General features: G+C 52.4%; 3 protein-coding genes across 4 annotated transcripts; all 3 read left to right on the top strand.

Moving 5' to 3' along the window:
- The first annotated feature begins 5,264 nt into the window (after positions 1-5,264).
- Positions 5,265-20,558, top strand: RAB37 (RAB37, member RAS oncogene family). Of its 2 annotated transcripts, XM_074971499.1 has the most exons (10): positions 5,265-5,391; positions 10,291-10,401; positions 11,454-11,546; positions 14,249-14,290; positions 14,986-15,052; positions 15,201-15,253; positions 16,568-16,633; positions 17,542-17,598; positions 18,918-18,994; positions 20,324-20,558. In XM_074971499.1, exons 1-10 carry the CDS (start codon positions 5,287-5,289, stop codon positions 20,427-20,429), a joined length of 777 nt encoding a protein of 258 aa, XP_074827600.1. In that variant the 5' UTR covers positions 5,265-5,286; the 3' UTR covers positions 20,430-20,558. The 2 variants fall into 2 exon arrangements, with proteins under 2 accessions (XP_074827600.1, XP_074827601.1); XM_074971500.1 differs by lacking the exon at positions 11,454-11,546.
- Positions 20,559-29,111: 8,553 nt separating this feature from the next.
- On the top strand, positions 29,112-61,934 carry NHERF1 (NHERF family PDZ scaffold protein 1). Its single transcript, XM_074971493.1, has 6 exons — positions 29,112-29,808; positions 50,347-50,508; positions 53,341-53,494; positions 57,489-57,529; positions 59,860-59,958; positions 60,560-61,934. Exons 1-6 carry the CDS (start codon positions 29,347-29,349, stop codon positions 60,725-60,727), a joined length of 1,086 nt encoding a protein of 361 aa, XP_074827594.1. The 5' UTR covers positions 29,112-29,346; the 3' UTR covers positions 60,728-61,934.
- Positions 61,935-75,596: 13,662 nt separating this feature from the next.
- Positions 75,597-129,548, top strand: LOC141999088 (polycystin-1-like). The gene is made up of 43 exons (XM_074972234.1): positions 75,597-75,835; positions 76,496-76,877; positions 83,686-83,866; positions 84,769-84,980; positions 85,908-86,026; positions 86,467-86,614; positions 88,897-89,171; positions 89,669-90,427; positions 90,931-91,062; positions 92,056-92,231; positions 93,072-93,208; positions 93,459-97,114; positions 97,438-97,587; positions 98,051-98,188; positions 98,864-99,146; positions 99,788-100,010; positions 100,252-100,411; positions 100,589-100,729; positions 101,460-101,601; positions 102,001-102,591; positions 103,168-103,324; positions 104,642-104,900; positions 106,139-106,334; positions 106,906-107,073; positions 108,414-108,557; positions 109,191-109,401; positions 110,214-110,340; positions 111,609-111,758; positions 112,521-112,585; positions 113,536-113,759; positions 114,047-114,164; positions 114,525-114,700; positions 115,340-115,542; positions 116,223-116,414; positions 117,314-117,468; positions 118,660-118,790; positions 119,843-120,011; positions 121,121-121,249; positions 122,299-122,569; positions 123,137-123,424; positions 125,852-125,986; positions 126,451-126,765; positions 128,072-129,548. Exons 2-43 carry the CDS (start codon positions 76,847-76,849, stop codon positions 128,786-128,788), a joined length of 12,354 nt encoding a protein of 4,117 aa, XP_074828335.1. The 5' UTR covers positions 75,597-75,835; positions 76,496-76,846; the 3' UTR covers positions 128,789-129,548.
- Positions 129,549-129,832: the final 284 nt, after the last annotated feature.

A 129,832-nucleotide genomic window follows, 5' to 3' on the forward strand; every position in this document is an offset into this window, starting at 1 on the left:
GAGTAAGCCTGCCCTCTTGTGGTCGTGTGCAGTGTTGTTGTAGGTGTGTGGGTCGCAGGATATTAGATACATGGTGGGTAGGGTAATCTTTTTATTGCACCAGCTTCTCCACCAACAAAATATTTCCATTTTTTAAGCTCATTGGTGCAATAAGGGAGATTACCCCGCCCACCCTGTCTCTCTTGTAGTGTTGGTGAGAACTAAGGGGAAGTCATTTACAGAGGCCTTGTAGAGCGGGTGACTGATCTGCTGGCCATTTTGTTTCCCTGGGTGGAGAGAGTTCAGCAGTCAGTCACATTTCCAAAATGCAAATCAGAAGAGCAGATAAGTTTGGCTGATAACAGGTTCTCCTATGTCCACAGCCAGGGAGTACAATAGCTATGTAAATTCTCCTGCCTGTGTTCCTTTGTTGCAATGGAACAAAGGGAAACATCCCTCCTGCATGCAAGAGGCTCTGTGTGTTCCTTTCATCACCTGCTATCACTTGCCCGGCTGTGTCACCACAAAGGGGTAGAGGTGGTATTTACATGGCATGAGACTAGAGATCCTCCTGACCCAGGAAACTGGGTTCTAGAATTCTGTCTGAATCCACATGACCCCTAAATCCACAGGTGTTGGGATTAGGATACGTTAATTATAGAGCTGGGCTGGGTCATTCAGATGTGGCTCTAGATCCAAGCTTCTCCAGAGTTCTGAGGGACATTTTTCCCTGACCCTCCCTTTCCAGCACTGACAGAATAACTCCTCTAACTGACATGCAAAATACACTGCTCTGGTCTCATCTCCCTCCACCACCCTGCTGCAGCATGGAGCCTACCCACAAGGACAAGATTGGGCCACACATAGAAGTGGTATAAGGAGTACTTTGCCCACCACTGAAATGCAACCCTCTCTGGGGAGGAGTGTGGCAACTGTTGAAGAGTTCAGGACAAAAAGGTTAAGAAACTATTCAGTTGAAACTGCAGGAGGAATTTCAGGTCTGCAGAACATAATTATCACCCAGAGTTGGGGACCGTCATAATCTTTCCTGGTATTATTAAATCCTCACTTATTACAGCACTCAGTAGGAGCTTTTAATCGCTTTAGATCATCTGAAATACATCCACCCAAATGACCTCAGCTGTGTTCAGTTTAACTGGCCGGTGAGTACATGTTCCATATGCGTATTCTTCAGTACAGTTACAAAGACTGGAAATACAGGTTCCTAAACTATTCTCTGCTGAGGGGTAGAGGAAGTCTTGGCTAAAACAAAACTCGGAGACCAGCGAGAGCACGGTAAGAGAAACACCTGCGTGGAGCGTGTCTCTGCCATCCCCCCTGCGTTTGCACGCGTCCTTTAGTTTGTAGTCCAGTGAAAGCATAACTTCTGCATGTTGGAGACAAGTCCTGATTTTTGGTCTCATGCCGACTAGTTTTACACTTGTGTAAATCTGTTGACTTCAGTGGAACTACTCCAGATGTGCACTGGGGTGGGATCAGGCCCATTGCATTCAGTGAATTGTCCCAGCGCTGCTGAGGGCAGAATCTGTTCCAAGATTGTCCTCACATTGTGTACATTGTCTTGAATGGAACGACACCAGTTTACACCAACTGAGGATCTGGCCCTGTCTGTCAGAATGCCTGTGGTATTGTTCTAGTGAGGACTAGTTCTTAATAATTACCATGTAGGTGATTCTGTACAAAGGGCATCACCTGAAATGCATTAGCAAAGTGGAGTGTTTGGGTAACATAACACTGCTGTCTCACAAAGAGGAAAGCATTCCTTGCTCTCACACATCACTGCTCCTGTGAGATCCCTTTTGTTGTTCCCATGCTCTGCCCCCTCCCTTTCTCCTCCCCCATTAGATGAGATCTGAATTAGACCCCAGAGGTGTTAGAGGATCGTATTTACCCTTTTCAGTTTGAGTTTGAATGTTTAGCCAGACGTTCCAACCTGTTTCTTAATCTGTAGTGGCCAGGGCTCGGACTGAAGGAGACCAGTGTCTGCTGGGTGTGGAGGGAAGAGGTCATGGTCAGAACGCAAAAGGGGAAGTCAGGAGACCTGGTGTCTGTTCTTGGCTCTGTCAAAGATTGTGTGTACCGTTGGACAAGTCACTAACTTCTCTGTGACTGTTTCCCCAGGTGTAAAATTATGAATCACTGTTAGTTAATATTTGTATTGCAAATACACCCATGAGCCCCACTCAGGTGCTAGATGCTGTGCAAATGGTTAGGAACTCACAGTCCCTGCCCTCAAAGCACTTGCAGTATAATCAGACTAGATGGATCAAGGCTCAGAGGAAGGAATGCAAGCCAGATGCAGAGTGATCGGCACACTGTTGGCAAATGCCAAGTAATGTTCAAAGTTGCATTTGCCAGCTTTTCCTTTCAATCCCAGAGATTTTTCTGTTTTGTTTTGTTTTTTCCTGAGGCTTGAAAAATGCCAGATTTCAGGTTGCTCTCAAACTGGATTTCCACCGGGTGAGAAAAGACTTGTCCTGGAATCTATCTAGTGCGGGTGAGGAACGACCAAACCTGCGTAGAACTCAAGGATGGGCACCCTCATCTCAGGTCCCAGGGTTTTGCCCAGAGTCAGCAGCTAGCTGGAATCCTTGGTTTACATGATGTGAGAAATTGCTCCTTTGTTAGTGGTTTGTTTTCTTCCCCTAGTGATGAGTCCAGTGGGATGTGTTACCACCCCATTCTCTGGCGAAGTGCTCCATTGCTAATTCATGAAGGGAATGAAAGCACTTTTCATTGCTATGTTTATACAACCAGAGGGACCAGCAAGTTGCAAGGTTAATGCATCAACTGATGATTATATGACCCTCCCCACTCTTTCCCTTCCCCTCAGTGCCCTGCCAGTATATGGCTAGGAGGTTTCCCTCCCATTCAACTTCTTCTATAAGATGAAGTTAATTTCATCATCTTTCTTAAATATCCTTGTAAATGAGTTTGAGGTTGACTGGAAGCAATAGGGTTTTAAAAAGACTGTGGTAAGGGAGAATTCCAGGTTGTTCCATCTCTCCCCTGTTATCCCAGGCAGTCCTCAGACAGGTCGGGGACTAGGGGTGGAGGGGAGCTGGGGGCTGGACTAAATCAATGGCTGTTTGGATTCCATTCTGCTCCGCTGGCCTGGAGAGGATGTCTGCTATCCATGGTGGTGCATGCTTCCTTGCTCTCTGCTTGCTGTATGTGTTGGGGGTACCATTGGAAGGAAGGCAGCAGATCATCCATGAATGATCAGAAAGCTACCTTCAAGCAGTCTCTAACTTTTGGGATTCATTGTGTGAAGCTAGGGTGAGGTTGGCCTAATTTTGTTCCCCAGTAGGGCAATTTAATGACTGCTGAGAACGGTGAGTAGGTTAATATGTTCAGTGCTACAGCCATGCATGGTGCTTTAGAAACAGAGTTCAGGGAGGTCTCCGCCCCAAGCAGATTACCATCTAAACAGGAGAGATGCAATCAAATGATGGGACATGAGGATGGCAGCAGACAGAGTCGTAACTGATCAATGAAATACTCTCTCTCCTAGGTTGGTGCCCATCCCCATAGTATCTCCCAAGAGTAAAATCTGACAGCAGTGGTGGGTTTCAATGAGGGGCTAGAAGGAAGAGGGAAGCGTTGTGGTGGACTGGCAGAGAGAGACTATCTAGTCATAGGGGCAGCATGAACTAAGACATGGAGTTAAGAGTGCGGGGTACAGAAACAGTGTTAAGGAGCGAGGAGTGAGGCAGAGCTCAAGGCTGGACAGATTCACCATAACTCAAGGGAGACTGTGGGCTCATGACCCTCTTGGCAGCTCCCCCTGCTCTGCAGAATGAGCTGAGCTTGGGTAAAATCAGGATCAGACTGACACACATGCTCTCCCTCACCCCCACAACTGTGGGTGTTTCAGAGCCAGGGTGTGGTTTCAGCCCATTCTGGGGAGACGAGGTTTGGATCTGGATCAGAATCCAGCTCTGTGGTTTCGGTTCATGTCCCTCTCTAGTCAGTGCTTGATTTGTGCCAGGGCTGGCCAGAGCCGAGCCCCGGCACCTCTGGGCTTGGCAGTTCAGAGCCCCGGCACCTCTGGGCTTGGCAGTTCAGAGCCCCGGCACCTCTGGGCTTGGCAGTTCAGAGCCCCGGCACCTCGGGGCTTGCTGCATCAGTTATGAATGTAAAACAATTGCTTGAGCTCCGGCACCGCTTTCATTACAAATGAAGCCCTGTCTCTAGTGTGTACTGGTGGATGTCTTAGCTCTGAGAACAAACCAAAAAGTAGGAGTCCTTCTCATGAAGGTAGCAGCCTGTGTGTGATCTGAAGGCTTCCCATATGTTCTCCTCCACCCAGGTAGCTGGACATGCACCCAGCCAAGGCATGTCCATACAGACATGCACAGGGCAATGCATCCACAGCCCCTGCTCTCTGGGTCCCTCCACTCCAAGTGAGCCAGCAGCTGTCCCCCTTACTAGCCTGCAGCCACTCACACAATGACTGTCACTGGCTGAGGCCGCCCACCTCCCAGTGCCTAGGGCCCTCTCCATGGGACAGGCCCACACCGCCCTGGGCAGCAGCCTACAACCAACTGTGGTTCTGGGCTCTGGCTGGCTGGATGCAGGCTGATGAGTTGATCCTGTTGGGTCCACTGTGCCCAGCTGGAAAGCCTTCCTCACCTGGCTCTCCTAAATCTCCCAGGGGAGCCAAACCAACCCCCCCCCCTTCACCTGGCTCCAGAGAAGCTGGGGGGAAGATGGAGTGTGGGGAGGGGGGCTGAGCTGGAGGAGAAGAGGGATGGGGCACCTGAATGGGGAGTGAAGGGGACAGAACTGGACCGGCCAGACAGGGGCTTGGTTGAGCCCTGGGGAAAGGAGGGCTGGGTGGCACCGCTGGGTCCGGTTTGGGCAGGGGATCAGGTTCCGTTCTGGCTGGAGGCTGGGGTGGCACCACTGGGTCCAGGCCGGGCAGGGGACCGGGTTCTGTTCTGGCTGGAGGCTGGGTCGGCACCGCTGGGTCTGGGCCGGGCAGGGGCTGGGAGAGGGAAGCTGCTCGGTCCGGGGAAGGGGGCGCTGGGGTGGGGTTCGGTTCGGCCCTTGGAACGCGCAGCGAGGTTCGGTTCTGCGCAGCCCGCAGAGCAACGGCCGGGCCCGGCTGCCGCTGACTGGTGCGGGAGGCCGCTGGGCTCGCTCGGGTTCGGTCGGGTCCCCTGCACAGAGCGCAGCGGGGCCGGGAAGGGGGCGGGCCGCGGGGAGGAGGAGCAGCGGGGCGGGCGCTGCCGAGCCTCTCCTAGTTCCTGCTCGCTGCCCGGGCAGCGGGCTCCTGGGACCATGAGTGGCCGGGCAGGGTCCGCGGCTCCTGCCCAGAACGGGTGCCCCGCGGCGCTCCGGGAGCGGTTCCCGTCGCTCAGGCAGGACTACGAGCTCGCCTGCAAGGTGGGAGCCTGCCCCGGCGGCGGGTGGGGAGCTCCGCCCGGGCGCTGGGCGGAGGGGGCAGCCGCCCCGCGCTGCCTGCGCCCCGGGGGCCAGGAGGGGTCGGCGCAGCGTGGGGACGGGTTGCTCCCCAGGGGTCCCCTGGCGTTGCTCAGCCCCAGCGCTGGCCGGCCCCCCCGACCCGCTCCCACTTGCCGCGGAGCCTGGACTGGCGCGGGAGCCTCTCCCGCGATGGCCAAGCTCGTGTGGGGCCGGTTTTCTTCCCCTTCTGCAGCGCTCGCTGGTGCACGCGGCTCCCCCTGCAGCCCCGGTCCCGCTCACAAGATACGAGCTGCGCTCGGGAGGAAGCGAGCGGTTTGGCGGGCAGCGTGTTGACAGCATCTCTGCAGCGGGGACAGTTGGCGAAGGGCCCAGTGGGGCAGGGCGGGGGAGAGACGTGCTGGGGTCCAGGTTCGCGCCCCCCCCACGGCCTGTCAGACGCGCCCTGGGTCTCAGGGATCCCCTCCGAAGCTCAGGGTGGGGGTGGCTGCGTGTGCAGAGCACAGGGGGACGGTGCCCTCCCCTGCCCTCCCTTCTCCCCTCCCCGCAGGCTGGCGCTGGCCTAGCCCGGGGGCTGCGTCCAGCGGTTCCCACCCCTTGCAGCAGCCCTTGCAGGGGCAGATACGTTCCCGTGGCCGGGAGAGGGAAGCTGATCCAAAGCACCTCTTGGCCGGGCACAGCCTGAGTAGGTGGGAACCAACCCCAAGGGTCTTGGCTTCATGTCTGACAAGGGTGGGGGGCCCATGGGACTTCACAAGGCAGCGGGAGCAGGGCTGCCATGGAGGCCCGCACCCAAGAGTGCACGGTGCAAGGGCGGTTGGCAGCTGTCAGTTCTGTCCTTTTGCCAGCTTCCCCATTCTCTCTGTCCCCACAGTCAGCTGCCATCAGGCGCCTTCACTGGATGGGCACGGGACCCAGTCAGCCACATGACAAGGGTTCCCAGCAGAGGTATCTGCTACCAGCCATAAAAGTGGTCGTTCCCCCCCCCCCCCAAATTGGATGTGATCATCGGTAGGGAGTTCTGATGATCCACCTCTAAAATTGTCACTGTACAGAGGAGAGGCCAGGCCCCGGCGCATGGGAATGTGTGAGCTGGACTTGATCCAGACCCAGCCTAGGACCAGCAGAATAGATGCTCACTGTGCTCCTTGAGCCTGCAACCTGCAGCTGAGAAGGGTGCTTATCAGTCTTAGTACAGGGAGATGTGTGCAGCCCTTCCCTTCCCTTCCCGGGTCTCGCTATGCTCACAGAGCTCTGCATTTGCATCCGGAGCTGTGAACACAGGGAGAAACATCTCCTCATGGGGCTTGCTTTGCTCACTCCCCGCTGCAATACCTATCTTACACAGCTCCCACTCCCAGAGAACCCAGAGTCTTTGAGGTATTTTGCCTCACAACACCGCCAGGAGGCAGGGCAGGGCTGTTACACCCTCATAGTATGGCTGGGGGAACTGAGGCCCAGACAGGCAAAGTGAACTGCCCACGGTCACACAGGAAGTCTGTGCCAGAGCAGGGAATTGAATCACGGGAGGGGGAGGGACACTTCTGAGCCCCCCCAGCACCCTGGCCATTCTTCCACTCTGCCGAGCAGCTTGTTTTGCCCCTGCCTGCGATTGCTGCGAGGGTTCGTTCTGCTTTGCTTTGGTTATTCCGAAAAATTGCATTGGGCCCCATTTTTTTTCTTGGCCACTTCCTTCTTTTCTTTTCTTTTTTAATGCTCGCACCTTCCTCCTGCTCCTTTCTCTCTGATTTTTTGATGGGCTTATAGGGGGGAGAGTTTTTTCCCAAAAGCAACCTGGAAACTTTACCTGGAGCAAGCTAGAGCTAGAATAGAGTGCTGTTCCCAAAGCTGGCCTCTCTTCAGGTGCGTTTGCACCAAAGGATTTGGCGACATCAGTCAAGGTGAATTCGCCTGCAAAAGGGTCATTTGGGGACTCAGAATCTTTTCCAGTACAGTTTATTTGCCGGCCCAACAAGAATGATCCCATTCCCCATCTTTCCTCCAGGACAGACCCCTTGTCTGCACGCCTGGGCAGGGACAGCTAGAATGTCAGGGCCTGACTTGCAGAAGCACAGAGCACCTGCACCTCCCATTGACTTCCGCAGAGGGTGCAGGGGCTTATCTCCACTGACAGGCAGGACCTTAGACCAGTGGCTCTCAAACTTTCTTGCTGGTGACCCCTTTCACGTCGCAAGCCTCTGAGGGCGACCCTCCTTATCAATTAAAACCACTTTTTAATATGTTTAACACCATTATAAATGCTGGAGGCCAAGCGGGGTTTGGGGTGGAGGCCAACAGCTCGTGAGCCCCCATGTAATAACCTCAGAAGCCCCTGAGGGGTCCCAACCCCCCAGTTTGAGAACCCCTGCCTTAGACTATTTCATTCTCTGCAGGTCGGTTGCTGCAGGCCCTGCTTCGTGTTCTGGTTTTAACAGGGGATGGGGGCTGCCCATGTGCCTGATGAATTATCACCCAGTGACGGCCAGGAAATTGCTGTTATGACAGAGCAGGCAGGAGGGGATCGCGCTTTCTGGGCAGCTGAGTACTTGTTAATAATGCACAGTGTTTCTCCTGGCCAGGGTGCCGCCTCACCCTCCCTGGTGTAAAAATGGATGTGGAGGTGCCAATGAAGCCAAGCTGCTGTTTGCTTAGGAGGAGTGGATGCTGAGCTGTGTGTTTGTTTTTGGTATCTGGTGTGGGTGAGGTGGTTGGAGCAAGGCGGAGAGTCCTGGGGCTGTCAGAGTTTGCTCAAGGAAGCAAGGCGGGCGTGGTAAGATCTTTTATTGGACCAGCTTCCGTTGGTGAGAGAGGCAATTTTGAGATTACCCAGAGCTCTGGGAAAGGTCCTCCGAGCATCACAGCTACATACAAGGTGGAACAGATTGTTCAATGTAAGTAGTTAACACATATTTCAAGGGACCATTCAAAGGGAAGTGGCCCGTTAACAACCAGCCAGTCATGGGGGGGTGAAGGAAGGGGGGAGAAGGCAGCTGGGGCGGGGGTTGTTAGTGGGTTATGGATTGTTGTAGTAAGCCATAAATCCAGTGTCCCTGGTCAGTCCATGAGTTTTAGTGCCTTGCAAAGTTATGAATTTAAGCTCCCAAGCTTGTCTTTTGAAAGTGTTGTGCAGGTTTCCCTTGAGAACGAAGACCCAGAGGTCAGATACAGAGTGATTGCTTGGTGAAAAGTGTTCACCCACAGGTGACAGGGTGTTTGTCTTGTATCGTTTTCCTGTGAGAGTTCATTCGAGAGCGTAGTGATTGTCTGGTTTCGCCCAGGTACACCACATGTTGTGATAGGCAGGTGTAGGATCCATGGATCTTGAAAGGTGAGTTGTGAGAGGTGTTGATCACTGGAGCAGTGGAGATATGGCTGCAGGTTTTGCATCTGTTATTCTCACAGGGTCTGGCACCACTTTGAGTTGGTGAGCCCTGGTCTATGGGGAGCTTGCTTCTGATGATGAGCTTGGAGAGGTTGGGGAGTGGTTTGTAGGCCAGAAGTGGGGGTTCAGGAAAGATTTCCTTCAGGATGGAGTCCCCATCAAGTATGGGTTGTATTTGTTTGATGTTATTCTGTATGGGTTCCGGTGTGTGGTGGTAGGTGTGGTGACAACTAGGGGTGTGTGGTTGGAGGGGGTTTTATTTCTGTATGGAAGCAGATTCTCTCAGGGTATTTGGTTGGCCTGTTCCACGATGTGATCTACTGCTCTGGTGCAGCGTCCATGTTTGGTGAAGGCCGATTGAGTGTGCTAAGGTGTATATCCTGGACTTTCTCCTTGGACCTGGACAAAGGGGACAACAAAAAGAATGAGCCATTTCTTGAGATAGGCCTGAGGTCTTTGTCCGTCTACCTGTGATCTCAGGGAGAAACCTGACGCTGGTATCTGGAGAACTGACTGGAGGGGGATAGTGCCATGGTGTGTCCCATTCTCTAGGAAGAGATCTATGGGGTATTTGTAGATGGAACGTGTCTAGTTACAAAGAGTGCCAGCAGCACCGTGCTCCTGGCCTAGCGCCATTCCGAAGCACCAGCAGAAGCGGCAATTAAATGCTGTGTTCATATAGAGGGGAAACTCATTTAGCCATTCCCTGCTAGATAATGGGGTCACGGTCAGACTCTCTAGCAGTGACATCCCTCCTGTAATGACTTCCACCGCTACTAGTTCTTTCTTTCTTTCTTTCTTTCTTATATTTTGCCGATTGGAAGCTCCATGGAGTCCGGTCACATGTGCTCTCATGGCTGAGTGCTGTGGGAGCGAAGAGAAGAGAAGGAAACTCTGGGGTGGTGAGATGGCTCTGAACATATGAGCTGTTCCTGGCTCTGAGTGTATTAGAGACCACCACAGAAGCAGGGAGGGAAGAAAGTTAAATTTCTAGGACTCACCTGCAGCTACAGGAGCATTTCCCAGTCTGGGGAGCAGCTGACACTGCGGAGAAACATTGCCACCGGCTGGGGAGACCTTGCTTTAAGGGAAGCTGTATCTGAGACCTACACTATAGGGCAGTGTTGCTTTGTGTGGGGTTCAAATCTGTGTTTGAAAGAGAAAGGGAGCTGGGAAAGGAAATAGAAAAGGAGTACTTGTGGCACCTTAGAGACTAACCAATTTATTTGAGCATGAGCTTTCGTGAGCTACAGCTCACTTCATCGGATGCATACTGTGGAAGCATCCAATGGAAAGGAAATGGCTCTGACAAGCTCCGGGAATAAAAAGAAACACCCCAGGCTGCCCCTGACTGTGTCACCCACCACCCCAGTCAGTGCTCCTCCTCAACAGGGCTGCACCATCCTCACCCCAGTTCTGCCCTTACCCCGAATCGCATGCTTCCCCAGCACTATTAATGAGTTTTTGCACCCGTGTTGTAGGTGATGCTGATTGGAGATTCGGGCGTGGGGAAAACCTGCTTCCTGCTCCAGTTCAAAGATGGGGCCTTCCTCTCTGGGACCTTCATAGCCACCGTCGGCATAGACTTCCGGGTGAGACCGCTGCAGCTTTCTGCGCTAGGGAGAGCCTCTTGTTACAGCTCGGGATGAGCGTGAAACACCCATTCTGCCCCCATTCAGATAATCATTGAGTGGAAGAGTATTCAGTTAAACTGCCCTGGTGTCTTCGATTGCAGGAGCTATTGCCTGAAGAAAAGGGGCGAGTAGCACTGAGGAGGGGCTCTCTCTCTTTGCCCAGAGCCTGGCTAAGCAGAGAGTATTATGTGAATGGCTGATGTGATCCACATGCAGCTGGGGCTGGAGCCAGTCACGCTGCTGCAGCTTTGGAGAGTATCTATCTCTCCAGTCTAGTGTATTCAGAGGGCACCAATCCCTGTAGTGTGTAGGCCCTGAAAGTACATTAGAATAAGGGAAGAGGAAGTTTCAGACCCAGGTTTTGCTGTCCTGACATGGGCTTTTTTCTCATTATCTTATATTTCCAGCCCTCCATTTACACTTAGGGCCTGAGTCTTCTCTCACTCCCCCTGGGGCGAATTGGGAGTTAGTCCACTGAATTAAGCCATGTTCCACAGAGATCGGAGTCTGGCTCTTTGAATGGAGGATATGTTCTCCCAAAGGATGTATTGGAGATGATGTCGGTGTGGATGGGTGTGCCTGCATGGATGCCGGAGGTTTATCAGTAGTGAAAGGTGAACTTCAGAGGTTTGAGCCAGATAAACGCCCAAACGTCTGGGCTCTTATTCCACTGTTCTGTGAACATTTGAAGCCTGCACAACTGAGCTGGACTCTAGCAATGAGAGGCTTCCTGGGGAGGAGGAGGAGGAGGAGGATTATCATTATTGATTTGTATGACCACAGCGCCTCTGAGGCCCAAGCCTGGCCCAGCACCCCATTGTGCTAGGCACTTTAAAAACACGGAACAAAAAGATGGTCCGTGCCCCAGGATGCTTACTGATCATCCTTGTTGGCAACTGGGCCAGAAACCATCTGTTCTCCTGGAACCAGCGTCTCTTGCTGCGGCTGTGCAAGGCAGAGGGGCACAAAACTGAAGCCAGGGTTTCAGAGCGTTACCTTTACTCTTCCAGCCCTCAAATGAGCTTCAGCTTCGGTGTGATGAAAGGTTCCATCTGGTTCCTGTTTTACCCAGACTAGTTCACCAAGCCCTGTCTGTAATGCAGGTGCGTGCAACTGATTATTAATGCAGGGTTGTGCCCGCGGCATTGTGGGTCTGTGGGCACTGGGATCTGTGTGTCCTGGGATGCAGATACGTGACCGTGTGATGCTGCGGAGGGTGGTTTGTGTCAGGGAGAGTGCAGGTGTATATGAAATGAAGGTACGTTCTTGATGTCAGTGACTTGACATTTTAACCTCAGGGCTTTCTATATTGCCATGGTCTGTGCTGAATTGTTGATACAGTACCATAGGGTTACATGGTGCTTTACTACACATACAAAGATGGAGAGGCAGATTCTGTCCCCTGCCTCAGCCCCTATGAGCTGCTTTGTTTTGACCCCCAGAGCAGCCCAGAAACTAATGCCACCTTTGACTCGATTCCTGTGGATTGGGCCTTATTTTATTATTATTGTTTTTCATTTGTATAACCATAATGTCTAGGGGCCCCACATGGCCCAGGACCCCCTGTACTAGGTGCTCTAAAACACAGAACATAAAGACAGTCCCTGCCCCAAGGAGTGTCCAATCTAAGTGTAAGACAGGAGACAATAGATGGCTACAGACAGATGGGACTGTACAAGTGAACCATGAAACTCCAGATTGGTTGGCATGGTGGGCAGTTGTCTCTGCACACCAAGAGCCGATCTGTGGGGCTTCTCCTGGGCATGCAGCACAGTCTCTGCTCCAAAGTTAAAATCAACGCTGAGACAAGAACAACAGGAGAAGACCCTGTTCCTGTCTCTGTGCGTGGCTGGGCTGGGCGAGAGCATGCATGCGGTGTTCTGTATTCTTGCACTGTTGTAGCAGCGCTCCATGCACTGCCCTGAGGCCTCAGCCAGATGCAAGCTCCCTGCTATTGAATGGAGAGCTTTACCTGGGCCTCTCTGTTTTGCATCGTGTCATTACTCTGGTGACAAGTGTTCAAGGCTAGTGTGCTCGTATTAATTACAGATGACCTGCTGCATTTAACCTGCTCATCGGATGCCTTTTTGATGCCCCCACTACTGAGTTCCGCCAGATTTGTCATCTGTAGCCAGGGGAAGGTTTGGCAGCAGCATCCCACGTTGGCACACCCTCTCCTTACCCATTCGGAGTCTGGCACCACTCTGTAAATATCCACTGACAAGAGGTGCCCAATCAAAGCAACCAGAGTATCCAGGGCATTCATTAGGAGGGCAGCCAGCCAATCAGAGAATGCACTGGCAAGTGACACCCACCCGACCAATCATAACAACTGGAGTAAAAAGAGTATCCATTGAGAAGAAACACCCACCCAGCCAATCAAAACAAGGTGAGTATCAAGGGCCCGGACAACTATCCACAGTATGAAAACATCCCCAGCAAGCTTGTTTGCAGACACAGGTAGGAGTCTGAGCAGGTGGAGCATGGGTCTGGATTTAATGGCACTTGCTGCTTCTCTAATATGTAGCTGGTTGAGGTTTGCAGGATTTTTACTCCTCTCCGTTACTGCCACCAGATGAACCCCTTAGCTGGACAGGGCTGTGCTAAATTCTCTCCCAGGTTTGAGGCTGCACTGAATTTTCCCATTGATCTCTGCTTGTGTTTCTTAAGTGACTGCTTTTGTTTGTTATGTGGGGCAATCTCGGAAATATGTGTCACTCACGTGTTAGGTCCAATCCTGCAAAGTGCAAAGCACCTTCTTCAGCTCCCACGGATGTCAGCAGGAACTGCGGGCAGTCAGCACCTCGCAGGTTTCAGCCCATCTGTTCGCACCTCTGGCTGCCAAATAGGCCCAGAGTCTCTGAGATAAAAGCAAACCAGCCAGATTGTGGTGCTGGGTGTTTCAAGTTCTTTGACAGGCTGAATTTCAGATCAGTGGAGGAGTGAGAATGTTGCAGCGTGGTGTAAAGTGTCCTGCAGGGTAGGCTCCCCGGAAATACTGTAACAACCACCTCCTGTTGGTTTCTTGGTCCAAGCTCTGAAGGGGGCTTCAGGAGAGATGTTCTGTTAGATACCTTCGTTCCATACATTATTATTTCTGGATGTCTCTGTTTTTCTGCTTCTAATGCAATCTGTCTAAGCTATGGTACTTCTAGGGTGCCATGACCATGATGTGTGAGCAGGAATGGTGTCCCTAGCCTCTGTTTGCCAGAAGCTGGGAATGAGCAACGGGATGGATCACTTGATGATGACCTGTTCTGTTCATTCCCTCTGGGGCACCTGGCATTGGCCACTGTTGGAAGACAGGATACTGCGCTACATGGACCTTTGGTCTGACCGAGTAGAGCTGTTCTTATGTTCACTAGCTCCCAATCTCTCCAGATGGACGTTTAAATTCTAGGAAAATGCATCCATGAGGGATGCCCAAGCTGGAAGCTTTCTCCACAGCTGCCAGTTTGAATGTTTTCAGTGGGCTCACACCATGAGTATGAGCCATTGAGTCAATTAATATCTATCTTTCTTAATATCCTGCCTTGCTATTTAGCTGACAGGAGAAGCTGCTGCAGAGAAAGGAGACATACCTAGAAGAGAGTTACCTGTTACCTCCTTCTCTTTTTGTCTCCAGGCTCTGAATCCAGCATTGCATGCTCCTGCATCAATGGAGCTGGTCTATACTGAACCATGCCATAGGGTTCAAGATGACTATGGTACCGTGGAATGCAGTATGGGGAAGGTGCACCCCACAAAAGACCACACCTGGCTTTCCCACCATATTAAACCAGTGTGGTTTTGTTTTCTCTTACAGAATAAAGTCGTGGCAGTGGACGGTGTGAAAGTAAAATTGCAGGTGAGTCCAGTATCTGATCCTGATGCAGCATGTGCAGTTGATACTTTGTCTGCGGGTGTCTGTACAAATAGGCCGGGGCTCCATGGCTTTTATCTATTCTTTGCCATGTGTACACACTCCCTAATAAGGTTTGGGGGGAGGGGAAGGGAAGCCGATCTTTTCTCTCCCAGCTTAACTCTTGCAGTAACGGTGCACAGCCAGCCAGTGTTTGATAGCTATTAATATGGACATTTCTCAGGGAGAGGTGAGGCCTTGGGGGAAAAGACTGTTCTGGGTGTGATGTGGTACATGATATGCGATATGTGTACAATATACAACACCTTTAAAAACATCCCTTCATAAAGACCAGGGACGAAGACTTAGTTTTTACCAACCTTTCATGCATTTGCCCCATATAACTTTGGCAACTCGCAGCCTGAAGTCTTGCTTGGGACCTCATATATAATTTAATCCAGAGCTCTGAATCTCTTTCAGGCTTGTTTTTATAACCTGGAAATCCCCTCCTACACAAGGAGTGGCATATACAAGCCGTGTGTCCCTGAGTGCTTCCAACCCTTGCACTGACTCTGAGGTCTTGGTTCTTTCCCTTCTGTTATGCCTGGATGCCAACGCTCCCCTGGGATTGGAGAGCTGGGAATGAAACCAGTGGCAGTGGGGTTTCTCCCTTGGTTTTCATCGGGGCTGTTTCTTTGCAGATCTGGGACACAGCGGGGCAGGAGCGATTTCGTAGCATGACCCACGCCTACTACAGAGATGCCCAGGGTAGGTTCTTAGGCGGGTTTGTGGTTTGCCCGATTCGGAGTCAGATGACAACCGGAATCTGCAGACCTAGTGGAGCTGCTCTTGCCACTAATACCCAGGAACAGAATCTTCATTAAACCCCCGCTTTGTCTCTCTTCTTTTCTTCCAGCTTTGCTCCTCTTTTATGACATCACCAGCAAAATGTCCTTTGACAATGTTCGGGTCAGTATGTATCCCCTTGGACCTCACTGACACAATCGTTAACTCCTAAACCCCCAGAGAGGGGCAGCAGAGTCTCCTCATTCTCAAAGCTCTGGCAGACTGATGTAATGGGAGGGCCTTTCCCAATGCTTGACAGCTAGCAATGCAGAATGGCCACTTCTCTGCCTGTTCAGTTTGCTCTGTGTTACGATGCGATGGGCAACTTTTGCCTTAGTCACAGCGGGCGTAGGGGAATCGTTATACTCTGGGTCCAGAACCTGAAATACTGAACCCAATAGTGCAGAAAGCTGAGCACCCTCGGCTCTCCTCGAAACCAGTGGGGCTCTCTTATCCTGGGTTGTCAGCAAGAAATGAACTTGGGGCCTTCAGCACTGAAAGCAGAGCCTCTGTTGCTTGAGCTGAAGGAGAAACTCTGTTAGCTGGCAACTGTAGTAGACTATTATCCGCTCCAACCTATCACATTGGTGATGCAGCTGCATTGGATGGCGGTAACATGAGTTGTTAAGTCAGATGGGTTTGGAAGAATTGTTCAGTGCTACAATGTATTGAAAGCCATGCACAGTCAACGGGCACCGAAGGTAGCTGGCACCCTACTAAATCAGGGACCCAAAGGGAGGCTGCCTCTGAATCCTGCCTCTTGGCAGACAGCGTCTTGAGGCTCAGAACTGGGCGCAAGATGGTACGGGCTGGCAGACTCTACAGGACACTGAGGTGCAAGGACAAACCGTTGACTAAGGTGCCCAGAGATGAGAGCTGGCTGGGAATTTTTTGATGAAACGTATTTTCCATCAGAAAATGGTCAAAACCAAAACTTTTCATGGAGAGGGATCTGTTTGACACCACTTTTGTTGAGAAGGTTTCTCAGGTCCCCACTGGAATTGCTGGTGGCGAGGGTGAGAGAGACAATGCACCACCCCAGAACAGCAAATAGCCCCATGGTTCAGACACTCCCCAGGAATGTGGATGACCCAGGTTTTTATTCTCCGCCCCAAATCAGGCCGAGCAGGGATCTTTCTTTCTCTGTTTTGGTCCATGAAAAATGTTGAAAGGTCTCCCTTTCTTTCCACATCAGAACAAAAGCAGATTTCGAATCCTTGAATTTTTTCACCAGCCATTATTTGTGTGTCCCAGAGACTCTTGGGCGTAAGTGCTCCAAAACTACATGGAAATAGCAGCCCATGTTCCACCCCTTTAATCTGGCTGTTGCTATGCAGAGACCTTCCTGGCTCTCCCCACACACTTATAGTTGCATATAAACCTGCTTGTCTCCGCTGTTCATCTTTAATACCACGTGACCCTCTTCCTGTCTTGCAGGCCTGGCTCACACAGATACACGAATATGCCCAAAAGGATGTGGTCATTATGTTGTTAGGCAATAAGGTGAGTGTCACTTCCTGGTGGGTGACTGAGAGATGTGCTCATGTACTGCTACTCTCCTTCTTTGTTTTGTGTTGTCTGCCCCCCACCTCAGACCAAGGACACCCCAAATCCGTACAGATATGGCTCTGAGGCTCCCCCTCTTCATTCAGTGACACCATCTCATGGCGGGGTTTTGCCTGCCCCATTTTGGAAGAACATGATCTCCAACCACTGCTGATCCATATCAGCTCTGACCATGCAGGGCAGCATTCACACTTCTCCATTTTCCAATTTCATCAGCCTGTGTGGCCTTGTCTGTATTTCCTCAAACCCAAGTACCTATCTACCAAGGTACCAGACAGAAAACTCAGCCACTCCTTGAGTTGTCCAGTAGGCATGGAGGGAAACTCAAGAAGCTATGATATCCCACAGACAGCGTCACCACCAGGGCCCAAACTCTGGGTTCCACTGTTTCAGGGACCTACAGTGGATGTGACTCGCTGCCCCAAACCCAGAACCAGGCGCCTTTTTAGATTCTGTAATTCCTTAACTTGGTTCTCTGATAACACGTTGCCTGTATAGAGCATTCTTCTTCTTCCAACCTTAATTTCCCTCCTAGGTCCCAGAGGGAGCCCGTGTCAGAGCTGGGAACAGAATCCATGAGCTCTGAGCTCCCATTGCTGTGCCCACGTCCCTCCCTGTGACATTTACCTGGGTTTGGAACTTTCCTAAGAGAACCTGGTTCTCTTTAAATGCTGCAAAATGACACTTGTGTGCGTCCATGCCCACTTCTGCCAGCAGAGGGAAGCCCAAGTCTGATTCTTCAGCAAGTGAAGCCAAGGGCTCGGAGGCTCCGTGATGGCCTGCTAGTGCAAGGCTGATCTGTGAGTCTCTGTGCCACTCCGGTAACTATTTCCCTTTGTTTACAGGCTGATGTGAGCAGCGAGAGAGTCATCAGGATTGAGGATGGAGAGTCACTAGCCAGGGTAAGCCGCCCCAGGGTTTTGCAGGGTGTCTGTCATCCCTGAAGGTATCTGGCCCCTCCCTTCATCATCCTCAGTCCCATGTGGGCTATGATCTCCTCTGCTGTGCAGGACAGACCTTAACTAGGCTACTCCCCGGGATCACAGAGCTGTTTCTCTGAGCCAATCATCCATCTATCTCCTCAGTTCCTCCAGCTCTTAAACCACTTTCAGATTTAGACGTACTCTGGGCCGTGCTTAATTTGTGCCAGGGCCTGGCAGCTCGGAGCCCCGGCACCTCTGGGCCTGGCAGCTCGGAGCCCCAGCACCTCTGGGCTTGCTGTATCAGTTACAAATGTAAAACAATTGCTTGAGGCCCGGCCGCTCTTTCATTACAAATTAAGCACTGACTCTGAGACTGTGTCTGGACTGAAGGGATGAAAGTGAGAGAGGTCAGATGTAGGGGAGGAGGCTAGATGGGATGGGAGGGCAGGGAGGGATTGGGCTATGAGATGCAGGAGGTTGAGGGCTGAAGATAGGGTGTGGGGGCGCAATTGAACTGCAGTGTGAGGGAGGACATTGGGAGGGCTGCATTGGTGGGAGTGGCGTTAAGGATTGGAGCAGTGTGCAGTACAAGGACGCACCCCTCAGCCTGCCAAGATATGTGAGAGACCATTAATCTGTCTGCTCAGTGGCGTGGATAGAACAAGGAGCAATGGTCTCAAGTTGCAGTGTGGGAGGTCTAGGTTGGATATTAGGAAACACTGTTTCACTAGGAGGGTAGTGAAGCACTGGAATGGGTTACATAAGGAGGTGGTGTAATCTCCATCCTTAGAGGTTTTTAAGGCCCGGCTTGACAAGGCCCTGGCTGGGATGATTTAGTTGGGGATTGGTCCTGCTTTGAGCAGGGGGTAGGAGTAGATGACCTCCTGAGGTCTCTTCCAACCCTAATCTTCTATGATTCTTCTATGATACAGTCAAATGAGGCTCCACCAAAACATTAGCATCCTCTCCAGATCCCCAGAGAGTCCCCTGTTCCCCTCCCCCTCAGAAGGCCTCTGATCTGCTCTCCCCCTTCTGGAATCCTCAATCTTCCTTCAAACCAGGCCTCCCCGGAGTAACCAGCTGTGCAAGTGCATAGCGCCGCCCCTGGTTGCTCTGCCTCTGGTTGCTGTTCCTGGGGCCTCTTCTGGCCAAAGGCCCAGACTCAAGGAACCGGCTTGAATCCCCTGAGATTGGCTTTGCTGGTAGATCGGCGGGGGTGTTTCAGAAGAGGACGGGAGCTAGGGGAAGGGGTAGTAACTGGCAGCGCAGTGGCTGATGGTGCTGCGCCCCCTCTGCAGGAATACGGAGTGCCTTTCATGGAGACCAGCGCCAAGACGGGTATGAATGTGGAGCTGGCATTTCGGGCCATTGCCAAGTGAGTAACTGAGGGACTGAAAGGGCAGCTTCCCATGCCAGGGCTGCCTTCCCATACCAAGGGGCATTGATTTAACATGTGCGTACAGAGTTGGGAACATGTGCCCCTGGGGGAGGGAGATATCTTTGCCTTCAAAGGGAAAGTGTCATCTAGTGGTTAGAGCAGGGGACCAGGGCTCTTGGGATCTACACACTCACTGTGTGGGCAAGCTGCTTATCCCCCGATGGCTATAAAATTGCCCTATCTCAGAGTATTATTAAGCTTAACTCATCGATGTTTGTAAAGCATGCACACCTGGGCTGGTCAATGCGGGGGTCTGATGCTTTCCTTCGAAGCAGTTGGCATTTTCCCAGGGCAGGGACAGATTACAGGTCTGCATGGGCTGCTGGTCCGCTCCAGTCCAGCACTTCCTATGGGCGAAGTCTGTAACGCTCAGACGCTTTCCTCTAGAGTGGGATATAAAAGCCTCAGAATCCCTGAGAGCTCTTGGACCAGAGCCTCAGCTGGCGTAAAGGGGCAGCATTCCATTGACTTTGGCTGAGGAGCTGGTCCCTTGTCTCCTTTGTCCCCAGACCTTGTTCTGCTCTCCGGCTGGGGAGCCAAGTTCTAGCCCAGAGTTAATTTTTGACAGTCGGGTCACAAGCCTGTGAATTGCCACCCAATGTCCCTGGCATGTGGGTCCAGTTCCCAGCGGCACTTCAAAAAACCTCACTGCTTTCCACCACCGACATGCCAGCTGCAGCAGGGGCCAGGGCAAAAGGGCTGAGAGGGGGCTATGCTGCTGCTAGCCACTGATTCACAGAGGTACGGTTGCGTTCCACCACGAAATAGAAAGATCAAAGGCTCCTTGAATGTTATCCCAGTGCTACGTGATGCAGGTCCATTGCCAGCAAGTGGGATTAACCCTGTGCTAACACATCTGTCCCGTCCGCAGCCCCCAGCCCTCCAAGATACAATTCTTCATAGGGTTTTGTTTCACCTTCCCCTGAATTCATGCTGTTTCCCTGGCTGGAGCTCAGTATCTCCCCATCAATGTGGCTCTTGGCCTCCTGAACACTGGCTTAAGACTTGGCCAGATGTATCGGCTGGCAGAGAGGACTGGAGTGGGCTGAGGTTGTCGCCCCCATGGCACGTCCATTTCCTGCTGGGGGAAGTAGAACAGGGCCAGATCTGCTCAAGAAGCCGAGCCATGTGTTCCACCCTCTCATCACACCCCCTGGAAGAAAGGGAGGTGGAGAGCATCACGTCCGCCTTTCTTCAGGGATGCACAGCTGCTTCTGCTGGGCGAGGGGTGGCTGGTGCAATGTTTCACGGCTGTGCTTCTTTCAGAGAACTCAAGCAGCGAGCTGTGCAGCAGCCGGACGAGCCCAGGTTCCAGATTCACGACTACATAGAGTCACAGAAGAAGAAGACCAGCTGCTGTTCCTTCATGTGAGAGAGGAGGATGGCAGGGCAGGAAGGAGGACTTGGGGCACAGGGGCCTGGTATAATGCAAGAGCAAGGCGGGGCTGGAGAGGAAACTGGTCAGAAGGCCTCTACAAATATTTCTGGCCATAAATTACAAATAGGAAAAAGGCAAACCTACCCTGAGAGGGGGCGGGATGTGCGTGCGGGGGTGTGTGGACGTGCATGAGTGTGGGTGGCTGTGGGGAAGTTACAACAGAAGCCAAATAAAGGCCAGTTCTGGGTTTCGCCTGACTAGCAAATCTTACAATGTGAGAGTCCAACCTTTGGGGAGTCACTCCTGGCAGCACAGCCAAAGCCTGGCCTCTCGGGAGTGGCTTGCGTCAGCCTCGCCTGCATAGCCAGGACCCCAGTGATCAGGACTTGGCTGGATCGGCCTTAAAACAAGCCAGAGTCCAGTGTCTATCCAGACTGGGCCAAGTCAATGTTGGCTGCATTGCCAGTGCCCCATTTTCAAGACGGGACCGAGTCATCCTCAGCAGCGTAGCCACGGCCCTGTATCTATCTGGATTGGGCCAGGTCAGCACTGCTCACAGCCGGGGTCCCACACCTTCCAGTCCAGAGTCACCACCTTTCTGACCAGTTTCCATGAGATGTCTGCTCTGGAGTCTCACCAGGCTGAGGGGGCCAGGGCAGGAAGAACCGTTTCTCTCCCTCTTGCACTAGCAGGTGAAGTTTTCCTGCAGCGAATGAAATCAGCAGGAGTGTTGGCTAAAGGAAGAGGCATAGGAGACCTTTTCCCTGTGACAGCTGGTCCCTCCCCACTCCTCTCACCTCCTCCAGGCCCCTGCAGCTGGGCTGTCCCCTTTGCCCAACCTCCTCCTGCCGCTGAGCATGTCCCAAGCAAAGGACTTGGGGTGCTAAGTGTTATTACAGTGCCTGCTATGTTGGAAGAAAGCTGCCGATCGCAGCGTTCGTGGAGAGAGAGGAGATCACTATCTATTTTTCTGACTCTAAAAAGAAATGTTTAAATTCTGCTCTTATTTATATTTATCTCAGGCTAAATTGCTATTCAATCCTTTACGAGAGGCCAAGTCCCAGCATGCCACGGACGCTCTCTGGATCCCACCCCTCTCCTGTTCTAAAGCATTGGCACCTGCGCTGCTAAGGTGGGGGTGAGCATGGAGCCAGCATTGGCAGCCTGTGGCCACTTGCTGCAGGATCCACCCCCTGGCAGCCACCGGGACAGGGGAGATCTTATTCTCCCAGCTCATTCCATTGCACTCCGCTGGTCTGGTTGCTCTCCTACAGATGGAGCTAGAAGCCACACCTCTTGCTGTTGAAATAAAACTGCTGAAAATTAAGGGCCTGATCCAAAGCCCACTGAGGCCTTTGAGAGTCTCCCCAGTGATTTCACTGGGCTCTGGATCAGGCCCTAATTGCTGAGCGACCGGGTATTTCATGCTCTCAAAGGCAACCCCCTGCTGCCTCTCTCCAGGTGTGTTCAAATACCCTTGATGCTGTGACACAAATTGGTCACAGCTGCAGAAGAGGAGGCTTTGACCCTCTCTCCCTGTTGCACCCCCCGCCAGCCTGGCTTTTGCAGCATATGTGGTGCCTTTGATTACGCAGCATTCTGAAGGCCCTGGGGCTCACCAGGGAAACACGGGGCAAATGAGTGATATGGGTCCTGCCTTAGGTTTGGTTTTCCTCAGGAGGGCTCAGGGAATTGATAACAGGGCACAGAGCCTTTGACCTCTAGGCCACCAGCTCAGCTACGATCTGAATTCTTACTGAAGCCCAGGGAAAGATTCCCTCTGGCTTGAAGGAGAGTCAGATGCAGTCCAAAGTCAGCAGCGCTGACAGTTACCACCGTCTGCTGGCTCTGGGGAGTGGCCTGTGTGAAATGAGTCTCTGGCCGGTTCCTAAGAGACGGATGTGCACAGCGCAGAAATAACCCTTGCATTTGGCACCGAGTTGTCAGCAGAGCGGCCAAGCTCCAAATGGGCACGGAGAGCAAGCTCCCCGTTTACTCCCAGGCATACTGACGGGAGATAGGGGAGAAGGCTCATCACCGCTGCCCATACAGGAGCTATTTTGTCGGTAGCTAGAGACCCTCTGTCTGCCAAGCTCTCGAGCCAGCTCTTCAACAGCTATTTCTTTTTAGAGTTTAGATTTCCCGACTGTGGCCCATTTGCGTCACCTTTACCATGATTTTACCATTTGTCTGGTTTCCATTTTCCTTTCTCTAGTGAAAGTTGCAAACCCCTGGTGATTCCCCGGGCCCCATTCAGCAAGGCACTGAAGCACATGCTTTACATGAGTCCCATTGACTTTGCTGAATTGGGGCCCTGAGAGTGACGGCATTACTCTCTCTAGGTAGCTGTCTTGTCTGTGTGTGCAGCACCTGTCTCGTGCCTGTTGTATACACGGGCATGGAATAATTACCCATTAGAGTTACTGGGCTAATATTTTTTTTGTCCATATGCTTAAAAAACCCAAAAAGGCCCTGTCCCTCCGGGCTCTGGGACTTTTAAGGAAAGTCAATTTATTTGACCCCATGACAGCAAAAGCTATGTCTACCCTACAGACTTCTGCCAGCAGAGAAATCCTGGGACGAGATGTGATCCCTGAGCAGCATAGCTGTGCTGGCCAAGGTCTATAGTGTAGATGCAGTTATCCCCGCAAAACGGTGCTGTTACCCGTCTAGCTTGTTTCACTTGGGCAGTGTGGTTTCACTATTCTGATACAAAGCACACCTTTGCTGGTCGAGGTGTGTCCGCACGAGGAGCGCTTTGCTGGTATAGCATACCAGTATTCCTACACCGGTAACGCGCTCCTAGTGTAGACAAGGCCTAACTCACACCGAGGCCAACAGGACCACTGGAGTGACAGAGGCGAGCAGGAATTAGCTCCAGTTGGTCACATTGGCTATTATGCTCTGTCAGATGAGAACAGACTTTTGCCGGAATAAATATTTCAGCAGCAGGAGCCTCATCACAGCAGTGCCCTGTAATTATTAGTATCATCTAGGGCAATGCCCTGACAATGCTTAATAAGCCCATTGATGGGAGGATTGACTTAACACTGAAATGCTTTAACTAATAATTAAATGCTCCAAAGAGGCAGCGCAAACGTCATTTGTCAAACCAGTGCTGGAGTTAGCCTGTAGAACAGCATGATAGAGGCCTCAGGGAGATCTTTCATGACTCTGTCACTTTCTGATTTGTCCATTACTTGCGTGTTGTATTTTTTTATTCCTGCGGTTGAATTTGGTCTGTCTTATGCACAGTTCTCCTCATCCAGTCAGTCAGTCAGAGCTTCAAACTAGCCTGAGCAGTTCTCTGGATACAGGGCCCTGCTATTTGTTTCCCCTTGACTTGAAATCTCAGGAATGTTTTCTTCACAGGGTGCAAGTCCGTTACCTCCCCCTATGCTTTGCCAGAGACGGGCATTACTGATTTCACCCTCAGCTCTGCACATGTGCCCCACACTCAGCACAAGAAGGAAGACTCATGTGGGGATTTAAACTTGCACCAAGTCTATGTAACATGCTGCTGGGCTGTCTGAAGAGGGAGTGCAGTATCTGGGAGGCTAATTCCTGGTCCAGATTAAGGCTTTGAATCAGAGCAGAGGCGATAACACAGGAGATTTATAAACTCCCACCTATGGATTTTGTTTGCATTTCCTTTCTGTCTATGTATATAATGCAAATCTTTCTTCCTGCCATTGTCGGGTATCAGATTAAACCCACTCTGTAAAGAACTGATGCCTCAGACACCTCAATCAGCAAACACTTTATATCATGCTTGCCTATGAATTTTGTGGGCTTGATCTTGACCCCTCCAAAATCAATGGGAATTTTGCCACTGAGTTTAAAGGGAGCAGGAGCAGGCCCTACGTGTAAGTTTTAAAATCAACATTGCTGAATTTATGCTTCATTTTACCCTTTCTTTAGACCTGTTTCTACTGGCATCAATGTCAAAACTCCCATTCAGTTTGATGGGAACAGGATCAAGTCCTTTGTCAATAAAATCAAAGTCATCCTAGCATCCCATGTTATCACATTAGCCAGGATCCTAGAAAGCAAAGGCAGGAAAAAACCCAAAATACTTTTGTTGACTATTTTCTTGTTTACATAGTTCATGTATATCTGCCAAGTCATGAATGCTATGGAATGACACTGCGCTGAACGATTCCACATGGGAATCTCTGATGTGGCAGGATCACACCCAGCAAGTCTATTCCCTGGCACACGTTCTTGAGCTTCTCTCTGTTATCAGGGCGATGTCTTTGTTGTTCATGGATTGTTGATTGCAAGTTTACAGAATTAAAGCTCAGTATTTTGGAGAGTAAATGTGTCTGCCTAATTCTTGGCATGAGCAATTTCCAGCTCAGATCTTTAGAAAAGAGAGAGAACGTTGCTGGGTGGGATCTGCATTGCAATATTTGCTGGGCATTAGAGAAGTAGGGTGTAAAATTCAAGCCCCGGAATCTCTAGTGTGCGTTTGCCTAGCCCCCACGATTTCACTGCACATTTCGGAGTCCCAAGGTGATTGGGAAGAGTAAACATGGTCTGTCAAATTAAAACCAACCTCCTCCCCCTGCTGGTCTCATGGTGCAGAGTCTAGCATTCCCCAAATACCTTTGTCTTCCCACCAATGGAATTGCTTCTGTAGATAGGCTGATGCTTGCAAAAAAAAAAAAAAAAAAAAAAGGAAGAAAGGAGAGAGAGAGAGAGTTGGTTGGCTTTTTCTTTTTCTTTTTAAAATTCTTTTCTGTTTTGCATCCTAAATTTTGATCTTAACTTAATAAGCAGCTACTAAAAAAAAAACCCCTGACTGGGAAGAGACCAGGGAGGTGAAGATACTAATGCAGCAGTGGTCACCAATCAGCAAAATAAACATTGGTTCAGAGAGCTGCCACCTTCTGCTTTATCATTCAGTTCCTGAATTGCAGGGTATATGGTGTGTTTCTTTCCTTCGCTCTGGTGAATTTCATCTCCCTTTCTCTGCACAGTGCTAAAGCCATCCCTGCCACCACTGACTTGTATTTCCTGGCTTATAAAAATATTCCTGAAAAGCACATTTTTTGCTTGAAAAATACATCAGCTTGCACTACTTCTCAGGGAGAGGAGGTGTATCATGCTTGCAAAGCATGTGTTGTATTTTCCCCCTCTTGTGGCTGGGCCTCTTCTTTGGTAGCATACTGCCAGTTAATTGTGTTACTCATCTAGCTGTGGAGGTCCATTCTACAGTATTGACAGTCCTAGGTTTAAACCCTGCTGCTAACCCTTAAAGGAGGTAATTACAGATGTGCTTCCCAAGCCTCCTTAGAAGGCCTTTATTTCCACTCTGCAAATTACTCAGTGCTTCATGAAGGGATCTCCTTAGAACTAAATTGGTTCTTCAGCTGCCTACCTGCCTTGTATAGTGAAATGATATGAAAGGTGACCCACTTCCCTAAGGACATTCATCCTGCTTGAATTTTAACTAGCAATGTTAGGCACGAAGTCCACTTTGCTGGAGTTCCCAGTTGACACTGTCAGCTCTGTGTTGCTGTGATTCTCTTAAGCATACTAGTAATTGTATAAACAAACTGCAGAAGGGTTCATTAAAGCTCCCATCTATTCCACAGGAGCTTCTGTCCTTGCATTTTTAATTGTGCCCACACAGCTGAAGTTGCGGCAGGCCTTCGCTCTGTCCAGCAGGTGATGATCACATCTGATGGAAAAGAAAGGGGGAGACCCAAAACAACCAACCAACCTAGATTTAATTTGCATTTTAAATTCCTTTAAAAAAACTGTTAAGGGTTTTTCTGCCTCCCTGTTTAAGCTCAGAGGAATTTCTATCCAGGCCTCACAGTAAAAGCAAAACCACCCGAGGTGCTCAGACTATTACTTGCTGCCTGGTTTCAGAGTAGCAGCCGTGTTAGTCTGTATTCGCAAAAAGAAAAGGAGGACTTGTGGCACCTTAGAGACTAACACATTTATTTGAGCATGAGCTTTCGTGAGCTACAGCTCACTTCATTGGTTTTAGCTCTGCTGCTGCGGTACAGGTAAGCAACTTCTGACAGGGCCTGGGGGAGGGGATGGAGCATGCACCATCACCAGAATAGTACACCGGACTACACACAACTGGTGTCAAATGCACAAAATAAACATACTGGGGGGAAAAGTCTAATTTGACTCTTGGGTACAGTGATCATAGGGGTTACAAGTTATAACAGTAAGTGCAATATTTTCAGATCTGAATGGGATTTTTCAAGTTTTTGGGTGCGAGGGATAGCTCAGTGGTTTGAGCATTGGCCTGCTAAACCCAGGGTTGTGAGTTCAGTCTTTGAGGGGGACCATTTAGGGATCTGGGGCAAAAATTGGGGATTAGTCCTGCTTTGAGCAGGGGGTTGGACTAGATGATCTCCTGAGGTCCCTTCCAACCCTGATACTCTATGATTTCTAAGTTGACTGTGTCCCTTCAAATGTCCTCTTTTAAAATGTTAGAGTCAAATAAATGTGGAATAATGGGCAGGCAAAGACACCAGGAGGGAGGAGTTGAGAACTGCTGTGGTCCATTATTTCAAGATTTCTGCATTCCATTACCTTCTCAGTTAAGGAGAGAGGAACTGAAGTCTAATGGGCTGTCGTGAGCAAAGGAAACTCCATCTTAGATTCGTAAATGCATGCCCTGAGTAATGTTGTCTCTTGAGTAACAGAAAGCTGCTGCTCCCCTTTCGCCTACAAAATGAAGCTGCAGCTTCACCCAACTCCCAGACTCAGTGTTATCCTTAGTGTTTACCAGAAAGATGATGTTGGGTTCCTAAAGGCTAAAGGGCCTCTCATGATGCTATTTGGAGTGAGTTTGACGTACAGCACTAACCTCAGGCAGCCCACAAAGTTTTGCTATTTCCATAAAGCCACATTGTAGATGAACAGACAAAGTCCAATTAGCAGAGTTGCAAAGGGGAACTCGGGGGAAACTGATCTGGAATTTGGAGAAAGGGAGAGAAGTTCTTTTCAAGAAGAAAACCGCACAAGGCTAACGATCCCAGCCTCATCTGGGTGCTCCAAAGAAAACAACCTCCCCCCACAGCCTGTGCCATTGCACCCAAACAACCTTTACCAAAGGGGAAAAAGTCCAGCACCATATCTGTAAAGCGGTCAGTCCAGACGCAGAAACAGACTAGTGCCCTCAGCAGCTCAGAGTTCATGGTGTAATTTCATCTTCTCTCCCTTCTTCTCCACCTAATTTGACTAAGGAATCTAACCTCTGATATTGTTTCGACTTATGTGATTCCTGTTGCTCTAGTAAACACACAAGTTCAATTGCTTCTGGAGGCCTAGATTAAAATCTGCCAAAGGCAGCAATTTCAGTGAGTTTGGTGCCATCACTCATCTCTAATGGATATTAGGCCATGTCAAAATGAGGACACCACTGAGAGAACAGGAATAGCAAGACTGTTATAGCATAGGTTTGGGATGCAATGGACGAGCTGTGTGTGTCCCTTAGCTGGACAAGGAGGTGTGTTGGGGGTCACTAGTGGGACACATCAGGATTGCTTCCTGGGTGAGTCAAAATGTTCACAAATCCTGCAAATGTCAGTAATTTAAGCAAGGCTGATGATTTCTCCAGGAATTCATGCCTGATGCCTGTTGTTTGTTACTCGTTGTTCTCCTATTCAAAACCCGCACTTATCCAATCAGAGAGCAGAAACAATGCCATGTGACTGAAAAATCCTATACCCCCGATAGTAATTAGTCAAAGGCAGAATTAAAGCAGATAGTTCAGGAACAGCCCCTGGGACTGAAAGTTGAAACGATTCTGTGAACCGGAGTAATGAAAAGGTTAGTAGGAACCAGGAGCTGTTCAAGATCATTCTGAAACTGAAAAGGGGGGCTACGCTTGCAATGAACATTATTAGCAATGAGTAATTCGACCAGTTCCTAATGTATGTGAAGCCCATAACTCCCAAGCAACTGGGTCACCACCACAGTCAGATCCAGAACCACTTGTACTGAACAGATTCCGGTGCTGGCAGAAGCTGGTCAGAGAAAGTCATTTGCGAGCTGTCAGTGAGCCGCTTGGGGCGTTCACTGAACAAGGAGGATGAGTCAGCCGAGCCTCTCTTCTTAGCAGCACGTCTTCCCGCTACAGGAATTCTGCCTCCCTGGGAAGCTCCTGCTCATCGTGAGCCTGCAGGGAAGTCTGCACCTGAAGAAGTGGGTTTTTTTGACCCACGAAAAGCCGATGCCCAAATAAATCAGTTAGTCTTTAAGGTGCCACCGGCCTCCTTGTTGTTTTTGTGGATACGGACTAACCCAGGCAGCTACCCCCTGATACTTGGCTGCAGGGAGGGTTACTCAACTTGACCCCACGCCTGCTCCTCTTAGACTCCCTGTCTCTGATGGAAGGAAATTCCCAGCCCTGCAGAATCTTCACTCTTGCTACTTTGTGACACTTCTGCTTCCGGAGAACTTTCCTTGCAGGCGCGAGGCTCAGCAGCCAGCCAAGACGTGGAGGATGGTGGGAAGCTATTTCCTGCTATTTGCATAATCCCGCCTTCTCGCGGCTTGGATTAAATTTTTAAGCCTCATGGGCCGCGTCATCTCTCCTCAGCTCCGCCCCCGCCTTACTCCGATTGGCCTGGCGTCTCCCTGCAGCCCTCCCTGGCCCGCCCCTTGCTATAAAGGGCGGTGACGGCTCTGGAACTCGCAGACAGAGAGCGGGGCGGGGATTGGTTCCTCTGGCTCATTAAGTTCCGGGCAGTGGCAGCAGCGGTCTCCGTCCTGGCGCACGGTCTCCCCGCGGGACCCCTCGTGCGAGACACCTGCTGCGGAGAGCCGGCGCTGGAGCCATCTGCCCGGATCCTCGCGGGGCTGCAGCGGGCTCGAGCTCCCGGGATCGCTGCCTCTCGGAGCCGCCGATCTCTTTTTCCACCCTCCCCCCGGGAACATGAGTGACGGGGCGGGGAGCGAGCGGCAGCTGCTGCCCCGGCTCTGCCGCCTGGAGAAGGGGCCGAACGGCTACGGCTTCCACCTGCACGGGGAGAAGGGCAAGGTGGGCCAGTTCATCCGGCTGGTGGAGCCGGACTCCCCGGCCGAGACGTCGGGGCTGCGGGCCGGGGACCGGCTGGTGGAGGTGAACGGCGAGAACGTGGAGAAGGAGAGTCACCAGCAGGTCGTGAGCCGCATCCGAGCCGCCGTGGGCGCCGTGCGCCTGCTGGTGGTGGACCCGGAGACGGACGAGCAACTGCAGAAGCTGGGAGTTCAGTGCCAAGAGGAGATGATCCACGGGCTGCCCGCCGCGGGGCAGGAGAAGCCGCAGGAGAAAAGTAACGAGGAGCCGCAGGAGGAGGCGCCGAGGGAGCAGGCGGAGAGGCCAGACAGGGAGGAAAAGAGCCAACCTGCGGAGCGGGTAAACCTAGGTCATTCCCGGGGTGGGGAGGGCGAGCCCTTGGGGGGCTAATGGCGAACTGGGGGCGGGGAGAGAGCAGCGAGTAAGCCGCAGGTACTGGGGAGAAGGGAGTGGGGGAGACCGCGGGGGGCCAGGGCTTAGGCAGAAGGGGGAAGAACTCGGACAGGTTTGGGAGTAAGGGGGGCAGTTACACTCACCCAGACCCTGGGGCCCCCCCGCACCGTAACTGACTCTGGTGGTCCCCTCCAATACCCCATAGAGTTTCCATGCAGAGGATGGCTCAATGCCCTGGCACGGCCACTCTTAGACGACCAGATACTGGGCTAGATGGACTGCTGGTCTGAGCCAGTGTGGGCATTCTTACGATAGTCTCTCTCAGGCTCCCATGGTTCCCTGTAGGCTCTCTGCTGATAACTCCATCCTCACCTTTGATGATGAAATGTGAGGCAGTCCGTTCGCTTCGGCTTGGTGCAGGAGAGCCCTGGCAGGAGGGTCTGGCTGAGTACAGATTTCTGTTGCGGGAGAGAACTTGGAGGGGGGGGGGGGCGCTCAGAGAGGAGGGGGGAACTTTGGGTGGCCAGGTGGTGCCATCTGTGCGTGCTCCAGGAATTTCCATGTTAGATTCTAGCATCTCTGTATCCCCATATCTACCAGGCACCGTCTCTGCTGTCCTATGCTGGAAGGAGACCCAAGTGCCATTCGGTACTGTAATGGGAAGAGCACTGGTACCTTAAAGGGGCAAATGTTTTCTGTGTTTAAAAGTTCCCTGACCTGTCGTAATGGTAGTGAGACTTTTACAATTTCTGTCTAGTTTGATTTTAATGCAGGATCCATTCTAGACTGTTGCATTTCTCTCAGCTTTGATAAACTGGTCAATTTCATGTTAGCTTATCCTTGCTAGTCAGTGTCACTTTCTGGTTCTCTTGTGCTCACAAAATGCAGCAATAGTTGGGTTGCAAATACTGCAGGGAAATGTCTTTGTGGTGTGGGGGTGAGATACGAACATTCATGTTGCCATGAAATTAAATTCTGTGTTGTGTGTTTGGTTTTTTATTTTAAATCTCAAGCTTATATTTTAGCCCAAATTTTAACCCCAGTGCCCCTTTTAAAGAGATGCCACCAACTTGAAATCTAGCCTGTTAAATATACTATCTCAAGTACTACATCTGCCCATAAAGCTATCTTTGTGTAGTTTTTTTACAATCACATTTTCCAATTTTTTGTTAAATGCATCTCCTCCTGTTTGGAAAGCAGAGGTAGACCTATAAATAAAGGGCAAACGAGAGAGAAGTGAGGGAGGCAGAGGAATCCAGGCCAGATACCTTCCTCTCGTTTCTTTAGGGTCAAATCCCTTCCTACATCCAAACGTTTTAGGAATACTCTCTCCTGTAGCCATATGAAAGAGTGACAGAAACAGAAGAAACCGATTATATGAGGGAAACCGTAATACTGACTATTCAAAGTTGTTGGTGGAAATACTCTGAAGCACCTATGAGCCCCAGTCACGGACCAGGACCCCATTGTGTACAAATGCACAAAGTAAACAAACTAGAAAAATGTAGGAACTTTCCCTACCCACAATTAATACTCTTAAATGTGTTACTTGTTTTACCTGCTGTGGTTACTTTTCACAGAAGAGTGCCTCTTGTTTGTCTCATTTAAGCATCTCCTGCTCATTAGTAACCCCTAGGTCTCCATCTTGCCCTGTTGCTGTAGTTGAGAAGTAACATTATTTCAAATATCCCAAAAGAATCCACTGTCCTCCCAAGTGGTACAGGGCAGGTGGTATAGTGACTCTTCAAGGTATGGATGTGGGGTCATGGTTGAACCACATGGGGGAGGGATATTGCCTTCTCAATGCTTATGGGACTAAAGTGCCACTATTGCATGAATCAGTATACGATTGACTGCTTCTCCCTCTCATTCATGTTGTATAGCTCCTAGTTGGTGAGGAGGGAAGAGAGATGAGGGCTCTGTCAGGATGAGATGGGTCTCGGAGTAAGTGCCTAGGGCCCTTTAACTTTGGGGAACGTGTGTAGCTGAGGATCTAGTTCTTAAATCTCTGTGGACTTTGTGCCTGCCTGCTGCACTCATCAGAAAGAACTGGTGGCTAGTTAGGAGGTGGTGTGGTGTTCTCCCAGTTCTTCTCTGCTGTGATGCACATTTTTAAAGAAACAAAACCAAACACAACTCTTCTGCCAAAACCTCGACAATAGTCAGGCTGCTGGTGTGCTGTGACCACAGTTTTTCATACTGACTAGTATCTTCTCATTGTTTCTTTATGCTCCTCCGTCTAACTAAATGCTTAGACTGTAAACTCTTTAGGGCAGGGACTGTCTCTGTTTTTGCAGTGCTTAGAACAATGGGAGCCAGGATTCTAGGTGCTTCCATCATAGAAACAATAACTAAATAAGGGGAGGGGAATTTTGATCCATGCTGACTGCAAGTCTTGAAATATGGAAACTTATCAATTCAGAAATGTCTGTCTTCTACAATATCTCTGTAGAAATACAGATGGAAACACAGTAGAGAGAAGATGTGGAGGGGAAAAGACTCTGGAACTGAGAATAATTGCCTTTTACCTACTTGGAGTAGCTTTTAACAGATGCCCTAGCTTCATGACCTAATGAATATTTACATAATGGAAAAGATCTACCTTGTTGCAAATGTAACGCCAACAGACGGGCGGCATCCACCCAGGAACCTCTGGAGCGTAGTGCATGAGCCTCTACACCATGAGCTAAAAGCCAACTGGCTGTTAGCTAAGGCTGTAGAGCAGACTCATTTTATCTCTCTCTCTTTCTCTAAGTGGTCTCGGTGCCACTAGATGGGACAGAACACCACACCCAGAAGGTGTGTGGGTTACACTAAGACTGTATGTTTTCACCAGTCTGTGGTGGACCTCTTCAATAGATCTCATTAAATAATAAAGCTGGGTTAACTTCCCTGGGGATGGAGAAATAAACATCTAAGAAATAAATCTTGGAAGAAGCAGTGTCCCTCCTTCTGATAAGGATAAATTTACCTTGTATAAAATCTTATAGTTGACACGGTAGGTGCATTGCTCACTGGCATTCAAGGGTGTGAGGAGAGACATCTGGTCCATTGACACTTGGAAGACCACTAACTTCACCACTTTCACAGGCTGAAGAAGAGAGTTGAGAGGGCTTAATTATCACACAATTGAGGATATAAATAGGACAAAATGGCTCATCAAAGTGAAGGGTTGAACTATCGCTATATAACCATATTGCTCAGATGTGATCTCGAAGCTCCACTCAACTTCTGAGTGTTGAAGGCTTTCAGCACCTGTAAAGGTCAGGCCCTAACGCTATTTTGAGAGCTCCAGCTCTAGAGCATTTAGAGGTTCAAAGTATGGTCTACAAGGGAGTCACCTGTCAGAGGTTTTGTTAATACTAGAAGGCAACCAGTGGGGGGCCTAGAGAAAGGTTCTGGGAGCTTTAGACTTGAACTCTGTGGAGGGATGTCCTCTCACACCAGCTGTTGTATCCTGTAATTAGGAGGAGCAGGGCATTCTTAAGGAGATGGTCATTGGAGACCATGATAGGAGGGAGTGGATGGACTTTGGTGCCTTTGCTGAGCTTACATTCTTACTGTTAACTGCTGAGGAATGATAGTTCTGCTAATTGTTCCCCATATTGAACTTTAGCCTGGACCCAGAACACATGTTCCCCTTTGGCCATCTGCCCTACTGTGTCACATGCACTTTGCACAAACTGTTGGAAAATTTCAGGCCTTTTGGAGCAGACAGCTCTTGCTCAGACTTGTTGATAGCAAGGTTCTGTTTTTCTGGATATCCCACAAATGGGATTTTTACAGGGCTTTAAGGTGGCTTTTGCCAGTCCCTCTGAGGGGAGCGAGAATCACTTCCCCTCAGACTGGGCTGGGGTAAAAGTTTTTGTTCATCTTACCTCATTAAAATGAGAGGAATCGTCTCTTGATGTCACTTAGGAGATGAAGAAAGAAGTAACTAATGTAGTTTGCCTTTCTTTTCTGTAGGGGGCAGAAATCTAGGATTCCCTACCACTGTTCTTTAATATGTTGCAACCATATCAATTGAGTGTCCTGACAAGATGTTTACATCGTGGCAGGGTGCCCAGGGCCTTAGGCAGCTCTGAGTCCTGTTTGCTTTGGGAAAGGGACAAATAATTGTGCTCTGTGTGATCTCCCTGCCCGTGGCTCAGCATACCGTGAAGGCCTGGGTATGGCTGAATTATCCATAGCTCTTTGAGGCCCGTGGATGAAAACCCTATGAAAGCGTCAAGATGACGCCAAGCCACGAGATAGTTACTTAACACCCAGCTGTGGTTCAGAAAGCTCAGCTCTCCACGGAAACAGCTGCATTGAGAGAAGAGGGGGGTCCACGAGATACTTGATCTATATGGCACAAGGCAGATGGATGTTAGCAGGGCACAGGGAATGTATGTGGGGGAGGTGGAATCCCTGATCAGTGACCATATGCACAGCCAGTGTGATGAGAGCTATCAGGCACTAGCTCGGGGCATGGGGCTCCTAGGGTGGTCTCCTCCTCTGCCCAGTCACTAGCTATGTCTTGTGGAGCTGAGACTGCTCCTGTCACCAGGGTGGCTGACAAAGGAGGCTCAGGCACTCTGATGCAAGCCCAGAGCAGGGAGTTAACACTAGGGCAGTTTCTCTTCCTTCCCAAAAACGGGAAGTACACACGCTTGCAAAACGGGACAGACCCCACGGCCCATCCAGTGCAGCGGAAGGTCAGTGTTTCTGAACAGGTAGCAGGAACTCCTAACCCTACCTGAGCTGGGACTAATACCTGGCTGGCCTCTGGGACCCTACACACGTGACAGCAAAGTGAAGATCTGTTCGTGGATATTCCCCTTCAGGGTGCCTAAGGAGCTCTTTCCTCAGAGAGCTGCATGAGAGGAAGTGAAGGGTCAACACTGAGCTGGAGGCTGGCAGCAGTGTTTTTTTCAGTGTTGGTGGGAGGAAGCTCCCTGCAGTGAGGCTCAGAGGCTCTCTGCTAAAATCTCACCTGTAAGGTATTAGTCTTGCAACATTTTTTCAGTGCTGATTACTGACTGGCTGCAGGTGTATCTGGGGAGTCTCCACAGTGATCACCTCCATTCAAAGGCCAGGGACCTCCTCTTCCCCTCTCTGCTTCAGTGGGAAAGATTAAACTGTGTCTAGGACCAGACTTTCAAGAGAGGCCAGCAGCCCCCCACTCCCCCTCACTGAGAACAGTGAGAACTGCTGGGTGCTGAGTACTGTTGAAATTCTCAGCCCTTCTGTCAGGTCCCAAATGCAAGCTGAGGTCTCTTGGAAATCTGTCCCCTGGCATCCAGATGGTGTGATACAAGTGGCATTGGGTGGGACACAGAAAGGAGTTCTTCCTATAATTTCTGGGTAGCACTTGCCTCCCTCATTGGCTGAGATTCGAGAATTGCTTGTCTCCCTTTGGTTATGGAGGGGGAAGCAACTCAAGGCTCAGCTGCCGGATCAAGAATAATCCCCTAACTGTCCAAACTTCTCAGCTGATTAGAGTCTCTTGTCAGCTCGTGTTCTGGGGCAGGAGGGGATGGGGAGTTCTCTGGGTCCTGTAGGGGTTAATGAGTCTCCAGGTGGTGCTCACCAGATTTGCATGTGTCAGAGTCCTATTTGCTTTATTGGGCTGGACTTGACTTTATTTGCTTAATGAGCTCAAGGCAGGTTCTGGCAGGAGGGCAAGCTGTCCTGCACTGACTAGTTGGTATTTGGCTTGCTTTGTTCTAGGAAATGGGGGAAAACTTGCTGCATTCAGCTGGCATAGTCCAGAGAGGGGGGGCTCTGCCTCTGAGAGCCCCCTCCACAAACACATTTGTGCTTTTGTCTGGCTCCCCTCCTCTGCAATGCCGCAACTCGCTGGAATGGAGTAAACGGTCCTCCCTGTGTTAACTCGGAGCCAAGACAGACCAGGGCTGTTCAGTGCAAGGTCTGGGGAGCCCCAAGGGAGCAGTGGAACAAGGGGCGGGCTCTGTTACCTTGACTCTTGCCGCACATTTCTGATGGTTGTTCCTCCCCTCCAGCTGGAGCTGAAAGCACTTTGAAAAACCTTTGCGTATTGATGATTAAGCGTTGCATATTTTATGAATAGACATTTCTATGGTGCTCCTCAGGGCTGGGTCAGGAACCTATTATGCTAGGTGCTCTATGAACACAGAACAAAAAGATGGTCCCTGCCTCAAGGAGCTTCTATTTATATTGTAAGACAAGCAACAACAGATGGTCTATGGAATCTGAATGTAAAAGTCTCTCCAGGTGGTAGGGTGTAAACATCCGGGAGGGAGTGATCTGAAGGGGGCATATTCAGGAGTAAGGGGATTCCGTTTAGAAAAGGAACATTTAGGATGAATATAGGGTGGAAACATCATTAATGAGGAGAGCTAGTGGATTATTCTACAGAGAAATGGTAGAAGTCCACATTGCTTAGGACACACCCAGTGTGACTGGACAAAGGCCTAGGTGAGGGGCTAGATGTGGTGGATAGAGCTGGCTGTATTTTGTTCAGCAAATAGTAAATGAACTCTTTCGACTGGCTGAAATTTTTTGGAATCTTCCAAATTTTGGTTTGACCCGAACCAAACTTTTATTTCTTGGCACTGGCAGTGAACTGAAAAAAAAATCAATGGTTCAAACTAGGATACTCTAAGCAAGATGATATATGCAAGACTCCCTGAAGAGCTGAGCATGTTCTTTGCTTGTCCCCATGCCTTATGTTGGGGAGGGGAGAAACCCCAGTTGTCACACTGGGGTGATCATAGCCCACAAGGGTTAGCTTATTCCAGGATGTAACTTGGCACATAGGTGCAACATTGCTTATAAACTTAGGTTCACACACTTTGTTTGTACAACAGGGCCAGAAATGTCACCAGTCCCCTTCTGGAACCTTTAAAAACTATATGAACTGGCTCTTTAAATAAGCACAGACGGCCTTGAACTTGACCCTCCATTTCCGGCAGCTGTAACAACTTGATAAAAGTCTCCCCCATCAAGGTTCTCAAGGGGAGTGGGATGATTCATAATCAATATAATAAACACAATAAAAATACCAATGTGGACTATAAACTGTAGAACTAGAAACTCTCAAGTCCTATTCCTGGTGCTTGAGGCCTGATCTCCCCTCCTCCCCCATCCCTGTTCCTCCTCCCCCCACCCCCCCCAACTCTCTCTCTGAAGCCAAGGAAAGCTGCAGGCCGTCAGCACCTTTGAAACTCAAGCACTAGACAGATTTCAGAGTAGTAGCCGTGTTAGTCTGTATCAGCAAAAATTTGTTAGTCTCTAAGGGGCCACAGGTGGTACTCCTTCTTCAAGCACTAGAGAAGCCAGGCTGCGGAAGCTCTTAAACGGTCCCAGCGTCCCTGGCCTTGCAGAGCTGAGACTTCAGCCAGTTACTAAGCAGGACCAGCACTTCTGCTTTTGTCACTGAGGTTCTCAAGGGGACAGAAGATTATTTGCATAATGATAATGTTGTAAGGGGAGCTGACTCGGCAAAGCTGAACAATAAAACTGTCACTGGGTGGGGGGGGGGGGGGGAAGGGGTTCTCTTTGTGGAATGATTGGACTGAGCCCAAACTGGGCCATACTATTTATGCATGGGGTCAAGAGAGAATGTATCTGCTCTGGTCCGGCCTCTGCTGCACCCTTAGGAGCAACTACTTGCATAACGACTCGAGGCGCAACTGTAAGTAGGAGGCTGTGCTCGACTTTCTGCTCATAACGTTTGCGCTTCCTGCCGAGTGCTGAAGCAACATGTGGGTGTCTGAAAACCACATGTTGCTTTCTGAGCTAGGCGGCAGCTGCTAAGGCTGCATCCTGACCTGTTGCAGACTGTAGCCGCCCCATCTTGTCAGCGGTCAGAGTGCAGATTTTAACAGTAGCAAAGCTTTCAGTAACACCGCCAACTCAAGCAGCCATCCAGATTCCTGGGACCTTCATCTCTCGAGTTAGTGTTAAACTTCGGCTCTCTTTGTACCACGCGTGATTCCCCTAGGTAATGGGATAATGAGTTTCTCATGAGGGTGTAATGCGAGGGATGGCTAGTTGAATCGCTGCTGACTTCCCAGCTGGGTTTTGAAACGCAGAAGCGGGGGGAAACCGTGAAGCCAAAATCTCTACCTAGAATGCTAAGAAACTCTCTCCTGAGTCACAGAGCAGATGTGGAGGAGCATAAAATGCATCTCAAGTCAGTCTGACTGTTGGTATCTGCACAGTACAACTGTGCATCACAAAGAGGCCATGTGCATCTCTGTTGTACGGAGCCTGGCTCCAAGTGGGTAATTCAAGCAGCCATCTGCACTCCACTGTTAATAAGGGCCTATCCGAAATGGAGGCCAAACCTCATGAATTGCACCCGCGTTACAAAACTGCTGTCAAGCAAAGACCCAAGAACTGTGATGGGCCAGCTCTCCGGCAGACCTTCAGCTAGCACAGTTTCAGTGCAGGAAAGGGCTCTTCAAAATGATAGCAGAAAGCATGCTGGGTACTGTAGCTTGGGTTTAGAACGTGAGTTTGATACTTACCATGTGGCTGCAAATTCTCTGGTCTTAAGTGTTGGGAAATGGTTTAAATGTGATCACAAGCCCTAGTGGGCAGAGGCATCCAGTGTCTCTGTCAGAGAAGTACTTGCGTGCTGGAATTGAGTGGCCTCCTCCCAGGTAGCCTCAGGGCAGCTCTGCAAGTGGCCCTTTGCCTCAGTTTCCCCTCTTGGTTCCTCAGTAAATTCCAAACTAGGCTTTTACAAATACCAATAACAGCAGCCCTCCTGTAGGGTCTAGTCGATTACCTGCACGTTTAAATTGAAATCCAAAAATCTTCCCTCCATCTTTAAGCTGGGCACAGCCTCGAACTCCCTTGGTGTCTCAGGGCCTTCCTGCTTTAGCAGGTTACTCCTAGCTGGGGCAACTCTATTGGTCTCTGGGTCCTCCCCACAGGAGCCTTTCCTCAGTCTTTGCTGCAGCTTCCTGAGCTTCCCCCGGCCCCCTTTACAGCAGTCTCCTGCCCCACTTGATAGGGAAATCACCTGATGCACACCCAGGTGTCTCTCCTTGGGCCCCAGGCATCCAGCTTTCCAAGGGTAAGCTAGCCTGTTACAGTGGGGACGTAAAGTGAGTGTATTGTGTCACTGATCCTGTTTAGACTGGCACCTGGATTCCGTGATGCTGGGTTCACAGGAATACCCTGTTCTTCAGGGAGAAAGGAGGAGGGGAACTTAGATGTCCTTGCATGCAGGTAGGAAGGAAGAGTCTGTGTTTCTGAGGGGGTGGGGGAGGGTTCAGCAGCTCTTCCTTTGCATCATCGTGTCAGTGGGAATTTCAGTCTTGGCAATGGGAGAGTCGTTCCAAGGGTTGAGTCTCTTCTTGCCTATGCCCTAGAAATCATGAGGGTGTGGGCATGGGCCCAGAGGATGAGTGCTGGAGTCATGCTGGGGTGCTTGCTGCCCCTTCTTTTTTGCTGGGATTTATTGCTTAACCAGTGTCAAACCCCGAACCTCAGCCGTGGAGGAGAGATCTGAGATGGGAGGGAAGAACCCAACTCTGTTTCAAAAGCAAACCGTATTTCTGAGGGAGCTTGTTCTCCTCCTTGTTTGTTCTTTGTCATGGTATGTTCTGCTCAGAGCATGGCATTGTAGTGAGATTCATGTGCAGTGCAAGAAGCCAGAGCATCTTGCACCTTAAGGGATCTTGAAGGGGCACTGTGGGCATAGTGGGTTTCTGTCAAAGGTGTTTTCCTGCAGTGTTGTGGTAGCTGTGTCGGTCCCAGGATATTAGAGAGACGTAGGAGAAGTAACGTCTTTTACTGGACCAACTTCTACTGGTGAGACAGACCAGCTTTGGAGCTACACCAAGGAAGAGCTCTCTCGCCAGCAGAAGTTGGTCCAATAAGACATTGCCTCACCCTCTCTCTCTCTCTGTCAAGGCATTTCCTGATACAGTATGTGGGCGAAGAGATGGGTGTGGTCAATCCAGGAGACTTTGGCTCTAGTATGCATTTTGGTACGGTAGGCTCCAGGCACAAAATTGAGCGAGCACTAGTGCAACGCAAAGGTTGAGAAAATCGGCCTTGTTAGACTCTAAGCTCTTGTGGGGGCAGGGACTGTCCCTTACAGTGCCTAGCACAACAGGGGCTGGGGGGAAATCTCAATGAGGCCTCTAGGCTGCACTGCCGTGTAGATGGTAGCTATAGCACTCAAGTGAGGAAATTTCCCAAATCAGGATGAACGGTCACACTGAACTCTGCCCCTTCTAGCATGTTGCCATTCTGTTTGTCAAATGCAACACAATACAAAGGTGCATGTTTCATGGAATCTGACAATGGTCACCTTGCACCTCCTGGATGTTGAGATTGCTCTATCACAGGAACAACTGTAATACGCTCCCTGCCATACAACAAGGCATCCGGTTTAGCTGGTTGACTGGTATGAAGAAAGGGGACTTGTATGCTAAGGCTTGCTTTGCGTTTGGTGGCTAAAAGGAATTTAGGGTTGGGGGGGAGCTGAGACTGTTTGTGATATTAAAAACAACCCTAATTGTCACAAAGGTGGATCAAAGACCCTGTTTGAAGGTGACCTTTAGACAGTGAATAGTTCCTTGTGCAAAATGGGCAACAGCTTCTTTATCAAGCATTTTAATGGCAAGTCAACATGTACCAGGAATTAAGGGGAAAGGAAATTAGTCTTTGATTGTAATAGCTAAAAAAAATGTAACCTAGAATTGTCCTCAAAGGAGGATTATTCTAGGAACCTAAGCATTGCCATACCGGGTCAGACCACTGGTCCAGCATCCCATCTTTGACAGCAGCCTGTGCCAAGTGCTTCAGAGGATGTCTAGTCTAGTTTTAGATCCTTATATGGCCCCCATTCCAGTAGCTTCTGAGTTCCTGCAGTGCAGTGAGGTAAGGAAGTATTATCTTCCCTTTACAAATGGGGAACAGAGGCACAGAGCCTAAGAGGCAGATTTTTAAAGGTGTTTGGGCACCTAGCTCATAACTATGGGAGTTGGGAGACTCTGATCCTAAGTGAGTTGCCCAAGGTTACACAGGAAGTCTGGGGTGGAGCAGGGACCTAACCCTGGGTCTCCCAAGTCCCAAGCTAGTGTTTGAACTGGCCCATCCTTCCTCTCTGAGAAAGGTGTTAAAAAATTCATAATGGGTGGTGGTGGAATGAGCCGCCCATAGTGGGAGTCTCTCCCCAGCCCTGTCATTGAGTGGGTGGCTTGTGCATTGCAGCATGAGGGTTTATAGTGTTAGTTTAAAAAAAAAAAAATCGTGTCAACTGAATATCTTCCTTATCCATATAACAAATCGAACCCCCTTTCAATCATACTAACCCATGGCAGTAAGCTCCACAGGTTAACAAGCTGTGTGGGTGGGGTCACTCCATGAAGGCACTAAGGCTAAGATGAGAGCATGACTACAGTGTGGATGGTGGTTAGCAGGAACCAGGAAATAGAAGCCCCAGATAGCTTTTTGCTGGGAATGTTGAAGCATGGGACTATAGGCAGAGAAAAAGTTCTATAAGAGAAGATACCCCATCATTTGTAGCTTTCCATATTACTCTCTCGTTCCGCCTCATTCCAGGCCATTGTCCTGCGATCTGGAGAATAAAAGCTTGTTTGTGACTACTGGCGCTGGTCAGGTGAAGCGTTACAGATACCACAGTGAGGGACACCTTCGTATCTAGGTGTTGCTATTTATTACTTGTATTGCAACAGAGTCCCTGAGCCACAGTCATGGTGCAGGGCCCCACTGTGCAAAGAACTAAAGAAATGCAGGACAAAAAGTACAGAAACACTGTTCCACGCCTGTTGCAAATGGCAATCGACACCTCCTTCAACACGAGGCCTGTCCAGCTTCGTACTCTGAGTACAAACAGTCTCACCCTGTCCATGTTGAAGTAGCTTTGGAGTTTAAGTCCCATTGACTTTCAGTGGGACCTTGGAGCTTATGAAGATCTTACCCTAAGTCTAGAAGAGTTTTTAAGTTGATATCTGATCCACGGTGCTCCCCCACACTTAAACCAAGAGAGCTGGACAGTTTAAAACCTTTGGCTAAAAGAGTGAGTGGTTTTGGAGTGTCAGTCAAGGACTGAGAAAGGGGTAATGTACAATCTGTCCGATGATAGCCCTGCCATGGGGTATCTTGGATTTGCGGGTCCCCTCCCTACCTAGGTTAAGGCAAGATCCAGAGATCCTATCCCTCCATGCCTACCTCTGGGGATCCCTGGCTGAGTGTGCCCACAGGAAGTAGGGGAGTCCCATGGAAATGGGGGCAGGATATACATTTTGTCTTCAGAGGCTGCAGCGGAGATGCTGCGTTCTCATGAGAGTAGATTTGCACTGAGTATGGCAGATAGAGAGGCGCTAAAAAAAATCAGAGCAGTCGAAATGGTTTCTTGGCCATGGAGCTGCGTGAGAACAACGGGGGGGGGGGGAGGGTGGGCTCAGCATTCAGAGGAGACGGCTGGGTTTAGTATCCTTCCTGGGGGGTGTTGTCTTTAGAAAGGCCCCAGGGCCTTCCTTCCATTCTGAAGCTGAAAGGGAGGCCCGTTAGAAATGCAGCCCCTGCTGTGGCGGGGAAATGACCGGTGTGAATTTGGCACCGGGGGTGGGGTGGGGGGGAAATACATTCCATGGGCTGGGGGGAGGAGATGGAATGAATTTCTCAGTGGATAATAAAGATCTTCTCCCCCACCCCTCAGAAAAACTCTTGTCTTTAAATTCATCCCCTTCAAAGGCCCTGTTTAGCCCCCGACCCCCTGCTGGGCAGGCTTGTGGTGAGGCCTGAGTTAATGAGGGATCCTGCCTTTCAGAGGATGAAATGTAATGAATATATTAATGACTTACTGTATTTATAAACCGCCCACGGGACTCGGCCGCACCAGCCATGCCTGTGCAAAGTCCTCTTCCCTACACCTCCCAGCTCTTGGCTGAGTCCTGGCTCCGGGCGCTCCCCGTGGAGGGAATAACCCGGCCTCCCTTCTTTGTTCGGCGTTATCGGTGGGAAGTAACTTGCTGCCCCTGCCAGCAAAGCGGAGGGGGGGGGGGGTGCGTGTGCCCAGAGTGGAGCCGTCTCTCTCGCGCTGGCAACAGGCTGGGGCAGGAGATCCGGTCCTGCTCGAGACTCTGCTGTGATTTGTCCTTGGTAAGAGGCAAACTGAGTGCTGCTCATGGCACTTTTTCCACCCCCTGTTCGACAGGGGCCCCTGTTCTATACGCTACCATGAAGAAACCACAGCATGGTGCCCTGCTGTCCTTCTGAGCTCTGTGCCAGCTGGGGCAGCAGAGGCAGGGAGAGAGGCTTCTTTCCAGCAATCGTGCGTGCGTGCCAGGCTGGCTGCATTGGCAGCAAGAGGTCCCTTGGGTTAGACTCCTCCTGAGGCTTATTTGGTTTTGGAACTTCAGGATACCAGCCTCTGAGCAAGAGGCTGCATTTTGGAAGCAGGGGCACAACTTGTACAGCTGCTGGGAACAAGTCTCCCAACAGCAGAAGCCCGTGAATCCATATTTAAACAAACAAGAGCAGCTGAGCTAGAAGGAGGGAAAGGGCAGAGTCCAGAATGCAGCCCTGCAGCTTGCAATAATAAACTTTTTATGCAAATCTTAATTGCTGGTGTTGGTGGCTGGGTATCACAGTGAGGGAACACTGGAAGTATGATGGGTAGGTAGGTCAGGGATTTACCATCATGCCCAGATCCAGAGAGGGGCAGCTGCGTGTGCTGGGAAATGGGGCTGCAATCCCCAAGCCAGCATGGGTGCCAGCCCAGAACGTTTGATCCTATCAGCCGCTACCGATGGGAGAGGGGGGTGTTGGGCCAAGTACCGCTGTCATTTGACTCTGTGTTTTTTGCAGACACTATAAGCCTCCTAGCATCTAAGCTAGAGCCTGGGGTGTTGTGCAGGGTTTGCTTTACACTGTCTAGATCACTGTCCAAATCAGATGGTCGCTGTTACGGTTCCAGGGCTAGCTGCACCTCTGACCCTTCTCTGGTCTTTGAGGGCACCCCCACAGATGCCAGGCCCTGTGCTTTTACTGGGGTGGGACCATACGATTCTCCCACTCTTAGGCTACGTCTGTGCTGTGAGCGGTCGGTCTGATTCCCAGGTTCTACAGGCGTACTCACGCCAGCTCTCCTGGGCTACCGGCCCCAGGCATCGACCCCGCTTCCCAGCACCTGGAAATCTTCCTGTCAGGAGCTTGTGACTGGCAATAAATACAGTGACCCACCCAGCCTTCTGAAAGCAGAAGTATTGTTCATTTAACCCCAGGAGCAAAGAGTAATCTTACTGGGAAAGGATTTCAAATCAACAGGATGGCTACATGCAAGGCTATCTTACTTAGAGTCTTAGGCAGGCATGTTTTAGCCCTGACCTCTGGAGTCTGGGTTCACCTTAGCTCTCTGTCCCCCTGACCTGGAGGGACTCTTCCAATCCAGCCAAAGTTCTTCGCTTTTGGTTTCATGGGCTTGTGGTCCAGACCTAGACTGAGCTCCACTGGGTATGAAATCAGAGCATCAGAGTGAGCGGCGAGACACTTCCCGAGGTACCCGGGACAGAGGCACCTCGCCACCACTTGCCCTCATGCAAGGAAGCCATGTGTCTACCAGTCGTAGGCCAGCACCCTACTTCGCTGGCCACAGACGACAACAAGCACTCACAGCAGGACTAAGTACTATCTAGAGCAGTGGTTCTCCAACTTATTTGATCGGGTCCTCCTCCTTTGTGCCTGTAGTCATTTACACCCCAACGCGCACACACCCCTACCCCCGCAGCAGCAGCACAGAAGTAAGGGTGGCAATGTGAAAAGTGATATTTGTCCGTATCAGACTTAGTGCCCCATTACTACCCTTACTTCTGTCTGCTGCTGCCACCCTGGGGCTGACAGCTGGAGCCCCACCACCTCCAGAAGAAAAGCCCAAGCCCAGGCTGCCTCGTGGTGCGTGATTGAGGGGGTGGGGGAAGGAGAGCCCAAGCCTGCATGGTGGGGCTCCAGCTGTCAGCCCCAGGGCAGCAGGCCTCTGGCTGTCCACTTTATCCCCGCCTCCTGGGTGCGCACAGCCCTTCTGCACAAGCCCCAGCTACCCAGGGCTGACAGCTATTTATTTATTTAAAGGGCAAGCACACAGCTCGTGCCTCCCTTGGGCTGTGAGAACTGCTGATCTAGACCATCCCTGACAGGTGTTTATCTAACCTGCTCTTAAAAACCTCCAATGATGGAGATTCCACCGCCTCCCTGTAAAATAAAATCATAACACCCATTCTAGAACCTAGACTTATTTAAATAGATACCTTCACATTTTATAGAGCAAGGCTCACGCCAGAGTCCTTCCAGTGTTTTTTCAGCCAGGCAGGCTGTGATCTCTTTCCACACTGCCACACTGCCAACTTGTCTCTTCAGTGCAGGATGTGGTGTCTCTCCCTGCAACCCCAGATGTATCAAAACAGTCCTTTGAGCTTTATTCATAAGCTGGACACCCTCCTGCTCTGTGTTCCTTTCTGTAGATTCTGCCATCTCTTGTTGATTTTGTAATCTTGATTAGCTGGTGCTGACAACGTGTGTTAATAGACTTCCATTGTGAGAGAGACAATGGCCAGAATGAGAGATAAGCATCTACTACCCCCTGCCTACCAGAACCTGTCCCAGGCACGTCCCCTCCTGGTGACCTGCCTTCAGTTCAATGCTTTAGTTTCCAGTATAGACACATTGCTTCATAAATACTACCCATACATACATTTAGCAATGATTATGATGATCAGTGAGCTCTTGGCATAGACCTCACATGCCACCCTTTGGTGAATTATTGTACATATACTTGACTCAGATCCATGAAAAGCTCTGTGCCTCTGCCAGTTAGCACAAGAAGTTCCTGAATCACAGAGGCTCTTTCTGAGAAGTGTATATCTTGTTCCACCTCCCCGCACCACGCTTCCTGGGTGCATTTCATGACAGTGCTGCTGTTGAATTAACTCAATATATGCATGAAGCAGACAATGACCAGGTTAATATTATTCACAGATTATTACGAGTAGCTCCAAATCTGTTGCTGTGTGGCATTTTGGGGCAAGTGTCAACAGGCATGTTGAGAGTCGGTTCCTCACTAAGACTCTGCTTCAGAAGCAGTTTTGGTCTCCACATAAAAGCAGTCGAAGGCTGTGGGGGTGGGGGACACTCTAAATCTCTGGGGAGCTGGATATTCTGTGTCTCCTGAGATGTTCTGTTTTACCACCTGTGTTGACTGCGCCATACTTTGGCCTCTTCTCAAATTTTGCAGTCAGTTTCCCCTAGTAATTAGAGCAGGGACTTGGCGTTGTTGGGACACCAGCGTTCAATTGAAGACTCGCTGAGTTGCTCTAGGCCAGTGGTTCCCAAACTTTAACAACCTGTGAACCCCTTTCACTAAAATGTCAAGTCTGGTGAACCCCCTCCTAAAAATGAATATTTCCAGGGATTTTCTCCTTTTACCTGAGTATAAATGATAAAAGCAGTGATCTTGAAAATGTAAAATTTTGTTTTTGACATGCTTATTGCACACTATTATTATTTATCATTACAGTATTTGTATTACATCACAAACGGCAACACTCTTCCAAGATCTCTTTTGTAGCTTGTATCACTTGGAATAAGCCTGTTATAAGACAAGGCTCCTCTGTTTCATCAAGGAGTATCAGATGTGAAACAGCAGGAAGGTATTTAAGAAGCCAACTCAGAGAGTTCCTCCCACACAAGCATTCAGGTTTTGAGCAGTCCAGGCAAACAATGCACGTTACAACAAAGCTTAAACTTGTTCTTCATAATCATTTTACAAACAATACTAGCTGCCTATTTAATTTTTAAAACAGCAAAAAAATCCACCTCCCTTTCCATTTCTTATAAGGCGTCTTGAAGTTTAAATCTCCTCAGTGTGATAGATATGGTTGCTTTGATCTGTTTAGCTCTTGGAAGTCCAGGGGCTCTGGGGACAGCTCTGTCTGCCATTAGGGAATTTTTCCCCGAGAACCCCCTGTAACTTTTCGCAAACCCCCAGGGTTTCACAAACCCCAGTTTGGGAACCACTGCTCTAGGCAAGCCACAAGCTGTCTGCCTTGCTTACCACCTGTAATGGGGTATCTACCTTACCCAGGTGTTAAGTGCCACTAATGTGCCCTGAGATCCTCCAGGGAAAACTGCTCCGTCACTGATTTGTTCTGTTCTTGCTGAACTGCAGGTGGATAGTTTCAAGACAGGTAATTGGTCGGTCTGGTTGGAGGGCCAATGAAGCTTGACATTCACTTCATCCTCCTTCAACACCTCCTCCCTACCCATGCCCTTCCCAGAGCTTTACTGTAAATATAACGCTGGTTTCAATAAACACAGACTTGGCTGTGTTCCACATACCCTCCAAGCTGGGCCACTAAATTCTGTTGTACCCAGCAGCGTGGCTATTGGCATGTAATAGAAAGGGAGTGGAGGATACGGGGAGGGGAGGTTGAGCTTGGAGTGACACTGGAAATTGATGTTTCTCCTTTAGCAGAGGTCTGCCTGCACATGAGGAATCTAATTCCAGGGATGGGCTTGCTTCAGCTCTTCAGAGATGTCTGGCAGATGGATCTCTTCTAGGCCACTGGATGTTGTGGGGCCATTCAGATTTTTGCCTGGTTATAACAACTTTTGGGGGAAGGAGGCAATGGAGAAAGGGGGTGCAAGCCAGGAGCTGGCTGGAAGTGTCACGAGGTACTTGTGTAGCACCGTCGCTGTAGTGTCTGAGCACCTCCCAAGTATTGAAGAGAAATAATTTTAACCTCTTGCTTCCTGGCTGATGGAGAAATAGCTTGACTAGGCAGTAGAGTACCTTGTTGTTTGTGTGTAAAGAGCTTGCTGAGGGAAAGCCAAGTCAGGGGAATTTAGTTTTTCAATTCATTCTGAAAGGGGTGGTGAGCCCTGTGGCTCTCCTGTGAGGGGGAGAGCTGTGGCCTAGGTCAGTTCTGTCTCCTGCATGATGAGTCTTCCCCATTGTTCATCAGTAGTTCCACAGTTCTGGTGGAAGGTAGCTATTGCAGGAGATCATGGGCATGGAGGGGGTGATGTGCTCACTCCCAGGGAGCAAGGGCTGATTTCATGGAAGGCTTTGGAGATGAGGCTAAAGACCTGGAACTGGACTCTGGCCCTGGTGATGTGTTTGTGGTGACCTGTATGCTGAGCAGATGGGCCGCTGCTCTGTGTCCTAGGAGTTTTTCAGGGTGTGGTTTCTATATGTGAGTTAGTCATTACATCTGGCTGTTCCACAGGTGGCTCTCTCTAGCCAGGTCTGCTTGATGGGATGGGGTGCAAGCACCTGGCTAGATGGGATGAAGTGGGAGTCTTGCTCTCCTGGTTATTTGGGTGTCCTCAGATAGCAATGAGGCCATGCTGTGGGCTGAATTATCCCGTGCATCTGCCCGTAGATTGGACGTTGTTGGAGACGAGCTGAGAATGTCTTGACAGCTAGATGTAGAGCCAGAGAATCAGTCTGCCCTGTCAGGCATCGAGCCAGAAGCACTTGTTGTTTTAGATACTAAAACCTCATTCTCCTGGGAAACTAAATCTGTTTTCTGGTGAAGTCGCACCTGACTGACTCGGAGGCCCCACGAGGAGGGAAATGGGCTCCAGCACTCATGCAGGAATCGCGGCAAGCTTGTGATGCCAGCTGCTCTGTGCTCGCTGCCAGTGCAGGTGCAGAAGCTGCTGTGTGTTTCTCTGTGAAGGGAAGGTTTCTGAGTAATGCCTCTTAGTGTCACGGTGCAGCCTTGAGGTTTCAGCCCTCCGGAGATATCCCAGTGTGAGGGGCAGAGCGGAAGGCAGGCTCTGCTTCTCGGATTTAAGCATCTGGCATTGAGAGAAGGGCCAAGAACTGATCCAAGAGGGTCTGAGTTGCTGGGGTGGTGGGAAGTGGCCCTGCTGACGCTGCTCCCTTGTTATCTGGTTTGATGGTGGAGGAAGGGTGCAGGGCGCAGGGCAATGGGCCGTTTAAGGTGGGAATCAGTAGAAATGGCACCTGAGAGTCGCTGATGTGCCTCTCTTGGGGAGAGGCTGTCCAGGGAGATGAGTCCACAACTTGTATCTGTGTGTAGCCCGACACAGCACAGTCTGTTCCCCTTTAAGGCTCATTCTGATACCCTGCAACACCTCCCGAGTCCCAGAAAGAAATCCGCTAAAGAGGGATTGTGCTTATATGAAAAGGGGGGCTGTGAACAGGGAGGGTCTGTCTTCTAAGCACAGGCATTGGAAGGGGCTCCTAGATACAGAACGCTTTGATGTAGTCTCTGGCTTGACCTTGCTGTATACTCTCCTGTCTTGCCATTTGAACAGCAGCGTAGAGCTGGGGCCTGAGTACGTTTGGGCAGCACTGTGGCACTGTCCACGCCTGCTGGGAGTGCTTGAATCCCTCTCTAAAGAAATCCCCATGCTCTGTAATCAGTTTGGCTTCAGTAGGCTGCATTTCAAGGCCGGGTGGGCGGGTCGGTTCCTCCACCCTCCTGTGGCAATTATTTCTAAAGCAACGCTGAGTTCTGCAACTGGAGGTAAACAGCTGGGTAATGAAACGTCAGCACTCTCAGCCATCTGTGGGACAGGCCAAGGACGGGAGGGTGCCCTCCCTGGGAGAGGAAAGGGTGTTAATATAATACACCCTGCACTTCGTATCGTCAAAGCCCTTTATGAAGACTTAATACAAATTAGTACTCCACTCCTCTGTGACGCAGCTAACTCCTGGGTCCGTTTTACAGACCAGGGATATGTTTAGACTGCAAGGGAAGCCCAGGTGTAGTAGAACTCAAGTTAGCAGACCCTGGGTTTTTTAACCTAGGACTTGATCATCTACATACATTTGTAACACCAGGTTAGGAGTTGTTGAATTCTGGGCCCTAGCCTGGGGCTCCAGCATGTGCACTGTATGGCCCCGAGTCCAACCACCCGTATCCCAGACTTCCTAGCACCCTCCTAAAATGTGGCTGCTTTAGCCCCTAGTTTGTGGTGCAGTGTGGGAAAACTTGACTGTCCGGGGGACCAAAAACAGTCAGCCCATGGGATTATGGAATGCTTTTGGTGGACTCCCAGAGCACGAGTCAGTGGGGCTGTGTCTACATTGCAAAGAATTAGGGCTTGAACCCTGGGTCCCGCTTTGACTCCAGCTCAGACCCTCCAACCCTGTGGGGTCCTATAACCTTGGATCCAAGTCCTGAGTTAGGGTAATATGTGTGTAGACGGAAGAGGGATTAGGCTTGAGCCCGAGTTTGAACGCTGGGCTTACGTTGCAGTATAGACGTACTGTAGGAGATGGAGACACACAGGCTGACTTTCCAGTGCTATGTACCTAGTTGATGGCAGGCAGGGCTAAGACTGGAATGCAAAGCTGTTGGCTCCCTTTCCTGTGAGACCACATTGCTTCCGGATGGGTGCTGAATCAGGCCTGGGCTGAGGCTCTGATCTTGGGCTGGTGGCAGGAGGCAGGGTGAGTGACTACTAACCACCGCTTTCATGTGTGTTCCTTCCCGGCAGAAAGAGCTGCGGCCTCGTCTCTGTCTGATGAAGAAGGGCCCTAATGGCTATGGATTCAACCTCCACAGTGACAAAACCAAGCCGGGGCAGTACATCCGGGCCGTGGATCCAGACTCGCCGGCTGAATCGTCAGGGCTACGTCCCCAAGACCGCATCATTGAGGTACGTTCAGGAGGCGGGGGCAGTGCAGCGAGGGGAGAAGGAGAGAATGAGTGAAGCATGGGAACGGCTGACGAGGTTGCAGAGGGCAGTGCGCGGTAGGGGCCTCCATAAGATGCCAGGGGGATGGAGATCGGCAACATCATGAAGATGCTGCATTCCACATCTTGCACCCACGAGCATAGTCATCTGAACTGGGCCCAGACTGCTCCTCTGGGGTTAGTAACGTGGGTAGGTTGTTCCTTTCCCGTGTAAACTAAGGAAAACTTGAGTCTTGCAGTCCATTCGCTTGGCGCCTGTTTTTATTCATCAAGAAATGAGTAGTTAGAATCCGCCTCTGCAGTGTGGCTTTGTCTATGACTTGAGTCCCGATGCTGGCCCAGTCATCCTATAGTCACAACCAAAGTCTCTGGACGGACAGACCCACCCACCTCTCCTCCCATGGTGCTGTCTGGGGCCAGGATGTTACAGGAATCCCTTCACTGCTGGCAGTAGGAGGATGAATCTGCAGTGGATCCTGTCTGTGACTGACAGCTCTACTTTCTAGGGCATGGTACGCTGAGCATGTTCAGGCCTGATATGTAGGCCGGGAGATGGCAGAGGCGCTTTCCTGGCCGTGTAGGAGCCCGTGTGGCAGCTGCCCCCCAGCCTGTGTGTACACAATGCCTCATGCTCTTGCCACAGGTCTGTTGCCCAACCTGTGTGCATATGCTGCCCTGCGCTCCTGGCAGCTTTGCTGAGTAGTCCTGTGCTAATCACTTAGAGAAAATCTGATTTTAATGAGGTTTTGCTGGCTGCTCTGCTAATCCCCGAAAGGCTAGCTCTGGGGACCTGCAGGGGCTCGAGGGTGGCTGAGCTCTGGCTGCCATCCATGCCAGGACAACCAATTACAAGCCTTTTTGCAGGCTACCCCGCCTTCCTCGTTCCAGATGTGCCATTGGGAATGCCCTCCACAGAGCTCGCCAAAGACCTCCTGGCCCAGGTCTCTAAGCCACTTCACCTGTCTTCAGGCCATTCCCTGGTGCAAGTCTCTGCAGCACTGTTCTGACTCAGCCTGCTGGATAGGACAGTCACCACCAAGTCACTCCAGCCTTCCCACCTCCCACTGCCAGCCGCTCACTCAGAGCATAGGTTAAATGTTCATGGTGGGACATGCTGCCCTTGAGTCAGCTGTGAGGCTGTCTCAGTTCGTTCTGTTAAATAGCCATTGTCTCCAGCTGGTCAAATCCTTTCCTATCCTAGCAACCCAAGTACCTCGTGCTCCCTGTGCAGGGAGGGGCTGTGAGATGGTGAGTTATGGGTTAGCCTTCCTTCCCCCAGTCAAATGTGCACAGCTGTAGAGTAGTGGGGTGCGGGGGGGAGGAGAAGTGTGGATTTTATGGGAAGCAGCATACAGGCTGAGCCACTAGTCTGAAGTTCCCGAATACAGCCTAAGGCTAATAGGAAGGGACTAGATGAACAGGTTTTTGGGGTATGCTAGTGACCACTACCTCTTGGTCCAGAGACTCCTCTTTCCTTCCTTGGGTTTCTGTCTCAGTCTAAAAGCACTGTAGTGTCTCCCTAATCTTCTATGATTCATGACTGGGGCCTGGTCTACACTAGAAACTTTTGCTGGTGTAACAGGGTTGGTTAGAGGTGTGATTTATGTATGTGACATTTCCGTACCAGCAAAAGCCCTAGTGTGGATGCAGCTATCCTGGTATCAGTGCTTTTGCTGGGATAGGTTATTTTGCTCACCAAACTGGTACAAAGCTACAGTGGCAAAAAAAAGCACCCTCTGGCTGCTATCAGCTATGCCTACACAAGGAGGGTTTGATGGGGTAATGGTGGCAAACCTTTTCTAGTGTGGACATAGCCTCGGTTGCCTTTCTGCTGCAGGCATTTTTCCCTGTCCATAAGTTATAATACAGAGGAATGGGACTTGTGAAAAGCCTCTGTACTCGGAGAGCCTGGCCGCTCGCTTCTGCCGTCGGCTGCAGATCTGCTCAGCTGCAGCCACAGCACAGCTGTGTAGGAAGGAGCACAGGTCAGTTGAGTTAATGTAGTCAATGTCCTATTCAGAAATGAGGCGTGCAGCTCAGAGCTGGTAATGCTGAGGAGCGGTCCAGTGATTGGTTAGGTCAGGCTGAGAGACAGACTTGTGCAAAACAGGAAACGTTTGTAAATGTGACTAACTTGCAAGACTACAGAGCCCCAAGAGTGTCCAAACCCCAGATCTGACCTCTGTGGCCTGGCTAGCTCTTCTTCCAGACCCACTCTTCTTCCTGGGCAGGCTTTGCCAAAGGGCTCGCTGGAACCCATTCCTCCTCCATCGTGGCTACTTGTAAATTGGGCTGAATGCTCAGAGCTTCCCCACTTCCCATAGAGCCAGAATATTTTTGTGGTGACTTGTCTGAGGGCAGCCTGGATCCCAAGCTTGGCAGTCAGATAAGAGAACTGGTCACAGGGTCTTTCTGAAGTGCAGGATTTGGGTGGAACAGGCCAAGGGGAAGCTGAGAGAGGAATATCACAACGTAGATCAAGCATCCGTTCCTCTTGTAACATGATGACCGTTGCCTGTCCAGGCTACGGGTCTGGCTGTTCTGAGCTGCCAGACAACAAGAGTCTGACATAGGCAAGAGTGAATGTGTCTCTTGCTTGGTGGCGAGGGACACCTCACGATGTACAACCCTGCAGTAGCCTGCCTGTTCCCATACCAGCTGGGCAGCGACTGAATGGGATAATAGTCAGCATGTCATTGGTATCGGCATTTGTCTAACCCGCAGCCAGCCTTGTAACAGTACAAATCTTCTTTCATGGTCTTTCCTCTAACTCTGCCCGTTTCCCTTCTGGCAGGTGAACGGACAGTGCATGGAAGGGAAGCAGCACTCTGATGTGGTGACGGCTATCAAAGCCGGGGGAGATGAGACCAAGCTGCTGGTGGTGGATAGCTTAACAGATGAGTTCTTCAAGAAGTGCAAAGTTGTTCCCTCGGAGGAGCACTTGACAGGTGACCGGGTAGCAGCTGCAGTGCTGGGGCTTGTGTGTGGTGCTGGGGAGGGGGGTGGGTTTTACCTAGACAAGGCCGCGAGGTTCTCTGCAAATGGATGGCTTAAGGGGGGAGATGGAGGCTGGGAACAGAAGGTTTCCTGCTTATGAGTGGTTTCATTTCCTGTCCAAAACGAGAGAGGATAGAGATCTGTCCTGGTGAGAAGTGACCTCTGTAGCATCTCCACGCAGCCCTTGGTGCTGATTGCTTGTGTCCTCTCTTCCTAATCCACAGCACATAATTAGTTTCCAAGGTGTGCTCTGGTTTGCCAGCTCCTCTTGCTTGCCAGTTCCATGGGAAGCTGGGAAGAAAAGTCGCCAAGACTTAACCCTGAAGGAACATGACATAGCTTGCACTGGTGTCACGCAGCCAAATCAAAGACTTTCTGCCTGCAAAGCTGGAAGCTACCTTGCAAGCCAAAGGCCTTTCTGGTTTCCTTGGCATCTTACATGCCAGCAGGGAACAATCTGGCACTGTTGGCCTGGTTCCCTTGCACTTGGTCACCCCACGCCCTGACTGTGCGGGTGTCTGTCTGGGGTTATGGGAATTTTATAGCTGAAATGGTTAAACTTTGACAGGGTTTATGAGAGGAGGGGCCTGGTTTTTTTTCTCCCTTCCCCCCAGATCAGAGTGCAGGCCATGTCAAGAGCATGACTGGCCTCTCTAGCTCATGGTCCATGCCCTCCCACTATCCCGGAGACAAGTGGAACACACTCCTCTCTAAAGATTTACGTTGGACTTGGTGCTCCAGTAACTGTATCAAAAAAAGTAATTCTACCACTGGGGAGGCTTAAGGGCCCAGCTGTCCCTGCCACAAGCCACCTCTTCTAGAACATATGAGGGTCTTGGCTTGAACCCCTTGGCTGCATGAGAGCTAGGGAGTCTGCAAGAAGGGCCTCAGCATCTGGCAAGACTAATAGTCACCAAACAAAATAGCAGCCCAGTGTTAAGTGGGCCCTGGTGACTGGCCTAAAGAGCTTTCTATTGGGCCTAAAGAATCCTTGTTCCAATAGTTGGATTTCGTCTAGCAGCTCGGAACCCTAGGATGCTAAATGAGTGGAAGCTGGCCAGACTGAGAGGCAGGAGGGTTAACACTGCAGCACTTCCAATGGCCGGAGTAGGCCCAGGTTAGGCAATTCTGTTCCCCCCTTGGTCTGCCAGCAACTGGCAGCGGAGAGCTGGGTTTTGCTGGGTGCTAGCTGCTTGGTTAAGGGCAGGAAACTCTTGCTGAGGGTCTGAGCTCATGTTCTGGAGAACTAGATTCTTTTGGGGGTGAGGGGAGGGACTGCAGCAGAAAATCCAGCACTTCACCACCAGACTCTGAGGATCTGGGTCCAGTGTGGCTCAAAAACCCCTAAGCAAACAAGCGATTCTGGGGAGGGGGGTTTGTTCAGCTTGAAACATGCCCCCCAATATATTTACTCTCCAAATCCAAACCTGGCCTCTGAGGCAGGATAAATCTTGCTTAGTAGCAGAGAAGAACTGCATGGCCAGTGGCGCTAGGGGGTTCCACAACAGTGGAATCCGGTGCTTGGCTCTGAGGGAAAAGGTCAGTTTGCCGAGCAGACGTTGACATGAGTTTAATGAGCCAGCCAGAAATCTCAGGAGCTAGACACAGGTGTCTGCCATTTATACCTCTGAGCTTCCACCACCCCTGTGGGCTGAGCCTCTGCTGGCACGTGGGGGGTCTCACTTCAAGCCCTTGCTCTGCTGGAGGGGAGGAAGTGAATGGCACCTCCTAGGTCGCACTTGCTGTGACTCTTTTTATGTGCTTCCTTGGGGCGGGGGGGGAGGGAGAGCAGGAAGCTCTCTGGAATCTCTTAATTAATCCTGTTAACCTCCTTCTTCCCCACCAAAATAGCCTGGCCCTGCGGGTGGGTACATACCGAGATGTTCTAAGTGGCCCCTCAGAATAGCATCGCCTGGGTTCAGCTTGGGTTCCGTGCCTTGCCCGGGGAGCCTTGAGATTCTTGATGGGGCTGATGTGAGGGAGGTTAGGGGAGTGGTGCTTTCTGTGGCATCGGATCTCTTTAAAGCAGGGGGAGTGGGCTGGGCTAGGCTAGGTTGGCTTGAAGAAACTCCCCTCCTCCACTCTCTCTGCCTCCATCCTAGTGTCTGGCTGCAGGGGGTTATGTCCTATCTTCTCTTGCTCTAGGAGTTTCCCATGAGCTTTCCTGCCACCTCAGTTCTTCATGCAATGACACTTTGACCGGGCCCGCTGTCCAGTGGCTTGAGCAGGGGCCAGGACTGCTGGGTTCTGTTCCTGGGTCTACCACTGTCTTGTTGCATGGCCTTGGGAAAGTCACTTTACCTCGGCACTGTAGCTTATCCACCAGCGAAGTGGGTCTCGTAAGTGTGTTGCAAAGTGCTGAGATGGAAGATGCCTACGGGGCACACATCTGGGTCTACATCAGCAGCCACCTCCTTGGGTTCGTTGCACTGGTCGCTTGTCCCCAGTAACATAGACTTGGGACCTAACCCTGCAGTGGAGGCTCTGGCCATATGGGACTGCAAGGATGTGGTTTCCCCACCACAGCCCCTGTTCTCAGTGTGTCTGCAGCCTGCAGCTGAGCATTGGGCTCAGCCATTGTTTAGCATGTTTGAGAAGATCGGTTTTAACCCCCTGCGCCTGCACTGGGCTAGGCAGAAACAAGTCCTTGTCTTCACTGCACAAAAGGTGTTTGGGAGGGGAGGTCGCAACAAGATCACTGACATGTGGTGGCTATCCTGCTGCAAAATCCTAGTGGGGACAAGGCACCGGAGTCCTTGCCACGAGGTCGTGAGGTGAGGTCAAAACTCTGCCGCCTGCCAATGGTTCACCTCCCCTCGCTGCATTGCAGTGAGAACTGCAGAGCCTTGTCTCCACTAGGGTTTCCCAGCATTCATTATCCTGCGGTAAAAACACTCCTTTTTTTGGCAGGGAAGACGCAGCAGGTCCAGGGTGCAGTGGCAAATAGAGGGGCTGGATCTTCTCCATGGTAAACAGCAGCTTTGTCCATGGCTGGAGGAGTTGGGGGAGGGGGAGCGAGCAGTCCTGTGGATGTTGGCTCCTTGGTTGCCTAGCAATCTAGCTTTGGGGGCTTTCTCGCTGCTTTTCTCCCTGGGAAACTGAACTTCCCATAGTAAAGGGGAGAGGAGACACTGCAGGAGGCGTGAGCCAGCCTATTTACTCCAGGCAGAAAGAGCTGAGTGCCCAGGGCGCACGGGGAGGAATGAAAGGTCTGCCCTGCGCCCACGGGGGGTGAATGCAATAATAATGGGGTTCTACTTTAAGCAGTGGCTGGTGCTTTAAGATTCTGGGGTGTCTTCAGAGGTGCTTTTTTGTCTTGCGTCTTCCTGGTCTGTGGCAGTTCTGTTGAACCATTTCCAGCTTCACTTGAGAAGGGTGAATTTGCTCCCACCTGATAGTGGCAAGTGTCGCTCAGTTTGAGAGCTGGGAACCTTCAGCTGGCATTAGTGGTGAATACGAGCTGGTTTTCCTCCATGCGCCCTGCCCCCCAGGACTAACCTCCAGTCACAACAGGAGCTGCTCTCTCAAGCCAGCAGTAAGGAAGTGAACGGCCACTGGATCTTTCTGGGTAACTGGGAGTGGCACACTGGGCAGCTGCTGATCTGGCAGCTGCAGTGGCATTCCCTTTTGGATGCCCCTCCACCCCAAAGGGGTAATTTTATGGGGAGTGATGTGGGTCTGACAACTGTGAGTGTACAAAGGCAGTCCCCGTGCCTGCCAAACGAAAGCATTGTCTACAGGATGGGACAGCCTGCCTTCCCCCTAGCTCTGAGCCTTTGGGCTGCAGTGCCTAGGCAGAGCTGGGAGGCCACTGGATAAGCAGCCCCACGTCTACAATGATGCCAGGATCCCAGTGCATGGATGTAAGGCCGAGTAAAGGCAGTGGCTGCTGGTTAAGAGGATTTTGCAGGCTCTTTGTAACTACATGTCTGTCTTCTCCCCCAGGTCCCTTGCCAGAGCCAGTTGCCAACGGCGAAGTAGAGAAGGTAAAGATCTTGCCAAGTCTCAGCTTTTATAGATGGCATCTAAATGCCACGTTTGCTGCCTGCTGCAGTGACAGCACAGCATACGCGCCCCCCTCCTCCCCATCGCTCTGCCCCACCCCGAAGCTGAGTGGCTCCTGGAGCCTGTCGCATTCCCAGCTTGCGTTCCAGGGCAGCGCTGACCTTTGCAAAAGAAGGGAGAACTGACTCCTTCAGTGTCAGCCACCGAACACATTAAGACGGGCCCATGTCTGCCTAGCTCCACCCCTTCCCGGGGAAGAGAATGGCCCTTTCTTTAGGAAGGGGCCGGACTCCAAAGGCCTCGTTACTTCCAGTCTGGTTTGGAAAAACAAAACCTCATTAACCGTGGTGCAGAAAGGAAGGCATCCGCTCGTTAGGGCCTGCCGGGAAATCTTAATATACATCAGGGAAAGGAGGGGGATGAGATGAGACAGGCTGCTGTTTCAGACTAGGGCAAAATGTCATGGGTGAGGAATAGGCAAATCTTGCCACTGGGATTGCTCCATCAGGCTTCCTGGTGGTGCCAGCGGGTGGAGACAGCCTGGATATTGGAGAGGGGCCAGGGATCAAGGACAGATTCCTCCACCTGGATCCTTATCCAAATCTAGATGAGCTGTTTCATGTAGATGTAGAAGCTTGGGCGGAAAGAGACGGAACATAGGGGTCCCACGGCTGTTACGATGGGAACATCGGCACCGGTGCAGAGTTGGGTCTGGGAAGTAGCTGGATGGTAGCTTTTCTCCCTCCCCGCACCCCTCCCATGGCTGCATCTGTGGCTTGACAACCTTACTGGGCTTTCTTCTGGTGCACTCCCTGCCCTAAAGAACCTCCAAGTGTTCTCTGCACCCACACTCACCTGGACCTTGTTTGCCTGGGGCCTGGCCTACACACCGCGTTTGGACCTGTTTGTTAGGGCTGGGACTTTCCTACCGACGTGGTTACAGTGGCATGACTCTTAGTATGGACAGTTAGACTAGGATAAAAGTGCAGAATGGGCAGGAACAAGCTGGAACTATGAAATCACAGTAGAACTGTGTCCACACTGGGGCGCTATGCCCCTTGAACTACGCAGCTTTCAAGAAGGGTGTGTAGGAGTAGCTCTCCAGTGCAGAGAATGGATCTTGTACCCTTGGGGCACAAAGCAACAATGCTTAGACCCTAGCCCTGGAGCTGCGATGTGACCAGTCCTTCTGGACGGCGGGAGAAGGGAAGGGGTCTCCACGTGCCCTTTCTCCCCCCGGCCTATACCATGCTAAGGCCAAAGGTAGAGGCAGCTCAGCTGCTGTGTTCAATCCTGTCCAGCTCCAAACAGGAAGCACTGAAGCCTGTCCAGAAGATGCTTATTAATCTGCAGCCTGTGCTCGAAAGAAGGATTTCCCAGACCCCTCCACTTACTGGTCCTGCTGAGGGAGGAGCTAATTGGAATCAAGGGCACTCCGCTCTGCAGGGAGTCTCACAGACCTTCTGGACATAAGAGATGTTGTTTGCATCTCCCTCCCCAGGAAAGCGCTTAGTTCCCTGCAGTCCATGCTGGGGCCCTGAGCCTTCCTGGAGAGGATCTCGCTTTTAGTGAGATTCCAGTCCAGGCGAGCAGTGTTAAGGGGAGTTCTGGCGTTTGGGCTAATCCTGCCTTGGTGTTTCAATCTGCCTTCCCTTCTGGCTCCTGCTAAATGGTGCTGAGCAGCTGTCAGCCCCTCTGATCCCCTGAGGAATGGAAAGCTGAGGGGGGTGGAGTACAAGTTCTGGAAGTAGGGCTCCTCCACCATAGAAATCTCTAGGGCTCTGACGTATCATGCAGGGCAAGTGCCTCAATCTCTTAGAGAAGCAGGAGAGCTGGTGGAATCTGCAGATGATATTTGGGGCTCCGCATTAAAAATTACCAACTCATCTGCCTCTACGCTGCCCAACACACCCACCCTTGGGTGCCCCCGGCTCCTGCAGATCCACCCAGGGCCCTGCCTGTGTAAAGGACCCCCAGCACAGCGTACCTCTGAATCTACTGGCCATTGACTGGTACACAGAAGTTGTTCTCTTCCCGAATAAGGTAGATCACTAGATGTTTTTCGTGCACAAGCTGTTTCAAGAGGGTAGTATTTGGAACTGGCCCTGCCATCCGCTGGCAGGCATTACGAAACCTTCCTCTCAATGTGACTTCAGTGTGAGTTTCCCTCTCTCTCCTCTGTGCAGTGGATCCCCTATAGGAGGTGGTAGGAATGGCTGGGGAAAAGGTGGGAGTGTGCCAACTGCATGGCCTGCCCCTCTGGCTGGCAGTGGGGACAGCTCAGGGTCTCACTTGGTTTTGTTTCTTTCAGGAGGACAGCAGAGAGCAGCGTCCAGAGTCTGTGTCTGAAAGTCCATTGAGCCCCGGGCCAATGGCTGTGTCCCCCTCTTTTAAAGAGACCCACAATGAGGTATGGCAGGGTGCCTGCTCAGCAGGGCTTTGGGTTGCACCTGGGGGGCAGCTGCCTGATTTGAAGTAGAAGCAAGGAGCGGGCTAGGATTTACCTCCTTGGCTGGCAGGGTGGGATGAAGTTGGAGAGCTGCTTCCTGGTGCATGGGAAGAGACCTTTGCCTCGGAGACTCAGCACTTCTCCTTGATGGAACAGCAGGAACCCTCTTATGTAGCAATGGGCTCATTCCCTTCTCTGACCAGGCCTGGCAAAGCATCACCTGTGCCAGAGAACAGCCTTGCACAAAAAGCTCAGTCTCTTTTTAGGCTCTTAAATAAAAATGGCCTGATTTCCAAAGGGGCGGAGTGCGGGCCACTCCCCTTGAAACCAGGAGAGCGGCACGTACGCAGCACCTCTCTGGATCAGGCGGCTCCTCAGACACCGGGGGCCATTCAGAAGGTAACTGTAGGCAATCCGGTGTGCCAGTGGTGGCTTAATGAAATAGCCTGGCAAGGGGAGAAGACCCAGGATCGTGAGGGATAGAGGCAGACCATCTGCTCGAGTGTGTGAGATCATGGTGGGATGCTCGAATACTCACTGTGCCTGTCGGTCACCTTTGCAGCCTGACTCTCAAGAGAAGGAGGAGAAGCAGAACTCCACACCTGATCCACTCCTGGACCTAAACGTTCCCCTGTCTGTGGCCAAGGAACGCGCGCACCAGAAGCGCACCAGCAAGAGGGCGCCGCAGATGGACTGGAGCAAGAAAAATGAACTGTTCAGCAATCTCTGAAAGCCCCCCGGCAGAGGAGAGGTAGCAAACTCTCCAGCGTCTGCCCCAAATCTCCACCAGCATCTCGCTTTCTCCCCAGTCTCCAGTTTCGCTAGGGAGCGGAGTCCTTTCCCCTACACTTGGATTGCACAGTTTGGTTTTGTCTACTGTAATCTAAAGGAAAAAAAGCACAATGGCTCCTTTTGCAAGTTTCCAGAGCAGTGTTAACATTCAGAGAATGACAAGATGTTTGTCTCAGTAGCTTAGGGTTCATGTGTGGTAAGGGGTTGGACCATTCCACGGGCCCGAATCAAACCCCTATATGTTTGCAGTGGGCATTGTGGAGCACCTTTCATTCTCACTGGCTTTTTACTGAAAGCTTAAATCCATGTAAATGCAGGGAAGACATTCAGCAGTGACGTGGGATTTTGAGTGCCTGACTTGAGACCCCTTAAAGGGGCCTGATTCGATGGTCAGTTCTTAAAGCAGCTTGGATATATTTTCAGGTGTCTCCAGCTGAGCACCCAAAATCACTGGACATATCTGAATATCTCAGCCTTAGGCTTCAGTGTATTTTAAGCTCCAGTTTGGCCAAGAACCAAACAACATTCCTTCCAAGAGTTACTATTTGTTTAGGGTTTTTTGTTATTTTTTACCTCTGACCTGGGGCTTCCGTCCACAGTGATTCACCCCACATCAAATCCCCTGGTCTGAAGGTACGCAGTGGGCACTGCCGTTGAATCAGTTTAACCGAGCACTTGTGTGAATGCCGTGAAACCGGTGTCCTGAACACGCCTCACAGAACCATTTGTCCCATGCCCACTGGAAGTGAACTTTCAAAGGATCTAGCTCCCTAGAGTAGCTGAGAAGGGCTTCCCTTGCCATGTTATACCCATGGGATTTGTTCCTGCAGAGGAGGGGTGTTTGGAGCAAAGCACAATGACCGATAACTGCAAGCGGGAATCTCCTTCGATGTCTGGTTACTCCTGGAGACCAAACCGATCAGGGTTTTGAATGCTGAAATTTGTAACATAAACGTTTTTAAATAGACTCTGTCCATTTTCTGAAATGAGATGTTTCCAATCACACTGATTTTTAAGGGGGGGACGATTTATTCTTTGGCAATTTTTCCCTGTGGATGTTTTGTTTTTCCGTGTTTGTTTGCAATTGAGGTATTGTACTGTCAAGCTCAAGAGAAATGCTCTTTTCCCGGGGGAAAAAAACCCTCCTGACTTTGTGTGTTCATTGGATGGCTAAATCCTTCTAAAGCTGGCTGCCTGGGGGCTCTGAGCAATCTCCTGATTTATGCACCTCGGCTGCACTATGGAGAGAGACCTGATCATGTAACTGCCCATGGCTCCTTACTGCGAATGTGTTTCAGCACCTCCACCTAGCTGCCTTTGTCCTGGAACAATCCTCTCTCAACTGCCCTGACATACTGCCCCACTGCGCTAGTGCTTTGTGGGGGAAAAATCTGGGCAGCACCCCTGTGCTGGCTCAGCTTGTGGTGCAATGCATTTTGGGATAGCCTCCTGCCCAGAGGTGGGACTGGCTTACCCAGTTTGGCAGGCACAGGCAAGCAGGCCTCCTCTCTCGACAGAAGGGGCAGTGTTAAAACTCTGCCACAGCCCAGCCCCTGAATGTGTACCCACCCATGTTCAGTGGGAGCAGCAGTCAGCCATGTACGAGCTCATAACACTAGTGTAGACGGGACCCTGGGGCAGGGGGAATTGCACTTCAGGAAATGTCCACTAGGGGGGTTTGTGTGGCTAAAGTACCTCCCTGTGCAGTAGTCCTGCTTGGGGTAGGGGTAAAGGCCAGCAGCCTTACCCTCCCCCTTATTTTCAGAGTAAGAATGATTGCCTCGGGTGTGGCTCTGTTTAAACCCCTCCCTCCATCGGCGCATGGGAAATTCCAAGCCTGCTGAAACTGGTGGTTTAAAGGTTTCCTTTGCATTTGGATGGTGGTGCTTTGCAATGTAGTGATGCATTGTGGGCTAACTGGCCTGCTTCTGGAGCCTAGTGAGGGGCAGGGAGGGAGAAGAGAGGGATCATCTGTGGGTTAATGTCTCTGGATTATTAAAATGCTCTAATCCCTGCTGCTCGGGGTGGTGGGAGGAGGTGCCTGTGAGACTGCCGTATGTACCAGCTGTAATCTGCTAGGGCTGTTGCTGGAAAGGATTCCCAGGGTAGGGTCACGGCAAGCCTGAGGGACTGTCTTATCTCAGTGTTTACTGACCTGATTAGAGGGCAGCAGCCTGTAAACTCTCTGGGAAAATAAACCAGCTGCTCTGCAGTCCATCACCATTTCACAAGACCATGCACATTCCAAAACAATCCCAAGTGGCCCAGGCTGGTAAACATGGGGGTTGCTTCATCTGAGCCTCTCTCAAGTGGCAGAGGGGAAGGGGTTAAAAGATGAACACGGGACTGCTCCGGGGCTGGTGTGGGGTGAGCTTGGAGCAGGCTGTCACTGATTTCCCTCCCCTCTGGTAAGGAAGGGGTGGGGGAGTGTTTGGGTGAATTCCAGGACTTGACCTAGCAAATCGCTAAGGTGTGTGCTCCTGACCTACACCAGAGCATTCAGGTAAGCAAGGAGCTGGCCGTGGAGAAGAGGATCAAGAGAGGAGGAAGCATGGAAGGAAGGTCTACTCCATACATCAGATGCACCCATGGCGATGTAACAGCATTTGGTGTGCAGGTGCAGACCAGAGGCTGGGAAGAAGGGCAGGGGAAAACAAATGCATGAGGGCCTCCTTAAGGAGCAGCAGTTGCTGGAGGGGATCATGTTGTAGGCAGGTAGGGTATGCAGATTTCTAAGGGTGGGGGTGACTTGTTTCCACTCCCAGATGTGTATGAGATGGGCCTGTCTTGCCATTGTTGATGAGCAATGGCACTTGACTTTAAAGGAGGAAAACTACAGTAAGAAAGAGGAAGGTGATAGCTGCAGAACAGTGATGCCTAATAGCGAAAGCAATAGTGGGTAAGCTCAAAGGACTGACGCACTAGCAAGTGCTCTGTCCCTTCTTGTGTGGATTGGTCTCATAGCCTCCTACTGCTACCAGTGAACGGAGTTGCTTCTTTAGCTCCTGGCAAGAGGCATGTCCTTTGGCTGAAGATTCTGGGTTCCATTCCTGGTGGAGGTGATTTGTTTGGAAGCCAAGTCAATGGTTCCTGACTGGGAGAATGAAATAAAGGGGAGAGCCGGACGGAGGAGTAGAGCTACAATCAGCGGGCTCCACCCCTGCCCCGGATTCTAGCCGGACAAGGGTTTGGCCTGTGTCATAACACCATCTCTACTAAACCAGAGAGCCGCCTCTGTAGAAGATGATCTGTTACAGTCTCTAAGGTGCCACAAGTCCTCCTTTTCTTTTTGCGAATACAGACTAACACGGCTGTTACTCAGAAACTTTACTCTGACTCCGGTGCCTGTCTCCGTGGCGTAATGCCTTTACTAGGAAAGCTGAACTAGCGCCGTGTTACCAACCAACTCCCTGGTGGCGATAACCTGGAGTCTGTACCCTGTGAACAGTGAGATGTCCCTGAGAGGCTTGTAGTGGAGGAAATAGGCCTTGGAGGGGGAGATGTCCAGTGCAGTGCTCGCAGAGCCTGGCTGCGGGCACAGATTGTTCCGTGGCTGCCACCTTGTGGCTTGAGCTTAGCAGTGAAATCAGCGCTATTTATGTGTGCGCACAATGCTGAGTAGCTTAAGTGGGTTAAACAGATAAGTCCTTAGCCTGCAGAATGTACAGCTGAAGGACGTGGGTGAGTACAATGCGAAACCAACCCAGACGGCTGTCTGGTCATAACTGCAACGTCTCACGTGGCAGGACTAGTTTTCTAAAGCACTAGAAACTTTCCAGGGCTCAATTACAGTAGAGCCTCAGAGCTAGGGTTAACCACACCCCTCCTTTGGAACTGGAAGTATGCAATCGGGTAGCAGCAGAGACCAAAACACAAAAAGCAAGCAAATGCAATACAGTACTGTTATATACTACTAAAAATAAAGGGAAAGTTGTTTGTTTTTTTTAAAGTAACGGTTCTGTGTTTTTCATTTAAATTAAGATGGTTAATCTTTTTATTTTTTAATTTCATTTAAATTAAGATTTTTTTTTCTTCTGCATCATAAAGTTTCAAGCTGTATTAACTCAATGGTCAGTTGTAAACGTTTGTTCAGAGTTACGAACAACCTCCGTTCCTAAGGTGTTGGTGACTCTGAGGTCCTACTGTACAATGATGATTGCTCTCCCTCAGCTCTTGATTTCATGGCTTTGTAGGGCTCCGCCACCAACAGGATCCCCTCCATCCCCTTTCGCTGAGTTCTAATGCGTCTGCCAGCTGGTTGGCTGTAAGCGGACCTCACGCCGTTCTCTGAACAGCTGGGCAACCTCAAGGAATTGGGGGTGTTCTCTAAATGGGCTGCTGCTCCTGCCCACGTTGAGAACTCCACCTTTTCACTGTGCTTCAGACACAAAATGGTGGACTTTCACTTGATGCACCTGTGGTGAAAAATACCCAAGTGCCAAAAAGTCTGTTGCTTGATTAAGAACCTATTCCCCCCCCCCCCCCTGAAAAAATGACATGTCCAGTGGTGCTTCAGCTGAAAACTTAATGGAGAATTTCCTGACTCATGTTTTGTTTTTCACACCAATCTTCATTCTGCCCACTGGGCCATGTGGGTGTGAAGAAATCTGTCTTGGCCCTTGTCTTTCTGACCCTTTGGTGAAATTGTGTAGAGAGCCCCTATCTTCCCCTCCCTCACACACCAGCTATATGGGCCACCAGTAGCTAAATTCCATGTGATTTGAGTAAATATGCTATTGTCCAGTGGACCGCAGCTAACGAAATCACCTATTGTGGTGCAGGTGTGTTGGAGGGTGCAGTGTTAAAGATGGCATTGGAACGTAACTGGAAAAATGTCTTGACTCTCAGCTGTCCATTAGATTGTCCCCTGGTGCATGGTTGGTAAATTTGCAATGTCCTGGGCTGGGGGAGATCGGCTGCAGATGGTTTGATTAAGTGGGAGGGCCAGAGCCCTTGTTAGGGGAGGGGTCTGTCATGCTACAGTAGTTGGAACTTTCAGAGGACTCAGGAGGAAGGTGGGTGAGTATCTCTGTTTCATGCTTTTGGCCCAGAGCTGCAGATTTAGCTAGTCTTCCAAAAGCATTGGTGCACATTTTTAAAATGCACAGGTTACATTTAAGTGGGTGGGTGAACAAAGCTTATTAAGGTGAAGGAAACCCGACAGTCAGAGAGGAAGCCAAAGCAGGGTGGTGTTTCTAGCCAGAGCTTTACAAACCCTTAACTGACAGTGGCAGTGTCATAGAATATCCGGGTTGGAAGGGACCTCAGGAGGTCATCTAGTCCAACCCCCTGCTCAAAGCAGGACCAATCCCCAACTAAATCATCCCAGCCAGGGCTTTGTCAAGCCTGACCTTAAAAACTTCTAAGGAAGGAGATTCCACCACCTCCCTAGGTAACGCATTCCAGTGTTTCACCACCCTCCTAGTGAAAGTTTTTCCTAATATCCAACCTAAATGTCCTGAAAGGAAAAACAGACCAACTAAGGTGCAATCAGAGCTAGTTTACAGCCCTGGGCAAAGATCCTTTCCTGCCTTAAAATGACTGGCCCTTTTCTGAGGAGCTACCTCTGGGGCATTGAGCAGGGCTGAGGGGGGCTAGGATAGAGAGAGGGCTATATATAATCATGACTGAGGTGGAGAAAGTGAATAAGTGTCATTTACCCCTTCATGTAACACATGAACCAGGGGTCACCCAGTGAAATCAATAGGTAGCAGGCTTAAACTAAAAGGAAGCATTTCTTCACCCAGCACATGGTCAACCTGTGGAACGCATTGCCAGGGATCTTGGGTATAAGGGGTGGGGGCAGAGACACTTGAATGTCCGTGTTCATTAACATTTGATGGAAAAACAGGGCAAAAATTCCATGGACATACCATGCCATTCTTCACCCCACTCTGATTTGAGGCTTCTCTGCAGCTTTAGCCTAGCTGAGTGCCAGGGAAATGAAATACTCCTGGTGTGGTAATGCCAGCAGGGGGTTATTTCAATAACCTTCCAGGGAGCAGCTGGGGAGAGGAGCAAGCGTATGATGCAAGCAAACAGCCAAAGTAATCTGCAGGGCAGAATACGTGCCTCCCTTTGAGCTATTTGGGGAATCCAGACAAATAATGGAAACACTTTAGAAATCGGGAGCCCCCTGCAACCATGTCATTGATCAGAAGTGGGGCGGGCTTGCAATAATAGCAGGACTCGACAGGTCTTCATTCTGCCCCTAAATTCTAATGAATTGAACTGAGAAGCAGGCTCAGACATCCACACCTTCCTGAGCTAGGCCCTGCAGTCCACAGCTGTCTGCCCTTTCCTCCCCTGCAATACCCCTGCGCTCACACCCACAGATCCAGGGCTGTAATTTTAGGCTGCCTCATGGAGGGTTCTGCTGGCATTTGAACCCAGGACCTCAGGCAAGAGCCATGCCACAGGGCCGTGCAGCCCACCTCCATGGATCCAGCGGCCCAGCTCCAGGGATGATGGATTTCCCCCTGAGTCTGGATCTTTTATCTGTCCCCAGATGCTGCTTGCAAGCAGCACCCCCAAAGATCCCAGGGGTGAAGACCACTGCTGTGACAATGGACAAGAACAAGGGCCTGCTGGTTAAATGAGTGTCGTTCTCCGTTAAGGAGCCACCAGGTTGGAAATAGAGGCACGGATGACTGGGGGCATCCACAAATAAGCAGCAGCCCTGGGAGAAAAGCCTATTTTGTTTGTAGAAGCTTTGCAGGGGGTCAGGCCACGACTGCATAGGGCAATACCCTCCCCCCTGGAAAATGACAGGCCCTGACTTTGCTGAGCTAGTGACCAGTGGAAGCAGATTCTGCGGAGGGCAGGTAGCTGTTGCTCAAGACCTCGGATTTCACAGATCATATTTCCATACACGGAGCAAATCTCTCCATTCAGATCTGCTCTCCAAACCTCCCGACTTCAGCACTCTTCTGCTCATTAGGCATTTGGGGAATTATTTATTTACTCACTACAGCTGAAGGCTTAGAGGGAAGATTTCTCTCGTAACTATTGCTGGTGAGGTAGCAGGAAGGAGCTGGTGGACAAAGCACATGTGAGTGTCTTAGGGGCCCCTGCTCTGTGCATGGGGTGGGGGGGGAATAGAGAGAGAAGTCAGCCAGCGGTTGTGTTTAGAGAACTCTTGGCCCCAGACACTGCACTGAATTGCTGCTGAGCTCCAGGGTGGAAACAAAGGGCACAATAGCAACACCAGCTTGAGGAATCCCAAACTGTTCCCAGGGCCAGCTGCAAATGCCAGAGCCATCAGATCAGCTCCCTTGACCCACCTCAACCAGGAGACACCAGGTTGGGTTTTTTAAAACTCTTTTGAGACCTTCTTTCCAGTGTATGGCAACTTCCCCAGTGAGCGCCCAATGCTCTCTGGACCTGGATGGAGATCATGCTAGTGGGGGAGTGTGGACGACAGGAGCAAGGAAGGTGGGGGGAAGGTGCTACTGGGTAGAGAGAATCTTGAGGCGGTTGACAAGGGTCCTGGGTGTCTCAGGTGGAGGAAGCACAGGAGAAGATGGAGGGTTTCAGGCAGGTGCCATAGGACTGAGGATATGGTGAACGGGGTTAGGGATATACAACAGAACCTCCCTAGTTCATATGCGTGACTGGGCAAATCCCTGGGGAATTGATACGTTTTGCAAATTAGTGAGTAAGCAAACAAGCACGGTAGCAAATCATCTGTGTTGACGCACGCTGTCTTTGTTTAGACAACCGCTGTTCCATTTTGTTTCTTTCTGCTGGGTCTTCCGAGCTCACTCGCTGACGTACTGCAAGGTTTTCTTGCAAGACGGAGCAAGGTGTCAGTAACAGGAGGCAAGTGCGACTGCCTGCCTCTGCTGTTACAAAAATCTCTGCAGTGGTGAAGTGGGGTGAGAGGGCTGGGGTGCGGGGGCAGCTTATGGATCAGAGAAGTAAGTGAGATTTATGTAGGAAGTGCCAGTGGCTAGGCAGCAAGTGCTCACTGGCTGAGGCATTTCATGCTGCTCATAATTGTCTCCGCACCGCCTGTTTGCTGTGTCTTGCTTTATTATTGAATGATTAACTCCCTATGAAAGGGACTTTTTGTGAGCGTACATCACCCGGCATCAAGGGCCTGGATCGCTCAGCACTACCATGATACGAGGTGCCACCATGGTCTGTAATGAACTAGTCACAGTAGTGCTGCCCGCCTACAAATTCATGTATATATTTTTCTCAACTCCAGTTCCCCCTTCTTTGTTATTTCTAACACCTCAGGTTACCAAGGCTGAGAGGAACATGCATTTCCTGTCGCCCCCCTTTTTTCCTTTTTCTCTAGAGTCTGAAAAATCAAACTAGTCAGGATCACTTCTGTTTTTTAGTCAGTTTCACTCCTGAGCTCTGGGCTGCAATGTAAATGCAGCAGAAGGGGGTTGGTTTGTTTTCCTGGTGCTGTCACTTTAATGCCAGCGCTGTACAGCTGGACCTGTTTGCAAGGGGAGAATCAACAGCTTTGCTTTAACAACTGGCCTCTCAGGGCTGGTCATGGAGGCCAGAGCGCTCTGCCCTTTCTGGGCAAAGCAGGTGCGTCAGTCTGCCTGTGGGGGTGCCTGCAGTTCCACTGCTCTCCTCTATGGGGCGCTGTTGCTATGCAGCCTCAGCACTGGGCCCAAAGCTGAGGGGGCCCCAGCAGTAAAACCAGCAATGATGGGGCTGAAGGCAGCACCTCCAAAGCAATGGGGTGCTGGACGGTGCAGGACAGATTCAGGGACAGGCAATGACAGGGGTTTAGCCTACAACAAGGAAGGGGCAAGGACCCAGGCCTCAGAAGGGGCAGGAGTGGAGGGGCTTGGAGGTGGGAAGAGGATGTCCACAGCAGCCGGAGCCAGGTGCCGCAGGGGGAGCGAAGAGAGCCCAGCGCTGGAAGAAGCCACTCCGTGCCTAGCCAGCTGTGTCTGCACTTCCCTGGCAGTGAACTGCTCTCGCTCGGGGCTGGCAGAGGTTCCTCCGGGAGAGCCCTGCTCCTGGAGAGTGACCATTCTGTGAGTACCTCGCGGCTGCCTGGAAAGGGTGCCGCTTTTGGAGGGGCTGTGTCTCCAGCCTGTGCTCTTGGGAGGGGAGGAACTGCCCACGCAGGGAGAGGGCTGCAGTGTGTTTACAGGTGCTCTGCAGTGCTGGCCCCACGAGGCGGGGGAGCGCCTGTCCTGGGGGAGGCTGCTTTGATGGAATGTTAATGAAGTCCCAGGGTGCTGCCCAGCTGGTCCTGCGGGCCTGCCAAGGAATGTGCACTCCTCCTCTGGCTCCCTTCGGCCTTTGAACTCTGGGGAAAGGGCCTGCAGGATCTCAGGGAGACAGCAGTGCTTTAAGAAAAGGAGTACTTGTGGCACCTTAGAGACTAACCAATTTATTTGAGCATAAGCTGTCGTGATGCATCCGATGAAGTGAGCTGTAGCTCACGAAAGCTTATGCTCAAATAAATTGGTTAGTCTCTAAGGTGCCACAAGTCCTCCTTTTTTCTTTTTGTGAATACAGACTGACACGGCTGTTACTCTGAAAGCAGTGCTTTAGACACGTCTCCTGACGCTCCCGCCCTGCCCCCCCACCCCAGGCAAATGCTGCATTCTCAGACCCCTCTCAGAGGCAGTCAGGGAATTACTGCATTGCACAAAGAATCCCAAATGCCTGCACCAGGATGTCAGCCCTTGACCCAAGGATGCCCTCCTAGGCACTGGGGCCTAGTGGTTAGAGCATGGGACTGGGACTCAGGAAACCTGGTTTGTAGGCCCATCCCTTCTACTGATTCAGTGACCTTGAGCAAATCACAACTCCTGTATGCCTCAGCTCCCATAGCTGTAAAACAGGAATAATAATGCGTCACCCACCCTTATAAAGCACGTGGAGATTGCTGGGAGGACCATGCTGTATAAGTACACAGTGTTAATCTTTAGTGATTATTCTTTAATGGCAGCTGTGCTCGTCTGAGCTGCTAGAGTAGGATAAAGTGACGGCAGCGTCCCAAGGACATTGCACCCACATTCATGATACCAGTTTAAAGCGAGCCAGATGACCGGCGTCCACACGTGCAGGTTGGCGACCGTGTTGGTTTCGATCACAGTTCTCATTGCATGCTCTCTGGAGGGCAAGGGCTCTGCAGTAAGCTGGTTTCGTTAACATTGTTGCAAATGAAACTGCTTTCCGGATCAATTTAGTTTTTCAGCAGACAGGCCCAAGTCAGCGTCTCCGAATGGCTCGCTCAGTTCCCCATCCTGAGAGACCTTGCCCTCATTGATGCATATTAGATGGCAAACAAACCTCAAAGGCAGGGTAATTTCGGGGGAAGGATGGTCCTTAATTTAAAGCAGGGAGTATAGCCTAGTCTGAGCCCCAAACTGCTGGACAAGAGAGCTGGGTTCTATTCTTGACTCAGCCACTGCCTCGCTTCAGGCACGCCACATAACTGTGCTGTGCCTCAGTTTCCCTGAATGTTATATAGCTCCCCAGGAGGGGTTGTGAGCCTTCCGTAACATGTCCTGATGCACAGGTGCTACAGAAGGCTGGAGCCTTTCTTTATTTCTTACCAGGGTCTGGCACTTCCTGCCTCCAGTGGCTGAAGGGAAGGGAGGGGTTGGTTTAGAAAAGGGCTACCATGGAGAAGGTATGGGCCTCTGGGGGGCCCTGTCAGAAGAGATGGTTCTGTGGCAAGCGTCCCTAAGGAGCTCCAGCCAATGGCCCTCCAGACGCATTGGCACCTCAGGCTGTGTCAACGTGGCTGGATGAAACCCATAAATCAATATTTATCTCCTTGTTCCCATCAATCACCATGGCAGTGAGGCCTGATCACCCACAGTTTGCAGGCACAAAGCTGTCTCCTGGGACAACGGAACAGGCTGTTCGTATCCCTGCTGGCTGCAGTAGACTTGGGGCTGGTCACCTGGGCAGCCCTGGTTACCATCACCCTGAAGATGGTGGCTGGGCAGGCCTGCAATGCCTTGGCATGGAGATGGTCCTGCCAGAGGGTTCCTCTCCACCCAGTCAAGTTGGCCTTACTTCACCGAATGACCTTCTAATGTGAGCTCCCCTCTTGCCTCAAGGGGTTTCCCATTAAAACTCCCTCCAGTGCAGCCTATAACCAAGGGGGGGCATCCAAAACCCTAGATCCACGCGCCCCCAAAGTGCAGGGTGGGGGGATTTGATGTCTGAAGCCAGATTGCAAACAGCTCCTCCTTATAAAGGGCCAGACCAATAGCTCAGATCTTCCCCCCTGGACTAGGGTCTGTTGGAGACCCAGGTCTGAATATTGCTAGTCTGCATGCTCCAGTACAAGCCCAATAACATGCTGGCACAGACCCCTGCCTCCTCCCAGTGGAACCTGATTGGTTCCACTGCAGGGACCCCCAGAGAGAGAGACCCTGGAGGTCCCTTTTGCAGCCACTGCAAGTACCTGGGGCCTGATGATTGAAGGGTGAGGAGCTTTAATTTCCCCCCAATGTAACCATGGCTTCCCCCCACCCCCCACGTTCTCCTTGTGGATTCTGAGGGAAGAGTCTCCCAGCAGCAGGGGGTGGATGTTTGCGGCAAAGGAATGTTGACTTTATTAAAACATCCAGCTACGGCACGATAAGCAACCCCCACCCCTTGCTGCCCCTGCCCAACATACCAGTGAGGAACCTGGCAGAGCCTGAGATCTCACGGCAGAAGCACTTAGACAGCGGCTTCTGGGGGAAACATGCGTGGAGGATAGTTAAGCACATTCCTGAGGTTCCCTTCATGGGGTGGCTTCTGGATCGGATTAAAACGCAGGCTCAGAGTCCTGGAGAACCAGAGCAGGCGTCCCAGCCCCCTCGTATCCATGTGGTGGTTGCAGAGAACCCAGGGCAGGTTTCTCAATCCCCTGTCAGAAAACGGAGGCACAGTCAAATTAAACGACCTGCCCAAGGCCTCATGGCAAGTCAGTGGCAGAGCAGTGATCAGCTTCCTCCAGCCTCCCAACCCCCCCATCCGGCACTTAAGCTATTAGAGCGTGTGGCCTCTTTGGTGAGGGGCATGTGGTTCGGGGTTTCCCTGTGAACGTTTCGTAAAGCCAGTCGTCGCTATGGAGCAGTGCAAGAGCCTATGCTGGGTACAAATAACTCTTTGCTTTCAATGCAGGGACCTGTCCCACAACCACCTGAGCAAAGTCCGAGCAGAGGAGCTTGCTGGATACCCCAGCCTCCAGGTGCTGTAAGTAACTCCCTAGCCAGAGGCCCAACCCCTTCCCCTTCGGCTTGCATCACTCAGTTCACAATCTGATATTTGGTGGCAAGAAAGGGCCACTGGCAATGTTCTCAGCCCAGAGGCTCGACAGCCCACGAGGCTGATGCTACCAGCATCTGCAGCTGGGCATGGGGGAGCCCCTCCTAAAGCTTGTTGGCTATGGTGGGGGTGACAGTATCCAGGAGCCGTGCTTCTTTTGAACTCTGCAGCAGCCCATTGCCCGCTGCGTGCTAGCCCCGAGCTTTCCAGCACCATCCCCCAGCGGCAGCTGCTCCCTCCTGAGGGTGCATCTGGGCCCAGAGCTGTCTCTCCTTCCTCACCCGGGTCTCCTCTCTGGTCTCTCCTTGGCAGGGATTTGAGCTACAACTGTATCCGCACCATAGAGGAAGGAGCCTTCCGCCACCTGGGCAGACTGCAGTCGCTGTACGGTTATGTGCCTTCCCTCAGACCTCTCTCTACCTGTCTCCGTTTCTTCTGTCACCCTGCCTTGCATGCATTTGTCCCTGTCCCTCCTCTCTCCATCCCTGTATCCCTCTGACCCTCCCCCCACCCCCATTTTGGTATCATGAGCTTATTTCTCCCATTTTGGGGGTGGGGCTCTCTGCACAAACAGAGGGAAGTGTTTCGAGGTCCCCGACCTCCCTCCTCACTGCCCTCCCCTCTCCTCCCACAGCAAGCTCGTCTCTAACAGCCTCGTGTGTAGCTGCGCCTTGCGCTGGCTCGGGGCCTGGGTGCGAGAGAAGGGCCCGGCGCTCGTGCGCGACGCGGAGCTGCCCCATTGCTTCCAGCCAGCAGCCTCCGGCAGCATCGGGCTACTGAGGGCGGATTTCTCAGCTCTGACCTGTGGTGAGCGGCCCCACCACCACCATGGCACCCCCTGCGCCGATGGAGAGGCTGGGCTGGGCGGGGAGGAAGATCTCAGATGCGGGATGGAATTCCAAGCATGGAACAAATCTGCGAGGTGTCTGCCCCCCCACAACCCCAGCCCATGCGAGTCCGACAGAGCATCCCAAGCATGTGTTATGAATATGTAGGGGGGTGGAGGAATTCCTCAGCTAAACAGTGTTTTGACTGTCCCCTCTGGTGCTCAGTGGTAGTGAGGGAACTGCCTTCGTCCAGCACCTCCTTTGTATCTCTGGACTCTCTGGCTGCACCTGAGAAAACCGAGAGCTGTGTAACTCACAGGCTGCCAAAGCGTGCAGCCTCTCTGGCTCTCAGCAGTCCAGCTCTAGGGACGCTTCGTCTGTCTCTGTTCTGTTCCCCTTTTGGAAAGACTCTGGGAGTTTTCCCCTTGTGAGGTCAGGATGCCCCTTCCCATAGCGACCACCCCTCCATCAGCCAAGCACAGATATCCAGACTGTGCGGCAAAGCAAAATCACAGAGCAAAACACCGTAGGGCGTGGCTCAGCAAGCTGGCCTGGGGGACTGATGCAGACACAGGATACTGCTGATTGAGACCAAGAGGGGAGCTGGAGAAGAGTAACAGGGAGGATGAAGGGGAGAGAATCCACAGGGAAAGCTGGGTCAGACCAGGAGGATCTAGATGGGATAGAGAAACTGGGTGAGAGTAAGAAGAGTCAGACAAAAAAACTGCTTCAGGGTTAAAGAAAGAAGAGGTGACCCAGAAGGAGGTCACGTAAGGTCCCAGATAGCCTAGCTGCTGGAAGCCAACTCCATGTGCAAAGCATTGTGTGATGAGGGATGGCTTATTATAAATGTAGGGCAAAGTCCTGGCTCCTCCTACATCACCAAGAGTTTTGCTGTGGAGCCAGGATTTCACCCTTTGACAGGGTCTATGAATGTCAACAGGAAAGGGGCGAGAGGGAATTCGGAGACTAACACATCAAAGGCCCTGTGCAGTTGCAGAGTTATGCCTAAGAGGCGAGCTGATTTTCCCAAACCTGCCAAAGGGGGCAGCAAGTCCATGGCCAGTGTGATGTAAACTAAAGAACAGCTCACCAGAGTTTGCTGAAACTTTAAAAGAAAAATCACTTTTGGAATAAAAGGAAGCGTGAGACATTTCAACCCAGAAAGGAACTTTTAGAGGAAGTTTGAAAGGAGGGGACCCAGTGGTTTGCAAAAGAGATGGCCCTGAGCTGCAGGATCCAACCCCTCACCAGGAATTCTAACCTCCTGGAGTCCAGGGGTGGCCAGGGTTTGGAATGGGCCTATATGGAGTTCAAGGGAATGGCAGCAGGCCTGATTCACCAGTGCTGGCACTTCGTGGTGTTCTTTACATCTGTGCCAGGGAGCGGATACTAGGTGCAAAAGGCCACTAAAGCCAAGTTCGCCAAGTGGGAGCAATTCACCCCCACTCTGAGCAGGTGTAAAGGGTGACCCAAAGTTCCAGGCAGTGCAGAACCAGGGATCGGTTTCCAGCAAAATCTTTGCAATTAGCTCGCCTTTGCAGTTTTGGTTAGCGCCTCTGTGTAGGGTTTGCATTTGGGCTCAAATTTCTTTGTGTGATCTGAGCTCCTCGCCGTGTTGAGCTCTCTACACCTTCGCTAATAACAGCCCAGCCAAGGGTTCACCTAGCTCGGTTTCCCTTTCAGCCACTGATTTTATCTCCTGTGTGAAGGACCCAGAGACCAGGAGAGAGACAGTCCTGCTCTACTCCTACCTCCACCCTGGCACGCAGAGTCAGGCCTCTTGCCACGCGCTCTGCTCTCAAAAGGCGCACACCCATTATGGCCTGGACTTGGAGGACCGCTGCCTGTGTGGGTCACTAGGCAGCAGAGGGCCCGTGGACTGTGGGAAAGTGTGCTCCAATGAAATCCCGAGCCAAGCGTGCAATAGAACGGTTGTCCATGCCGTGTACCCCGTCCAGGTAATCGCACCATGAGTTAGGACCGTGTCTCGTCCGAGGGTATATCTACCCAGCAAAAGCGGTGTGGGGGCTGGTCTGCCTGAGCTAGCTTGAATCCAGCCGGCTCAGGTACCAACAGCAGTGAAGATAGTGTGGCGCAGGCTTGGGAGCTGAGGACGTACCCAGGGTCTGTGCCAGGCGTGTCTGACCTGCACTGGACCTGAGCTGCGCTGACTTCCCTGCTTTTGTTACCCAAGCTAGCTTTGGTAGGCTAGCCCATGTGCAGCTTTTGTTGGGTAGACAGACCCGGAGTGTGAAGTATTTCTCCTCCCCAGCCAGTGGGGACAGGCTGCTGCTCTGCGACAACTGGCACTGGGAGAGGTTTTCAGCTGGAGCATGTGCTTGCTGGAGGTGGGCTTATGGCACCTTCTACTCTCCGAGAGTAGAAGGAAAGGTGGCTAGTGGGAGCTCCAGATGGGGGTTTAGGGTGTTGGATGGAGCCCCCACCTGACAGAGAGGGGTTGGAGACAGGCCCCATCCAGTGTGGGGCAGAGAGGCTGTGGGAGTGAGAGAGATGGAAAAGGGCTCTCCCATGGCATGCTGGGGGATGGGGATCGGAGATGTGATTGTTATCAATACCCATGTAGTTCTGCGTCTGATTCCCTCTTTCCCCTCTGTCAGGTGAGCCTCTCGTTCTCTGCTCGGACCCATTACAGTCTCCATGAGGTGATTGAATTCACCGCTGAGACCCCGCTGCCTGGGACCCTGTACACCTGGGACTTTGGAGACGGAGGGGAGCAGTTCTCCAGCAGCAGCCCGAGAGCTCAGCATACGTATGCCCTCCCTGGCATCTATGTGGTGACAGTCAGGGCTCAGGTTGGGGAGAGGTCCCTGCTACATAGAGCTGCGGTCAGTGTGATCCTGCCTGTGGGGCCGGTGGGCATCGAGTGCCCCAGGGCAGTGGGGAGAGGAGAGAGCATCAACATCGGGATCCACACCCAGCAGGGCACTGACCTCTCCGTCCTCTGGAGGATGAAGATGCCAAGTGGACAAGAGACTGTGGGTGAGCTATTGCAAGGCGTTTATTTGGGATCGGTGTTGGTTTTTTCCCCCCCTGAGATGGGGAACTGGTCGGGGAACTTCCATGGCATGTGGCAGTGCTGGGTATTGGAGGAAGAATAGCAGGTTGTGACTCTGTCCTTCCTGCTCCCTTCCCTTCTGCCCCAGGTCGCGCACTACAAAAAGGAGAAGACAACAGCAGCAGCACAAGGCCCCGCAGGGCAGCCTGGGGAGGGCATAAAAGCAGGGCCAGGACAGCATAGTCTGGAGGAGGCGTGGCAGGGCAGCCTGTGAAGGAGGGTCAGTCTAAGGAGATGGGGAAATGCCAGGTGCATCCTGGAGGCCCAGGGGTGCTGTGCTCTGAGCAACAGGTGCAGGAGGCAGACAGAGACAGCTTGGAGAGGGGTGCTGTGATCCCAGGGAGCAGAGAGGAATGGCTGAGGGAGTGCCCTGGTCTCAGTGAGTCAGGGAAGCAGTGGAGGCGACCTGGTGGGCATTGCTGTACAGGGAGAGGGGGGTAGGAAGAGGATCAGGTTAAAACCAGCTGCCTGTCTGTGTGAGGAAAGCTCCCGCCACGCAGACCTTTAGAGAAGGGAGGGCCACAGCTGCGTATCCAGGGAGACTTGTAGCAGCCACAAAGAAAGGGTTTAAAAAAATAGCTGCCGAGTAAAGCCCTATAAAAGCGATCAACGTACTGCAGAAGACAGCAAAGTCAGTGAGGGGAGAGAGCTTACAGCACCGGGGACACAGACAGAGTGAGAAGAGGCTCAGAGGGACATCGAAGGGGTAATTCTCACACAGAGAGAGAGAATGCAGCTCAGCATTGCCTTAGCCCAGATGCCACTGTGATGGGCCTAGTAGGAAACCCTAGACAGACAGGTCATTTCCATGGCCCTTGTGTGGATCCTTCTCTCGGAGACTGTGGTACCCTGCGGAGCTGCATGGCAGGGGTGATGCTGAGCCAGGGCTTGCAGCTAGGCTGGCTGCTCCTCCTCCTGCTGGACAGAGGGACTGCTGGTACCTGGGGCCTTGTCTGTGGTGAGTGAGTAGGGCAAAGGTCCCCAGCGGTGAGTGGTGGGGAGGTGAGAGGACAGCACTTCCCTGCTGGGGCAGAATCTCTGTTGTGCAGGGTCTATTGCTGCTCGGCTGGGTTCGCAGCAGAGCGCAGTGGTGACTCTGGTATGCTCAGCAGCTCTCAAGGGGCATCTGGGCAGAGGCACCTGGCATGTTTAAGCTTAAATGTTGGTTCATGTTGAAGCAAACGGAGCAAACGGAAAGGAGAACGCGAGAGCTTGGATTGACTTTGCCATGTGGTCTCCTGTAGTCGAGTTCTGCCCTGCAGCGTCTTGGACCTCAGCCCCTTGTGTTCTCCTTCTCCGTAAAACCAGAGTGACTGAGGACATCTTGCGCGTGCAGCCTGTAAGAGGCAGCATGAGCAGCCAGGGTGAGACAATAGGGTCTCTGTGGAATTGCAGAAGGTGATGCCCATATGGTGTCCGCTCTCAGCCCTCGGGGAGCAGACCGATAATTCAGTGACTCCAATATCCTCTCTTCAAGAGTGGCCAATGCTGGGTGCTTCAGAGGAAGAGAGGAACCCTTAACAATGCACTTCATTGTGCATTACTTTTGCAAAGGGGGATAGCCTATGAGATCGGAGTCTTCAGCTTGTACAATTGCAGGTGGCTTCTTAATCTTCCACCTACTCTCTTTTTGAAATGCTCTAAGCTCTTGGTTCGCAACAGCTCAGTAGTAGCTGGCAAATATCTGGCTATGCAGCCGAAGCCATGGAAGGCTCTGAGCACCTCTTTCTTGCCTGCGTCTTCCTCGTAATGGTTGAGCACTGACCCCTCTTCTTTCTGGTTTGCAGTAACTCTTCCCACTGGGAGAGCAGCTCTATGCAATCAGTTGTCGATACTGCACTGGGCTCTTGCCTTGGTGATGGGCTTCTGGCCATGCCTTTGGCACTAGGCTATGGGCATTCTCTAGGTTCTTGGTCATGCCCAGCGGCATAGGTTAGGACTATGGAGCAAGCCATTGGTGCAAGCCCATTGTATAGATAATTGATATACCTGGCCAATGTACTTCACATTTACTACTAGATCATCCCATTGTAGTGTCCCTGGGACAGGACATGCTGAATGCTCAGGTGCCCTGGGCTCTCTGGCTCTGTGTGCTTTGCAAGACAAGTTCCCAGTGTTCCCTCTAATTGTTTATGTCCATGTGCGGAATGAATTTTGTTATGTGCACCAATATGGAGGTGATGTGCGACACAACACCTTCATATTGGTGCACATAACAAAATTCATGTGGTGGGGGTGGGGCCGAGGGGTTTGGAGTGTGGGAGGGGGCTCAGAGCTGGGGCAGAGGGTTGGGGTGTGGGGGATGAGGGCTCTGGCTAGGGGTGCAGGCTCTGGGGTGGGGCCAAGAATGAGGGATGCGGAGTGCGGGAGGGGGCTCAGGGCTGGGGCAGAGGTTTGGGGTATGAGGGGTGTGGGCTCTGGGGTGGGGCCAGGGATGAGCGGTTTGGGGGTACAGGTTGTGGTGGGGCTGTGGTGGGGAGTGAGGACCCCCCACCCCGCCGCCCCCAGCCCTCTCTCAGTGCAGCAGCTCAGGGCCGGAGAAGAGGCGCCTATCCCCAGCCGCAGCTCCGGTGGGGCTGAGCTGTGCCGAGGGAGGGGCTCCTCTCCCCGGCAGCTCCGGTGGGCCTGGGCCAGGCCGGGAGAGGGACTCCTCTTCCCCAATGGCGGCAAGTCCAGGGCAGGTCCGCACTGGGGGAGAGGTGTCTCTCCCCGCCGCAGCCCTGAGACCCTGCAAGGGGCTTAATAGAGAGCTGCGAGGCTGCGCAGCTTAGAGGGAACTTAGCCAGCACGTGTGTGTTTGCTTTTGTATTCTTGTGACGGCAGCTCCATGGCGGATGCCGATGCCAGGCCCCTGGGGCAGAAGGTTAGTGAGGCTTGAGGAAACGGAGTATCTAGTCACCTTATCCCAGCAGGTCCTTCCCGGAGCGGAAGGAAACAGAGAGGACAGGCTTGGTCATGTGTGTGGAGTGAAACCCAGGTGGCTAGAGCTAGTTGCACAGTGGCTGCAGCTCCTGTTGTGTCCTGCCCAGGACCCATCAGGACGTCTTTCTCTGGAGGCAGACTAGGGCCAAATTCAGCCCTGGCATAAGCAGACGCAGCTCCCATCAACGTCCGTGGGAAGCTGCATCTGCTTACACCAGGGCTGCAGCTGGTCCTCCATCTCAGCAACAGAAGCTCAAACCTCCGAACCTTTCCCTGCCCCCCAACATGCCACTACCTGGCCCTAGGAGTGTAGAGTTTGGGGTGTTCACTGCCACTGTGACCTACTTGCTGTGTTAATACAGCTCTGGCTGGATTCCCTCTCCCCAGGCTTTGTCACCCCAGAGAGTCCTGGGAGATGTCCCAGGCGTGTAGTGTGCCCAGGGGGGAACTGGCGCACCATTCCTCTAGGAAGCAAGCTGAGCTGACTCTCCATGCCCAGGGGTGTAGGGATGGGGCCAGGGGAGACGCTGCGCAGTCCCTATAGCCCGTATGAGGTGAGGGAAGCCTGCCCTGGAAGATAATGCTTTGTCCTTATGCCTGGTATGGGGCAAGAGAGCTGTGCTGAGTGTGTGTCTGGAGTGAGGCAGGGGAGGCAGGTCCACAGGTTGCTCTATCTTGTCTGGGGGGCTGGGGGCCTGTGCCATGTTCCCAGGCCAGGAGCAGCTGAGCCTGTGGCGTTGGGGCAGTCAGTGCTGCTATCCTACCCCAGGGAGCTGGCTTTGTGCTCCCAGAGCTGGTGTGGGGCAATGGGAATGAAAAGACTCAGCATCGCACCAGGAGACGTGAACACACATATAGCGTCAGCACTAGGCTGAGCGAGCCCAACGTAGCAATCTATCAACTGGGGCATCCCTGGTGGCTGCAAGACCTGCAGTAAAGACTGACCTGGACTCTTCTGTCCTCCCCCTGCACCCCAGCTGCATGGAACCTCCTGATGTCCGGACTGTTTGTGTGGGGTTGGGGGGGCTGGGTTTTGAAGAGCGCTCCCCTGGAGAATGGGGCAGGAGGGACCATGCCCTGCGCCCTGCAGGTGCATTATTTATATAGTGCTGCAGATGCACGGAAAAGACATAGAGTGAAATCCTGGCCCTGCTGGCGTCAATGGAACTTTTGCCGTTGACTTTGGCGGCGCTGGGATTTCACCCCCCATTTCTGCCTTGAGGAGGCAACACAGACCAGACCAAGTACAGGGCAACCGTCCAGTCAGGGGAGAGTACAGAGAGCTGAACCCTGAGGAGACCAGCTCAGAAAGGTTTCCTGAGGGACAAGGCTTTGGGGAGGGATTGGAAAGAGGAGAGTGAGGGCTCTGGACCCAGAGAAAGGATAGTCTTGTGGTTAAATCAGTGGACTGGGCTGTAGGAGACCTGCATTCAGTTCCTGGCTCTGCCGCCAATTCCCTGTGTGACCTTGGGCCTGTCACTTACTCTCTCTGCTCCTTGGGCTCTCACAGGGCTGCTGTGGGGAGAAATTTGTGACTGTAGATGAGGTGTTTGTGCAGTGCGGTGATGGGGCCATGCAGCTTCCCAGATCGAGATGGGAGACCTTTTCACATGCAAGGGACAACATGAGTGAAGATGCAGAGCAGAAAGTGGGTGTGGGAGGAGGAAATGGGTGTGTTGCAGGTGGGAGTGTGATTTTTGTATTTGCCTGAAGGCGAGAAGGGTGCTGTGCCTGGGAGAACAGACAGGGGAGGGGATTTTTTGATCCTAGTCTTATAGGTGCAGGCAGAAGCGTCCGAGTCACCCTCCATCCCATACCCCTCTTTTTCAGGGAGGAGTGGGAGACAGGGAGCAGAAACCACCGGGGGGGCGGGGATCCAAACCAAGTGCCCCCCCACCCCACTGTAGCAAACTTTTCAAGAGGGCTTGGTCTATCAGAACGGCCCAGCCAAAGCGCTGCCAGCAGCCTGTGGATGCCACTCCTCGGGACGGGGGAGCTAGGAGAGGTTCCTCCCTTGCTGGAGGAATTGATGGGGGCCTGGAACAGATCAAACTTTGTTTAGGGTTGCCATGGCAATGGATTTCTCTGACTTCCTGTGGAAGGGGCATTTTGGTTGTTGCCAGGAGACCCAGGAATGCCAGACAGGGCGCTCGCTGGCTCCCGGGCAACCATGCTGGATACTGTGACGGTCTCATTGATTGGATTGGATTTTTCTTATTCTCTGGTAAGTGTTTTCAACAGAGGGATGTTGGGGCTCAGAAGGCCGGCGCTTAGGCCTGCCAACCGTTGCTTAGGTTCCCGACGCTGGGGTAATAACACACTCGTCATCTCCTACCCCTTATGATGCAGCGCTTTAAATACCAAATTCCATTTTCTCCCCAGTCCTGCTTGTCCTGGCTCTCTCCAAGTTAAACACGTTCTCTTTGGACAAGAGAACAAAAGGCTTTGGGCTTTGGCCATGAAAAATGCAGAGCCTGGAGTCTGGGCTGGGACATCAGCAAATGGGAGATGAGTTCTGGGGTTCTTAACAGCAGAAGGAGTTAAACAGCAGAGGAAGTGGGGGAATTGCACAGACGGGCTAGAAATAGGAGTGGGGGGGCAGAGAGAGAGCAGCTCACTCCCTCCAACCCTGAACGCAGGATTTCTCCTTTGGGTTACCGCCTGCTTCCATTGCCCCCACATTTGAGGGTTCTTTTGTAATGAAACCTAATACTGACCATAGAGAGCCATTTAAAGCCCCAGTGTCTTGGCCTAGTTTTCTGCTCATGCAATGACCTTCCCCAGGCAGTTTCCATTGGATATTCTAGCTTTCCTGCCTAAGTTACTCCTGTGTGCTTTTAAGCAGCAGCCATGTTCCACCCCAGAGGTGGCTGCATTTCAGTGGTGGCTGAAGTGATTCCTGTATCTGAAATCTGTAAAGTGCTTTAGGATCCTATGGGGTGAAAGATGTCAACTCGATGTAACACTCACTATCATTTAGTTTTCCTTCCTCCTAAACCCAGGATTTTATGTGCTGCAAAAGTTCCCTTACAGAAAAAGGTCCTTTTACTCCCAGTTCTGTTTTCTCCTGAGGGTAAGCTGGATGGCAGCACCTCAAGGTGAGGCTCTGGGTTTCTGTTCCTGTCTCACACCGAATAGTTCCTCTGGAGCTGCCGTTTGCAATTCCTTTGCTTCCTCCATGAGGCAAGTAGGTTTGTCACCTGAAGAGCTTTATCCCAGGCCTCCATCTGCTTCTGGAGTGCAAACAGAGAGGGAGAGCCAGAGCATTATCAACGCTGGCCCTTCTTGATCCTTTTACCTCCGCACTGGGACAGCTAGAGCTAATGGGGTGTTGAAGGGAAGGGAGCTCCTGCTATGGGGGGTATCCTCATTATGCTCCTTGAGGCCTTGATGCTGCCTTTGCAGAGGGGGCATTGTTGGGCGTGGAAGAGGCTCATGCCGTGGTGCAGATCTCTCCTTGCCGTATGTTACACCAGAGAGGGTGACGTACTAGGTCATAGTGCTGGGGAAGGAAGCCCAAGAGGGTTAGTTACCACCTCCTGACACGCTCCACCGGCCAAGTGTTCCAGAGAGGAATAAGGACCTGCAGGAACGCACTACCAAAGCGGCGGGTAACCTTCCTCAGTCTATGTGGCTGTGCCAGGGCTTATCTCCTTGAGCTACGTCAGCTGGAGGAGCTGGCAGTGCTAGGCTCTCTGGAATGTGATTCGCCTTCTACTGCGAGTGCTGTGTCAGGCTGAGCCCGGAAGGTTCACAGTGGAAGTTCTGGCAGCATGGGGACCCTTCTCAGCTGTTGTTCTTAATCTTTAGATGAATCCTGTTGCTCTCAAGGTGGACGGATCCATTTAGAGAATCTGAACTGCTACTGGCTCAGCGACGCCAAGGAAACCTGGCAGGATGCGAGAAGGCTCTGCCAGGGGATCCCCGGTGGAGATCTGGCCGTTGTAAGAACTCAGGAGGTGCAGAGCTTCCTGCAGGAGACTTTCTCTGGGTGCGTATCCTGTTCCAGCCCCATTCTCTTTGCTCTGATTACAATGGTGAAGTCACTACTACAAAAGTTATTCTTGTTCAGGCACCATGGCAATAATACAGGGAAGCTCCTTGTCTCCCCTAGCCCCATTGCCCAAAGGTAGTGTTGGGTACATTACAGTGAGCCAGGCCTAGAGGCAATGTCAGGCAATGTGTGCCGCAGTAATAGCCTTTCGCCGGGCTGTCCGGGTGTGGTTGTGTGATGACATAGCTGGATGTAGCTCACACCTTTAAAAAGCACGTGTGGATCCTGACAAAGACAGATCCACTCAAAGCAGGCAACAGGACAAGCGCAATAGCCATTCTGAGCCATAGACATGGTGGGCTGGATTTTTGGAAGTTCTGAGTGCCCACAACTCCATTTAAAATCCCTGGGAGGGAGCAGCAGGTGCTTAGCACCCCTGGGAATCAAACCTTATGCACACGCTTCAGGGATCCTCTAGGCAGCTGTGCTGGGAATTGTGGGCGAGGTATAACGACCCAGCCACCCGGCAGTGGCTTTGGGGAGCCCTGCGAGTGAATGTGGTGCACCCAAATCAAGATGGCTCGGGCCTTTACAGCACGCACTAGTTCATTCGCACCAGGGCAGGCTGCAATAGGAGCCATTTCTAGTGCAGAGGAGCCTCCAGGAAATGTGGGGTCTGTGTTTTTGGGGTATCCCCTGGAGACAGAACCATGGCCACCCATTCTGACATGTCTGACCTTTTCCTCAGTGTTAGATTGTGGGGTGCTTTTCCTCTGCTGACTGGGGTCAAAGGCACTAACCGCACCACCACCTGCCCCAAGCCCTGCTCCCTTTCCCAGCCACTCCTTGCGTTCTGTGTTGCATTAAGCAGAGGTTCTTTCTGTCTTTCTCCCTGGCAGCGCTGGTGTGGTCTGGATTGGGCTCAGCTCCTTGGGTTCCTTGCTCTGGGTCGATGGGAGCCTTGTGGACTCGTTCCAGAACTGGACCCCCTTCGGTCGCCCCGAGGGCAAGGAGGGCTGTGTCCAGATGCACCTCCTCGACACAGAAGGGGTTTGGAGCAGTAGCCCGTGCTCTGCAAAGTCCTCGTTCCTCTGTGAGAGGGGAGCTGGAGGTACCATATGTCCTGCTGGCACCTGGGGGTGGGAATGTGTTTATTGGCTGGACTGGGAGATTATGCTGCATACCATTGCCAACAGGAATAAAAAGGCATTCCTTGCAGCCCTTGGAGGAGCCGAGTGCTAAGGTGGGCCGCTGGTATCATAACCCATTGCTTTATACTGCCCTTTCATCCTGGAGGACCCCAATGCTCTTACCAAGCCCTGGTCCCATGCTATGAGAAGCTGAGTGCCTCCCAACTCCCAGTGAGGAGGGCCCTGTCATTAATATGTATTTATATTAGTCATGCCTAAGGCTTCCAATGGAGATTGGGGTCCCATTGCGCTAGGTGCTGTACAGACATGTAGCAAGAGACCACCCTTGCCCCAGAGAGCTTACAGGACAGAAGTGTTATTATCCCTGTTCTAAACTGGGGGAACTGAGGCAGAGAGGGATTAAGTGACTTGCCCAAGGGTCGCCCATGGAGTCTGTGGAGGAGCTGGGAACAGAACCCTGAGCACCAAGTCAATCTCTTAACCACAAGGCCACTCTTCCTCTCCGCAGTTAGCACCTGAAAGTTGATGCTCTGTAGTGCTCTACCCCAGACCCTGGCAGACTCCCGTGTACTCTGATGGCAGGTGTATGCCAGGGCCATGGGTGTTTCTGAATATATACATAGGTATTTCTGTGTTCGTTCAGCCCATTCACATGGGCCCTATTGCTCCCCCCCAACATGCCCTTTCCTTCCAGTCTCCACCCTGGCAGATCTAGGCCCCAGTTCATCTAAAGCACGTGTTTACAGATTTACAGGCTGAGTCAAGACCCCCGCGCAGCCAGGTGGATCTCCTACAAGCCTGCCACTTCATCTGTGATGCAAGCCTGCAGCAGGGCCCGACAGAGCTTTAAGCTGGGACATGACCGTCCATGTGCTTTGTCTTTGCAGTCACCCTGCCCAGCCCAGATGTGTTCCTGACGGGCGTGCCGGTGTTCAGTGGAGTCTACGACGTGAGGAACGTCAGCACCGAGCAGCTGCCTCCTCTCCTGGGGCCTGACAGCATTGAGGTAGCATGCAAACAGAGCCAGACAGCTGGTGTGTGTGAACGCTGGATGGGTCCATCGGAGACCTCCTCTCCCTTCCCTCTCTAGTCTATATACCTTGCTGAGAAGCCTTTGGGACAGGGCAAACCCTTGGGAAGAGAACACAAATCAACCCAGGAGCACAGCCATGTCAGATGAGGCTGTTCTCTCAATGTTTATGGCCCACGGGTTATGGGAAACATCAGAGAGAGCCAGGCTCTGTATTCCCAAACCAGATAACCGTGGCCACGCTTCAGGTCAAGCACTGATCTTTAGGAAGCTTATTTGAACTACACAGGAACATCACAACAGCACAGGTCCCTCCATTACCACCTCACCCTCAACTTCCCCTGCCAGTTCCTTCCAGGAGGCCTCTTTGGACCTCCCTCCTTCACATGTTTATTTCCTGGTCTTGTGTCTTGTAGTTGATGCTCTTTCCAGGCCTCTGGTTCAGCCACGCTGGTATTCTAGTCTCTGTAGACTTCGGGATACGAGGGACAAAGAAGCCTGTTCTGATCCGGTTCCAGATCCTCCGCCCACATTGCAACCCCAACCATCACTTGGTTCCTCCTGGTAAGAGTTCAGCATCCATACCTCTGTCTCTTATTCTCTGATACTCGCAGACCATCTGCCTAGACCAATGGGGTTGTGCTGGTGCGTTGGTGGACATTATAAAAGGACAGGGAGAGATTATAGCTGCTTGATAGTCTCTATGCTTAAAGCCTCTGGCTCTGTTTGACTCTTGGTGGGATGCTAAGATAGACTGGTGGGCTCATCCTCACATTTCCCTCCAGACCTCATCTGGGTACTTTGCCCCTCTGGGTTGCATGGAAGGGACAGAAGAACCCTGACAAGCGAGTCTCCCACAACTAGGTGACTTGTAGAGATGGTCGGGAATTTTTCGGTGAACTGTTTTTTCACTGAAAAATGCAGATTCGTCAAAACTTATTGGGGGGGAAAAATGTTTTGAAATTGTCTAAACTTCCCATTTCAAATTTTTCAAAACAAAAGCTCTGTTTTTTTTGAGCCGATACAAATTTTATTTTGAAATGTGAGTCAATTTAGACTAAAAAAAGGGTTAAAGAGAAAAACAGTCAAACTCCAAATGAAGCATTTTGAAATGTTCCGAATAAAATGTTTCCATTTTTCGCAATGGCATTTTTCGCAATTACTGTGTGGGCCATATTCATTGATTCATTGGTCTGTTCTCCTTCCTATTCCTTTTTTTCATTCTCTGTATTTGTGTTTCAACCTCCTCCTTTTCACACCCATTTCCCCCCCCCCTTCTCGTTCTCTGCCCGTCCTCCCCACTGTATCTCCTAAGTCAGGGGTGGCCAACCTGAGCCTGAGAAGGAGCCAGAATTTACCAATTTACATTGCCAAAGAGCCACAGTAACACGTCAGCAGCCCCCCCCGCCTCACCGCCCTCAGTACCTCCTGCCCGCCAGCAGCCCTGCTGATCAGCACCTCTCCCTCCCTCCCCGTGCCTCCTGCCCACTGCGATCAGCTCTTTCGCAGTGTGCAGGAGCTCTGGGATGGAGTAGGGAGGAGCAAGGGTGCAGCAGGCTTAGGAGAGGGGGCAGGAAGGGGTGGAGGCCTTGGGGTAAGGGGTGGAGGGGGGGCAGGGCCTGGGGTTGAGCAGTGGAAAGTTGGCACCTGTAGCTCCAGCTCCGGAGTCGGCGCCTGTAGAAGGAGCCGCATATTAACTTCTGAAGAGCCGCATGCGGCTCTGGAGCCACAAGTTGGCCACCCCGTCCTAAGTGCATTGTGAGCTCAGTAAGGCCAGATCTATGTTAGAAAAGGTTTGCCAGTGTCGCTCTTCCAGCAACCCTCCAAATGGAGAGACCGCTTATATTGGCAAAAATGTGCTTTTGACGGAATAGCTGATACCAGTTTGGTGAGCAAAATAAGCTTCACCTGCCAAAGCACCTTTGTGCTGATCTAACTGCATCTACACGAGGGCTTTTGCCAGTAGAGAAATGGGACGCACAAATCACTCCCTCATCAACGTTGCTACACCTGCAAACATTTCTAGTGTTGACCTGGCCGACCATTCCAGTTGGTGCCAGCCTTTGGAACCCACCAGGTTCGGATCCTTTTGAAATGAGACAAAACCAGGGTTCCCAGCGTTCTGATTGGTGACACGGTTTGTATCTGACACCCACAAGAGGGTTAATGATCTCCCAGAGGCTGCTGGGAAATGATTAACAGCGTCCTGCCATTAGGTTATGCTCCCTCAGTGAGGATGTCCTGAGTAGGATGTTGTGCTTTTATCTGGTGTCCCGTTGGCTGGGGGGTATTGTCACTTTGGGCTTGGGTGGAGCTCAGTCTGAACTGGTTGTTTCTGGTTTATAGTAAAAATAAACACACATGTAGTACTGTCCTGAATCCACAGGCAGCAAAGTGCCAGTGGGCTGGCATGGTCCCTTTGATACCGATGGGAGAAAACAAGGCAGAGACAGGTGGTGACTTGCCAGAGGCCATATAGTCAGTCAATGGCACAGCCATGAATAGAACGAACTCCCAGTGAAGTGCCCTGTCCACCAGGCCATGCTGCCTCCCAGCTTAGGAAACTCTCTTGCTTCATCCAGCTTGTCCAGATCAAACTTTGGGGTGTTTGAAATCCAGATGTGGCTCCAGATCTAGTTCCAGAACATGGCCTGGTCCCTTTCTCTCCTTGCTTGCTTGGCTCTGCTAAGTTAGTTGCTTGGCTTGGAAATTTCGCTACAATATGAATGATTTGTTGGAACAAGTGTCTAGGGGAACACATGCCGGTTACAAACCATAACCCAGTTTGCTCCCTCTTTGAGCTCTCCAAGTCCAGCGTATCTTGCAGCACGTGTGCTTCTTCCCAGGCTGCGAGCTTCTTCACACGCCATTCGCCTGCTGTCACCCCCAGCCGCTCTGCAACAGCACGGGTCGCTGCCCCAGCGGGCAGCAGTGGTGCCCACTGAGAGAAGGCTGCTTGAACATCTCCAGTCCTTGCAGCTCTTATGCCTTTGAGAATGTGACTTCCAGCATCCTGCCCATCCGAAACCCCCCACGTTACAGCGGGACCCCGCCCTTCTACCAGCCAGTGGCTGACTTCCCCCTGCTCCTCGCTCCCAGCAGCACAAACAGGCATGTCCAGGTAAGTGCTCTCAGGACCTTATTCTGCTGCATCTTCTCTCTCCCACCTTCTACTGCCTGGTATCTCCTGCCCTTTCTTCCGAGTGTGTGTGTGTGTGCGTGCGTGTGTGTGTGTGTGTGTGTAAATCCCACTGTGACACCATGATGAGTCTTTGTGGTGATGTGTAATTCAGGCCACACCATCATGTTGAGACACACCGTCACTCTGTGTCCACACCACGTGGTGGTGTGAAGAGACAACCCTCACACTTGCATTGCGATGCCTGAAATGAACTCTGGGATGGACCCAGGAAAATGAAGGCGTGTCCCAGGAATTTTGGCCAGCCCTGTGACTCTCCTTTCCCTGGCTTCTCCTTTCCTGCTCTCCCCTGATTCCTCCTCCTTTCTTTGTGCTCTCTTCACCACCACTAACGTGGGGAGGCAGGATGTTTCATGGAGACTAGGCGCAGGCCGGGGTCTGTGGTTGCAATGGGAGACGACTCTTTCTGCGTGTTTCAGGTTCTCCTGCCTAGAGAGGAGATCAGCGTGTCTCCGGACGACATTATTGGAATACAGCATAACGCAGAGGTGGGCTCCCTCCTCCGGTGCCGGCAGCACTCCCATTCCCCCTGGCGGCAGAGCTATATCAGCCTCGCGAAGGCTGGCTGGTGGGAGGGAAGCATCAGCAGCTTTACCAGCCCCACCTGGGTGGACCATGTCGTCTGTGATCTCCGAGTGACCTTTGTGGGCAAGACCCGGAGCTTTGCAGCCACGCCGCGGCTGGCCAGGCATTTGGCACACGGGGCGTACACCTACACGGCAACGGTGAGGAATGCGGTCAGCAGCAGGCAGGTGAACTGCACGGTGGAGGTGCAGACCAAGGTCGGTGGGCTGCAGATTATCCACCCGACACCGGTCAGCGGGAAGCTCAATGTGGCCACCAAGAGAGAGACTCTGATTGTCATCAAGATTCTCTCCGGCTGTAATGCCATGGCTCGCTGGATGGCACCCGTGGGTAAGGCTGGGGTGTTGTTTGAGGCCACCTGCCCGGGCAGCATTGTAGCACATGTCCCCGCCTGCCACAGAGACACTGCAGATACTTGGTTCTCCTCGGCCCTGCTTCGCATGGAGGAGCCGAGAATGGAGATGCTGAATGTGCTGGTGTCCAATGAGATCAGCTCCCAGAAGCTGTCGGTGAAGATCCAGTCATACAATGCCATCGAAGGGCTCCGGGTGGTGCCGCCTGGCCCCCGCAGGATGCTAGTGGATGTGTCTCAGGTAGGTCATCTTGCTGCAGTTATCACGGCTGGGTTATCATCAAGGGCATCCCTCCAACATCTCTGGCCCCGCTGCCACTCCGTCACCCTATTGGATGCTGGCATATGGGCTGCCTGATGGTTTTACTATAACACCAAACCTATGGTCACGCAGCTGCAAGATGAACCTGTCCTCATCTAGCTGAAGCTTCCAAGAAGGGTAGCCCCGGAGCCTGTCTTACCCTCCCTCAGGATGCACTGGGGCCCCAAAAGCCAGGCTAGCATGGGGCATTGTGTGTCTCACCTCCCTGCTTCAGTGTCAGGGAGCCGGCTGTGTTACGTCCATTGCATGGCTGCTGGGGAGCAGGCAAATGCCGATGTTCCCTGTGGGTGAAGTCTTCCATCGCTTTGCTTTAGGCCTGTTGGCACTTTCCACCCCTTAGCCCTACTCAACACAACCAGGAAGAAGCAATCTGAGCCCAGCCCATAGGTCTGCTGTAAACTGCTGATTGTTTTGCTTGGCAGGTGTTCTCCGCAGAGCTGACCCAGGGCTCCTCTGTCTCCTACAACTGGGTCATCGACAACATGGACATGTTCGCCTACAATGGACAGACCTACAGCGTCAAGTTCAAGAGGCCTGCCACGTACCAGCTGAAGGTGAGCAAGTGTGAGAACCAACCCTAGGTTCCTTCAGCTGTGGCCCAGATCATAAAGCAAGGGAAGAGTGTCTCGGAGTCAGAACAAGGAACTGGGGAGTCAGGGCTCCCGGGTGCCTTTTCTAGCTCTGCCACTGCTGTGCTGTGTGACTTTCAATAAGACACTCTGTGCTTTAGGTTCTCCGCTTGTAAAAGGGAGGCGGTAATTCATATCCCCCTCACCGGCTGGTTCGGAAGGGGTTAAATGTTTATAAAATGCTAGGAGACCCTTCAGTCAGGAGCACCGTATTACTCCCCGCCCCCAGAGGGGTACTTTTGGGAGGAATGATGGATAGGCAGACAAATATGCAAATTATTATTAAAATCAAAACACAAGGGTGTAAAAACTTGCTCGTTCAGCCGAAGGCCTGGCAGGACTCAAGACATATCAGGCAGAAGCACGGAACAGCCACTGTCAAATAGTAGCAGCTTGACTCAGGACTCTGTACTCTACACACTTGCCCCAGTTGCTTTTCCCCCACGGAGACTTAACTTCTGATGGGAGTCATTGTATGCTCCACTCTGCCGCTGCTGAGTTGCCAGAGGGTGCTGTCTGGGCAGTGATTAGCCGCCGTTGCATTTTCCTGACTGTTCTGTTCCTGGCTCCGGGCCCCACTCTCCCTGTGCTCCCAATGAGAACATCACCGCAGTGCTACCATTCCCTGGACCTCTTCCCCCAACATGGGCGGCAGGATGCACTATGCTGGGAATCAGGGGAGCGTGTAACATGGGTGGGGCGAGTCGCATGGGAATGCGTTGCAGCCAGGGTCTGTGAGACAAACCAAGGGGGGAGGAGAATCCGTGGTCGTGGTACTGTGGGGTGGGAGGCATCGACGGTCCTGGTGGGGTGGGCGGGGAGGTCAGAGGTCTGGAGTAGATGGGGAGTCGGAAGAAGGGAATGCCGTCTGTTCAAATTTCTTTGCGTGGTTGATGCCCTTCTGTTCCTTCTGCACAGCTGCGAGCTGAGAACCCTGTGAGTTCGGAGGTGGTGGAAGTGGCGCTGGCAGCCGAGGCTATGAATCCACTAGCCAACCCTGAGATATTGGGGCTCCCTGGGGTGGTGGCAGTTGACACCCTCCAGACTTTGGTGTTCAGGGTGGAAGTGGACACTGCCATGGAAGTCACTGTGAGGTGAGAGTCCCATGGAGTCCAAGAAAGGAGAATTCCTCCCGCAGACTAATGTGGTCTGATCCCAGAGCGGATCACCAAGGAACTTCCTAGAGAGACCAGCCTTCATGGGCAGCACTCCTTGTACCATCTGCTGACATCCTGTTTCAGTGCCTCTTTATGTGTGATCTCTGACAGGAGTCCTTTCTCCCCCGCAGCTGGGTCAAGGCTGTAAAGGGGTATTCTAAGAGGTGGCAGGTTGGAACTGGTATCTCTCATCAGGAATGAGGAACCAAGGTGGGATATGTGGAGATTATTCAAGGGGTGAAAATAGAATTGTAAAACTTGGCTGGGTTTGAGATCCACCCCCAATGGGCTTAAGTTACCAGAGGCTCTGGTGAGAAATGTTCGCAGGTGATGTGGCGTTGGAGGGCCTTGGCCAGCTATGTCAGTAAATGCCAAAAGGAGCGGTCTCTAGGCAACAACTTTCTGCAAAGCCCACACCACAAACTAGGCAGAGACTGAGCTGGAAAAGATGCATTGATAGTGGGACATAAGAATTGCCATGTTGGATCAGATGCGAGGTCCGTCTCGCCCAGCCTCCTGTCTTCAGAGAAAGGTGCAAAAAACCCAACCCCACTGTAGCCGATGTGAGATCATCTGTTTTCTCCCCCGATGTTGGATTTCTTCCTGATCCTTTCTAGATGGAGACTGGCTTTAGCCTTGAAACATGAGCTTTAATGTCCCTTCCAAAATGTACATTTGCATTTGTTGTTCTAATGCTGAGTATTCATGATATTCACACAACTGCCCAGTCTCTGAACCGGACCCCTGTCTGTGAGATGGAGCTGTTTCTCTTTGCAGGTGGGGCTTTGGGGATGGCAGCCCGGAGGTGGAGAGTCTCTTGTCTCCCCCCTACGATTCTCAGCTGTCACGTCCAGATCCACAGGGAGAGAGGGTCCAGGTGCTGGCCAGAGTGACCCACACGTACACTCAACCAGGTAAGAAAGGGGCTGATCCTGAGGGGTCACCTGGGCTCAGAAGGGCTCTTAGTCCACGAGTTGGAGAGAGAGAGAATGGGAAAGGAAGACAGAAGGATGATGGGAGAGAGATACCGTCTCAATTATAGTTCAAATGAGTACAGAGAAACAGCCTGAGCACAATGGGAGTGACACATTCTCTCTCTCTAGGCACAAGAGTCCTAGAAACCCCGATTCCTTCCCACACTGCCTTTCTTCTCTGCTTCCACAGGTGACTACTCAGTGACTGCAGAGGCCATCAACAAATACGATCGAGTGGAGCGGGTGGCCAAAGTCCGTGCGGTCTGCCCTATAGCTTCCGTGACCATTCTGGTGACTCCAGCCTCCCCGCTGGTGAACGAGGTGACCCAGTTCGAGGCGTTACCCAGCCCTTCCCCCTACGGCATTGTTTACTCCTGGAACTTCAATGATGGCTCTCGCACGCAGGAGGGAGTGAATTTGCTGGTGCGCCACCGCTTTGAGAAGAGCGGGGTTTACAACGTAGTGCTGCGGGCCAACAACAGCCTCAGTGAGGTGCCGTCTGACGTGGCTGTGATGGTCAGTGAAGGTGTCATGGGTCTCCGCTTGGTGGCCAGCGGACCTACTGAGCTGGGTTCAGCCACAGTTGTCAGTGCCGTGTTGGCCTCTGGCACAGATGTCCTGTGGACTTTTAACATGGGGGACGGGTTCGTCTACAGCAACCTGAATCTAAGCTTCATCTCTCACACCTTCGCCAAGGAAGGCAACTACACGGTGACGGTGATGGCTCACAATGCCGCCACCTCTGCCCGTGTCTCCACCATTGCAGAGGTGTACCGGCTTCAGATCACCAACATCCTAGCACCCAACTGTCTCTCCAGTGGGGAACGGACTCCCTTCCAAGCAGTGGTAACGGGGCCGAGCCAAGGAGTTCAGTTCTGCTGGGATTTCCAAGATGGCAACCCCCCTTCTGTTGGGGACGGGGACCCCACGGTCTTTCACAGCTACCCAGCAGCGGGGAGCTACCAGCTGAACCTGACTGTACGTGGCACAGTAAGCACCACCTCTCGCCAACTGGCCATCTGCGTGGAGGATCGGATCCGGTCGGTTAAGCTGACGGCACCGACGCTGGCTTTAGCTTTAGGGGAACCCACGTGCTTCCAGGCTGAGGTTGTTCCAGTGCCAGACCCCCAGCACCAATATCAGTACCACTGGGATTTTGGTGTTGGTGAGGACCCAGTGACCTCGGGGTCTCCAGAAATCACATTCACCTACCTGGAGGGAGGATCATACCGGGTGACAGTGACTGTGTGGAACACGGTGAGCCGGCAAAATGCCTCAGTTGATATCCTGGCTCAGAGGGCGATTGGCACCATCTCCATTCTCCACAGCGGTGAAACGGGGAGCTTTCTGGCACTGGGCACCTCCTACCTCTTTATGGCTGAGGTCCCCTGGGACAGTGTGGCCACCTTCCTGTGGAACTTTGGAGACCATTCTCCCCCGCAGGTAGGTCAGAGCACCTCCCACACCTACCGCGGAGCCGGAGACATCACCGTCACCGTGACCGGAGAGAACCAGGTCAGCCATAGAAACTCCTCGCTCAACATTACGGTCCTGGCCCCAGTGCAGCTGCTGACTCTGAGCACTGAGCGGCCAGTCTGTGAAGTCAGGCAGGAGGTCACCTTCCACGCCTCTCTAGCATCAGGAGACCAGGTGCGCTACCTCTGGGCTATTGGAGAGCCACGTGGCTTTCAGAAGGGGGCCGCTACTTTCTCCCACGCCTTCCCTGCCACCGGCGTCTTCATGGTTTTTGTCGCAGCTGAGAATGCAGTGAGCATGGAGAAGGCGAATGTCACTATTGAGGTCCAGGAGCGAGCCCAGGGGCTTCAGATCCACAGCAGGAACATGGTGCAGGGCAGGTACCTGGCCTCTGCCGAGCCCTTTACGCTGACCGCCGAGGTTACCCAGGGCTCCAACCTCACCTTCCGCTGGGTGATTTCTCGAGGGCTGCGCCGAGTGTTCACCGCTACGGGACAGTCGCTCACGTACTGTTACAATGCGAGTGGGGAGCTGCTGGTAGAGGTGAGAGCTGGGAATGTGCTGGGAGAGGCGTCTGCTGGCCTCGCCCTGCAGGTGGTGGCGAGAGCCTGCGGTGTGAAGGTCCGGGCCGCCAGCGACAGCATGGCTCTGGGAAAGCCAGTGAACCTGTCTGTCTCTGTGGCCTCTGGGACTGATTTGCTCTATTCCTGGCACGTTGAGGAACATGCCCAGCCCCTGCTCACCAACTCCTCCTCTCTGTCCTACGCTTACTCCACTCTGGGCTCCAAGCTGGTGTTCGTCACCGTCTCCAACGTCCTCGGTTCCAGCAACGGCTCCACAGAGCTGAGAGTCCAGGAGCCCGTTTCCAGGGTGAGCTTCACGGTGGAAGGAAGCTCTCTCCCCTTCTTCTTGATGTCAGACACCTCTAGGCAGCTCTGGGGCTCGGTGGCTGCAGGCTCTGATGTCAAGTGGGAGTGGCAGCTGCGGGGGAAGGAGAAGCAGCAGCTCTTCTGTGGACAGAACGTCTCCTGCGAATTCAGTGCGGCTGGAGTCTACCAGGTGGACCTCCGAGCCTGGAACGATGTCAGTGAGGACACAGTCCAGCATCCCGTGGCCGTCCAAGATCCCGTGGCCGGGCTGGCAGTGGAAGTGGACAAGCAGGACGTGTGCACCGATGACAGGGTAGTCTTCATGCTGCACACCCAGAGGGGCACGAATGTGAGCTTTGCTCTCACCATCCCCTCTTTGGGGCTCAGCCTGGATGTCCGCGGAGGAACACATCACTTCTCTTTCCCGGCGGCGGGTTCTCATCGGGTGCTGGCGTCGGCCTCCAACAACGTCAGCGTGCAGCTGGCCTCCGTTGTGGTGCAGGTGCTGGAGAAGGTTCGGGGGCTGCACATCCCCAATTGCTGCCCAGCCGTCCTGGAGTCCAACAAGGAGCTGGCGCTCATGGCACAGGTGCGAGCTGGGGAGAATGTCACCTTCTTCTGGATCTTTCACCTCCCTGGGCACCCTGCCTATAAAGCAGCAGGCCAGCAGGTTGGGTATATGCCACCCGGAGCAGGTAACCTGACCATTCACGTAGAGGCCAGTAACCTGTTCTGTGCCGCGTCTCTGACGGTGACTGTGGCCCTGCAGGTGCCCATAGAGGCAGCCACCTTGTCCAGCAATGGGACTGGGGCTTTCCTCAATCAGACGGTGGCATTTGACTTGGCAGTCATGGGTGGCAGCGATCTCCGCTCCGTGTGGAAGTTCGGGGACTCAGAGGAGACCTTTGCCGGCAACGGGGACAAGAGGATGTTTCACCGTTATGTCCGTGCTGGGGATTTCTTAGTGGAGGTGAAAATCTACAATGAGGTCAGCTTTGTCCTGGTGCAGATGACGGTCACCGTGCGGGAGCTGGGGTGTGACAGCCCCATGGTGAGGCTGGTGGAGCCGCCCTCATCTGTCCCCAGATCCCGCACCAGCTACTTCGAGGCCAGCGTAGACCTGAAGGGCTGCACGGCCTACAAGGCCCTGTATCTCTGGGAGGTGTTCAGCAGCCCCAGCTGCGAGCAGCTGGCTGAGGCTGACCAGGTGCCCCTGCAGCACACGGACCTGCTCACCCCATCACTCATGCTCCCCAAGCTCTCGCTGGACATCGGCACCCACTGCTTGCGCTTCACTGCCTCCCTCCAGCACACCCCTCTGGCCCGGACGCTTTCCCTGCTCATCACCGTCATCCCCAGCAAGTTGGTTCCCTTCATCCGAGGCGGGTCGTGGAGGAGCTGGTCTGCCCAATTGGACCTGGTTCTGGATGGCAGCGGGTCGTACGACCCTGACGTGGGGAGGGACGCAGACCCCTCCCTGGAATATCACTGGGGCTGTGAGGTAACAAAGGGAACCCAGCAGGAGTGCCTGTCATCGCTCACCTCCGCTCGCCCTTGGGAGGGGCTGGGGCTCTGAGTGCCCTGGGGCAGAGGGGGTTGGATCAGAGTCTAGGGGAGGGCAGGTGCCTTCTTTGGAGAATACTGTGTAACTCCAACCCCCCCCACCTCACAGCTCCCCACTTCTTCATCCCACGCCCGCCCCCACTGATCACTCAATCCGCAGCCTGCTGTCCAGGGTCCGTCCATCCTCCCGCTCAGGCGTGGGACAGGGACAGATAGCCCAGGAGTGAGTTAATCAGGTCTCTCTGTGTGTCTCCCACTCAGAATGTGTCCTCGCCTTGGTGTGCCCCACCTCGCCTGCAGGGAGGGGCCAGCGTCACCGTTCCCCGCACTGTGCTCTGCAGAGACACTGGCTATCGCTTCATTCTCACTGTGAAGAAGCCGGGGAAGGAGCCAGTCTCCGTGGCCCAGACGGTGAGCTTCGAGTGGGGAGGGGTCAGTCTGGGGAAGAACACTGAGGGACCAGACCCTCAGTCTCACTGGCACAGAGCCAGCCCCGTCACAGAGGCAGTTGCTGCCTTCTCAGCAGGAACGTGTGGGCGACGACCCCTCACTGAGCCTTGGGGCTGCTCAAGGAATGGGGTTACAGCTTGGAAGTGCGTGGATTGGTCCATGTGCCTTCAGTGCTGGGCAGATACCAGCCAGCAGCCGTGTGGTTGTGCTGCCACCCTGGCACCTGACCCCAGCCCCAGTGCCTGGGCCTTGTGTCTCCCGCTTTGGGTGCCAGGCACACTCACCTGTCACCAAGGGCTCACGCCCTGTGTCCCAGGAGCTCATCCCCTCTATTGCATTGGGGCTGCTCCGTTTCCACAGGGGTGTACGTCAGGGGAGGGCTGTTTTCCTATGTGGTTTGAATGATCCTGCCGTCCACCTGCAGGTTTGGATCGAGGCTGGCCAGATCCTGCCCGTGACCATCGAGTGCCGTTCTTGCAGCGCCCTGTCGAGCTATGAAATCAGCAGGAGCGTCCACGTCACTCTGGCCGGACAGTGCCAGAACTGTGACAACAGGACCACAGTGAGATTTGCTTTGCTGATGCATGAAAAGTCCAGTACGGGGCCACTTGTACTTTGCTCACACCCCAGCTCCTGCCACTTGGGAGGAGGTTTGGTGGTTTGACTTTAACGCGCACCCCAGTGGAGAGTTCCCCGCTCTCCAAGCACTGCTCTCCCCCCACCCCCATTCCTCGCCCCATAAATGCCCGTAGGCTCATGGTGCTGCTTTGAGCTTACAGTTACGAGTGACCCTGCACTGACCGGAATAGCCAGCTGATCTGTGGAGCTTGAGGGAACGTGAACTCTGATTAGCCGTACTCGAGGTGCTCCGGCCCATGAGGAAAGGGGGTGTTACTGGGGAAGGGGTGCTGGGAGATAACTCAGAGAGGATAAATCTTACAGCAGAAGGAATGGGTTGAGTGACTAGACCAGGAAACTGGAAGGCAGGACTTCTGGGTTCTAGTTCTGACTCTCTGGGTGACCTTGGTCAAGTGATTTAACCTCTCTGTGCCTCAGATTTCCCCTCTTTAATTTTAGGGATAATGTGCCAGCCGGGTGCTGTGAGGCTCCGTGCATTGGGATTTGTCAGCTCTGGGAAAGGCTTGGATGATGGGCACTACAGAAGGGCCAGCCTGATTCTCTGGGCACCCCTATTGGGCTGCTGTCTCACCCATGTCCCTCTCTTTGACCCTTGCAGTACAAGTGGACGGCTCAGAGTTCAGATGGACAACCTTTGACCCTGGACCATGTGACCACCTCCACGGGGGACTCGAACCGGGACCTGGTGATCAGACAAGGGGTCCTGCGGGATGGGGTGAATTACTCTTTCACGCTGTCAGCCTCCCAGCCTGGCGGGGAGCTGCAGGGGGGATCCAGCATCACTCTGACTCCCAACAACCCGCCCAGGGGAGGGGTCTGCACCCTGACACCTGAACACGACCTCTACCTCCTGGAGACCCTGGTCTCATACCAGTGCACAGGTAACTCTGCCAGGGCATCCTTTGGGCAGCTGCCCCCCATGCACGCACAGGGCAGAAGTTGGTCATTTGGACACCAAAGAGTACACAGTGCCATCGAAAAGGGAGAAGCTCCCAGCCCAGTGCAATGTACGTGGGAGGGTGAGAGGGATATTCAGTCCGCGTCCCCGGTACAAAGCCCCCAGGGTGGGAGCGAATGGGCATGCTGACCATGCACCTGGCCTGGCTAACTGTGACTATGGCAAGGTGTGGATCTGGGTTCTGTGCACACAATAATAGATATACTCTCAGGGCCTCGGGAGGTGACAGTCTCTGGGGCTGGCTGCCAGCCTTCTGCACTCGCCTGGTTAAGCCAGGTGATTTTGACATGCTCTCGGTGCTCCGTATTGCAACATATGTTAGCAATAGCTGCAGAGCCCGACGCGGCACTGGGAACACAGGGAGGCCTGAGGCTGAGAGTCCTGCCAAGAGAGGAGGGGAGGAATCAGTTGGGCTGCGGGCCGGGAGATTTGGCAGGTCGCACATGCAACCATGGCCTGAAGGAGCCCAAGAGGCAGTGACTGGGCGGGTGCCCGTGTTCTGGACTCCCAGCTAAGTCACACTCGCTCTTCCTCCATGCATGTCTCCCTTCCCTGCTCTCTCAGGCTGGGTGGATGAAGACAGCAGCCCAGTGCAGCTGATTTACACCCTGATTGCTGAAAGGTGTCCCCCCGACGGCAGGCACTGCCAGCACTTCTGCCTCTATCGCGGGATAAAATCTTCCTTCGGCACCTTCCTCCCTGCGGCCACAGGTGGCAGGCGCACCACTGTCAATGTCCTGGTTGAGCTGGAGGACTCGCAGGGGGCGAAGACCCTGGCCCTGAATCGGTGAGTGTGGGCAGATCCAGGAGGGGCGCGCACGAGGAGATGAGCTTGGCTGGTGTTCGGCACAGGTGCGCGTCCTGGAAGCTGAAAGATCAGAGAGGCAACCAATAGTGTCTTTGGACTATGCTTTGGATTCGAAAGTGGCTCCACTGATGGGTCCAAAGCTCCCACTGTCCCCAGCTGCTGGGAGGAATGAAGCCTTTGGAGTTGGCTGGGATAACTTTATTTCCTTCCTTCCTTCCAGGACCCTGCCCCTTGCCATGCCGGTCCTCCCGGTGGGCTTCCCGACCGTCACCAGCTGGCTGAAGAACAAGAGCCAATCAGAACTGTGGGGTGTGGTCCAGCAGGGCAATCCCCAGGAGGTGATCCCATACTCCCTGGCCCTCATCACCGTGCTGAATCAGGTAAGGGCTCCGCTGCGGTAACCCCTTCTTCCCTGACACCTGCACGCACGCACACACACACACACACACACGTGCTTGACCTTTGCACGTGCATGCACACACCCATCCCCTCTCCCAGCAGAAGTGCCTCGTTCACGAGTGCTCGTGTGTGTGTGTGTGTGTGTGTGTGTGCTCCAGAACTCGGGCAGCCAGGGCAATGAGGAGGAGCTGAGGGACCGGATCTCCATCCGCAGCAACGTCACCACAGCCCTGGCCTCCCTCAATATCTCCAGCGTGAAGGAGGTTGCCCAGCTGAGCGTGGCGCTGCAGCAGTGTGTGGTAGGACCTGGCTCTTGTCTCTTTTCCCCTGACTGTCACTCCCGTGGTGGCAGACAGGCTCCTTGCTTTGAGGAAAGCCCCTTCTCCTCAGCCTCCCTTTCCTCGCTGTCTGCCTCCGTTTTCCCATGCACCAGGCTGAAAATGTGCCCCTTTGGGTGGGTGTGAATAGCCCCCTGGTCCCCCCATGTGCTCGCAAAGCCCCCTGGTAGGGGGCTGTTTGTTGTGGAGGCAGGGCCTCTTCTGGGACAGCTGCCTAAGGAATGGGCGGAGAGGGAATCCGGGAGCCCAGTGCCCCCCATCCTCCTCCCATCGGGGTGAAAGAGCAGGGGGCAGAAGAAGAGGGACAAGAGAGTATGCGGTGATGGCTCCTGCTGCCTGGGTCAGTGGAGAGTCGGAGAGAGGCCTGGGAGACAGAGAAGTGAGCACGTCCTGCTGGCACCCTGTTGCAGAGCGGGCAGACTGGGTAGGGCTATAGGGACAGGGAGGGGCGCTGCAATGGTGGGTGCTCTCTCAACGCCTCCCCGTCTTAGACGGAAGAAGGGAGGAGTGGAGTGGGGTGGGGAGATTGGCAGGTCTCGGCTTGCTGTGGCGGTGATGGAGAGTGGGAGTCAGGGGCGAGCAAAGTCTGCGGGATACGGCCGTGATAGGGGGAGAGTGAGGTGGGGAAGCTGAGGCAGGTAGGACAGATCTGCTGGAGTGTGACCCGGGGGCCCCCCTTTCCCAACCTCAGGCATTCCCAGGAGAGCTCAGCCCCGAGAGCCAGGCCAGGACCCTGGCAGCAGCCCAGAGAATGATTGAAGTCATCAGCTTGGAGACAGAGGAGGGTCACGAGACGCCCACCTCCGCCGGCAACAGCATCCTGGGGATTCTGGGTAAGCAACGAGCCACCTCAGCGTGATAGGGCGGGACTGGGGCGTAGGAGGCAGCAAGGCCGTATCCCTGGGAGTCCATGACTCTGCCCTCTTGCCACCGACTCCCCCAGTGTCTTGGGCAGCTCTCTGACCCCGTAGCAGCCCAGCTCTAAGTGCTTCAGTCAGGCTCGGTGATTTTGGGTGCTGCAGATGTGGCCTTGAGGACACAGCAGCCTTCTGCTTCCCGGACCGTCGTTCTCAGCAGCCTTGCCAGGCCTGAGGTGAAGTCTGACACTAAGGGGCTCTGTGCTGCTGGTGGGGCTGCTGCCCTAGTGAAGGGAGATGTGAGGACAGGTGGGGCCGTGGGAGGAACCGGGGAAGCAGCAGGACTGTAACCGAGGGGTGTGAAATCTTTCCCAGGGAGCACATTATCAGCACTGGACACGGCCCCCCACCCACCTCTGTCTGGGGCCCCTGGTCTCAGCACGGCCTTGACCGCCTTCAACCTCACCCGGGCCCTGATGAAGTCCCTGATGAGGTCCCGGGTCCTGAATGAGGAGACCTTGTCGCTGTCTGTCTCGGAGATCCGCACACAGGGCAAGAGGGCCGACTCCCCCAACCTGCTGTGCCAGGCGCCCTCTGAGCGGTGTCTCTTCTCCGTGCCCAGCGCGGTGGCCGGGCAGCTGGCAGGGAGCCAGGAGGTGGTGCAGGTGCTCATGGACATCTCCGTCAACCCTTTCCCGTTCAACTACTACGCCAACTCCTCCATCTCCACCCGCCTGGCGCTGCTGGAGTTCACCACTCCTGGAGGGGCGCCCATCCCAGTCTCCAACCTGGCCGGGGAGAGGGCTATCGGGCTGAGGCTGCCGACGGGGCAGCAGGAGCAGCGGACCTCTCCCCCGACGCTCATCCTCCTCCCTCCTGGGGAGTCAGTCAATTTCACAGTGAGGGCCTCAGCGGGAAGCCATGCTGAGGGGGTGCACATCCGTGTTGGCGTCACTGTGCAGGAGGGTGAGTTGTTAGCAGGACAAAGAGCTGCTCGTGGTCTGAGATGGGCAGAGCTTTGTCCAGCTAGTGGAGGGGGGCAGTTTGATGCAGATTAGCACTGGGGTTCCCTCTTCCTCTTGCATAGAGGCACCATGACCCTCAGCTACGGCGTGGGGGACAATAGGGATCCGAGTGATAGCCAGAGACTCTCCACAAGCTGCCCTTTAGGACTCATAGAGCCCGTTTGTAGGCAAGCCCCTAGGGGGCGAGACAGCCACAAACCCTGGAACGAGCCTGATGCCATCAGCAGAGGGCAGTGATCCACCAGTTCACACACATGCCCTCTGGTGCGTGCCGGAGTGCAAATGGAGGCTACAAGTGACATGGGTTTGTTGACTTGCAGTCAGCTCAGTTTGTTGCTTTTCTCCGCATCAAACACCCAGATTCTCATTTGGGTGAAGGAAGTGGCCCTCCCAGATCAGTCCCCTTCCTTGCTGCTGTGCCCTTCCGAAGCACAGATTCCCCATGCCCAGGTAAATAAGTGCCAGACCTGGCTGAATATTTCAAACCCACAGGGAGTGACCGTCCCTCTCCTTACAGGTTTTGACCCTAGCCAGGAGAGCGAGCCCTCGATCCATTTCTACGGGCACTACACCCCGGTTCCCAATGAGTTCCACTACTCCTGGAAGGAAGAAATCATCTTTGACAGCCTGCAAGGAGGCAGCAGCAGGGAGGTCACCATCTTGCTTTCATCTCCGTGAGTATCCATTCACCCCCTGTGCTGGAATTTGCAGGTTCCTTCCTGCAGCATTGCTCCCTGGGGTTTGAGGGCTTCACCCGCCTTATGGACGGGGCCGGGGGGGCGGAGGGGGAATAATTGGTGTCTGTGAGAAACAGCTGACTCTTGCAGCGTGCCTTCCCAACACAACATCAGAGCCCGCCTTCTGAAGGGGATGAGCCCAGGGGGTGCAGTGACCCAGTCCAGGGCAGCAAAGAGAATCCATTCCCTGTGCAAAAAGACACTACTTCATTGGAGAGCTTTCCTCTCCGGGAAGGATTAGCAGGGTATTTGGGAGCTAAGGGAGAGGGGAAGATCCATAGCTCTTAACCACTATAGGGCAACAACCTCAGTGCACACAGCTGTGATGTCACTTTGCTTGGGTTGCACGGTGCACCCCTTTTTCACTGGCTTTGTGGAGCCTGAGGATGGGGTTTAAGGGGCCCTCTGCAAAGTCAGGTGTGGGGGTGGGGGGAAGGCAGATGCCCACTGTGTGGTACATTTGGGGTGCGGTGGGGGCCAGTCAGGGTGCCTGGCATCGCTCCAGGGAGCATCAGCAGGGCTTGGAGGAGCTCAGAGTGCTGCCGTTGGGCAGGGCTGGGGGTTTGGATCGGGGGCTTTTGGCATGGGGTATGGAGGTGCAGGATGGGAGTCAGAAGGTTGGATCCCTGTGTTCACGTTTGCTAACCAGGCCAGCAGGTTGGGGAGCTCATAGGCACAGCAGGCAGGGAAAGTGTGATCACAACACGGGGCCGGTGCAGCCCCACACGTGGAGTATGGCTGAGGCCAGCCCTGCTTGCGGGACTTGCCTGATGGTAGCCCAGTGTCCTGGCTGAATCCCGGGGATCTACGTTGTGCCACATTCCTCCTGCAAAAAGAAAAGGAGTACTTGTGGCACCTTAGAGACTAACCAATTTATTTTAGCATGAGCTTTCATGAGCTACAGCTCACTTCATCGGATGCATCCGATGAAGTGAGCTGTAGCTCACGAAAGCTTATACTCAAATAAATTTGTTAGTCTCTAAGGTGCCACAAGTCCGCCTTTTCTTTTTGCGAATACAGATTAACACGGCTGTTACTCTGATTCCTCCTGCAGTTTTGCTTTAGATCCGCTGCCCTTCACTTCCTGTCCTAAACTGTGCATCTGTCATGGTAAACAGTGGCTGCATCCTGCCCCAGCGGGGGCTGCACTTCAGTGGTGTGTGAAGTCTGTAAGGGGGGGCGTTGGCATCCTTTGTATTGAGTGGTGCTACTGAACCGTAAGCTCACCCCTGTGCTGTCCCCTCTCCCTTCCAGCCACCGCTTCAACGGGACGCTCCGAGACTATCACGTCAACATCACCAGCCGCTTCTCCCAGGCACCCGTCAGCGCCGCAGTCACGGTCTTTGCCAGCCTCTGCCAGTACTTCCACTTCCCCAGCATGCAATGGAGCACAGAGGGCCTGAGGCCGACAGCCGCCACCAGCCAGAAGGAGATTGTGTGCCTGACAGAACATCTCACTGTCTTCGGAGCCAGTCTCTTTGTGCCACCTCACAGCATCCTCTTCCTGCCCCCGGTAAGCCGGGCCTGGCCGTCCCGGGCATGCAAGGAGGAGATGGTTGGTTACTGTCCCTGTCAGTGTAATGGTGACAGCTGGCATCTTGGCCAGCACCCGGGGACCTCCAGAGCTAAAGCTGCACTTCTGCAGCTTGAGCTGATGAGCCAGGCTGGGGCTGTCGCAGCTCCTATCCTCTGTGGCTATGATGGGGAGCATGTAACACGCACGGACCAGTGACTGCATTAGCGGCAGCCTGAGACCCTCTGCAGGCAGAATGCCCGTCAAAGGCAGTGTGGGCTTCCTGTGCGAAGAGCCAGGCTGTAGAAGCAGGAAGCCTGGTCTCCACACTGCGCACTCGATCAATTGAGCCTTATTGAGTGTGCTATCCTGTAACTGTCTGCTCTCTCCCAGCGAGGAAGGACCCGGCTCACCTGGGTCTAGAACTGGTGGGGGGAGTGAAATTCTCCCCTGTGCAGAGGGGACTAGGCTAAGGGCTAGACACCACCTGAGCCCACGTATGCCCTGATTTGAAGACTTCAAGGAGACTTGAATGGTGCATAACAGGTCTTAGGCTGTGACGCCCCCACCCCCCAGTGAATTTCCTCACCAAAGAGAGGGAGAGGGGAGATGATGAAGGGAAAGCAAGACTCCCTTGTGCAGTGATCAGCAGATGGATCTTGGCTAGGTCTGCCATGTTCGCACCCCGTGATTGAACATAAAGACCAACACTGTTGCCACCAGGCTCAGGTTCAAAGTCAGTTTGGTCTGTTGGAGAACAACTCGTCTCCTATTTGATCACGTCATCAGCAGAGACGTGCATTACCAGATCTGTCTGGATAGCCACTCCTGCTCTGGGGTAGTGTTTTAGGGTCAGAGTTCCCCACTGCCCCATGCCCAGGAGCTTCTGTTTCCAAGTAAAACGAGCCGCTCTCTCATGATCGAAGGTAGGAACTTGGAGGAAATATTCCCTCCTGGTCCTTCGGGGTTGTTTTCCTTTTAGTGCTCCCAGCACGCCAGATCTCCCTCTAACAGCGGTGGCCGTTGGTCCGCAGGAACCACAGCTGCTCCATTCATTAATTTATCTGAAGGGGTTCAGGTGCCCAGATGCCAGGGTGATGGGCACGTTGGAATTGCTGTAATGACGAGGGTAGCACAGACGCTTCCTGCCTCTTGCATCTCCAGGGGTGGATGGGTGGGTAGCGCCCAATGGAGCCCCCCTCTGCCTGCTTCTACCCTCACCTGTGTTGGGGTTTCAGAGCAAGCGCTCCAGGCAGGCTCCGCTGGTGGTGATTACCTGCTGCGTGCTCTTCGCCATCTACCTGGGGATGGTGCTGATTGCCCACAAGCTGGACGACATTGACATCACCCGGGTGGGCATCGTCCCTCGCTGCGGCCAGCCCGGACGGTACAAGTACTGGGTAATGGTGAAGACTGGCTGGAAAAGAGGATCAGGTAGAGTGGGCGGGCAGCCCATTCCACTCCCGTCAAGGGCCGGATTGCAGGGGGTTGGGAGGAGCGATGTGAACCTTGAGGCAGGCAGCCCTGATCTAGAAAGCTTCTGGAGAGCAGAGGTTGATCTGCATGCTCCATCGTTCCAGCCCAGTGGCATCAGTCCCTCGATGGAGCTGTGTGCGCGAAAAGCCCAGAATGGAATGGGCCTACAGCATTAATTCCTCCCTTGCCCCAGGAGCGGTGGGCTGTCTCTGAAGACAGGGCAGGGTTCATTGGTGGAGCTGGGTATAGTGCACGTAGGGGGATAGACAGGAAAGGGGAGGCCCAGGGTAGAATGAATTTGGAAACCATACATTTCCCTAATGCCTGTTCAAGTTTGCTCCTCTTTCAGGCAGCTAGACCAATGCCCCTCTCCCACACCATCTGGAGGCATCCAATTGTGCGCATTTAAAGGCCGAAACATCTGTTGTGTCAGCCATTGGCGGCCGAGTTGGGTTGTGGGAGGACAAGGCGGGTGAATTCTGATGGGGATAATAGATACGTCAGCTATCACGTTACACGTCTCTTCTAGGTACCACTGCACATGTAGGGATCAGCTTATATGGGCTGAACAAAAGTGGCTCTCGCCACCTGGACAAGGGCTGGGCCTTCCAGAGAAACAGCCAGGATATTTTCCAGGTGGAGACTGATGCAAATCTGGGAGAGATCTGGAAGATCCGCATCTGGCATGACAACACTGGTAAGGCACACATCGGCCATGGATTTCTCCGCATAAACTCTGCACTGCTCTTGCCATGTTCTGGGGTCAATGGGACACGTAGATTCTTTACGTGTCATTAATATTTCATTAGTAGTGATTAACTCTGTTAATTTTCAGACTAGCCTTTATGTCCCAGGGCGTGATTTTTCCAAAGTGACTAGAGATTTGGGGTGCCCTTAAATGAGCCTGATGTTTGGAAGCGCTGAACACCCGCCTTCGGAAATAGAGGCCCCCTTAAGGGGTCTCCAATTGGGTGCCCAAAATCACAAGTCACTGCTAAAAATCTTGGCCACCCCAACTATAACGGGTCAGATCCTCAGCTAGTGTCAATCAGTGTAGTTCTATTGACTTCACGGGCGCTGGGCTGATTTCCACCAGCTGAGGGTCTGACCTAATAAAGTTTCCTTTAAACTGAAGCCAGCAAATTCAGAGTTAAAGCTCAAATCCTATCCTTAATTTGTCTCATTGCACCTATAATTTAACAGCACATCTGGTATAAAGAGGTGCCCTCTGTCCTTTGCAAGCCATGTGCAGCCCGGTGGAATTGTGAACAGTGATTAGCTTTAGCCTTGAGTTACCCCGATTTAGTGCCTTGGAGCTGACCCATAGCATCAGGACACATTTTCGTGTTTAACTCCATCGCGCTTTCTCTTCCCTGGTTGTGGCCTGCACAGTGTGCATAATGTGTCTGGTACACACTTACATTTCAGAGCAAAACGATTCACTTTAATGACCCACACAAAAGGGTGAGGGATCAAAGGCAGCGGTGGTCTTACTAATTTATAAGCCAGCCCATCCCTCACTAGCAGTTCTACAGACACAGCTTTGGCTCAGTCCCAATAAAAGACAATTGCAAGCTAGAATGTTAATTACAACAACGTATCCATGTACTGTTACCGTCATTCTATATTTGCATGATTGTAGCATCCACAGTGCACTAGCTGCTGTCCCACACATATTGGGTGAGATGCAATTGCTGCTCCAAAGAACTCACAAACTAAGTTTCCAAGCGCTTCTGACCAAGAGGAAATCAGTAGCTCACATAAAATAGGTTAGCCTCTGTACATCCATCCTGAGAACTAATCAGCTCCTTAGCTCCTGGATTACGTTGCAAAGCACATATTGTAACAAGATGGCCATGGACTCCTGCCTCAGGTGAGAATGGGACAGAGGCTAGAGTTCTCCTCTCCATCTCCCTCCATTGGAGGATGACTGAGCAAAGAAGTGAGCAGCCAGGTTGTAAATCCATTTGTAACTGTCCTGGGAAGGCAGTAATTAGAAACGCAGGTGCGTCATTCTCTCCTCCTCTGTGTCCCCAGGGCTGGACCCTTCCTGGTACCTGCAGCATGTCATTATCTGGGACAGACAGACCGACCATATGTATTTCTTCCTGGTGGACGACTGGCTGTCCGTGGAAAATGAGAAAAACGAAGGGCTGGTTGAAAAGGAAGTCTTGGCTGCATGTGAGCGTTGCCCCTGGAGCTATGTTCTAGAGGCAATCCAAAGAGTCCCTTAGCATTATTACGGCAGTAGCACCAGGAGGCCCTGACCCAGGTCAGGAGCCACTATGCTTGGTGCTGCACAAACACACAGTACACAACCGTCCCTGGCCTAAAGATCTGACAGTGTAAATAGATGAGGCAGACCCAGGGCAGGAGGGGAATTGGAGACACATGGAGGGGAAATGACTTGTCCAGGATTGCACAGCAGGTCAGCAGGGAATCTCCGGACTCCCAGTCCAAAGCCCTGTCCGCTAGGCCACACACTGAATGTGATCTTAGTGGACAATGGAGACGGGTATGAGGACACTAGAAAGGCTGGCAGTGGGCGGGGAGTGAAGGTATCTTTGACAGTGCGAGTGCTGCTGGTGCCCAGACTAACTGGAAGGAGTTCTCTAAGTGATGGTGGCAATGGAGACACCGGAGAAGACAACGGGAAAAGAACTCATGGTGGTGATCAAGCGAGAAGGAAGGTGTTGGTGATGGCAGAGGTGACAGCTAGAGGGAAATGCCCACAGGAGGGGAAGGAGAGTGGGGATAGAATCCTCAAGGAGGAAGAGAGGGGAATGCTGATCATTTGCATTATGCCGATTCCAGGCCCACAGGAGCTGAGATGCTTCTCTCGAGTTTTCCCTGCTCAGCTGCGTCTTGGCTTTTCTGATTGGCACGTGTGGCTCTCCGTCTGGGGCCGCTCTCCCCACAGCCGCTTCACCCGGGTGCAGAGGATAACCTGCTGCGTGGTTGCTGTGTACCTCTTCCTGACCATATGTGTGCTCTGGTATGGAGCCATCGGAGTTGAGGGCTACAGGTGAGTCGCACTGCATCTCTGTCTCTTACAGGAGGGTTTGGTGCAAGAAGACAGAGAAAGAGAGGGAGGGAGGGAGGGATGGAAAGTAGTGAGTGAGGAAAGGGAAAGCCACTGGGGCTGGAACTTTCAAATGAGTTTAAGGGACTTAGGCACCCAAATACCACTGGATTGCAATGAGATTTGGATGTCTTAACTCCCTTAAACTCCTTTGAAAATCACAGCTTGAATGGTGATACAGGTGCTGAGGAAGTATCTGATGCTTTAGACTCATGGAACTGTAGGGCTAGAAGGGACCTCAAGAGGTCATCTAATCCAGCCCCCGGCGCTGAGGCAGGACCAAGTAAACCCAGACCATCCCTGACAGGTGTTTGTCCAACCTGTTCTTAAGCTCCAGTGATGGGGATTCCACAACCTCCTTTGGAAGCTTATTCCAGACTTAATGACTCAGAATTTGAAAGCTTTTTCTAATATCTAACCTAAATCTCCCTTGCAGCAGAGTAAGCCGAACACTTCTTGTTCTACCTTCATGGACCTGGAGAACAATTGATCACCGTTCTCTTTAGAACAGCCCTTCACATATCTGAAGGTTATCAGGCCCCCTCAGTCTTCTTTCCCCACGACTAAGCATGCCCATTTTTTTAACCTTTCCTTATAGATCCTCAGTCTTCGTGTGATGGCTCTGTGCCCAGAGGAGCCTGTGCAAAATGTGGGCCCCTACCCAGTATGAATGTCCCAGTGTCCTGGAACCACTCCCTATTAACACAGGACTCTTCGAGTCACCACGTTTCTCTTCTGGCTTTGTTTCTCTCCAGTAGTGTCCCCCGGGGGAGCCAGGCTTCAGTGACGGCAGAGAGCATTGCTGTGGGGATGGTTGTGTCTGTGGTGGTCTTCCCAATACAGCTTCTCTTCACCTTCATCTTCAGGAAAACTCGCAGCAAGGTACTACAGTAGTTACCCTCTACGCACAACATCTAATCAACCTCCTCCCCGCAGCTACATGACTCACCAAACCTGCTGCTACAACCCCACCAGGGTCCATCCGTCCCCACCCTAAGGGACGGGAAGTTTGGCATGATCAGAGTGAAGGACCTCTGCAGTGCCTGTTTTGTGCATAAATATTTAATAATACACGCCAGTATCCAGGCTTGTCAGTCAGATCCCTTTTCACCGGCACAAAATCCATGTCATCTTTTCAAGGACGTGCTCTGAAATGTTGCCATCTTATTTTACAGACACGGTAGGAAGACTAGGCTAAAATATACAGCCAAAGATAGTGGAAAATTAGAGTTGGTCAAAAAATCGGGTGTGATTTTTGTAAAAAATTTGTCCGTTTTTCATAGAAATTCACAATTTGATTTAAAAAAAACCTTCATCAAAATTAAGAATTTCAAAATGTTGACCAGATTTACATATAAGCCCTTAGGGCTGTTTTTAGAACAGGGTTATAATATTATTAACGGTAGTTGTTATTTGTACTGTACCTAGGAGCCTGTCTTGGACCAGGACTTGATTGTGCTAGGTGCTGTACAAACACAGAACAAAAAGACAGCCCCTGCCTCAAAGAACTTACAATCTGAGTATAATAATAGGAGAACTGGAAATTATGCAGAAGAAATTCTGCCATGAGCACACACAGCTGCCAAGCTCTTCCACACGATCTGACTTCCAGAGGCTCAGTTAGGGAGTAATGACAGTACCTAGCTCTTATACAGCACTTTTCATCACTAGCTCTCAAATCACTTTACAAAGGAGGCCAGTATCATTCTCCACATTTTACGGGTGGGGAAACTGAGGCACAGGGAGGGGCAGGGACTTGCCCAAGGTCACCTAGCAGGTCAGTGGCGGAGTCAGAAACAGAACCAGGTCTCCCATGTCCCTGTTCAGTGCACAGTCCACTAGACACTTGTCTGTCACTTAGGGGAATTCTCTCGATGCCAAACTGAAATTGCAATAGTAACTCTTAGGGTCCAGCTGTCAGACCCCCTGCCTCCATTGGTGCACATGCTGCTTTGTATGTGCTCACTGACATCTGGGCACACACTAGCATGTGCATATGCAGGTGACCGAATCTAACACATGTCAACATCTTCCGAGAAGGGCAATGCGCCAGTGCAAAGGGACCGGGTTGAAACCTGGTTCTAGGCATGCCCTCGGGATGGTCACAGCCTCTGGACAGGAAGCACTCCTCGTTCCTCTGTTTCTGACAGGTGGTTGTGGAAGACCCCAACCCACCTGTGCAGGACTCTCAGACTGTGGAGATGGATGTGTGCCTGGAGCACGCTGACCAGGGCAGCTCCTCCTTCCTGTCTATCCCAGGCGGGGTGGAGTCCATCATGGACGGGAGCTCTGTCAGCGGTGTAAGTGAAAGGCCATTCTATGGGCACCTTTTGGTGACGTACAGAGAAAAGGCCCTGGGAGGTGAGGGGCTATGTGTCTGTCTGTCTCGCTGCCCTCCCAGGTGAGTGCTGTATTTCTAGACACACACCACTGCCCCTGGGCTTTGGAAAAGATGACTTCTCTGAAAACTGAGCTCCAGCAAAGGAGCCAGGAGTCAGGACGCCCTGGTTTGCAGATGGGGTGGGTTTGCTCACTCTCTGGAGGTCAGCACCATTTTCAGCCCAGGCCATCCTACCTGCTGAGTAGAGCAGTCACTCCTTAACTCCCCTCGCAGAGCCCTCATCCCTGACTCCTCTGCTTTCAGAGCTATGAGAGTGCAAATACAAACCCTCACTGGTCTAGTGTGGGCAAACCCAGTGTCTCCAGCTACCAGAGGCAGGTCCCGCACAGAGGGGAGAGCCCCTCGCACTTCATCCTGAAGGCTTTTCTTAATCCTTTCGTTGCTGGACTAGAGTAAAACAGGGTGCAATCTCAGCAGCACCCTCTCTTTCTCTGTTATTGGAAGCTTCTCTTTGGTTGGATGCAAGGAAGGGTGTGTTCTCTAAAGGGCAATGGTCATTCATATAAAGAGCTTCATAGGGGGCTGGAAGCCAAAGGGAAACAGCCATCTTGCTCTAAGGCAGGATGGGTGCCAGGGGACACTCTCCAGGAGTCCTGATGACCATGTGGCTTCTGTCTCCCCTCATAGTTCATCTGCACCCCCCTCATCCCTTCCTTTTCAGGAGTCACCTGGGAGTAGGAGGCCAGTGTCCACCCAGGAGAATCTCACCGAAGTGGGCAATGCAAGGTACTTCTGCAGCAAAGGGGGCTGGACGAGGGGATGCAGTGCCCTTAATTGAAGGAGATTCGTGTCTATCCTGAATCAGTGCTTTAGGGGGGACATGGCTGCAGAGAGGCAGATGCAGGCAGGGGGCTGATGGGGTGACCCTCGCCTTTCTTCCAAGATGGGGATGAGAGAACAGCCCCAGTAACACACCCATGCTGGCAAGAGAGCATCAGGTCTCTGCTTGCTGGTGAAAATTAACCCATTATATTCTGAACCAAAGCATTGTTGGAAAAACCTGCATTCAGGCATTTGTAACTTAACTCCCCAGCCAGCTCCGACTACATCCCGTTCATGGAAGGACTCCCCAAGTCAGCTTTACATCGAGGGAGAGCTCAGCCTCTGTGCTTTAACGAATCTGCAGTTGCGCTGGCATCCGGCAGATACAGTAACCCTGGTTGTGCAGGCCTGGAGTGGCACTGGAATGGCTGGTGCAGCTCTGCAGTCGGACTCTGATGGCAGTAATCCAGCCAGCCAGGGCGGTAGAGGGCTTGGCCAGAAGGATGGGGCTGCAATGCAGAGCATCAAGGAGGGTCGCGGTGGGGAGACTACAAGGCAGCTAAGATGAGGAGACTCCTCAGAGCTTTGACAAGTCCATGGAGATCTCTCTGTGGGTGGAGGGGGTCTATAAACCCTCTCCAGCTGATGTCTGGACTGAGGAATTTGCACAGGCCCATAAAAAAACAGGTGACAAATGCAAGCCCCATGCAGCAGAGGGGACACGGGGCCTATGTTAATAGGCTGGTCTGATGGTTAGACTGCAGATGGCAAATCCATGACCGATGACCAGCCAGGCAGGAAGGCGGTTCCTGTCCAAACCCAGAACTGTCACGCTCTGAACGTCCGAGCCAGGAAGGGATCTCCTTTGCACTAGCACCAGAGCTCAGCAGCGTGTCGCCCCTTTGGTTCTGCAGGGTCGCGAAACGCTGGCCCTCCTGCGACAGCATCTTCGACATCCCAGATCTTCTGAACTCAGATCCCCTGGTGAGCCAAAGTCGGATCCTCAAGAGGAAGAAGGCCTTGCTGAAGCTGGGAATTGAGTCCACACCCAGCTCTGATGATGACCCCCTGTCCTTCTCCTTAGGGGACTCTGAGGATAGCAGGAGAGACAGCTGTGGCCACCGCCTCACCCACTCTGGTACCCCAAACAACTCTCCTCTCTCCTTTTCCTCCTCCCAGCCCCCCCCCCTTCCATCTTCGTTCTCCAGCTCAAGATTCACAGTGTGCAGGTCCAGCTTTAGTGTGACAAATGCATCTGCTGCTACAATAGACAGAATGGCCCCGGCTCCTACTGACGCCGAGGGGAGTTTTGCCATTGAGCTCAGTGAGGCTAGAACTGAGCCCAAGGTGCTCCTGCCTTTCCTCTCCTGCCCTGGCTGCAAAGCTGTCTCACTGAGCGCCATCTTCTCCCTCTCCACTCAACAGAGGAAGATTTGCTCAACTCCATCATAGCTGAGACTCAGTGGAGCAGCTCCTCGGACTGCGTCACGTCCGACAGCGGCAGGTTCTCGCCCCGAGCTGAGGCGGATCTAGTCTCCGATGTGTACGTACCCAGGCCCTGCTCAGAGCACCCCCAAAAAACTAAGCGGGGAGCCCAGGCCAGAGAGATTCATAGAGCATAAGGCCAGCAGGGACCATTATGATCTAGTCTGACCTTCTCCGAGATCGTTTCTCCCGCAGCTGCACTGCTGGGAATGGGACGCCTGTAGACCCTGACCCCGAGGGGTGGTGCTTTTTGTGAGCCCAGAATTCAGAGCCCAGAATTCTTGTTCTGTTTTCTTTTAGTTTTGGGTATTTAATGTCCCGCCCATCTCCAAGGGTTCTGGTGCAGCTCAGGGGGCCTCTCTCCAGTCCCAGGCTCAGTGGTTGACGATCATGAACCACCATCTCTCTCCCATTACAGTATGGAAAGTTCCTGCAGCACCTGGTCTGATGGCATCCCAGAGCAGGGGAGGAGCGGCTGGGGTTTCCTGCACAAGTCCTTCTCCTATATCTCCGCCCTGACAAGCCCTGGCAGCGCGCTGCGCCCTGATCCAGAGCCTCTGTCTGCCCCAGTGTCGTCCTTCTCCACCCGGATCGGTGTGTGAGGCACCTGGAAAAGGGGACCCACCCTTAACTGAACTGGACCAATGGGGCTGAGGTGGGGGGAAGGAAGAGAATTCCTGCCTGTGAGAATGGTTTCGCATCGGGGGGACCCTAAGGCTGGGTCACTGCGGGGATCTAACATCTGTTGGCAACTTGCAGGTCATGGTTTGAACGCCTCTTCCTCCCGTTCTTCTCTGACTGCTCCAGGCAGAGATTGCACCTAGCACCCCCACGGCACCACCTGGGAAGTGAACGGTGCATCCCTGTTTCCTGCCCCACAGCACCAGTTTGGGAGGGAAGCCAAATCTCGCAGCTGCGGCCCACACGCCTGCCGCTGAGCCACCACATGCTTGGCGAGAGGAATAACTTCAAACACAGGTTGAAACGGCTGCATCTCCAGCGAGAGGCAGCAACCAGGGAGGAGAGGGGAGCCTGGATCCCAGCGCAGAGGAAGGGAAGCCAAGTGAAAGCAGCTGGATTGGTTTCTATAGCCCTAGAAATGCCAAACCCTGCCCCTGTGCAAGGGGAAGCAGTGGGGCTGCCCCAGTGCTGTGGGCAGGGGAGGGTAATGTTGAGTCTGTGGGGTCTAAGTGATGATGGGGGTTTAAACAACTCTGGTTGCTTTTCCTGCAGGGGTGTCCCGCAGACCCTTGGAGTGGCTCTTCCCTGGCTGGGTGCTGCCCATGACCTATGCTTTCATCTTCCTGCTTCTAGCAGGCTGCTTCACCGTCACCATCCTCTATGGCTCCTCCCTCCATGACCACACTGCCCTAATGTGGCTTATCTCCTGCGTCTTCTCCTTCGTCACCTCCTTTGTGCTGCTGGAGCCACTGAAGGTAACGGCCCCTACTCCTCTCAGCACTGTAGATAACCCTCCGGCTTTGCCCATTCCCAGCCCCTTCCAGCTGAGAGCCACACAACATTTTGCAGACATCAGTTAATTCACAGCACCCTTAAGGTGGGATGACACTGCCCCCATTGTCAGATGGGGAAACTGAGGCAGGGAAATGGTGAATGACCTGCCCAAGGTGACACAAGTGAGTGAGTGGCCAGTGGGGATGGAACTCCGGAGACCTCAGTGCAGATCCTCCTGCACACAGACTTAGAGGAGGGACTGTTTCACACTCGCCCATTGGCTTTGTTTGAATCCCTGCTTACTACTGACTCACTTGGGTTACCTGGGGCAAGCTGCTGGCCCTCTCTGTGCCTCAGTTTCCCAGTCTGTAAAGTGGGGGCAGTGTTGTCCCAGTTGTCCCAGGAGGCTGGATGGGAGCTACTGCATACCCTGCTGGAATCAAGCTGGGGGCATTCAGTGGAGATTGGAGACTTTGCCCTCCCTCACTGAGGTTTTATTCAACACCCCTCCCCTTTCACTCTGGGCATCCCCTACTTCCACCCATGGGGCATTGCTCTGTGGGTCGGGGTGACTAGCTGCTCTCTGCGGCCTTAGAAGAGTAACAGCCCCTGGCCCTGGAGAGCTGGGTCTCAGACACTCTCCACTGTCCTGTCGTGGCAGGTGGTGCTGGAGGCCCTGCGTGCTGCTCTCATCACCAAGCCGGTGAACAGCGAAGGAGAGGGGCTGGTGGAGGAGCCGCTGGTAAAGCCAGTGCCCGAGCGCATTGGGAAGGTGCGAGTGCCCTGTGGATACGGGCTTCTCCAGGCCAAGGAGGAGGCGAGGAAAGTGCGGGCGCTGCGAGCGCTGATGAGGGTAACGCATTCCCCTGGGACTCGCCCCACCTCGCTTGGCTGCTGCTAAGAAGCCAGTGGGGGACCCCCATCACTCAGCTCCTAGGGAGTCCTTGGGATGCCGAGGGAGGGATACAGGACATTCACGGAGTGCCGCACTTATGCTCTGAGGAACGGCCCAAGGGGAATTTAACCTAGACCCTTCTTTTCTGCTGTCCTCATTCTCTATTTTCACCCCCAGCTGCATCCCGGCTGGGCAGTGAGCCCTGCCTGAGGGCACCAGCTCTCCAGTTACAACTTAAGGGCACCAGCTAGCAACTGAACCCAGCCCCTCCTTCCGACCGCAATGCCAGTGTTATAATGCACCCCCCGTGCTCAGAGCTGAGCTACAGGAGAGCACCAGTTTACTGGCAAGAGAAGGAGGCCAGCGTGGATTTTTATACATCACCCAGGCCCAGAAGCCTTGGCTGTGTTTTGTACCAGAAGCCAAAGGGGCCGCCGCGGCAGGGGTGGGGTGGAGGATGTGTGGTGTATTGAACTAAAAGGCAGAATCACAGCTGGAAGGGCTCACTGTGGCCACTAGATGTCAGTGTGAGTTTGGATTTGTGCCGTTTAGCTGCACCTGAAGATAGCTGGGTCCCGTCCAAACTCCTGGCTGTTTCTCCAAAGCTCGTGATGCAGGGCTCTGGGCCTGATGGCCAGGCAATGAAAAGCTTCCCATTGTTCCAAGATTGTCCATGATGGGGTTTCTAGCATCTTGCTCTGGAGCATCGGGTTCTGGCCCCTCCTGGAGACAGGAGATGAGCTCGACTGACCCTTGGCTTGCCCTTGTATGGCAGTTCCCATCCTGCGGAGATCCCTTTCTCAGCCCACGATCCAGCTTTCCTTACCTGAATGCCTTCATTTTCTCCCTCTCCCCAGGGCTGTCTCACCCACATGCTCTTCCTCCTGGTGGTTCTGACCGTCAACTACCAGAGCTGCGTCCACCACCGCAATATCCATCTCCTGCACGCTGCTGTCAGACAGGCCGTCGCCGCCCCAAATAACAGAGGACTCAACTTCTCCTCTGTGCGCAGGTGAGGACCCCAGGCGGGGTAAGGGGCGGAGCAGCGATGTGTTGTTGTCGCCTGTTATTCAGCTGTTGATTGATGCCCTGAAGCCTGAGTATGTAGAGTTGTATTATACTGAAGACCCCACATACTCATGCTTCCGGGCATCAATCAACAGCTGACTAATAGGCTTCAGGAAGAAAATTTCCCCATGTGCTGGTTATGACATAACTGCCTTCTGCAGTGATGCTGGTCACTGGAGATGGGATCACGGGCTAGCTAGACCACAGTTCTGGTCTAAGGCTGTCTCTGTCCTTGGAGTGAGAACACCTGAAATCTGTGGAGTTTTGGGGTACCAGGCTGGAAACCTGGTGGTGGCTTTGATGCAATTTAAATATGGAATGTTTTTGACATGAGTTACCATGGAACTAACAATGACCCCTAACGCAGCATCCCCTGTATGTTTCTACTGATAGTCAATGTAATTCCTTTTACACCACCCACACATTGTTCATTTTCCCTGTGCTGCAGGTTTTGAATGGCCGGTGCAGAACTTGTAAACTCTTTGGGCCAAGGCCTGTTGTTTACAGTATATTTGTACAGCACCTCACACAACGGGGCCTCCAGGCACTATGTAATATACAAATAATTTCACTGTAGAAGTAGCAAGGGGGAAGCTGGGGCTGGATAGGGGTCAGCTGGTGATGGGTAGGAGGCAGTTTGGAATTGTGGGATAATCTCATTTGAGCTGGATGTTTTTGTTCTGAGTTTGCACAGTGCCTAGCACCATGGAGCCTTGGTCCACGACTAAGGCTGCAAGATGCTGCCACAATACAAACACTAAATAATACTAATGATCAGCGGTGAAATGGTTAACAGGGTTGATATTTAAATTGCCCCCTTTAGATTTCAGAGTTAACCCACTGAAACAAATGGGGCGGTTCACCCCTTTCAGAGCAAGTGTGTCAGGCTCTCTGCAGACTCAGGGAAGACGACGCTAAGTTGGTTTGTGCTCAGTTCCTATTTTCACGGTTATCTTCACAACCATCAGGGCTACAAACATACTGACTTAAATAAGGAAAGCTGAGAGTCTACAACAGGACCCCACTCAGCTGGGCATGTTCTGCAGGGGTGGGATGGCGGGGTACACAGGGTGCCAGCCAGTTATACTGCACTGGGGTGAAATGCACCTGTTCCCCTGGCCTCTTTGTTTTGCAGTTACACCGACACGTGGGAGTGGATAGACTCTGTGTTACTGAGCTACCTCTACAACAATCCCCGACTGACCCTGGTCGGGGTGCCTCGTCTCCGGCAGGAGAGCTCTGCTGAGAACGTATCTCTGGATCTGGGTGAGGGCTGGTAAAATCACCCCCACTGCTGGCTGGGAGAAGGGTATTGGGTGGGGAGGACTGTGGGCCCCAAAATGGCACAAGCCAGAGAGAGTCTGCTGCTCCATTTTAGCTAGCCTGGAGTATAGACCTGAAAGGAAGCATCATCCCCCATTTGACAGGTAGGGAAACTGAGGCACGGGAGGATTATGACAAGCTCAAGATCACGCAGTGTTACCAATAACATCTGAGGGTTCAGATTCCCGGTTCACTGCTCTAACCACTAGAGAAAGTTTAGGGGGTACTGCTGTTTCTAACTGGTTTCTCTCTACAGTCCCGGGGGTTGAAGCCTGTGTGTAATACTGGGTCGGGGGGGGGTGTCACAGCCCAGCAGCCACTTCCCCAAACACTGAGCATTGGTAAAGAAGGGAAAGGGCTGTGATCAGGAAATCCAGGCTATAAATGGGCACCTGAAGGGTGGCGCATAGGGGAATGGAAAGGCAGGAAAGCCCGCAGGTCCAGACATGGGCACAGAGGAGGTGAAGTCACCAGGGAGATGGGGACTAAGGGTCATCCCAGTGGCTATGGGATAGCACTGGACACATCCAGGCATTGAATTTTGGTGCAGGGCTGGAACTTCCTGAGCCAACAGAGGCTGACTGTGCTGCGAAGGGAGCTCCTACAGAAGGAGGGTGGGGGACAGGACGGAGAGCCCTGCTCTTGATCCTGCAGTCCTGCCTCCCACTCACCTTCATGGGAGTTTGGTCTGAGTCAGGAATGCAGGCTCAGGCCCCCCTTTTGATGCTTTGGAGCAAGCCCTGCTGGCCAATGTGGGAGGGCGAAGATGGGGGAACACCCCGATGAACCCTAAACAGACAAGGAATTGGGATTGGAAGGAGGGGGTGGAAGGCAATGGAGGAGGTGGAGGACACAGGCTAGGTGCAGAGGGGAGACACTGGGATAACCTAGATCTGGAGAGCAAAATAAGGAGTGTTGTTTCTAAATGGGCATCTGAACTTATTAATGTGCAACCCAAAATCTCGTCCTCCCCCTCTGGTTTTCTGCACCCTCAGTGCTCCCCCAACCTGCGCTTGGGTCTCTCTTAACACGTCACGTCACTAACAGAACCTGTCCCCTCTGCCACTTGTCAGCGCCCAGAGCAGAGGTTTCCAGGAGTGGCCAAGTGGACAGAGACGCATGCTCTGATCCCAGTCTCCAGAATTCATCCCATGACTCTATCGGGTAAGAACGCTGGCACGGGGCGGAGTGGGCACTAATTGGCAGCTGAGAGCAGGAATGGTGCAGTTATGCAACCAAGACGCTTGGCTGTGGATTTCCGCTTCTGGGCTCCCCGTCCCATGGATCAGCTCAGGAGTCCCCAGTCTAGTAGCCCCAGGTTGCTTCACACTGAACCACCAGGAAGGTTCCACTTTTGCTTTTACAAGAAACTCTTCCAGGGGAGTGTCCCAATCCTACAATGACTCCATGGGGGATGTGATTTACCCCAGTTCTTGCCCCCTTTCCCCACACAGGGCTGTGGCATCTCCAGTTTCCCTGAGTGCTAGCTGACAATCAGCAGTAAGGTTCCTTCTATTTAGATAGCAGTCGTTCGTAGGTCTTGAAGGGACCACGACAGGTCATCTAGTCCGGTCCCCTGCACTGAGGCAGGACTAAATATTCAGAAGGATCCCAAAGCATTTCACAAACTATGGACCTGATCCTGCAAGTGGCTGGGCATCTGCAGCTTCCATTAACTTCAGTGAGTGGTGAGGATGCTCAATACCATCCAGGAGGCGCTCAGCACCTTGCAGCCGCAGACCCCAGGATAGATAAGATATAGCTATGTCACACATAGGAGACACTGGAACACAGCAACTGTGTCACAGCCCACAACAACTACTATGCAATTGCACAAGAGAGGAAGTGAAGGAGAAGACCACAGCCAGCTGGAAATACAGAGTAAATCCAGGGAGGCAGAATATGTGCCTCCTAGGTTGGAAGTTGGCCATGACACAAGGATTAAAGATCTCGTCTCTCACTGAACAGGCCATGCAGTCTTTAATAACAAGTGGCCATGAATTTCAATTCACGTATTACCCAAAGGTCTATGCAGAAGCACTGGGTCACTAGAGACTCAGATAATAGGGTTATGGCCTGAATCCCTAGCTCACCTGTTAGCAGCACCCTGGGTTTTCCCTGGAGGTATCCCATCTAAATGTGGGGCTGGTCCATCCCTGTTCTAGCTTGGGATCTGACCAGATCACAGCCCAAGTTAGGGCTCCCAATCCAGCCTCTCGCCCACTCTGTTTCACAGCTACATTTTCTGGTCTCCCCATCCCCATTTCTTCTAGGTTTTGGATTTGGGGGCACGTCAGAGTCTACCACACTAACACTGGCTGCTGGAGGGAGCTTGGAAACAGCTCTGCCAAAGCCCGAAGGACACTGGCTGACCTGCGAGCCAGCAACTGGATCAACAAAAGGCAAGTCACTCAGGGCCTTACCTTTTTCTTTGACAACTGGGCTGGGAAGTGGAAATTGAAATTAATTTCGGTAGGTTTCACAGCATCATTTTGGGTGCTTTAAGTGCTTACCTGTGGGAGGGAGGGTTATTGCATGGCTATTTCTCCCCTGCAGTTGCTCTGTCTGTCTAGCCGTCTGAGTGGGACATGACCATCCTGAGAATGCAAGGTGATGTCAGTTGTTCTCTCCTGTTGTGCGGTGGCCACTGTTGTTCCATTGCCCCCATTCCCTTGCTCTGAAGTGGAGCGGAGCAACTCCAGATGACTCTGAGAAAGAGAGAGATCCTCCAGGCCACGGAACTGCACAGTGCAACGGCCAGAACTGCTGAGCCACCGACTGGCACGAGCTGGAGAGCAGACTGTCAATTTAATCACCAAAACCAATCGGGTTGAGGGCACATTGCCAGCGGTGGCCACTTAGAATAAGGGAGCAAACCCCTGGGGACGGAGGACCTCCAGATGGGAAAATCAGGGTTTGTGAGGACAAAATGCACTATTATTTCCACTGCATCTGGGACTCCTTGGGACCCAATAACTCTGCAGCTGGCTCACATGCTATATATACACCATTGGCTGGGGTCAGTAGGTTTCACAGCATCATTTTGGGGGTCCCTGACTCTGAGTCTGGCTGCCAGGGGGCCCAAAGGCAGCATGGCTGAGACCCTGATTTAGGGTAGGAATTGAGGCTCTCAAAATATTCAGAGGATCCCAAAGCATCACCGTAAGGCTGAGATCACCCACAGAAATGGTTCAGTTCAACCTTGCTTATCCGAATGGCATGAGATAGGCTGAATAAATGCAGATAATGGCAACATTGGGAGTTTCTGATGTAATTTATAGATGGCAGGTGATTTGCCTCTGTGGTGGATAGCTGACGTAGCATTGTATGTCTGTGCACAGCCTAGGGAATCTGGTGGCTAGTGACCTGTTAGGGGTATCCCAACTTTATCCCTGAAAGTGGAAAGTCGAAACAGTGTTTCCCAGCAATCAGACTGAAATGTCCCCATTAGGAGGACCAAGAATTGGGCCCAATTATCCAGCATTCCAGAGCCCTGGAAAATATTTCTTCTCAGCCCGCTGTTCTCGGCTCTCTCCCTGCACGACAGGACCAGAGCCGTGTTTCTGGAGTTTACCCAATACAACGCTGATGTCAACCTGTACGTGGCTGTAATGCTCCTGCTCGAGCTCCCATCAGTCAGACCGGCTGTTCCTTCCATCCTCATCCTACCCTACCAAATGCTGCACTTACACACGCGGCTGGACCTTCCACTTGCCCTTGTGGTATGTACTCTGCGTTGCGAGATGCTTCCAAGGCTCGGGGCTGTCTCCCAGCAGAATGGAGCCAATGTTTAACCCGCTCCAGTGGGCCTGCTTTCTCCAGAGGTTGTGTCACAAACAGTCTCAGCAGGAGGAGTTTGCAGTATGATATCATAGGTGTCTGTAGGGAAATCTTAGCTCCGCAGTGGTAGCTAATTACAGTCCAAATAAATGTTTGCCTGACTGTATGTGGGTCTGTGGTGGTTACAGTCTCTGATTAGATGAATCCCAGGAGTGCATTCCCAATGGATATTCCAGGGGGATCTATCCAAGGCTCTGCTTCCTAGTGACAGGGTGGTGTAGCTTGGCTCTCTGGTCCCTTATGATGTGGCACACAACAGAGTAATTCCTGTGTGCAGTAGCTACTCTGTATCAGTTGGGATGATGCTAGTTACCTGCTCTGTTTGTTTAGGCTTCAGAAGTAGCACCATAGCTACCATGTTCCTGCTGTATCCACCTTTGTCCTTGCTACTTAACCCAATGTGCAGCAGGAAGGCAGATTCTTTTCTCACTTGCTCTGGCTTCTTTCAGGTCTCCCTGCTCATCTTCAGCGTGGCCTTTCTCCTGCCAGAGCTGTCGCTCTTGTCTCAGGAGGGGGCCTCCTGTTTGGGTCAGAGCCGCTGTTGGCTCCAGCTGCTCCTGGCGCTGCTCTCCATTGTAATTGGTGCCTTGCACTTTGCGCATATCTGGCTGGCAGATGTGCGCCTCAAGCATTACCGGGGACACCGCCAGGCCTTCACCAGCTTCTATGAAGTGGCACAGCTGGCTCGGATGGAAGTCTGTCTCTCGGCCCTGCTGCTGACCATCACCACGCTGAAGGTGAGGGAGCGCACAGAGTTCTGTGATTCCCCAAGGTCACATGTCACGTCAGTTGCAGAGCTAAGGATGGAACCCAGGAGTCCTGACTTCCACTCCCCAGCTCTAACACCTCCCCAGGGTCCTTCGGTGTATGTCTGGAACCCCATTCCCAATGTTCCAAAGTTGCTGATTAACAGCCTGGCCCATCTCCCACAGAAATCTCAATCGGAGCCTTTCCACTGGCTTTCTGTTCAGTCTGAGCCCTAGTTCACATGTTGTGGGAAACATTTTATCTACTCAACAGCCATCACTACAAAGCCACCTGGGTGTTGTGCATAGGAATAAATCAGGGCCGATCTTGATCTCCGTTACATTGGTGTAACCCCTCAATCATTGCCAGGCTGCATGACCTAAACACATTCCAGATTCTCATCTGCCATCACCAGCATGCGAGGGCACCTGGAAATGGGCTGGAATTTGTAGAGAGATAAAAACATAAGAACCACCATATTGAGTCAAACCAATGGTCCATCTCGCCCAGTATTCTTTCTCTGACAGTGGCAGTGCTAGATATTTCAGAGGGAATGAGCAGAACAGGGCAATTTCGAATGATCCATCCAGTCATTGAGTCCCAGCTTCTGTCACTTGGAGGTTTACACCCACAGCATGGGGTTGTGTCCCTGACCATCTTGGCTAATAGCCATTGATGGACCTATCCTGTGTGAACTTAACTAATTCTTCTTTGAACTCAGTTATACTTTTGGCCTTCACAACATCCCCTGGCAATGAGTTCCACAGGTTGACTGTGCGTTGTGTGAAGAAGTACTTGCTTTTGTTTATTTTAAACCTGCTGCATATTAATTTCATTGGGTGACCCCTGGTTCTTGTTACATGAAGGGGTATGTGATTGCTGAAGGCACCACGAGTCCAATCACAACCCTTGCTGCCAGCTGTCCCTAACTCCCTTGGGTAACAGTCCCTACCGCTCACCCCAATGGAGAGTTATGTGGGAGCAGATCACAGGGTGAATTTGAAGCCAAAGTGGTTTCTCTCTCATAAATAAACCAGGTGACTCTGAAGTCTCTGGCCGGACATCAATGGCTGATCCCCCAACCTGCCTCTGCAGCACATCGCTCTCTCTGTTACTCTGAGAGTCCCAGCTGCTCTGGCCCCATCTGGTCTCTCTGTAATAATATCTTCACAACCACATGGAAGTAGGACATCCTTCTTCATCCAGCAGCCCTCGTGCATGGTGGCAAGTGGTGTGAGACAGTATCAGGCCTGAGCTGCTAACAGCCTGGATGATGTATACCTTCTCGTTAGCATGCATATATTAAATTATGCCACTATGACCTTATAATTGTCATTGGGGCTGCTGCTGAGATGTAATATCTTCATTCCTTTCTCCCGTTTCCTAATGAATTGGCCGAGTGGCCCAGCTGCTGTCTTCCAGGCTTGCTGTATTTATGGTTCACTGTCGACCATTACTTGCTTAATGCACAGACAATAAAAGAGCAAGCAAACAAACGGATAAAGGCTGCTGGGAGTCAAAGCTGGAGAGTCAGTGAAGAGAAAGGGACCCCCGGAGCAGCCCCCTGGAGAGCTGGGAGGATGGGGGATCTCTGACACAAGAGATCATGTCGGAGAGCTGGCCATTCCCAAGACACCGCTTTCATGGAGTGTGCATGCCAGATGAGTGCATACAGGGGGTTCTCAGTATACGTCAGGGTTGCGTTCTTGAAAAGGGTGACAGATACTGAAACGATGGATACCGGGGAATTTTTCCCCATAAGAAATAACGGTCTGCCCTGTCTCTTCCTGCCCAGTTCCACCCCTCCTCCGAGCACGCCCAATCCCCGCTCCTCCCTTTCCCTCGCAGCGTCTCTTGAATGCCAGGGGAAGCACCAAAAGAAAAGCCATGCAAAAGGAGAAGCGATTGATATGCGGATTGGGACCGACGTGAATCGGAACATGTTCCCCTATTGATATACCAGGGACCCCCTGTACCAGCTGGCTTGTGTGCGCCTGGATTATCCATTCAGGGAGTGCAGCACGAGCACATAAGGCCCCCAACTACGGTACCGCTGTCCTATGACCTGGTTGCAACGTGGTTAAAATGTAGTGTAGATGGGACCTAACCCCATAGCCAGGTTAAAACTCTCAACAGACGCCAGCTTTTGGTTGGTTACAGGGGCATGGAAGATTCTGCCCAAGCTGCAGCTTTTAACGGCCACGTTGCAACTGGGGGTCATAGCCAGAACGAAGGCTGGGCCTTTGAGAAAGACGATGCCCTTGTTCCGCCTGGCTTCCCTCACCTGGCCACACAGGCTCCTCAGACACCTCGTGTGAGACAGAGCAGACTGAATGTACTTGGGGCTGTTTGAAATGTCACTTTTCTGATGACATCTAACCAGGCTTCGTGCTCCGCAATGGACCTTCTCCCCCTAGATCGTACGGCAGCTGCGCTTTGTCCGGAGATGGTCTGCGTTTGGGAAGACATTCCAGCATGCACTGGGAGAGCTAGTGGCTGCCACGCTCCTCTTCCTCCTGCTGCTCCTTGTCTATGCCCAGTGTGGATATCTGGTAGGTTATGCAGAGACTGGCTCTCAGCAGTGGGAGTGTGTGTGGAGAGTAGGATGGGGTTCTGCGTGGTCATGACTCTTACCGGTACAGGGCACTATGCAGTGAATTCCTGTATAGGCTTGATACAAGACGATGCAATGCGTTTGTCTCCCTGCTACTCTGCCGCTGGGCATCAGCTCTGTCAGAGGAGGACCACCCTTCCCCCAAACTCCTCAGTCAGTCTCTCCACTGCTCCCCAAGAGGGACCCACCCACTGCTGAGATGAGATCAGAGTCTAGTGCTTATTTGCATTCACGCCATCTGTTTTGCTCTGCTTCATCAGTGAACTGGAAAGTTGACTGGGAGCGACCCACCCCCACATGAGGGCAATGGGGGCTTGTGCAATTGCTCAGGATGCTGTAGACAGGAAATGGTGAAGACACCTTTCCTAGTGATAAACCTTACGTTGTCTCTCTCATTCCCAGGCCTTCTCTGCTACAGTAGAGGAGTTCAGAACATTCCGATGTGCTGTCTATGCACTGCTTTCGGCCCTCTATGGGAAAGTGGCTTTCCTGTCCGTGATCCAGGAATTCCCCACCCTCGGCACTGCATATGTCCTCAGCTTCACGGTCAGCTTGCTCTGCGTTGGCAGCCGTTTCCTTTGTGCTATCATCCTTCACAGCTACCGCACTGTCCAAGCTGAAATGTACCGCCCTGCCATTGAACCGCAGGACTACGAGATGATCGAGTTCTTTGTGAAGAGGTTCAAACTGTGGATGGGGCTCAGCAAAACTAAAGCGGTAAGAAAGGGGGAAACCTGGGTGTAGGCAGCCAGCAAGCCAGAGTCTGGTGCTGCAGCATCAGAGCAAGGTGAACTGAAACCAGGGCTTAATTTGTGCCAGGGCTTGACCAGGCTGAGCCCTGGCACCTCTGGGCCTGGCAGTTCCGAGCCCTGGCACCTCTGGGCTTGTTGCATCAGTTATGAATGTAAAAAAATTACTTGAGCCCCGGCCTCTCTTTCATTACAAATTAAGCACTGGTTGAATCCAAAGGCCCGGTTCAGTCGAGTGCTCTCACACTATTCTACTCATGGGCCGGTACCCTGACACAGGGGGGCCACCCTCAACTCTTAGGCTGGGGGAAAGTCTGATCTTACAGCAGGGTACATCTGGACTAACTCCTTCCGTGGGGTCCCTCGGCTATACACCACTGTTACTGAGATTGTACTCCAGCCCCCTTCCTTCCCTAACCTCTATCCTGCCCTGGAGTGACCAGCCTTTTAGGAAGAGAAGGGAATTTAGCTTCCATGTAAGAGGGCTCACTTTTCCCCCTTCCTCTCCTTCTGGATAATAAGGCTCAGCTTTTACCCAGCTGCTATCCCCCAGTCGGTCTACTGGCTGCAGTGGGATTACATGGGTGTGATTTGATCCTAGCAGGTCAAGACTTGGAAGAAGCAGAGAGTGGAGCATATAATGCAAGGCGATCTTGGATTGCTCCTCTCTTTGGAGAGGGGAAGGACAGCCTTGTGGCTAAGAGATATCTGGGTTCATATCCCTGCGCTGGCTTCTTGCCTGGCCTTGGGAAAGTCACTTGCCTTAGCTTTCCCATCTAAGGCTCCATTCATAAATAGTTAATGGAAGTTATAAGCATGTTAGAGAGATAAGTAGTATGTTTGCAGTGTTGTAGCCATGTTGGTCCCAGGATATTAGAGAGACAAGGTGCGTGAGGTAGCATCTTATGTTGGTGAAAGAGACAAGGGGATCTGAAGAAGAGCTCTATGCAGCTCAAAAACTTGTCTCTCTCACCAGCAGAAGTTGGTCAATAAGATATTACCTCCCACACCTTGTCTCTCTAGTATGCGGAACAGATGGCTGTAAGCAACCTGGACTCTAATGATTAATTAAACCAAATTTTAAACTATCTATTAACCTTTCCTAAACCATTATAAATGGAACCTTTATATAAAGTGTGATGGAAAAGCCTATAAACTAACACTGCAGGAAAGAGTGCACTGTTGGGGCTCACGGGCCCTCTTACCCCACCAAAGGTAGCAACACTAGGCTCTGGGATTCTCAGGGGATTTCCTCTTTTTTCCTTGTCATTCAGTTCCGCCACAAAGTAAAGTTTGAAGGGATGGACTCCCTGATTTCACGCTCCTCCAGGACCTCCAAACGCTCCCGCCTCCTGTCTGCTGGCACCATCTTCCGCTGTGCCAGCTCCACCATCTCCTCCAGCTCCTTCAGCTCAGAGGAGCTGGCCCTTTCGGAGAGCCCTGTCCCGGAGCCATACAATGTACAGTTTTACTTGGACCGTCTACCCTCTGCAGTCAATAACCTTCTGGACCAGTTTGACCGGGTCATTAGAGTCATGGAGGATGTATGCCAGTTGGAGAGGGGTCTGGAACAGGCTCAGAAAAGAATTAATGACAAGAAGGGACAGAAGAGCCTGCAGGGGGAAAAGGTGACACCAGTTAAGCAGCTAGAGCTACCGAGGACTTACAGCACCTTCCCGGAGTCTGCCCTGGTCAGACTGAGGGCCCACAGGGCCAAGGTCTCCAACGGCAATGCCACTGATGGGCACAAGCTGGGCCAGCAGCCTCCAGCAGATGGGATACCTCACCCAGTGGCTGGGTGCACATCCTGGCTGGTTGGCCCTCCAATATCAACTGATCTCTACCAAAGGCTTACCCAGGCACCAGGCATTTCGTGCAAGTGGAGACCAAAGAGTGAGGAGGGGCAGGGCAGCTTGTGCCATGAAGTTCCTCAGAGGCAGATCCCTTTAAAGAGAAGAGCATGGCAAACAGAAGGAGCTGAGAACGTGTAATGAGACGAAGGTAGAAATCAGGTCATTAAGGGAAGGTCAGACTCCTGTCCCAGCCCTGGAAACGGAGGCCTCTCAATTTCCAAAGAGTGCTTCACTCACAGCATCTACCCTGCTGGGCAAAGGCTGTCCCTGTGAAGGACAAATCTTTGCATTAGCTCAGTCCTTCACCCCTCTCCAGCACAGTGCACCAGAATGCCATTGTTCCCAACTCCTCTGGGGGTCCGACAGTGGGCATGTGATGCCAGTTGCTGGGGCAGAGCTGAAACCCAGCAAAATCATTACATGGTGGTGCTCCCCTCAGAAGTGAACAATAAAGTGGGCAGTTTCATAAGAACTGCAAGAGAAATGATGGCTGATGATACAGTAGCATGTCCGTCCCTTTCAAAATATTAGTGCTGATGGCCTCCCCCCTTCACAGAAATGGGCTAATTGAAAGGCAGCTGGAGCAACCACCCCCCAAGAAGCTCTCCCCATATTGCTGCTGAGATCCCCCAGACTGAGACTTGTCAGTTGCTTCCCAGCCCTTTGGAACACTCTCCTGAATGGGCTGAAACAAAGGCAGGTGCAGTAGCTACCCTTGAACAATTCTATCCTGAGAATCAACTCCCGGATGATTTTTTTTTTTTAAATGGCATTAAAGAATGTGTGGAAAATGAGTTTATTTGAATTAATCACTAACACCAGCTACAGTACACATGTATTATAGACACAACCATGCAATGTATTTAACTAACTAACTAAATTAAAAGATTTATTATAAAGGCAAGAATGGTTGAATGCATTGGTCTGTCCATACAGCTGTTTTTGTGTCTGCTACTTGCATCTGGCTGTTGCATTTCCTGTCTTTAGTGCCAAGTGCCCATTCATTCCCTTTGTGAACTGTGTCCTGTGCACTCCCCAGTCTGTTCCTCCTGTAGACACTGAAGCATGGCCCTTGGCGTGGTTGTGCCGTGGCTGCTGTTCCCATTTTTTCCAGGGTCGCTTTCTGAGGCCTTCCGTATCCTTTATCTAGAAATCACAATTTCCTACCCCGAACAACCCACT

The sequence above is a fragment of the Natator depressus genome, chromosome 14 (genome assembly GCF_965152275.1).
Source record: "Natator depressus isolate rNatDep1 chromosome 14, rNatDep2.hap1, whole genome shotgun sequence".
NCBI lineage: Eukaryota > Metazoa > Chordata > Testudines > Cheloniidae > Natator > Natator depressus.

Bases quoted from the DNA above. Each gene is read 5' to 3' on its own strand.
- NHERF1 (XM_074971493.1), top strand. From the start codon at position 29,347: ATGAGTGACGGGGCGGGGAGCGAGCGGCAGCTGCTGCCCCGGCTCTGC. The intron at 57,530-59,859 runs GTAAAGATCTTG...TGTTTCTTTCAG, and splicing joins CCAACGGCGAAGTAGAGAAG to GAGGACAGCAGAGAGCAGCG. The intron at 59,959-60,559 runs GTATGGCAGGGT...TCACCTTTGCAG, and splicing joins TTAAAGAGACCCACAATGAG to CCTGACTCTCAAGAGAAGGA.
- RAB37 (XM_074971499.1), top strand. From the start codon at position 5,287: ATGAGTGGCCGGGCAGGGTCCGCGGCTCCTGCCCAGAACGGGTGCCCC. The intron at 15,053-15,200 runs GTAGGTTCTTAG...CTTTTCTTCCAG, and splicing joins CTACTACAGAGATGCCCAGG to CTTTGCTCCTCTTTTATGAC. The intron at 16,634-17,541 runs GTGAGTGTCACT...CTTTGTTTACAG, and splicing joins TTATGTTGTTAGGCAATAAG to GCTGATGTGAGCAGCGAGAG.
- LOC141999088 (XM_074972234.1), top strand. From the start codon at position 76,847: ATGAAGATGCCAAGTGGACAAGAGACTGTGG. The intron at 117,469-118,659 runs GTGAGGACCCCA...TTTGTTTTGCAG, and splicing joins AACTTCTCCTCTGTGCGCAG to TTACACCGACACGTGGGAGT. The intron at 123,425-125,851 runs GTGAGGGAGCGC...TTCTCCCCCTAG, and splicing joins TGACCATCACCACGCTGAAG to ATCGTACGGCAGCTGCGCTT.